The sequence below is a fragment of the Ursus arctos genome, unplaced genomic scaffold (assembly GCF_023065955.2).
Source record: "Ursus arctos isolate Adak ecotype North America unplaced genomic scaffold, UrsArc2.0 scaffold_5, whole genome shotgun sequence".
Taxonomy (NCBI): Eukaryota; Metazoa; Chordata; class Mammalia; order Carnivora; family Ursidae; genus Ursus; species Ursus arctos.
In genome coordinates this window covers 80,259,552-80,402,954 of record NW_026623067.1, presented here as the reverse complement: position 1 = coordinate 80,402,954, position 143,403 = coordinate 80,259,552, and the positions used below count along the sequence as shown (strand labels likewise).

The window sequence follows — 143,403 nt, the reverse complement described above, 5'->3', positions numbered from 1 at the left end:
ATGAACGGGATTAGTGTACTTATAGAAGAAGAGCCCCAGAATGCTCCCTGACCTTCTACACCATGTGAAGACATGGCAAGAAGATGGCTGTCTTTGACCCAGGAAGCAGGTCCTCAGCAGACACCAAATCTGCTGGTGCTTTATTCTTGGACATCACACCCTCCCGAACTGTGAGAAATAGCCGTTTGCTGTTCATCAGCCACCTAGTCTATTATATTTTGTTACAGTGGATTGAATGGACAAAGACATAGGGAAAGTGTAACAGGAAAGAAGAGAAAGCCTATTTAAAGGAAATGTTTTCAAATTGACAATTTCTGTGGAGACTGAGTGCTCAGTCCCACCTGGACTATCTGAGGAAATTTATCAGAAGGATCTCCAGATTCAAGGAACATAAAGAAGAAGCAATTACCCATCAGACCCTCCCCTCATTGAGAGTTTCGCCATGAGTGATAAACTTGTGGGTTGCACATGTGAACTCTCAGCTAGCTCCCAGAGATGTCCCAAAGCATGTGCCAGAAAAACACTCAAGTAATATGCAAGAAGCAAGTCATGTGTGATACTAGGCACAGTCTGTACAACATTGTTTGCTAAATCAATGACTAGAATGAGTCGTGAGGCAGAGAAGAAATGAGGTAGTGCACAAGGTATTTAATATGGTCCTTCTAGCATACTGCTTGCATAGGCTAGTACCCTTCATTAATTCCAATCCATAACCAAAGGGTGATACTTCATTTATTCAGTGTTTTTCCCCATAGAACAAAATATTAATAATATTTTCAAATATGAACAGTATCTTAAATTGAGGTATTTATTCTTTAAACTTTCTATATTAATGTTTATATTAATTATTCTTTTTTTCTAAAATACTAATCAGACTATACTCATTGGGAGGGTTTCCTCTTACCACTGTCCTGTAGGACCACACTTAGCTTGGGCTAAAGTACAGTCAGATGTACATTTTCAGAATCTACTGAAGCTGACTTATCTGAGACTTAGACATGAATTTTTCCTCTGTCACTTGGTCCTAGGGAACCTCCTTAGAGGCCGTAGATGTGAGCTGAGGGATAAACGATAGTTCAACAGAAGTAATTGATATAGAATTCTGCACTACCTACTTGTATAACTCATGTGTGTACCCTAGACTGACGCAGGCCCTCTCCTGGGTCATTCAGGGAGTTCAGATAGTATCCCGGTGCCTTATAACAGGTGGAAGGGAAATAGCAATTTTAAGGACAATAGGATGGAATGACTATTGTTAAGCACCATAACTGATGCTCTAGACAAATATAATAAATGGCTACAGCTAATTAATAGGCAATTGGAAAGACAGAGAAAGGGACTCCCAGGAGTTCATACGGATCTATTCTTCCTCTGAGGATGGAGAAAAGAAAAAGCTGAGGACTAGGTCCAAAACTTAATCATCTGAGCAATTCAGCCTCAAAGAAGCTAAAACCCTCAACTAAGGAAGCTTGTTTTATCAAAAGCAGGGGCTTGTTTGGGAAAAAAAATCAGGGACCTCCCCAAATATTGCATTTGTAGCTTTTAAAGTGTTCAATAGCAACATAGGCAAATGACTATTGACTTGGACAGCACGGTTCAAGGCCACCCTACTTTAATAGTTTGTGGGAGAATTTTCACAGTCAATAATCAGGTTATGTCTATGGAGGAAGGAGCTCCGGGCTACAGACCAAAAGGCCCGGTTTAACCCTGACTCTCTTATTTATTTGCTCTGAAATCTCTAATTTTCAAATTATCTGTTAACTGGAAAGAGTAATACTATCCTCATGGAGTTTGACACTTAGATATGCTAAGATTATGACTGATAAGAAATAATTCAAGTGGTGAGGATTTGTGATATACTATACACTGAAGGTACTTGATATTGGAAATACTATAAAAAACTATTTTCTTATAACAAATAAATTACACAAACCTTAACATATATATTAACATATGTTTATGACAAAATATAGAACCCTTGATTTTCCATGATAATTTTACCCTGTGTTCATATCATTAAATAATATATAGTTTATAATGCATGGTTTAAACTAAATAAAAGTAGAATCATACTTGATGTATCATCTTACCACTGGATTTTTCTTCTTAGTACATGTAGGGCCTGTACTGATGTCGATGCATATAGCACTCTGATTCATTTTCACCACTATTTGGTATTCTGTTGTGTGAATGTAAATTTTAAAATTCTGTCTGTTGAAAGAATCATTTTCAGACAGCGTCCTGCCTCCAGCTTTCCAGATGCAAAGCCGAGGCTTCTCTGCATGTGTCAAGATGTACTCCATGTGCGCACCTGTATGTTTCAACTCAAAAAGTTCTGTTAATTACAGGCTGATCCTCCAGGTAAGCATTTTCCTTACAACCAACATTTAATTCCATTTCACTCCAGAGGAAACAGGGTATTTCAAAGAGAAAATGCACTCAGGGTGACTAGGACCCTGACTGTATTAAATGATAGCTATTACAGATCTCAGTGCAGTTTTCCATTACTCTTGGCTTATCAACCCTTCAGGAACTTGCATCTTTTTGTTTCTTGAATCACGTTTCTTGACACTCAAATTTTATGAACCAAACCATATGTTCTAGCGACACTAAATTTTTTTTTAGCACCATCCTTTTCCTATTTCCTCTGGCCACCTCCTTTCAGCTAGAACACCCTTCTAGACACCCACTACATATTAGCTGGCTCGCATCAATTGATCATTTGGGTCCCAGCTCAAACATCAATTCATATTTCCCATATCAAAGCATTGTCCAAACTTTATTATTATTACTTATTTAATATTCTCTCTACTTTGCAAAACCCTCGACAGCTTGGGGACAGAGGTTGCATTGTATCAGTTCTGTTGGGTCTAGAGCGCATTCATAGTACCCAACACCTAGCAGGTCTGTGATGCCTTTAGTGGGATGAATTATTTAACGACTATATGCAGTTGATTCTAAGGCACACATATTTTAATATTCTAACAAGTCTAAAGTCGTTTTTTGTGTTTATAGATCAATTGGAAGATTTGTTTTGTTTTAATTTCACATAAAATAACAGAGTCTTACAATTGAGGTATTTGATTTTACAAAAAGATGGTACTTAATGATGAAAATTTTTGGAGTTTGAAATTATCTTCTCAATATAGTGTCTGACATTTAATAAATGATAAGTGTACCAGTGATGTGCAAATGAGTTACTTATTAGCCATCAGTTAGTGTTGACCAGATCCTCTCTGACTCATTCGTATTCTCAAGAGAAGCTGCTTAACTATTTCCTTCATGCTGCATTAGCTTGTCCCTATTCCACAAATTGCTACAACCCCAAATGCTCATCAGCAGGATCTCAAAATATCTTGGTGATAAGCATAACGGATTAATATCACCAGGTTGTCCACAAAGAACAGCTCTCCAGCTTGAGAAAGAAACATAAGTTAGCTCTAGCCAGGCAAGAAGTACATTCTTTAGAGAACTTAACCCTAAAAAGGTAAAATGTGCTTCCATATATAATCAAAAATAGAAACCCTACTGTGTAGTAAAATAATTGTAAGAAAGTAAAATAAGTCTCTAAGATGGATTTATACATTTTTAAAATCAATTATCAAATTCTTAAAAAAAGCAACTGTGTCCCATCAGGGTGGCTATCTTCCTGTTGAGTAATCTAGCATTGGCCAAAGCCCTCAGGCCACAAACACCTGCCCTTTGCGTCTGAAAGGACAGAAGATGCTCCGCCATTTATTTAAATCTAAACCCCTTTATTTGCAATTATGAGTAAACCAAACCAAACCAAAACAAAACAAAAACCCTTAGCAACCACCTGCAAGTGACACAGAATGCCTATCTTTTCATCGGAAGGGGCGGTGTTGTGGACTCCTTTGGAGGCACAAAACCGGTCAGGCCACACTGACCTTGTAGCTGTGCCAGGACACAGGCGCCCCTGGCAATGCCTTGTTCTATGCCCAGCCCTCCAGGGCTCAGTGGGCAGGAAGTGCCGATCTTCCTGTTCTGAGCTGTGGCTGCCAGGCAAGGGCTCCCTTCCGCTGGCCTCCAGACCTTCCTGAACACTCACACACCAGGTGTTGAGCCCTACCTCTGGCTCTAAGAAGAGAGTCTGGCCCCGGGGACATTGACTCCCACTCTCTTCTGTCCTCTGCCCCTGCAATGAGCACACCTCCCTGAGGAGGCTTCCTTGGGATTTTCAGGATGATCGTCAGGATGCGGGATATATCTCGGTCTCTGGGTCCAGTTTAGACCGGATCTATGCTGCTTGAATCCCAGTGCCCTGTATCAAATGTTCACACTCCTAGACGCTTGACAGTAGGGGCAGTAATGTGACAAAAACAATAAAATACTCATTTCTGACTCAGGGAGAAAGTGGAAGTCATGAGGATTAGCCTTGTTTTGAAATCCTGCTCCAAAGGATGGACATTCAAATGAATTTTGACGCTAAAATAAACTTTATGCATCCACGTAGTGGAAATTCCCACCCCTTCCCGTCTCACTCAGACATAGAGCCGGTCCCAACAGTGGCCCTGCGTGACCCGCAGCACTGAGCCACTCACATGCTACTACTGCCCCCCTTCACGCACTCCAGCCACAGTGGCTTCCTCGCTATTTTCCTGACATATCATTTATGTTTCTGCCTCAGAGCCTTTGTCCTACTGAACCCTCTTCCTAGTGTTCCCTCCACCCCTGGATACCTCCATGGCTCACTTCCTCTTCATCTTCTATTCTCTTCCCCAAAGCCACATTCTCAGTGAGCCTTTCCTTAACTACATTATATTAAATGTATACCTATCTCCCTTTCTATCTTTAGTTTTGACCCCCAACACTCATCACTATCTGATATCTATATGTTACTTACTTTTTACTGTCTACTTGCCTTTAGTAGAATATTAGCTTTGAAAAGGCAGGGAGTCTTGCTTCTGTTATTCACGTCTCTATTCTCAGCATTTAAAACTGCCACATAGCAGGTGCTCGAAAAATAGTTTTTGAGGGAAAGAAACATTTTTAAAATATTTGAAGATTTAGAGTTATCGTGATATTCAGGTCCATAATTTTGATTGCTGAACAAGAGACTGAAGTGGGAAAATATCCTATGTCTAATTCAACAAACCCATTATTTGTGACTAAAATTCATGACTTCATATATAGGAATTCAGTGTAACATTGGATATTAATTTTTAAAAAGCATCTAAAGCTGCAAATTTTAAAATGTTGAGCTCACCCTTCATATTTTCCTAAATTTCTCATAATGATAAATTAATCCAAGTTATCATTCATTCACTTGTTCACTCTTAGTATGGGGTTGTCAAGTGCCTCCTCTCGGCCAAACATTTTCAACAGCCTCATAGCACACTAGTAAATTTGGCTCATCATAGGACACTTCATCAAACGAAACAACAACAAACAGTAGATAGAGACCTTCTCAGATGTAGAACTTCGCTATGCAAATAAGACAAAATAAAGTTACTCACCTTAGCAGCAATTTCTTCATTCATAATATCAGATACGCACTTCTCAGGGTCTCTAACACATAGGAGTCTTCTAACTTTTTTAAATGGGCCTTCTAGGGGCTCCTGGGTGGCTCAGTCGGTTAAGCGTCTGCCTTCAGCTCAGGTCATGATCTCGGGGTCCTGGGATGGAGCCCCACGTCAGGCTCCCAGCTCAGCAGGGAATCTGCTTCTCCCTCTCCCTCTGCCCTCCCCGACTCGTGCACTCTATCTTACTTTCTCTCTCTCTCAAATAAATAAAATCTAACAAAATTAAAAAAGAATAAAAATAAATAAGTACATACATAAGTAGGCCTTCTGTGCTTCTCAGATTGGGGAACAGTGTGCATTTCACACCCCCTTGTAGATGTATAAAAACCTGGGCCCACACTGATGGTTTTGGTTATGTTTCTTTTCTAATTTCAATTTTGTTATTCTGAATTTTAAGTTTCACTAGGAAAAGATCTTCATATGTTTTCAGCAAATATCAGATCCAGTTATGAACATAATTTTCATGGTCCAATTGAGTTTAAGTTGGTGTGTATCTTAGGGAAAACTAAAATAAGAGGAAGACATGAAAACTTTTTTTTTTTTTTCCATTTCTTTTTCCCACCAAGAAACCTCCTTTCTTAACACAACGGTTAGTTTCAGGGAGGTTCCAGTAGGTTTTGAGGGAGGCTCTGCCAATTTCAGGTGAGTGGAGAAGAGTTTAAATTTAAACAGGGCGCCTGGGTGCCTCAGTCAGTTGAGCATCTGACTCTTGGTTTCAGCTCAGGTCATGATCTCAGGGTCCTGTGATCAAGCCCCATGTGTGGCTCTGAACTCAGCAGGGAGACTGCTGGAAAGTCCCTCTCCCTCTGTCCCTCCCCCTGTGTGCACCTCCACCCCCCTCTCAATTAAATAACTATTTTTAAAAAGTGAAAAATAAAAATAAATTTAATCAAGCTTGTTTAGCCATCCCTGGCTCGATGCCAGGTAGTTCTGTGACTCATTAAAAATCACAGTAGGGTAGGAGTGGATTTTACTACACTAGATAAGTCTTAGGCAAGCGTATCTATATAGAAGATATATTTGTTTCACCAATTTACAAAACTCCTTAAAATGTTAAGCAGCATACAATTTCATTGAGACTTTTACTCGGGAGTAATACATTTAAAGGTACTTAACCAAATCAGTTCTTCAAGCTTGCTTTGCCATTTGCACATAGAACTCATTCATAGTAAGGCGACTGTACAGTGATTACATAAAATGTAAAACCTTCCATTTAGATAGATAGATAGATGGAATTTTAATTACTTCCAGCTAGATCGAGATGCTGTTTCAGTTCAGGGAGTTGAGAAGTCGGTGGGAAGCTATTTATGTTCTCCAGAACATACCATACAGTCGTGTTTTTCTATTATCTATTGCTCTTAGAAGGCAATTAGTTCCAGGAGCTATGTAGTTTATTGAAAAAAATTAAAATGCACCCACCTAGTCCTAATTAAGATTAAGAGAATTCTTTGTCATGTTGAGTGTATTTAGGCATAAAATTACAATCATTTTGACATTAAATTCTCATTACTGTATTTCCCCAGAGTGATTTTTTTAACAGATATTTGTTGAAATGCTGACTGATCACACTCTTCCTCTAAATGCCATTCTTTTGCCTACTTTTTCTTATTACCTCTGCTTTCATTTCTCCCAACACCAACACGCAACCTCTTCTCTGTGATGAACTTTGAAATTCATGCAAGAAGGAAGTGAAAACAAAAAGAAGCACACACACCGTATCTCCCTACTGGTATATGGAAGATGAAAAGCTAAGACCAAAAACCTGTTGGTAAACTCATCCTCAGACTACCCGGGTTTGTGAGAGCCCCGCCCCGCCCCGGAGTCAGGGGGCCCTGCACCGCGGCCCGCTGCGGAGGCCGGAGGCCGGAGGCCGGAGGCCAGCGGTTAGTCCGCAGCTGCTCTGCGAGGCGCCCCCGCAGCGGGAACGCGTGAAAAGAACGCAGTGGGAGGGACCCGCCCAGCCTCCGACCTGCAGTTCAGGTGCCCGCGGAGCCTCTCACTGGCTCAGGAGGCCTCCGGCGCGGCTGGGGCCAGCTCCCTAACAGTGTCCTAAGAACTTGCTCCTGGCTGCTGGACACAATTGCTCCTGAACTCTTCCGCCCTTTGCTCTCCGGAAAAGCTGACCCGCACAACCCCGGACCGCGGAGCCAGAAAGGAGGCATGCTAGCTCCATTGTCTCTTTTAAAAGTCCCCTCTGAAGGAAGTCAGTCCGCAATATGATTGTAGCTCCCTCTAGGACTGTACCGCAAGGTCAGCCCCTGCAAACGAGTCCTGCTCTGGAGACCGGAGAAAAAGATAAGAATATTTGACTTCCAGCCTCCCGGCGATTTTCATTAAAAGATAAATCTACCTCAATCTATTTTGAGCCTGGGTTTTTATAACACAGTAATAAAAGGGGCAGTGTGAAAAAGACTTTATTTCATCTACCACATTTTTCCTACTGCTCGTTCTCAGCCTCTAAATGCATTTAGCAAGTCTAAAGGCAACTGGAAGTGTGTAGCATGGGGTAGCTTTGCAACCAGGTGAAATATTGCTCAGTCAAGTTAGAAAATTCAAGATCAGACTCTCCCAGAGAGCGTCTTTGCTCATTTTTGAGAAGACGGCAAAAGTCACCTTATTCTCCGTCTGAGTCTCTTCATGTGAAGTGACAACGAGATCAAGAGCAGCCTTGTGTGGAAACACAGTAAGCCGCAGAATGTCACCTACTGTTTCACAGCTATGCTTCAGTGTCCCGGAGAAGCGGAGAGATCGCGAGTCGGTGATTCAGTGAGGAGAAGCCGCCTTCCGGACGCAGAGTGTCCCTGAGCACACTGTTCAGTAATGCTCTAGGGATGGATGAGTTCTCGAAGGAGGTCCTTCCTCTACCTTGAGTCAGGTCGGAAAGGAGATAATCACAGGGGAAGGGTGTGATTCTGAAGGGATAATCAATGGGCCACATAGATAAGAGAATATTATGAAAAACTATATACCAACAAATTGGACACTCTGGAAGAAATGGATATACTCTTACAAACATATAAGCTACTGAACCTGAAACAAGGAAAAATAGAAAATTTGAACAGATTGATAACCAACAAAGAAATTGAATCAGTAATCAAAAATCTCCCAAGAAAGTCCAGGGCTGAGTGGTTTCATAGGCGAATTCTACCAAACATTTAAAGAAGAGTTAATAGCTATTCTTCTCAAATTATTCCAAAAAATAGAAAAGGAAGGAAAAAGTCATATTCATTCTATGAGGCCAGCATTACCCTGATACCAAAACTGGATGACTCCACTAAAAAAGAGAACTACAGGCCAAGATCCCTGATGAACATGGATGCAAAAATTCTCAATAAAATATTAGCAAACTGAATCCAACAATACATTAAAAGAATCATTCACCACAATCAAGTGGGATTTGTTCCTGGGTGCCAAGTGTTGTTCAATATTTGCAAATCAATCAGCATCATACACCATATTAATAAAAGAAAAGAACCTTTGATCATTTCAATGGATGCAGAAAAATCACTTCACAAAGTACAACATTCACTTATAAAACATGTCAGCAAAGTAGGTTTAGAGGGAATGTATCTCAATATAATAAAGGCTATATATGGAAAACCCAGAGCTAATACCATCTTCAATGGGGAAAAACAGAGCTTTTCCTCTGTGGTCAGGAAGAAGGCAGTGATGTCTGCTCTCACCACTGCTACTCAACACAGTACTGGAAGTCTTAGCCATAACAATCAGACAGCATGAAAAATCAGCAAGGAAGAACTCAAATTTTCACTATTTGCAGATGACATGAGGCTCTATATAGAAAACCCTAAAGATATACCAAAAAAAACCTGCTAGAACTGATGAATGAATTCAGTAAAGTCAGAGGACACTATATCAATGTACAGAAATCTGTTGCATTTCTATATGCCAATAATGAAGCAACGGCAAGAGAAAATAAGGAATCAATTCCATTTATACTTGCACCAGAAATAATAAGATACATGTAAATAAACCTAACCAAAGAGGTGAAAGAGCTGTACTCTGAACATAAAATACTGAAAAAAGAAATTGAAGATGACACAAAGAAATGGAAAGACATTCTATGCTCAGGGATTTGAAGAACAAATTTTGTTAAAAATATCTATACTGGGGTGCCTGGGTAGCACAATCATTAAGCGTCTGCCTTCGGCTCAGGGCATGATCCCGGTATTCCAGGATCGAGTCCCACATCGGGCTCCTCTGCTGGGAGCCTGCTTCTTCCTCTCCCACTCCCCTGCTGTGTTCCCTCTCTCGCTGGCTGTCTCTCTGTCACATAAATAAATAAAATCTCAAAAAAAAAAAAAATATCTATACTACCCAAAGCAACCTACACATTTAATGCAATCGTATCAAAATACCACCAGCATTTTTCACAGAGCTAGAACAAACACTCCTAACATTTGTATGGAGACCCCAAAAGACCTCGAATAGTCAAAGCAAACTTGAAAAAGAAAAGCAAAGCTGGAGGCATCACAGTTCCAGACTTTAAGTTATATCACAAAGCTGTAGTGATCAAGACAGTATCCTACTGGCACAAAAGTGGACACATAGATCAATAGAACAGAATAGAAAACCCAGACATGGACCCACAATTATATGGTCAACTAATCTTTGACAAAGCAGGAAAGAATATCCAATGGGAAAAAGACAGTATCTTCAACAAATGGTGTTTGGAAAACTGGACAGCAACATGGGAATATGAAACTAGACCACTTTCTTAAAACATACACAAAAAAAATTCAAAATGGATTAAAGACCTAAATGTGAGACCCGAAACCACAATATCCTATACATGAACACAGACAGTAACCTCTTTGACATTAGCGGTAGCAATTTCTTTCTAGATGTGTCTCCTGAGGCAAAAATAAACTACTGGGACTTCACCAAAATAAAAAAAACTTCTGTTCAGTGAAGGAAACAATCAATAAAACTAAAAGGAAACCTACAGAATGGGAGAGGATATTTGCAAATGACATACTGGATAAAGGGTTAGTATCCAACATATATAAAGAACTTATAAAACTCAACACCCCAAAAATGAATAATCTAATTAAAATTGAACAGAAGATATGAATAGACATTTTCCCAAAGAAGACATACAGGTGGCCAACAGACACATAAAGAGTGGCTCAACCCCACACATCATCAGGGATATATAAATCAAACTACAATGAGATATCACCTTGCACCTTTCAGAATGGCTTAAAACAACAATATGAGAAACAAAACTTGTTGGTGAGGCTATGGAGAAAGGGGAACCCTCTTGCATTGTGGGTGGGAATGCAAACTGCTGCAGTCGCTATGGAAAACAGTATGGAGGTTCCTCAAAAAGTTAAAAATAGAACTATCCTATAATCTAGCAATTGCACTACTAGGTATCTACCCAAAGAATTCAAAAACACTAATTCAAAGGGATACATGCATCCCAGTAGACATAGTAGTATTATCTACAATAGCCAAATTATGGAAACAGCCCAAATGTCCATTGACTGATGAATAGATACAGAAGTTGTGGTGTATATACACAATGGAATACTACTCAGCCATAAAAAAGAATGGAATCTTATCATTTGCAACAACATAGATGGATCTATATTGCAACAACATAGATGCAACAACAAAGATGGGTTATGCTAAGTGAAATAAGTCAGTCAGAGAAAGACAAATAACATATGGTTTCTTTCATATGTGGAATTTAAGAAAAAAAAACCAAACAAGCAAAGGGAAAACAAGAGAGGAAGGCAAAAGAAACAAACTCCTAACTATGGAGAACAAACTGATGGTTACTAGAGGGGAGGTGGGTGGGAGAAAGAGAAAGGTGATGGGATTAAGGACGGCACTTGTTATGAGCACCAGGTGTTGTATGGACGTGTTGAATCACTATATTGTACACCTGAAATTAATATTACACTGCATGTTAAATAACTGGAATTTAAATAAAAACTTAAAAAATTAATTTGCAGAAATCTACCTCTGCATGATGAAGATGCTTGAAATGAGAGGATATTACTCATTTTTTTTTTCCAAATCTTAATCGATTTTAGACTTGCTGAATATCACCCACATGGAGATGCACTGTGCAAGGCACTGAATGCAGGTGAGCTACAGGCCCAGCTCTCCTCCCTCCATTGCTCTCCCCTCTGCAGTCACCTCCTCTACCCCAACCGCTGCAGTGGCCTCTTTACACCAGCATCATTCAGCTGAGCTTTCAGCCCAGACTTAGCCCCTGCCTCCAGATTCAGATAGACAGCTGCTTATTGGTGAGTTTAACATACTTAAAGCTAAACATTTTCACCCATTTCTACCCATTTTCCTCTTCTGATGTTTTCTATCTTAACAAATGGTGTCATCATCCACCCAGTTACTAGAGGCCAAAATGTATTCATCTATTTTCCTCAGTCCCTACAAATAATCAAATGTCATTAGTCATAATGCTGAATATCTCTTGAATACAGAGATTTCTCTCCAATTCCTTTGCCACTGTAATAGTCTGAGGTACTACAATACCACTAAAAGTTCCTTTGCACTGGTCTCCCTGCCACTACTTGCTCCATCTGCACACAGAAGATGATTCAAAGGCAGAGCCAATTATACACCCCTTCTTCGTAATGACATCGTAATGCCATCAACCTTCTGACAAATTCAAGACTCCTTAACTTCCTTTGCAAAACCCTACATTACCAAACCCAGAGTAACTTTCCCATCTCCCTTAGAAATCCATGCACCAATCTCTAAGATTTATTCCTAAACAGAGCCAAACTGACTCTCAATTCCTCATGCTGTTTATTCTCTTTCTACACATCAACCCCCGTCCGTTCGATTTGACATACTCTTGTTCATCACTTAACACTCAGTTTAAATATGACTCTCATTTCCATCTCCTATAATACTTAAAACTCTGTTTAAATATCACTCTCACTTTCCATCTTCTATAATACATAATAAACCTGTAGGGGTTTTTTGGTGTTTTTTTTTTTTTTTTGAGCTAATGATAGGCAATTAACACAACCCCTCCCCTTTTTTCTGTGAAAACCATACCCAAATAAAACTTTTAAATCATCCCTAAGTTATTTTTGAAGATAATAGGAAGAATATAATTTCTTCCATTTACAGAAAGCTTACTCTGTGCTACGTATACTGCCAAGTGCTTACATAAACAACTTTATTTAGCAATTAGTTGTCTTTAGTGTTAATATCATCTCATTTTACTGATGAGGACTCTTAGGCTACATTAGTGACGAGTGAAGCTGGAACTCAAAGACAGGAAACCTCACTTCTGAGCTTACATGAGCTCACGAGCTAGCTGTGCTTACTCAGACAGGCCTTATTACAAAATAGCCCAAAGGAAGGACAGTAGCTGGGGCTGCAAAAGGCACACGTCACTCAGAGAGACAAAGGATTGTATGAGGTTGAGAGTCAGCAAAAAATCGGAGATGATGATGATAAAGAAGGAACACTGCTAACCAGGTTATGAGGAACTCAGCCTGGGTCCTGATCCCTGTGGTGGCCCTGGCTTTCCATTCCAACCTTTAGATGTCCTGGGACTGAGACTGGTTATAATGGTACAGATTCCTTTTGCCATGGGACTTGAGCAATTTCTTAGGGGGACTGTCCACATCTGAGGGACATTGCTTATGTGGCTAGAGCCAGACTCCCCACAGACACCAGTGGGTCCACTCACCCTAACCTCCATCTTGACACTCACTTTCAATCAGAAGATGGACTTCTTTGAACCACCTCTCCCCCCAAAAAACAAAATAAAGTATGAAAGAAACATAAAGGCATCAATAACAGCTGGCCAAGCCAGAATTACTGACAATTCCAGGCAAACATATCTCCCAAAGGCACTGACCAATTTAGATACATTAATGATGCATATATATGGCCCAGGCATGTAGCTCACTCTGGACAGATTGACCACTAATGACAGACTGACAACATAAGCATACCAACTGCTTTGGACATACTGACTTTTTTTTTCCCTCATAATATCTGCTCTTGAGGCATAAAATGTTTAGCCATCAAGGATATGCTGAACTTCATAGATAGATTCACAGTTTCAGATCTACCAACTACTTGGGACTAATATATACTGCCTGCTTGAGCCTGGTGCCTAGATTGACACCATCTGCTGTGCCCCAGCTGTCCATGGACAAAGTTCAGGAGGAGCTTAGGTCATTTAGAATATCTAGGAGGCAATGGCATACCTTCATTTTCCCCAAGTTAAACAGTTGTGGTTTTTATTGAACATTTGAGCCACTGACTCCACTACCTTTTATTAATCTCAGGAAACCTATGCCTATTACCTCTCAAATATAAGCACGTATGTACATAATCACTTCTGAACTCAGTCTGTGAATTTCTATACTGTTAAACACACCACCCATTTTGAACTTTATCTAATATTTAAAGGGTGTATAAAAGTTGGCTGCCCCTCTGGATATACAAGGATATTCCTTTGAAAGCAAATGCTTATATCTTCCAAAACCCAAATATCATGAATGGATATGTTATGTTTTAAATAACCAGACTCATAAAGTCTTATACCTCCTGAAGATTATTAATAGTGTTAAAATTAAAATAGCGTGTATTCATAGTTTGTTAATAATTATTAGGATTTGCTGAAACAGTATAATTTACGCTGGAAACAGGTATTTATTTGCTAAAGCTGGCAAGTCACACTGTATGCCTAGGTCTTCATGTTTTGTCAGGTAAAAAATAGACAAAAACATTTGTTAAGTGAATGAATCAAGCAACAGTTCTAATCTCAAGAAGTTTCTACACCAAGTAGGAATAGGAAAGAATGGAAATACAAGATAAGTGCCATAGTAGTGACACTAATATGTTAGAGAAACGACAATACTGACAGAAGTCTTATTGCAGATAAGAATGAATTTTAAGTCACATAACCTGATTTCAAAACCCTGCTCTGTTACCAACTAATTAGGTGACTTTGGGCCTTTCTCTCTTTGAGCCTTAGATTTCACGTATGTGAGATGGGTATAATCGAAGCCCATGACTTGCCATTCACATTGCTACATTAACAACTAAAATAAGATTGGAGGGCTAGGGGGGAATTATGAAAGAGTTTGAAGAAAAACTGGGCTTTAAGGTGAGATTTTAAGAACGGTTACAATTTCAGATAAATGAAGAAAAAGGAAATGACTCTTGATTCTAGCTGTAGTGAAGAAAACAGTAGAGACGAAAAGTGCTTACGTGGAGGAAACAAGGAGAGTAGCATAGGAAAAGACAATCGCACCTTTGAATAAATCAACAGTGAGGATTTGACTATATTGCATATGGGGGTGAGTCAAGGATAAGTGCCCTGTTTCTGGTTTGGAAACAAGATGAAGGATAATCCAATTCATCAAGGCAAAGAAAATGAGAAAAGGATCAGATTGGAAGAGTAGTAAATCAAGAGTTCTGTGCATGATAAGTTGAATTGCTATAGCTTTTTGACATTAACATGAAGCTATTAAGGAATCTGTTGAGTATATTGAATGCATTGATCTGGAGCTAAGAGGTGATTGGTATTCAAGAGGAGAATATGGAAGGAAATGCACCAAGAAAGGGATATTCCACAAGCCCTGCATAATCAGAAAGTTCTGGATGCCAGAAATACTACACAGGATGCATACAGGAGTTCATGGATGGGGAGCTGACCTTGGAACTAGAACCATAAGAGAGGTCTGCCGCTGAAGAAATGGGTTAAAACTTTTTCAACTTGGTTGTAATATTTGAAGCCCTAGGAGCATATGAAAACAATGGGGGAGAAATTATATAGAAAGACAATGGAAACTTGGCAGAGGGCCTCATTTATGTAGCAGAAGGGAGAAGAGGAGCTGAAACAGGAAATGAAGAAAGCATGAGTCAGTGGGAGAAAACACTAAGTACAACTTCACAGGAATTGAAGGAAGAAAGTTTGAAGAAAGGGCCTGTGAACAGTTCTAAGAGACACCAAGGAGAAGAGACATGCCCCCAGGAGACTGGCAATTTTACCACAATTGAAGGTAGTGATGGAGGCTACAGTCAATTTGCCAGGAATCCGTAAAATCCTTAGATATTTCTCAAAATATTCACTGGTTGTTTACTGAAGAATCCAAAATTTTTCTAAAAATCAATATTTCTTTGTTTCTAGATTCAACATGAGAATATCAGACAAAATATTTTCTTTTTATTTTTGCCACTACAATGTACATATGTAAATGTGTTATAAATCTATATGATGTCCGTAATTGACGTTAACAATTCTCTGAATTACATCAAGATTAGTATCTCCATTTCCAGCTGAATATTCTAAGGCTAAAGGGACATCAAGTGACTCGTCATATTTGTTCCAGTAAATCAGAGACAAAACGGGTCTATCATTTTACATGAATAGCACTTGGAATGTTTTCCAGTTTGCCTAAAAGAAGAGTTTCATTTTCAGAGCATTTTTCCACAATTTATTTTTAAATAATTTATAGCAAAGAAAAACTGTGATTTGTTAAGTGTAACCACATGTAAAAAGTTGCTTCCCAAGTTACAAAAAGCATTCTTCTCTCCCTTAAATCAATGCTGACATAAGATTCAGAGACAAAGTTCCCTTTTTGTATTCTGGTACTATGCAGCTCAAAAAAAAACTCTTTCTCATTCAGCTCTCCTATATGAGTATTATATTTACAACCATGTACATACATAAACATACATACATATATATATATATATATATATAAAGATGTATATATATACATGGTTTTTTATATATACATGCATATATGTATAAATATGTATACATGTTTATATAGGTGTGTTTATGTGTGTGTGTGTATATAATATAATATTTTATATATATATATATATATATATATAATTACATGCAAGCAGAGGTTTTTAAAAAAAAAAATTTAAGCCATAGGGTAGAGTTGTGGCAGGGAAAAGCCTGTACTCCATTACCCAGGCCACTACATCTAAAAAAATAATAATAATAATAATAACAAAGGTAAGAATGCAAAAAGAAAATATGTCATATGAGTTGACCTAATTTCCTCATTTCCATGCTTATCTCTGAATAAATTTTGCCTAATTAAAAACAAAAACAAAAAAGTGGATTTTGTTCCACCCTGGGAATTTTTGCAGTATTTTATTTTTTAAATTAATTTATTAATAATTTTTATTATGTTATGTTAGTCACCATACAGTACATCCTTAGTTTTTGATGGAGTGTTCCATGATTCATTATTTGTGTATAACACCCAGTGCACCATGCAATACGTGCCCTCCTTACTACCCATCACCAGGCTATCTCAATTCCACACCCCCCACCCCCCGAAGCCCTCAGTTTGTTTCCCAGAGTCCACAGTCTCTCTTGGTTCATTCCCCCTTCTGTTTACCCCCCGCTTCATTCTTCCCTTCCTTCTCCTACTGATCTCCCTGCTATTTCTTATGTTCCATAAATGAGTGAAACCATATGATAATTGTCTTTCTCTGCTTGACTTATTTCACTTAGCATAATCTCCTCCAGTCCTGTCCATGTGGCTGCAAATGCTGGGTAATCGTTCTTTCTGATGGCTGAGTAATATTCCATTGTACAAGATGCCCTTCAACAGATGAATGGATTACGTATTTTAGAAGAGCAAAGCTCAGCTTCAAAAGAATTATCTTTGCATTTAGGGAATGTTTCAAACATTAAGCATGCCCATCCTCACACACATTTGTAAGTAACTACCGCAGTCCCCCTTTATCTGTGGTTTCTCTTTCTGCAGTCTCTCTGACCCTGGGTCAACCACCGTGTGAAAGCAGATCATCAGATCAAATAGTAGCCCCAAGCTACGTCACAGTAACTACGTCATTCACCTTGCTTCACCTCATCACTTGTAGTCTCATATCACCACAAGAAGAAGGGTGAGCACGGTACAATATTTTGTGTGAGACAACACATTCACATAACCTTTATTATAGTATATTGTTGTAATTGTTTTATTACTAGTTATTGCTGTTAATCTCTTACTATGCCTAATTTATAAATTAAACTTTATCATAGGTATGTATATATAGGAAAAAAAACATTGTGTAAGAAGGTTCAGGCATTCACTGGGGGTCTTGGAATATAAATCCCGCAAATAAGGGGGACTACTCTATCAACTCCTCAGGCTTCATCACCCTTTGGCGTCTACCTTAGCCCACATTGTCACTCTGCGCGCCTCAGGGAACATACAGAAGAGATGCTACTGCAGGAGTGACTTGAAGTGAGAGCCTGTTCATTGCTGTGAGAAGCCAAGCATTTGACTCCTGGCTCTGCAATAATATTTCGTTTGTTAAAAAGAACTTTGCAAATTTTGAGATTAATCAAAAAATATAGTTGTTGTAAAAAAGCAGTACTTTTTCCTTTTTCAAATCTTTATTTAAATTCTAGTGAGTTAACATATAGGGTAATATGGATTTCAGGTGTAGAATTTAGTGATTCATCATTTACATGTAACACCCAGTGTTCAACACACATCACACATTTAGCCCATCTCCCTCCCACCTCCCCTCCAGCAACCCTCAGTTTGTTCTCTATGGTGAAGAGTCTCTTATGGTTTGCTTCCCTCTCTTTTCTTTCCCCCTTGCCCTATGTTCATCTGTTTTGTTTCTTAAATTCCACATATGAGTGAAATCTTGTAGTATTTGTCTTTCTCTGACTGACTTGTTTTGCTTAACGTAATACTCTCTAGCTCCATCCACGTCGTTGCAAATGTCAAGATTTCATTCTTTTGATGGCTGAGTAATATTCTATTTATAGAATATTCTATATATATATATATATATATATATATATATATATATATATATATATATCTCACAGCTTCTTTATCCATTCATCAGTTGATAGACATTTGGGCTCTTTCCATAATTTGGCTATTGATGATAATGCTGCTATAAACAGAATTTTAACCATTCTGACTGGTAATTTTTTTAAAAGATTTATTTATTTTAGAGAGAGAGAGAGAGACAGCACGCATGAGTGAGGGGAGGGGCAGTGGGAGAGAATCTTCAAGCTGACTCCCTGCTAAGCATGGAGCCTGAGGTGGGGCTTGATACCACGACGCATGAGCCCATGACCTGAGCTGAAAACCAAGAATCGGAGGTTTCACTGACTGAACCGCCCAGGCGCCCCTGTCAGGTAATTTTTATGTTGAACTTTCTTGGATCACTTTCATATTACAGCCCTGTTACATCTTCTATTCACCTAATTTCTCTGAAACTCTGTAATTTTTTGTTATATTATCCCTCTTGGATACTCCTTTTTTTTTTTTCATCTTCCTTTCCTTTGCAAACAATAATTCTCTGAAACTTCCTTCATCATGTCTTTTGTCTAAGACACAGGCCATAACACTAGAAAAAGAAAACTTTTCATATGTTCACCTTTTTGTGGTGAAATGTTCTACTATTGATTTCTAACATATTCTTGCAAACACAAAAGAAACTCTTTTATCATCATGGTACAAATTACTTCTTTTCTATGGTAGAATTCACAGCCACTAGACTGGAACTTGTGGAGTCTCTGTTCCCTGTCTGGCTCCATCCCCTTACCTCGGCCTGATCTCTGAACGCCACGCTGATATTATTGTCTGTCTCGTAAGCTATGACAACAGAAGTGCATATTTTGTCAAGGCCATTAAAAAAATTCGGTCTTGGTGTCACTGAAGTTCAAGGTTGGGGCTGATGTTTTTATACTAGCTTCCAATTTTCTCTCCATGTACTTTGTACTCTTTAAACTGCATGAGATATAAAGTGTAAGAGAAATAAGGAGAAATTATATTTCACACGAATGGCAATAAATGTAAAAGTATCATCACCCAAGAAGTGGTCTTAGCATAAATGGATCTAAAAAGTTCTGGATACTTGTAAATGATGGAGCCATACATGGCAATAGAGAGAAAGCATGAGTGTTATACCTTATTTTTACGTTTGCCTAAGGCAAGCAAGCATATTCTCCATGGTTTGACCCTCAGAATCCCTGTTGGCAGCCAGACACTGAGTGAGATGGCAGATGAAAATGGCCCTTCATTGGCTACCCACTTTCACTGCAATGCCTTGGTGAAAATAGACTTGCCAAATCGCTTCAGGAGAGTCATTTAATTTCATCCTGATCAAATTTTACAGGTCTGTGATTCAAATTATTCCACGTTGTCAGCTGCAAGACTTCATCAGGAATGAATTTGTTCTGCTTGGAATCCTTCGTTAGTATTCAGGAAAGACCTCTGTGATTAGCCAAATCAAAACCTTCCAGCAGCAGCCACAGCCACGTTCAGAACGAATCTCGGCAGCTGACTTTTCTAACAAAACATTATCTTCTCTTTAATCAAGGGCTAAAACTACATGATTTCATTTTTCACTTTCAGTGAACAATTGAACTGTGAGCCCTCTGTGAACATCTGGAGATGCTAAGAGCCACACCCTACTCTCCCCAGGTGAGACATGTTCCTCTCTTCCAAAGCTACTCCTTATACATCCTCTAGCTTCTTTCAACCTAGCTCTGCACTCAGAACAACATCAGGGAGGCCTTTAGAATCCTTTCTGCCAAGGGGAGCTGTTGAACCACGCAACTCAAGTTTGTGTGAAATATCCCAATAGGAGCACACCGGGGAAGTCTCTGCCTGACCAAACAAAGGCATTTCTACCCCACTTAGCAGCCAGAATCTGCTTTAGGTTAATTGCCCTGCTTATTGCAGGAAGCTCATTTCCCGGAGTCTCTAAGAGCCATAGCTCTCTCCACTATGTAAAGCACTGGGCATATTTCCCTAGGTCTTGAAGGAGATTCTAAATGCCATCTTGCAGTTGCTTCAGCAACCCCCCCCCCTTTTTTTAAACTCACTGACTGGCATCTCTCCTGGCTTAAGCATGCATACAAGTAGAAAATTCTGATTTCTTGTTTCATGCATGGGTAGCTGTTTATTGTTATCATTTGCTGGTCCGCTAAGCTCTTCGATGACTTTAGAAGGCAAGTTAAGTACCGCCAGTTCACAGCTGAGTACCTTGGCTGGCATGGAGCCGTGCTGGATGCGAGCTTATTTGGAAGTCTGGTGTTTGTTCACGGTTTTGTGATGCTCTTGCTTCTGCTTCAAAAACGGCAATTAATCAAGACATCGGACAAGTCCTCCAGGATTGCTTTATGACATCTAGTTGCCAAGAACCACCTGTGCCCCTGCAACCATTCACAATATTGCGGGAGATGGGTTACGATGACGATCCTTGCGGGGACTCTACGCGGAACCGTTGTGTCTTCCTTAACATTCGTATTCTGTGCCTGATTCTTTTTGTGACAAACAGCCATCCGTTAACTAGATATTAAAGGTGAAGTCTTTGGCATTAGAGTAGCAATGATAATAGCTAATAGGTGCTGTTTATTCATTTTTCTTCTTTAATCTTTATAATCTCTATGACATATAGGTACAACTACCCTTGTTTTATTAATGAGAAAGTAAAGCACAAGAAGTGCAGATACAACTGGGAGGAGTGCAATATTCTTGGCAGAATTTTTTCCTTGCTATTATTTCCACCTTCATGTCCCATACAAAGCAGTGAGTTCATCATCATAGGATGTGGTTTGAGAGAGAGAAATTGCCAGTCTCTGGCTTTTGTGTACCCCCAAACGGAAGTTTAGTATTGCTAGTGTTTGAGGAAAAAAATCATGTTAGAAACTGTCCCTTTGAAGGAGATATACCAAATTAGGGAAGAGGAGGATACCTTACCCTCCAGACGAGAGAAAAATCCTGCTGGGTTAGGTGTCTTCGTATGTGTGGTGGAACGAGAAATAAAGAAAAAAAAAATGATGAAAGTGGTCCTGGATGAAGCATCTTGCTTCCGGTGAGCAACCTCAGGAAATGTTAATTGTTAACAATCTGTGCCCTACGTGGAACCATGGATAGCCTACGTAAGATTCCCACATCACAGGTGCCAGGAAAAGAGGACTCTGGAAGTAAAGAATGGGTTTGCATGACCAAGATGAGTACTCGATGCTCATTATGTAGTTCTAGAACTAGTAATGATGATTTAGAGGGAGAGTAAATTTCAACCCGGCAACACTGAGTTTGTGGCAACAGCAGGGCATTCAGCATGAGACATCTAGAAAGCCAATCGGAAACACAGTACAGAGAATGGGGAGAGATCTGAACTAGGGGCCTGACTTCAGAGTTAAGCATGAAGATGGGGGGCGCCTGGGCGGCACAGCGGTTAAAGCGTCTGCCTTCGGCTCAGGGCGTGATCCCCGCGTTATGGGATCGGGCCCCACATCAGGCTCCTCCGCTATGAGCCTGCTTCTTCCTCTCCCACTCCCCCTGCTTGTGTTCCCTCTCTCGCTGGCTGTCTCTATCTCTGTCAAATAAATAAATAAAATCTTAAAAAAAAAAAAAAGCATGAAGATGGGACAGTGAAGCTGTGAAATACGATCGTTGCCAAGGCATTTAACATAAGCAGCTGTCATGTTCCAGTCATTTTTATACTCCCAATTTCTTAAGTAATACCTAGTACATTACTGGTTGGACTCATTGGACAAATGTATTAAAAAATTGCCAGATAAGAGGGGAGAAGAACCAGGAGCGTAACCTGCCAAAAAGTGAAAGGGCTGAAATCTCTTTGAATATCAGGATAAACTTTAAATTGAAGGGTACAGATTATTTCAGAGGTTTTAAACCTGGCTCTATATTCATATCACTTGGGGGGATTTTAAAAAGTAATAAAAGAATGGTCAGACCACTTAAATCCAAACCTCTCACGGTGGGGTGCAGATAGCAGGATTGTAAAGATGCTGCCCCCATCTGATTCTAAGGTTCAGCCACAATCAAGAAGCACTGGATTGATGAGCTAGCTGCATGATCTCTTAAATCACGAACATTACAACTTTCAGAAAAATGTTAAGTGCTTCCTATAGTTAAAAAATACCTATTTTTGCTTGATTTTCCCAAACCTTCTCAGTCTGCCTCTTGCTTCAATGCATCATTATCCTTCCAGACCCAAAGTCATTTCTGACCCTTGTTTCTCCCTCACCCCCTGCATGCCACCAGATCACATCCCACTGATTCTTTCCCACAATTTATTCCTTCCTTTACATTTTCTATGCCACGGCTGTGGTTCACCTCTATGCTTTCTCTTGCTACCTCATGATTTTGTTACATGATCTCTTTAACCTGGATTTCCTGCCTCTGCCATCTATTACTTTCTTTGTCACCAAACATAACTTCTCAATCAAACATCAGATTGCCGCACTACCTGGCCAAGGAGGCTTTATGGATTTCCACTGCTGAGAAGGTAGAGTCCAGACTCCTTCGGCTTGCATCCCATGTCCTACAGGAGCTAACTTCAACCTCCCCTTCCAGACTCCACCCCTGTGCTTCCTCGCTCTCTCCTGGCGTTCTAACCTCCAGAACGGTCTGTGCTCAGGCCTCCCTGCACCCACTAACTAACTGTTATGTCTTCATGTTTCCTTCACCCACCAAAATCAGAATTTTTTTTTTTTCAAAAAGCATTAGCACAAAACCCCCTTCAGGAATCTTTTTCCTTCCCTAGCCAGAATTAATTCTTCCTTTTGCTCTTCTCTCCTGTCACGTAGTATCTGTATTACAGCACTTAATACATTATGTCTTACTTTATGGTTAATTGCTTTCAACTTCTTTCTCCCACACTACATTGTGATCCCTCCGAGGCCAGCTGTCAAGCCTTAGCATCTTCATACCTCGCTTTTTATCTAGCGCGGTGCTTTGTAAAGAGTAAGTACTTAATATAGGCTTATTGCTCTGGCTTGAACTGAGTTGACTGGAACTATGCTGAAAGTATTTTCACATAAAAGTTTAAAAAATTAAATAAATATGTCCTGGGAACCTAGTAAACACTTTCCCACAAGAGACATGCAATGAACTTTAATATAACTAAGATGATTCAGTTTCTATTTTAAATATTTATTATTGTTTTAATGGTTTTGAGAAGGTCTAATAAACAAATCCATCAGTTTTTTTTGTTGTTGTTGTTATTTGACCCTATTTATCTGTCAAACCAGAGGCAATTAAAAAAATAATCCTGAGAGAAAGGTAGTTCATCTAACAAAATTGCCTTTGTTCTTTCGGGATTTAAGGTAAATTGTGTTTGTGAAGTAATCAGTTTGGATTTATCCCATCTCTTTGTTAGCTAATGGATTTCTCTTTGTATTTAATAATTAAGGTAGGGACTATTTCTGAATAACCATGGGCTTAATTTTTTTTTTAAATGACAGCTCTTAAAGTCTTTTTCCCCCCTTTTTATAAAATGAAAGTCAAAATTGTTCTCATTGTGTTGCCTAGGTTGTTCCATGCATTAAGAAAACATTCTACCAGAAAAAAATAGTAAATGACTTTCCTAGACATATGCCTTCTGCCTAACTAATGACCCATTTCAAGGAACCCTAATCAGTTCTTGCTTCCCTAGGCATATAGGTGACAAAATGCCTGGATAGAAGCTCTAGTTACAGAACTCATTTTTTCCCCAACGATTTACAGGAAACCACCTTTCTAAATGTCTGCAAAAATACCTTATTAATGAGGCTCTCTAAAGCCGAATTATAATCTACGTCAAGGAAAAAAATCAAACAATGTTATTTTTCTCTGCGTATTAGAGTTTCTTATTTGTTTTTCTGGTTTCTCCGTTATTTCGTCCAAGGACACTTATGCTGTTTGAATACAAAAGCTAAAAAGTAGCTTAGAGTTACTACCTGTGAATTAATATGTACCATTTTTGGTGAATCAAACATTCAAACATACCCTGCCATTTTAGAACATGGAGATATGTTTTTTAATGAGAATTATAACTGATCATAGCAAATCATGCAAGGTTTTTGTTAGTGGTGGTAGGAGAGGATTCTTGAAATGTAATAACATTTTGCCAGGGAGGGCATTATATTTTCTGTACTAAATGTGCAGAGACTATTGAAAGGCTGCATAAATAATTACACTAGCCCATAGACCTATTCTTATAAAAGTCTATGTTTTTATATTAAAGAAAATAATGTAACATCCATCGTTTGTGTCTGTATTTTTTTTTTTTTTTTGGTGGAAAGGGGCATTCTGTATGCTTATCCACTAATGTGCTAAGAAATTACAAAATGAAAGTTGTATCAAGGGCATTTCTCCCAATCTGTTCAAAGTTGGCTCATGCATCTGTTTTCCCTATGTATTCACCTATTTCTGAACAACTTCATTAATAGCCTCTCTACCCCATCAAAGAACACTTTTCATGGTCATCCTAATATGAAACAGTACTTTCTGTATTATATTGCCTGGCTTGATTTTTCTTCCTACCTTACCATTGGCTGAGACTGTATGCTTTTAAATTTATTTGTTTATTTATTCTCCACCAAGAGGTAAGTTACACAGGAGGAGGACTTTTATCAGTCATTTTCACCACCGATCCCCTGTACCTAGCACAGTGCTTGCTACAGCATAGGTGCTCTTTGAGTATATGTGGGGATTTGGATGAATGAACACTATGGATTATTTTTAACACTAGAAAAAAACAGCCACAAGTTCACCTAACTTGGTAAATTTATAAAGTTTCAACCTCCAAAAAGAAAATGGCAGTAGTCCAAGAAAACATTAATAAATAAGTGACATTTTAATATTAGAGATGGCAACACTTCTGCATAATTATTTAATTCAGAAGCTTTACTTGGTGTCTATGCTGATCATTTTCTGTGCTAGGTTCTGGAGATACAACTGTGAAGAAAATATCTCCTCATGAAAATCATATTCTAATGAAGAAATCAGATCAGTAAATAATTTCAGCCCTGTGACTAAAGAAAAATAAAACAAAAACAAGAGAACTATAACGTATGGTGGTAGAGCAGGAGGTCTGACTGCCTGTTTTGAGGACGTCACCAGGGAACCATAACAGAGCAGGTGAGGTGGAGGTAGAACTTAAAGTATAATTTCCTTTTCTACTTCTGGATCTCTTTCTGATGAGAAATATAAAATAAACTAAAAAAAAAAAGAATAAAAATTTTGCAAGTTAATGAATGAAACCAAGGAAGCTGGAAGTGAGTCTTGCCTCCACTAAGAGTTCATCCAGGGATTTAAAAACCTTCACTTAAAACTAATGAGTCTAATGAATCATGGAACTTTACATCAAAAACCAGGGATGTCCTGTATGGTGACTAACATAATATAATAAAAAATATTATTATAAAAAAATAAAATAAAACTAATGAGTCCATCCAGAGAGAAACATTGTAATTCTGATAAATACCACAATATTAAGTATATTTCTATATGACTACCACTTAGTCATTGAAAGTTTTAAAACTTGTGATCAAGCTGAAACGGAGGATGTTAATCAATAGAATTATTGCTAATATATAATGACCAAGAGTTCAAGCTGCCATCTACTCAATAAATAACTGGCTAGGTTTTCAACCAATTAAAGCCCATATATCTTTCTGCATTTGGTCCAGACTGTGACCATGGCTGTCATTATATGCAATTGGGTAGCCAGACACTCCAGAGATTCTGTTTTCTCCATTTGTCTCCTATGTATCCTTAGAAAAACAGTGACACCTATGAATGCTATTCACTTGTGCAAGGGAAAGAGGAAAGAGGTCCTCTCCTTTATGAAATGATTCTCCACAACAACTAGAACTCATATAACTCCCATTATCTTACAAGAGAGTATTATTATATTACCATCTTTGCTCTAGTACCGCATCTTGGCTAAACACGTATTTAATTTAAAAACATTTAAAAGAACAAAAGTATGTCTTGGATTTCTTTGTTCTTTATGATGAAAATAATTAGTCTCTGTGAAATTTTCTCTATTCAGACAATTGTTAGTGTCTAATAGACCATATACATTTTAATAATAAGGAACAGAAGATTAATTTCCAGGATCTTGTGGCCACTATTTTGCAATAACAATGGGAAGTCATTTAGGATTTTAATCAGGATAGTGAAGTTAAGAATAAATCAAAGAGAGCCAAACCCAGGGAGGATGAGTCAAGTTTAGAGCATTTAGAAATCTACCTCATGGTGACAGTGGTTTGAACTAGGGGATTGGTAGTAAGAGTTGAGAGGAGTAATGGATGTGAAAAATAAATTAGAGATAGATTCAACAGGAATTTGAAATCGATTAAGGCAGGTGGAGGAATTAATACCCTCCATATTGAGCCCTAATAAGTTTTTCATAGGAAAACTAGAAGAAAACTGATTTGGATGGAGCAAGAAACAATGATTTAAATTTTGAAGTTATTGAACAGTAGGGTGTCATTCAAGTGGGAGTATTTAGTAGGTAGCTATATATAAGGATCTAGAGCTCAGGAGAAAGACCTGTGTTAAAGATACAAATTAGGAAATCTGTACATATGATGCTGTATGAAGCCTTGGGAAATAATGAGGGATCCAAATAAATAGGAAGCATCTAATTGGAGGAGAGAAGATCACTTGCAACAAAACCTCAAGGAACATTCTCATACAAGTTTAAAAACAGAAAGAAGAATTGCCAAACGTTATTGAGGAGTGGAAGGCAGGCAAAAAATTCTAGAGGAAGGAATATTTTAAAAAGTTGGGAAAGAAACATCAGAAGCTCCTAACCATGGTGTGGCAGTGTCTGTGGGGACCTGAGCAGTGGAGATAAAGGTGAATTAGGGAAGGTTTGGTAACAGTGAGAGTCCCACCTCTTTTGTGGAATTTGACTGTAAGTGGAAAGAGAGAAGATTGCCAAGAGAGCAGAAGAGTTGGCACACCCATTTGTTCTTTTGGATAAGAAAACTAGGACATACCACCTGGCAACAGAAGTGGAAAAGCTAAAGAGCAAGGGTGGAATGGTAATATTATTGTGATAATGTTCCTTGATTCACATCCTAAGTCTGGGTAATGCTACATTACATGCCCTTTGGGACATTCATTATATATGATGGCCTTTTAATAGAGCCTGTAATGAATTTTGTGTCAGATCTGTTTGATTTTGTGATTTCTGGTATTTCCCCAAACCAATTTGATCAAGGAGCATGTTTTCTATACAATACCTGTTAATTGCCTAAAGAAATAGAATTCCTTAGGAACTTTGTGTTAAGATAGGGCTCCCGAGGGAAAGAAAGTGATAAGATTCTGTGCTCAAATGGAGGGATTCATCTTAGCAGTAGGATAAACTCTCCTAGTGTGACAGAATGAAAGAAAAACTATGGATACTGCCAGGTTTAGAAAGCTTGATGACAGTAAGTTGATAGCTTCTATTTCTGTCTAAAGTTCAAGGTAATTTCATAGCAACACACACAAGGATAAGCTTACAAGTGTACATACTGAACCACACACATAGAAATCCACACACAAACAGGTGCATAAACATATACAAAACATATTTGACATGATTCAGATATTGCAGGATTATGGTTTATAAAAAGGAGAGGAGTTTTGAAATAATTGCTGAAAGCAATGTCAGAGAAAGCAGAGTAGGGTTTCTTGCCATTGCTGGGTCCTAGGTAATATAGAGATGATAATTCCTACTGACACTCATCTACGACTGATCCAGTGCAATTCCTTTAGCACCTTTAAATAGCTTAGTTGGGGCTGATCCAGGATTAAGGGTTCCCAGGTACTATGATGGAGAAAATAGGGTAAAATAATTGAAAATGTTGGGAAACTACAAGTTGAATGTAACTATAGAAACATAATTCTACTAATAATTATGATGATAGAAGACTATCTGAAGATCTGGGACCCTAATTTAGGTGATCTGCCTCCAGATTTCTTGCAGTAGGAAGAGCTAGTCAGAGGAGAAAGATAAAAGATTAGGATGTTCTGATGGTATCAAATATCAGGTCTAACAATGAATACTGAGTGAGGAAGATAGAAGATTGTACGAAGTCATGCTATAGTTGAATTTACAATTTCAGATGAAGTTGACGTGAGATCTTTGGCCTTAGAAAATGTTCGACTGGAGTAAAAGGGAGATGAATATCACTGAGGGTGAGATTAAGGGTTTGTAAAGCTAGAATATTGATTGGATCTGCCATGTGGCTACTTAAGTCATCTGCTATAATGTTAGAAATAGAAGTAGGAAGGAAGATGGAAATCCAGATTCTAGAGTCTTCAAGAATTGTGGTTGCTGGTGGCAAGGCAAGGTAGTGACATTGTAGAAGATGGTATAATAAAATAGCTTAAGCTAGACATGAACTGGAAGCTCTTTTATTTAAAAATAGCTTTTTTTTTTTAAAGATTTTATTTATTCATTTGACAGAGAGAGACAGCCAGCGAGAGAGGGAACACAAGCAGGGGGAGTGGGAGAGGAAGAAGCAGGCTCCCAGCAGAAGACCCTGACGTGGGGCTCAATCCCAGAATGCCAGGATCACGCCCTGAGCCGAAGGCAGACGCTTAACGACTGAGCCACCCAGGCGCCCCTAAAAATCGCTTTTTTGAGAGTCATATTACCAAATTGACAGATGTAGGAGACCCTATCCTCCATCTTCCAACAAAGACCAACAACTAGACAGCTATCTATGAACAAAATCAGCTTTGGGGAAGCTCTGGAGTCCACTTAAGAAATCTCAGAAATCCAGTGAAACAAAAATCTGAGAATAAACGCATAAGAAGAGAAGAAAGACAGCCTCATCTTGCAGCAGCATCTTATTCCCCAAGCTGGCATTGCTCAGTGCCAAGAGGGCACTTCCAAGATAGAATGAGTTCTCCTTGCCAAGAAAGAAACAACGGGTGAGCTACCATCTTCTCCAGCCTTTTGAAGCACCATACAAAGATCCCAGTTTGGTTTCATTCCACCCAGATCAGCTAAGCTGAGACCTATAAAAACAGCTAGAAATAAGAAAGAAAAGCAGGGCTACCAACAGCAGCTATGCAGTGTGAGTGGGTGAGGTTCACAGTGACTTGTTCTATAGATAAACCCAGAAACTTTTGCCACTGAGGAAGAAACCAAAGGCCAGCATAGCTGCTGAAGGTACCCTAATGATTTCATCAGCTTCTGCTCCACAGATATTTACATTTGTTGACACCAGTCCCCTACTTCCTCTTATTTGTTCCCACTGAAGCCCAAGAACCACACCGGAAGCTAGCTCAGACCTCTGTGACTGCAAGGACGCAAGAAGCCAGTCTAGAACACCGTGGTTTTCCCCCACTTGCCGAAGTGCACTCCAGCTGTGCAGTTACATGCAGCCACAGGAGAAGAGGCAGTTCTCAGCTGCTTGTGGGCTCAGATCAGGCCCTATCTTCTGTCACTGGTCTACACCACCACACTACCCTGTAGCTACCCACCCCCAGCTGTGCACCTGCACACCCCCAGCCCTAATCTGTCACTGGCCTCCACTGAAGTGTCCACACCTGGAGGGTAGGGGGATTGTCCAGCCATAAGAAAGCCACAGCAAAGCAGCTCCAAGAGAAAACAACTAAGCTGAAGTCATCATACTTCCTGACTTCAAACTATACTACAGAACTATAGTAATCAAAACATTATAATACTGCCATAAAAACAGACCCACAGACGAGTGGAACAGAGAGCCCAAAAGTAAACCTGCTCATATATGGCCAACTAATACTTGACAAGGAGCCAAAAATACTCAATAGGGAAAGGACAGTCTCTTCAATAAATGGTGGTGGGAAAACTGGATAACAACATGAAAAAGAATGAAACTGGACCCCAATCTTACAACACTCACAAAAATTAACTCAGAAGAAATTAAAGACTTAAACATAAAATCTGAAACTGTAATACTCCCGGAAGAAAACATAGGGAAAAAGCTCCCTGACATTGGTCTTGGCAGCAATTTTTTGGGATACGTTACCAAAAGCATAAGCAACAAAAACAAAAATTAGTATGTGGGACTACATCAAACTAAAAAGTTTCTGCACAGCAAAAGAAACCATCAACAAAATTGTGATTTTTTTAAAAAGATTTTATTTTTTTATTTGAGACAGACAGAGAGACAAAGAGAGCACAAGGAAGGGCAGAGGGAGAAGCAGACTCCCCACTGTGCAGGAAGCTCAATGCTTGGCTCGAGCCAAAGGCAGATGCTTAACCGACTGAGCCACCCAGGTGCCCCTCCATCAACAAGATTAAAAGGCAACCTACGGAATGGGAAAAAAATGTTTGCAAATCATATCCGATAAGGGGTTAATATCTAACATGTATAAAGAACTCACATAACTCAACAGAAAAAGAGAGAGGCCAAACCATTCAATTAAATAACGAAGAGAGGAACAGAACAGACATCATTCCAAAAAAAAGATACAAATGGTCGACAGATACATGAAAAGGTGCTCCATATCACTAATCAGGGAAATGCAAATCAAAACCACAATGAGATTATCACCTCACACCTGGTAAAATGGCTGCCATAAAAAAAGACAAGATATAAGTGTTGGTGAGGATTTAGAGAAAAGGCAACACTTGCGCACTGGTGGTGGGAATGTAAATTGATGCAGCCACTGTGGAAAACAGAACAGAAGTTCCTCAGGAAACTAAAAATAAAACTACCATATGATCCAACAATCCCACTTCTGGGTGTATCTCTGCAAAAAAAAAATGACTACAGGATCTCAAAGAGATATCTGCATTCTAATGTTCACTAAAGCATTATTCACGATAGCCAAGATATGGAAACAACTGAAGTGTCCACCAAGAAACAAATGGATACAAAAGATATGATATGTATATATACAGTGGAATATTATTCAGCCATGAGAAAGAAGGAAATCCTGCCACTTGTGACAACATGTATGAAACTTGAGGACATTATGCTAAGTGAAGTAAGTCAGACAAAAATAGGTAAATATTGAATGTTTTCACTTCTATGTAGAATCTAAAGAAGCTGAACTCACACAAACACAGAGTAGAGTAGTGGTTACTAGCAGCTGGCGGTTAGGGAAATGAGATATTGGTCAAAGAGTACAAATTTCTGGTTATAAGATGAATAAGGTCTGAAGATCTAATGTACAATACGGTGATTATAGTTACTATATTATATACTTGAAAGTTGGTAAAAGAGTGCATCTTAACTGTTCTCACCACAAAAAAGAAATGGTAACTTTATGGCATGATGAAGGTGTCACTTAACACTATGGTATAAATCATTTTTCGATGTATGCGTATTGATTCAACATGTGCACCTTAAACTTACACAATGTCATATGTATATTTCCATCTCAATAAGCTGGTAAAAATAAGAGGAAAAAATAGCTTTGGGGGGTAAAATAATACATGCATATTAGTAAAAATTCAAACAATGAAGAAAATTACCAAAGAAAAGAAAAAAACAATCGTGCTGAGATTTGCACCATTACTATGCTTACATAATCTTTTCCAGGATGTCTATAACCACAGAAGCAAGGTTTTTCCATGAGAATGGAGGAATTCTTACCTGAAAGTAGAAAATGAGGAGAATGTCAAATCCTTGCTCCAACACTGAGGAAGGTGTGGTGTGAGATGTTGTTGTCCTCCATCTGGAAGGGAAAATGATGGTTTAAGGGTAGACCCATTGTCAGTTAAGGGAAACAAGTGAAGATAACTTTCTTTGATTAGACAGCGATTGTTGATTATATGAGTGTTAATCATAGAATGTAGACTTCAGAAATCATAGAGTATTTGGAAGCAGGAAGGCTGAAAAAAGATGGGCCATGCTAAAGGAGGTACAAAAATGTGTCAGCTGAGAAGATGAGAGGAGACAGATGATCAGGGCCATGTTGGATGCCAGTCAAGGAACTGAGGCCGGGAGATGTAACTCCTGCAAGGCCAGCAAGAAATTCATTTTAGTGATCTCTTCACACGCTGGGGGACACATAAGCCTCTCAGGGATCAGCTGATGGGAGGACACTCATTCTTTCTCTCATTCACTCAAAATTAGGCTTTGAGCACCCACTATGTGCCAGGAACCATGTGGGTCTCTAGGGTATAAACTGATGAACAAGAAAGTCAGAGTCTGGTCCCCTCAGAGAGAACAGAATGGCAACATAGCATATGTTTATAAATGCCATTAAAAGCCTGAAAGTGGACAAGCACGAAGCGGTCTGTTCCCTGCTAGACTATTATTAGGACAGCTGTCCAGTGAAGCAGGAACCCAGAGAAGGCGCAATGCACTCCAACCACAGTTTTCACATAGACGAATTAAAATTCCAAATCTCCAAACCAATTGAAAGTCACTGTTTACATAGACATTAGCATAAACACACAGGGGTACACATATCTTCAAAAATATTGAGAAAAGGAAGATACCAAGTTACACATATTGTACACTTGAATCTTCTAATATTACTAAATAGTATTTAATATATAAAATTCCTTTAATGTAACGTTTCCACATAATGTCGGCATATGTGAAAAAAGAAGAGTCACTGGCTTTTTGAAATGTGATTTATTTTATAAAAAAACAAAGCATGACTTTGCAAAATATAGCAATCCATCATACCCGACACCAACAGAAATATCCCTGTACGTATACACAGAGAAGTAGTTCATGTGCTTCAATACATGTGTTCTAGGACAGAAAGCCCTAAAAACCATCCACAGAGAATTTCTCTATATCTGATTCAGCCTGATTTCCAAAGGTTTCCCTTCTTTTAAAGATAAAATTATAATACTCTCTCAAAAAAGAATATTCGATAATTTTACACATTTATGGTCTCACTTAGTTTATTCTAAATATTTAAAAAATAGCCTTTTGGACCAAAGATAGAGATTCTTTTACCAACATGATTCATAACATGAGCTAGATCCATAGATAGGTTTTTCTTTTTCTTTCTTTTTCTTTCTTTTTTTTCATTTTTAGGAGCTGATGGACTGTGGTTGAAAAATAGTTATTCCTAGACTAAGAGAATGTGATATGCTTGTCAGTGAGGCGGATAAAAAGCTTCTCCGTTTATTCCAGGACAGCTCTATAATAAGCGGTTACCTCCAAGCTTTCGAAATATTTCTCTGAGAACAGGCACCATGGGGAGACAGAGGATGTGCAGATGGAGAACGGCAGTCACATTTTAGCATCACAGAGCGAGGGCAACTCTTCACCTTTGTGGGTACCTGCCCTTGTGGCGTGAACTAGCCTGCGGTCCCCATGAAAGTGTATCACCTCGCTCACCCAAGGCTGTATAAACTAGAAACACACAAACATCCTCTCCAGATAGACATGAGGGCAAAAGGTAAGACAGCTGTTTCTTTGGTTTCGTCCACTTTTTTGTTTTGTTTTGTTTTGTCCACTTTCAGGTTTTTAATGGCATTACTAAACGTTCTCTTTTTGTTTTAATTAATTTCTGATTACCACTGGCTTGGAAGCTTCTTTTTAGATAATTTGTTTAGGATCAAATAGGAAATTTCTCTGTGAGAGGAGCTGATCTGGAATAACCTACCTGACTGTTTTTGCCTGGGGGAGGCAATGCATAAGCCATTGTTGTAAGGGCCTTTGCTCGGCAAAGAGAGTTACTCGAATACACTTGCACATCCTTAAAGAAATACCTTCATTCAGAAGACAAAAGTGTGATTTGGATATGATAATTCCCATAGAACAGAAATTCTGGGAATAACTCTAGCCAAGGGGAAGAAGGGTCTTACTCGAAATACCCTTTCAGTCCTTCTCCATAAACATTTAATTCTCCAAATAATTATATCATATACTTTTAAAAATATTTTTTTATCATTCATGTAGTTAGAATATCAGTAGTTCTCCTGAATGTTTTCTGAAGAATTGTGCAGAAAATTATGGCACAGAATGTCTTAATTAAAGGATTATGTGAAGGAATGTTTTAGATGTTACTTAAAAGTACGAACATCATATATGAAAATTTCCCACCTGTGAGATTTCCTGGATGCAGAAACATTCCCTTTCCCAGAAGTTCTGTTGATGATTAACTTCCCTGCAGCCTTCAACAGGGAAGTAAGTAGATACCTATGATCCACTTAACATTTCAAATTAATTAAAATTTTAAAAGCCGGCTAATTTCTGGAGTGTACACTCATTGTTTATGGAGCAAAAGATTCAAACTCTACTTTGTTAAAATGGTTTTGTTTGTATTATTCATCTTCGTGGTTCATTAACCCCATTTTTCATGTCAGTATCACAATTCCTTTCTTGCTATTATGCGCCCACTGTCTGAACGGTCAGAGTGAAGAGAGTGCAGGGCAGTGGGCCAAGCTTTAGAAAATGACTTCATCTTCTACTTATCCAATTCTTCTGAAGCAGGGAAGCATCCAGATGGTCATCAATAATCAAGACAGCCATTACCTCCCTAACAGAGCCTAATGCTGTATTAGCTGAATCGGAAGCAAATTTCCCTCATAGCCCAACTGTACGTTTTTCTTGGAACCTACCAGGTTTGGCATTTTTCTTTAAGAATCCTTCTGGTTGGCTGGTCACAGAACACTGAAATCATAAAAATCTGAAGCTATCTAATATTAAAAGAATATTGACTGCTTAAGAAAATCCATGTTTAAAATGTTACCCCCAGAAGGCCATATTAGTTACACCCCGATTGCTTTCTACTCTCAGGAAATGACATTATTTTACCTCTTAGACTTTATTGCAAAAAAAAAAAAAAAAAAGCCTAATAAAATACTCAAAGGCATAAAAAAATGGGGGGGGGGCAATGTAGTGAAAATAAATTCTTCCTTTCTTTTACTACATAAATAATAATGATGCTAATATGTATGAAATATCCATTATGTATCAAGAACAGGGTGAAGTTCTTAGGTGGATTATATCATTAAATCCTTCTACCTGGCCAGTGAGCCAGGCACTGTTACAAGTAAGGAAAATGAGACTCAGAGAATTTAAGTAACTTGCTGTCACACAGCTAGTAAGTGGCGGAGGCAGGATTCAAGCGCACGGAAGTCTGATGTCAGACTCCACTCAACCAGTATACCATAACCTTTCTCAGAGTCTTAATGGAGAATGACCCGTCTCTTGGCACAAATATACTTAGAAACTATAACTATAATTAAACATAACTAGAAAACATATATATATATATAGAGAGAGAGAGAGAGAGAGAGAGAGAGAGGGTCAGGAATAGATGGCAATTCATCTTCTTTTTCTTTTTTTCAGTATAAGAAAGGAGTTTGTATTGAAAGAGGACTAATATTTTACTTGAAAGATCTAATTGCATATGCCATTTAAACTGTAGATAATATATTAAGGAGAAAATTTTACTATAGTTTTTGGAGAAAATGAACGTGCCAGATAAGTATATATTCAGGTAGGATTTCCAGCTATACAGTTCTATTTTGTTTTTGAAGTAATGAAAATCAAATACGATCAGCAATAGTCATTCCACTGAGGAAAAATTCCTTTAGAATGGAGGAATTTGTGTATTGCTTATGCTGATTTAAGAGTTACAAACATGAAAAGGAATCCCCATGGCGTCTGATCTAATCTTGACACAGACAGTATCCACAAGATCTATTGTCAGTTACAGCTCAAAGCCGCTGCCTCGGGAAGAAAAAATGCTTTGATAACTCATTGTGTCAAAGAAAAAGATTTCACTGTGTGAAATATTGATTAAAACTTTAAAATAAAATTGGTACTTTCTGAAAGAACCTTGTAAAGGTAACAAAGAGAATAACAAAGAAAGTCCAAAGGGTGCTTTTAGGATTGTTTTCAAAAGGTTGATCTTTAATAAAATCTCGTGGAAAAAAACGTATATTACCTTTTAATACCTACATCAATATAATTTTCCACTAACAATGACAATATGCCTTCTTCACATTGCTGTTATTGCTTTATATTTTAAGGTCAAAGTGCATTCATTCTGCTTTTCAGTTAATAATAATAAAGGCATTTCAGTCCTAGCCTCCAGACTATTATTCCTCAAGGTACAAGCAAGTCAAGGAAAAGTCAATAGTACAAATAGATACCTTGCTAGCAAAGAATACCTATGAGTCTATCTAGGCTTTTCAATTTTATAACATATTTATAAAATATATAAAGCTATCATAATTTTTTAGAGAGTTTCTATTCTATATGGGGAGTGGAACACTTATTGTAAGAATAGAAACAGCACAGCCAAATTAAGACCATTAGGGCTCTGTGTTGACTGTTTTATTAAGGGTATATTGAGACATGTTTAAAGCAAGGAAAAGTTACCCTGGACAAATTTTATCATTTGGGGAAAAATGAGGGTGTAGTGGGAAAAAGGCAAGAAAGTGGACTGAAACAGGGAGGATCACGTTGAATCTCAGGTAAATTACTGTCAGCTGCTCAGAGCAAAGGAAGAGAAAAGATGTGTATGTCAACGTGCCTGTCTCCTCCCGGTGACTTGTCTGTCTCCTCCCGGTGACTTCTCACTCAGTCCACCTACGTTTGCGATGCACCCACTCTGATGACTGCTCTGAAAAAGATAGGTCTAAAAATGTGGCTCTTACTGTTTGATGAAGAGAAGATTTCCAAAGAAGCATTAAAGTGCAGAAGGTTTGAGGAGTTGCAAAATATTTTGAGAGGAAATGCAATGAGATGAAGCAAATAAAATTGGCACGGTGCCCAGAAAACAATAAACAATCAAGAAATATCAGTTGATCTAGTACAGAGAGCCCTGGGATTCCTGAAACGTGACGTAGGTCCTGAGCCCTCGCTCCTTCCGTGACACTGACCTCAGCATGAGACTGTGCGTGTGGGCCCTATTTCTCCAATGGTAAAACAAAAAGTGAGGAGCAGATTTCATTCCCCACTTTAGACGTACCTTTAAGACTCTTGCAATATTAATTATAGACTTTTGAGAAGGGAAGTGTTTCTCGGGCATTCTAGATGCGGCAAAGGCAAAAGGTTAAGTTCCAGGCTTAGCGGTCAGAAACCCAGTGAGGAAGGCACCTGGGTCTGAGATTCAAATCCTGGGTTCAAATCCTATGCCCTCCGCTAGCTGTGCAGTCTTGGGCAAGCTATTTAGACTCCAGACTCAGGTTCTCCATAAAAAAGATATAATTGTACCTCCGTCACTGGGTCATTGAACAGATTAAGACAGCACATCTAAGGTGCTTAGAATAGTGCTTGGAGCATAGTACATGCTCAAAACATTTTAGAAGCTGGTAAAAATTGCTCAAGTTTGTGATATTCTGAAAAATCAAATGATTCTTTGATTTTAACCTGGTTTAAGTTTGTAACCATAACTATTTTCCCATAAAGCCACACAGTCCCAACTTGACTTTATCCTGAAGTAATGCTACACTACTTGCAAAATGAAAATGAAGAAATGGTACATCCAGTCCATTCCAGTCATTCCATTTTTCCTTGTTCTTTCCCACCCTGTTGAAACGAATTTCTCTAAAATACCCAGAAAATTAAGAGAAAACTATGAAGAGTTTTCTTTGTTTGGCTTAAGATCTTTTGCCTATGTATTTCCCATAACCATCTATAGAAGTATGGCTTTCTGTGGGGGAAAATAACAAATATTCTCAAAACACTCTTCCTCTTTCTGACTTGGCCTTTCAGACTATTAGTCCTCTTTGTCCTTGAAATCATTTTATACTGTAGAGCCAAACAAATTCAATTATTTTCCTAATGCCAAACTCTGTGACTAACATTCATTCCTTTGGGGTTTGGTCAGAAACTTAAGGCCTGCATAATATAAAATATGAAATAGGGCATATTACTGACTATGACCTTTATCAAGCATGGTATCAATAAACAATTTAAACACAAACACTCAAGGAGAAGGTCAGGTTAAAGATAAAGAAGTTGGTCTCAAAAGAAAGGCCTTGAAGTGATATTTAATTGAATCGACTAATTTACCTAAAAAATTATGGAGCCTTTACCCCTCTCCCACAGGCCAATACATGTCCAATTCCTTCTAGTATACAATTCTAGTTACAACACAATTTTGTTTACCTGTGCATCTGAAATCATTTTTTGATCACGTTGCTAGATGACAATGATAACTCCTGATGCATTAGAAAAAATACCTCTTTGGTTAAGATCATTAAGAGCAGGCAACATATGTAAAGCTTAATATCATTAATAGTTCAACCCATCAATTCCCTTTCTTAGAAATTCAACATTTCTTAGAATTTTGTATCAGTACAACTAAATTACCCATAAATTCAACTCTCCACTGCACCTTAGTGATTCAACATGTAGCTCTCCATGTATTAGAGCACTAAGTATTCTCCCTCAACTACTTTACTTGTACTTCACATCACTTTGACTTCTTTACCTAGATGACCTTTTTTTTGACCTAGTTGTTACAAATTTAAGTGCTTACAGGAGCTAGGCAAATAAAACTAATGCCTAAAGCTGGTTTTATATATATACTGTATATAATGCTATATATACAAATGCTATATATATACACACACATAATTGCTATATTTATATATATATAATATATATATTATATTATATATATATATAAATAATGCCTAAACAGGTATAAGATATATATAGATATAGATACAGATAGAGATATATAGATATATAGAGATATATAGATAGAGATATATTTAAAATATATTTACATATATTGGTATGTATTAAAATATGTTTCCAGGGAGCCATATAGTGCAACGTAGAGTGTTATTCTTTATTATTATTATTTAAATAATTTAAAATAAAAATTAAAAAAAAATCAGTCTCCAACCCCCTCTCCTTTTGACAATGACCTGTCTGTTCTCCGTATCTATGAGCTTGGTTTTTGTTTTGTTTTGCTTTACTTTAGATCCCACATATGAAAGAGATCATATGGTACTGCCTCTCTCTGTCTGACTTACTTCACTTAACATAATGCCCTTAAGTTCCAGCATGTTGTTGCAAATGGCAAGATTTCATACTTTTTTATGGCTGAATAATGTTCCATTATACACATATATTATTACATATTATATGTATTCTTATGTATTTATTTTATATACATGTAATTACATATTGCATGTATTACTATATACTATTATATGAATTATATGCATGTATATATGTATTTCTTTATCCATTCAGTTTTCACTTATCAGTGGACACTCAAGTTGTTTCCATATCTTGGCTATTGTAAATAATGCTACAATGAACATGGGGGTGCATATATCTTTTCTAGTTATTGTTTTGGTTTTCTTTCAATAAATACCCAGAAGTGGAATTGCTGGATTACATGGTATTTCTATTTTTAAATTTTTTAAGGAATCTCCACACTTTTTCGCTGCACCAATTTACATTCCCATCAACAGTGCATGAAGGTTCTTTCTCTTCACAGCCTCAAAAACACTTGTATCTCCTCTTTTTTGTAAAAGTCATTCTAACAGGATGAAGTCATAGCTCATTGTAGTTTTGATTTGCGTTTCCCAGATGCTTAAAGGTTTCAATTACCTGTTGGCCATCTGTATGTCCTCTTTGGAAAAATGTCTATTCACATCTTCTGTCCATTTTTTTAATCTTTTTTTTCCCCATTGAGTTATAGGAGTTCTTCATATCTTTTAGGTGTTAACTCCTTATCAGATACATGATTTTTCAAATATTTTCTACCATTCAGTATGTTACCTTTTAATTTGGTTGGTGATTTCCTTTGCTGTGTAGAAGGTTTTCAATATGATGTAGTCCCATTACATATTTTTGCTTTTGTTGCTTTTGCTTTCAGATTAAAAAAAAATCATTAAGACCTATGTCAAGGAACTTATTGCCCATTTTCTTCTCTAGAAATTTAATGGTTTCAGGTCATACATTCAAGTTTTTAATACATTCTGAGTTAATTTTTATGTGTGCTATAAGATAGTGGTCCATTTTCATTCCTTTGCATATGGCTGTCCTGTTTTCCCAACACCTTGTATTAAAGACACTGTCCTTTCCCCATTGTATATTTTTGGCTCCTCTGTCATAAATTAATTGACCATATATGCATGGGTTTATTTCTAGATTCTCTATTCTATTCCATTGATCTATGTGTCTGTTTTTGTGCCAATACCATGTTTCAATTATTAGAGCTTTGCTATGTAGATTTAAATCAGGTAGTGTGATGCCTCCAGTTTTGTTCTTCTTTCTCAAGATGGCTTTGACTATGCAGGGTGTTTTGTGGTTCCATACAAATTTTAGGATTGTTTGTTCTATTTATGTGAAAAATGCCATAGCATTTTTTAAAAAGATTTTATGTATTTATTTGTCAGAGAGAGAGAGCATGCACAAGTAGGGTGAGTGTCTGGCAGATGGAGAAACAGGCAGAGGGAGAAGCAGGCTCCCCACTGAGCAAGGAGCCCAATGCGGGACTTGATCCTGATCCTAGGACCCCGGGATCATGACCTGAGCTGAAGGCAGATGTTTAACCAACTGAGCCACCTAGGCATTCTGCCATAGCAATTTTGATAGGGATTGCATTGAATTTGTAGGTTGCTTGGGATAGTTTGGATACTTTGGCAATATCAATTCTTCCAGTTCGTGAGATGAAATATCTATTTATTTGTTATATATTTATTTGTGTCTTCTTCAATTTATTTCATTAATGTCTTTGCAGTATCTAAGGTCTTTCACTTTCTTAGCTGAATTCATTCCAGGTATTTATTTTTTCTTTTTGACTCAATTGTAAATGGAAATACTTTCTTTATTTCTCTTTCTGATAGTTCATTATTAGTATATAGAAATGCAACAGATTTTTGTGTATTGATTCTGTATCCTGTAACTTTGCATTCATTCATTAGTTCTAACAGGTTTTTGATGAAGTCTTCAGGGTTTTCTATATATCATACCACGTCATCAGCAAGTAGTAACAATTTTACTTCTTCCTTTCCAATTCAGATGACTTGCATTTCTTTTTCTTGCCTAATTTCTCTGGCTGGGATTTCTAATACTATGTTAAATAAAAGCAGTGAGAGTGGGCATCCTTATCTTTTTCCTCATTTTAGAGGAGACTTTCACCATTTCACCTTTCACCATTGAGTATGATGGCCGCTCTGTGTCTGGTGTATATGGCCTTTATTATACTGAGTTATGTTTCCTCTATACTCACTTTGTTGATGGTTTTTATCATAAATGGATGTTGAATTTTGTCAAATGCTTCTTTTTTGCATATATTGAGATGATCATACGATTTTCTCCTTCATTTTGTTAATGTGCGGCACCACAATTGCAGTATCAAACCATTCTTGAATCCCTGGAACAAATCCTTCTTGGTCATGGTGTGTAATCCTTTCAATGTACAGTAGTCTCCCCCACCATTATCCACAGGGGATACATTCCAAGACACCTACTGGGTACATGAAACTGTGGATAGGACTGAAGCCTATATATACTAGGCTTTTTCCCTATACATACATATCTATGATAAAGTTTAATTTAATTTAGGCACAGTAAGAGATTAACAGAAGTAACTAATAATAAACTAGAACAATGTTACTTAGCAGAAATGGGCTCTATGTACTTTTCAGGCTGAAAGAGTCTGTGGTTTGGATGGATCTGTATTAATGATTCAAACTCCATGTCCTTGAGATAGTCTTACAGAACACACTATGGCCTTTATATTTGGGCCACATGAATGAGCTTAAAGCACAGAACTCATGGAAAGTCCCTAAGATGCACACCACCACTTTGGGCTGGAGGCAGCCTTGCTGAAGCACCTTTGAGGTTTCTGATGCTGGTCATTGCACACTGCATCACCCTTGCCTTCGCAGATTTATTTTTTCTGCTTCAATCTTCTATTCAAGCCTTTCCCACACTACCCCCACCCCGGCCAGGAGAAAAAAATCAAAGCACTCTAAATCTTGTTAGCATACATTCTAGACACGTATAATAAATTATACTAGGGGCGCCTGGGTGGCACAGCGGTTAAGCATCTGCCTTCAGCTCAGGGCGTGATCCCGGTGTTATGGGATCGAGCCCCATGTCAGGCTCTTCCACTATGAGCCTGCTTCTTCCTCTCCCACTCCCCCTGCTTGTGTTCCCTCTCTCGCTGGCTGTCTCTATCTCTGTCGAATAAATAAATAAAATCTTTAAAAATAAATAAATAAATAAATTATACTAATAACATTAAAAATACATAAAAACAAGTAGTCATGGGTTGAAATATATTTCAGGGCAACATCAAAAGTGTTTTGCTCAACTCAAATTTCAATTAAACCATCTTTTTAAGGGAAAAAACCTTTGAGATGCCACAGTAGTGCTTCTCTTATTGTGGTACAGCCAAGTTTCACTCCTGCTCCATTACAGTGTGTTTATGAACAGTTGCTGGCCCAGAAGGATGGTCCCCAGCCCCCACCTTCTGAGTTCTGCAGCTGTACTCACTGCACCAGCATTTCATTTTAGTCCTCGACAGAGTCTTAGCCAGGTAAATCTTTTTTTTTTTCCCCAGAATCTAGGAATTTACCAGCAATTTGACTTTAAAATGTATTACAAAATTAATAGCCCATGGGAAAAATAATGATTTAGTAAATAATGAAGATTTAGAATGATGGACAGAGAAGTGGTACTTAGACGTTTGTCTTCTGTTCAATTGCTCATGTAAAGTGTCTTTGTCCTTGGTGTAAGGTAAATGGGATTCATCCTAAATCAGCATTTTAGCACCATTCTGGTCTCTTATCTCAAGTAATTTGGTGAAAAAAAAATGTACTAGAGAAGAGTGATCCACTTTCCAGGGGCCCTTATCTGGTTCGAACTTTATATCAAAAAAAAAAAAAAGAGAGAGAGAGAGAGAGAGAGAGAGAGAGACATTTTTCTGAGAATGGTAGTCATTAGAATATATTAAAAATAAAATTGTATATGAGAATGAAAAAAAAAAAGGAGTTATATGACCTCATATGCACAAATCTTAAACTCTTGAGGCATGTGTTGAACCCTACTGACATGATATGGTTGTGGAGAGTTGGAAAGCACCTTAAAGGGAAGAAATAGATTCAGAGTCCACGTGTATTTCAGATCAGGCTCTGGGTCTCTGCACAAATAACAGAATTGCACTGCTGCCTACTTTTATCCTCCAACCTCTTCCCCCTCCCCTACCATGTTCCAGCACTGGCAGATTTAGAAATTTCCAGAAATATAATCCAAAGTCATAGGAAGGACCCTGTTTGTTATGGTCTAAGAGCTATACTGGTGTTTAGAGAAGAAGATCTAACTCAAATCATCACTGTAATATGTTTTATTCATTGCTCTCAACTGGTCACCCATCACTGCTCAAAAACCAAAACAGCTTGGCTCATCTAACATGCCTAATATGGTCAAAAGAACACAGCTTTAGCTGGATATCCTACCAACTGACCCCTCCTAATTTACTTCTGTACATACATTTCCCTAACCTCCTCTCTGATCTCAGGGACTGCTCTCCTCTATCTAGGGTCATCTTCAAACTGTATCCAAAATCGTTCCTGATTGCTACAACAACTTGTCTTTATGAATAGTGCCTTCTTCTTCACAAACTTCCTCCCCACACACTAAGACTGGCAAGAGTCTAAAGTTCTCCTTAACTATTGGCTTTCTTTCTCCTGCCTCTAAATAGCATGAAAATTACACTTTTCCTATGTCTGGTTCATGATTGTATAGAATCTCTTTAATCTATGCCACACCTTTATAAATATATATTGGGGGGGTAGAGTGATTTAATAAAATAAGCCAAGAGTTCAGACTTAGGTAAACTTAGTTTCAGCCTTCTGCTTCTAATATGATCAACTTAATGAACTTCAGTTTTCTTATCTGTAATACAGGGAGAATCCATATACACCTTAGGAGTTTTATATTTAGGAAAGGAGATGACTGAAATTATTAGCACAGCATCTAGAATATGGCCATTATTTTTGAGGTCAATAATTATTAGAGTGACTTGTGAGTCAGTATGAAAGTAACTGTTTTTGAAAACTAATAATGAAAAAGACCAAACTCTTAGAAGAATGCATGGTTATGTTGGAGTGTATTTAAAGATGAAGTAGAGAGGACAAAACTGGTTGTTTTCGCATTAGAAACACATTTATTGCCATATTTCTCCCTCCTTTTCCCTTGAACACTAGAAATAATGTTTCTTTGAATGAATAAATGTCACACTAAGCTTTAAAGAAATTTCAGTTGCATCAAGAAGTCCTCCTGTTCCACAATTTTGTCCCCACTGAACTGCCATGACATCTGAAAATAGTGAGGCCACTATTTGGAGTACATGTGGTAGATGCCTGCTTTAAACCCAGATACTTTGTGTGGGTAATAAATTAATGGTGTTAGTCTCTCAGATGGATTAGCTATTACAGAACACATGGGAAAGCTTCTGTGGGAAAAAAAAGGGCAGGCTGTGATGAAGGAAAAAGCAAGTTTGCATGTTTAATTCTCACTGCCCAGGAAAGCAAAGCCTTCATGGAAAGCTTGCATGAATTCTGTGTGATTTGGGTCCTCCCGAGGAACAATAATCAGGGAGAGCAGGGACAGACAAGTAGGAAAAGGGCCCTACTATAGGTCTTGATTCTAATTAATAAGTCCCCCCCAGCATTTTCCTTACTTTCCCCTTTTTGCAGTTTAATGTTTTTTTTTTTTTCCCCAGCTGTTTTAATTTATTTATATGGTTAACTAGGAGGGATGTTTTACTGAAGGTAAGCTATTCAGCATTTATGGTTAGAATAGATATAGTCCCTAGCTCAAGAACACACACCTATATCCAATAATTTTGACCACTTGCTATATATCTGTTTCCTTGCCAGGCTGTAGTAATTCAGAAATAAAGAACTCATGTTTTCTAGTCCAAGGAGCACAACATTTTGGTGGAGAAAGCTAACACATACCAAACAAACGGAACTGCAAGTGAATTCCTTTTTCTTTAAGACCCAAGTCAAACGTCTCATTTAGCTAACCTTAACTGACTCAATTCCAAGGCAATTTTGTCACTTTTCTATAAAAACTCCATCTCTTGCACATATCTTTATCCTTATAGGTACCACACTGTGTTGAAATCATATGTTTATCTTTTATTTTTTATTTTATTATTATTATTATTTGGAAACAAAGTTTTTGTTAAATTTATTTGCTATGGTCATACATTTTCCTGCTATGCAAGCATGTTTACGTGTTTATCTCCACACCTGGGTTGTAATTTTCTTTAAAGCAAGGAGTTAACTTTTGTTCAACTATGTACCCTTAGAACCCAACACAGAGTTTGATTTCTAATAGACACTCAAATATTTTCTCAATAAATGAATAAATACTATAATCATGTTGTGAACTGTCTTTGAAGAAAGCATAAAAAGGCAAAGCATTAATTCTAGTAGAGGAAAACGTCACTGAAGAAATAACCTTCGACTTAGATTTTGAAGGATGAGATAAATTATGCTAGTATATAATCAGACAAAGCTCCACAGATTTGTAAGCTGATTCTAAATGCGTTCAGCCAAGTTGCTTAGAGTGTCCAACACAACCTAAAGACAGCCTGTCAAAATAGGCTAGAAATGCTTAGGGAAATATGTTGAAGCTCAAAGCAGCAAAAGTATTTATTTTTCAGAATGTAGGCAAGAATGTATGGGAAAAAGAACTAAGAGAATTCATTGCAATGAACTTCAATGAACACCACCTACCATGATGTCACCGGGCCTTTTCCCTGGATTTCAGGACACACAGCTGGAATTTGCATGAGGATGCTATGCAACTAATCCTTTAAAAGGACACTGAAAGTGAGCTGACAGGCCTGCAGTACTGTGTCATAGAGTTGACAGGATTTGTCACATTTTGGGTTCTCCTCACATGGAACTTGTCATTGGTTCTTAAGTTTTTCTCCCTTCTTGCCTAGAGGGGGGCAAATCATCCTTCTAATATTTTCCTAGATATTTCCATACTGAGAGACGAATGATGTGTGAGGAAATATTGCCTAAAAATAGGAAAGAGACATGTCAGAGCATTATTATGGCCAATTTAACTTGGAGTGGTCCAAGGAAACTAGATCTCCTGTGAAATAAGTTAAAATAGCAGATGTACTGTACTTAATGGCAGTTTTGTGAAGTGTAACCATAGAAATGACCAGTCTTGGTGCTTATCTTGACAAATAGCAAGTCAAAGGTCTCTGAGAATTTGCTCTTGGGAGGAAGATTTTGAAAATCATAAATTTAAGTGCACAAAAAATACTGATTTATTTTTTTCTCTGTTTAAAGAGATTGAGATTCATACCAGTGGTAGTAGTTAGTAGACTTGAGTGTTCTTTTTATTTGTTCCTTAAGATGTGCTAATTTTTTAAGAGTTATATTAGCCGTGGAAGGGGCACCCAGAAAGAGTACACATGAAGACAGACAATAATTTCATTATACTGTATGTTTCCCAGACCACATCTGAATTATTTTCTAGTTACATATACAGTGTTTTAAAAGGATCAAAGATCAAATGGATTGTGCACTGAGGAGGATAGCTAGAATTGAGATGTTTCTGAATATCAAAGCTCATGAGGACAAAGTAGTTGAGGACATTAAACCTAGAGGGAAAAAAATGTCTTTGAAGATGACAATGATAGCTACAGAATTGTCATGTACTAGATGAAGTAAATCTTTTGTTTTCCCCAGAGGAACTAGCTATGGTGGAAGCGTAGGAGTTACAGTAGAATAGGTTTCATTTCAAAGTATAAAGACCATGTGTAAAGGCACCTACTCAACAGTAGGAGGAAGTACTTGGAGAAGTATCAACAGAGTTGCTAAACAGAGGCTGAGGATGATCCATCAGGGATGCTGTAGAAGATCCGGGCATCTGATGGAAATGTGGACCAAATGACCTTATGATCCCCTACCATCCATAAAATTGACCAACCAGATAATTAGATGGATTACAAAGCCACAATAATAAATATGGTATGATCTCAGACTGAAACAGAAAATAGTGCAGTGGAACAGAAGAGAGAGCTTACTACATCAAAAGAGGATTCCAAAAAAATTAAACACTAAGTGTTAAATGGAACACTATAAAACCTTAGTAGGAAATGTTGGAAAGTGTCTTCATAAAAAAGAAGGATTTCTTAAAATTTCAAAGACATAAACCTTAAGGCAATAAACCACATTTGTTTACATTACATAAAATTAAGAATATGTGTTCAAAATGGATTCTGAATAAAATTAGTGCATGTAAAATAGAATAGGAAAAGATATTTGAAGTCTACTGTGACAGAGAAACAAACACTAGAATTCCCCCCAAACCAACAAGTCATCCCTCATAGAAAAATTGACAAAGGAATTGAAATTGACACATAAAAAAGAACAAGTAAGAATAAGTAAAAACAGAGGAGGAAATTAAAAAAAAAAACCTAAGAAACATAAGGAAGAGTTTATAATTATTAATAGTGAACAGAGAATTATATATGTAAAGCAATGAGCTACTATATTATACCTATTAAATGGCCAAGAAATTAAAAAGCTAGATAATACAAACCACTGGCATAGATAAGAGCTATATGAGTTTCCTTCTGTTGTTGCTGAGAATGAAGATCGTTACAGTCATTCTGGAGAGATTCTGCCATTTCCTAATAAAACAAATGAGTTTGGTAGAGTCCAGGAATTCTACTCCTTGGTGTATAATTCTAAGAAATTCTCACAGAAGTCATCAGAGAGATGTGTGCATTGACATTAGCAATATTTGTGGTAATAGAGAGCTTGTGGCATTCTACTAGAAGGGTAGAAAAGAAAACAAGTTGGTGCACAACACAGAATATTGCGCATGAAATACTGAGTGTTGAAATGATGGATTAGAAGCACACAAAGAAACATGAATGTTCTTAAAGCATAGTATTTAAAGATAAAAGTGAAGAAATGATAGAGATTATCATATAGAGCACAATACCACTTAAGTACATTAAAAATACATATACAAAAAGTGATACACATTTGCCAAAATATGTAACGTCAAATACACATTAAACATTTAGTGGTATTAGTACAACGAGTATTAGATAAATGGGAATAGAAGTGGAGCATGGGGGGAAAAGGGGAATGAATAAATGAGTAAAACAAGAGAGATACTGCATGAATCACTGTGGATAATGTGCCATAAATTGAGTTAGCATAATTTACTTAACACAGTCATCTGAGTATCAGAAAATAAAATAATAAAACAAAGCAATAAATTCATATTTTATATTCAAGGGATCTGGAGGCTGATACTACTGTGTGTGTCATAAAATACATTACAGCTGTTATTAACTCATAGCCTTTACCCAGATCTCCTAGGAAGGTATAGGACTTCATTTTCCCCTCCCCATGGCAGGTCTCAAGTTTTTGCCTTATAAAATACAGGTTTTGTTGAAGAGTTTCTTCTATTATTATGTACATACATATATAAAAGAAAAGCGAAGGAGAATTATCTGTGACTTTTTCACTTTGAAACAGTTTTCAACTATGCACTAAAATATTTCAATCATTTTTAAAGGTTTCATTTTTTTAATGGAAGAAAAGTTTAATTTGAAGATAATATGAAACAGTTATAATAGCTTATTAAACATAAAGGATAAAAGAACTAGTGAAGCTTTAAAATGGTAATTAAAAGAGCTGATGTGTGTCTAATGCATTTATTCAGCGTCTTCTAGCAGTAAGTCATGATAATGTTAAAAATTTTGCCTATATATTCGACTTATTACTATTGCTGAAATTTCTGTCTCCACCAACTGTCAAAGTCCTGTGCTCTGAGCCACCGCAAGTACTAAATGATGCCTTCGGAATACAGACACGTGCACACGCTGTCTGCTGCAACCAAATGCAGCTCCTTATGGAGAAGTACACAGAGCCTCTGTCATATCACAGAACTGCGGAGGGAGGAGGAAAGGCTAGATGTGGCTTCCCCATCACAGTGAAATTAGAAGTAACAAAAATGATTTAACAGTTCTTCATGAATAGAGGATTTATTCTGTTTTGGGGTGCTTTCAAATTTACAAGGAAACTTACATGTATTAGCTAATCACTGCCTCACAAGTGACTGCCTATGAGCTAAGTAGAGTAGTAATATTTTGACTTTACAGAGTAAGAAACTCGACCTATTTTCATAAATATGCCAATGGCCACATAGTTCTTACGCTAAGGTGTGATTTGAACAGGAACTTCCTAGTTCCAAGTCAGAATCATTTTCTCTAAGGTGATTTAAAACTTTCATCAGAGTATAAACCGCTTCCTCAAGTTAGCTCCCAGGTTGAGTCAGAAGTTACATTTCCCTAATGCCTGCCATCAGGGAAAGATATAACATACTGGAAAGGGGGTGTCTTATGGAGTCATAGAATGTTTTGGTACAATGTATGGTTTGACATAACGTTTTCAGGCTGGATTTATGTTGATTTGGTTTTGCTTTATGGGTATGCTCAGTAATCAGTAGAAGGATAAAAATGTATGCTTTCAATAAAACATAAAATAATAATACAATGTTGGTAGACTGATTAATCCATACACTGCCTTTTCTATAACTAAATATATAATTCTATTGGACAAGAGTATAGAAACAGGAAAAAAAATCACAAAAACCTAAGTAATAAATATAAAACATATGCAAATTTAGAAATATTGGGCTGGATTCCCCTACAAATCAGGATAGAGTATTGTATATCATAGCTGCATTGCCAAAAGAAGTGTCATTATAAGTCCATAGGATGCACATTTGTTTGTGGAGAGGGAGTGCTGGGTCACTGACAAGAGAAAGAAGTGACCCAACAAACAATTCCTTGAGCAGCAACAGAGTCTTAGAAATCCCTGCTTGGAAAAACCTTTCACACACTTTCCACAACTTAGGATTCATTTGGCTAATGGCTCCTCTTAGCAACTGAAAATAGCACAGTGTGTGTGTGTGTGTGTGTGTGTGTGTGTGTGTGTGTGTGTAGGGGACCGTAGGGGTAAGCTAGTTTATAGAATATTCACAACTTTGTGTCCATCATTTTAATTAAATCAGGGTTTTACAAATTGTAGATGTTGACCCACTAATGAGTCTCCGGAAGCAAGTTTTAAAAATAGAATGGAATGGAGTGGAAATGAACAGAATAGAAAAGATAACAGTAATTGCAAATGATATGGGTAAAATCTGATTCATGAAATGCCTGTTTCAGTTATTTCATGTGTGTCTTTACGTGTTTATATTTAGTATATAAAGTGCATTTTTTCTGGTTTCTAAAATTTTTAAAACCAATGTATGCAGTAAACTTCATGTTGACAGCCACAGAGCTCAGCACAAGAAATGTCCATGGAGACGAAGAAGAAAAAGAAAGCATACGAAGAAGCAGGTGTCTTGGAGCTGGTGACTTCTGAGGGCCAAAAGGCCCATGGAACTGATGACCCAAAGTTGAAAAGATTCAAGTAGGACATAGGAGACTATAGGCACGTGTATGTCTGGACTAGTTAGGAATGCCACTCTGCTTAGTTTCCTTCAATTTAACCAATTATCTACAGTCTAGACCAGGAATCTGGAGACTGCACTGTTTTTATATTTCCATATCTTGCAAGCTAAAAATGCTTTTTACATTTTTAAATGGCTGAAAAAAAATCAAAAGAAGAATAAGTTTTTGTGACATCTGCAAATCATCTAAAATTTGAAATTCAGTATCACTAAACACACTTACAGTTACATGTATTCATTTACATTTAGCCTATGACTACTTTTGTACTATATTGGTGGATTTAAGTAGTTGTAACAGACATCGCATGGCCAGCAAAGCTTAAAATATTTACTATTTGGTACTTTAGAGAAAAAAGTTGTTGATCCTTGGTTTAGGTTTCTCTAAGTGGATCACAATGCTGGCTCACAAGAGCACATTATGAGCCTTTCCTCCCCAGTCCATATTCAATGACATCAGAGTGGTAGACTGAAATTGGCCATGAGGGGAGTATTTACACCAAGAAATCAACAGGTACAGATTAGGGCCTCCCCGCCCCCTTTTTTTTTTACCTGAGAACCAGTTGTTAAGCATTTACCAAACACTACTGCAGTAAGCAATATCGGACCCACTGAAGAGCTCTGTGAATTTAGGCAGGTAACAACCTATGTAAACCATGGTTTTCTGTTGAGAGGCCCAGAGGATGAGGCAGTTACACACTATACTTTAAAAATGGGCAGGAGAAATCTCAGTACCCTCCCGTCCATTCTGCTATGAAACTTAAATTTCTCTAAAATAAATAAAGTTTTAATTAAAAAGTAAAATAAAAATAAAAACAAACCACCACCACCAAAAAAAAAAAAAAAATTGAACATGTAAGCCACTACTAATATTACCTCCATATTCTACCTCAAGTATGAAAAAAAGAAAAAAGTAAGAAGGAAAACCTAGGACACAGTATTAGGAGATTCATAGCCTTCTCCAAAAAAACATGGCCTGGAAATTTTGAGGACCTCAAGTCTGATGTCTAGATTTCACAGAACAGCTGATGTTAAATTTTACCATCATTATCCCCTTTGAAATTTTTCTCAACATTACAATTTTCATTAGTTTAATAGTTTGTTCACTTTAAGTCTTTTTTTTTTAAGATTTTATTTATTTATTTATCGAGAGAGAGAAAGAGAGAGAGCATGTGCACACACAAGCAAGGGGAGGGGTAGAGGGAGAGAGAGAATCTCAAGCAGAGTCCACACTGGGTGTGGAGCCCACAGGGGGCTTGAGATCAGGACCTGAACCAGAATCAAGAGTCGGATGCTTAACTGACTGAGCCACCCAGGTGCCCCACATTTTTTTCTAAATATAAAAAACTGTTAGGAATCATTTTACTCAGAAGATTTGTGTCAGAACACTTGACGATGGTCCTTTGACACAACAACAAAAAAAGCCACAGGCAGAGGGATGTACACAATTGCATGTTAACCTTTTGTATTCCTTACTAAGTTTTAAATAATGTTTCATATGTCACTGTTCCCATTAGAATTTGAAGAGAAACCACTAGAGAAACCGCTAGAGAAACCACTAGCTTCATTGGATAATTTATACCCCTCAAATTTCCAAAAAGTGTTTTCTTCCACTGTCAAAACTGAAACATTATTATCTACTCTTGAATACTTTTAATTAAAAAAAAAAAAACACCAGGTGTGCTTTTATCATGTAATATGACATGGTAGGAAACAGAGTTTGGAGTTATACAGAAATGAGAATCCTGGCCTCACCTTTAGTGTTGCTCAATTTCTTCATCTCTACAATGGGGCAGTAGAGTCAGTAGATGAGGAAGCTAGTTCCTAGGTCTCCAAGGCTGCTGAGTTGGGCAGAAATCTGCATGGTCTTGGCTGGAACCTCCTCTCTGTCATCTAATAGTTGAGTTACTGGGAAAATCCTTTGACTTTTTGAACCTCCGTTACTACATGGGTAAAATAAGGATAAAAATATCCTGAAGCATTCCTATTAAAATAAGTTTTAAGATAATATACATGGCACACATTTAATAAATATGAACGACTGCATTTTCAACTGTGATCTGGGCCATTTCTGTACATTCTCATTGTATATAACTTTCTTGGTTCTGATACTCATTAGATCTTAAGTACTAGTTTTGAGAATTTGACTTTTGCCTTCTTTAAGATTTTTTTCGCATTATAAATTTATTTTTTAAAGTTTTTATTTAAGTTCCAGTGTAGGGCACCTGGGTGGCTCAGTCAGTTAAGTGTCTGACTTCGGCTCAGGTCATGATCTCAGGGTCCTGGAATCAAGTCCCACATCTGGCTCCCTGTTCAGCAGGGAGTCTGCTTCTTCCTTTCCCTCTACCCTGCCCCCTGCTCATGCTCTCTCTCACTTGCTCTCTCTCTCTCAAATATATAAAATCTTAAAAAAAAAAACAACCAAAAACAATGTAATATTAGTTTCAGATATAGCCTTCTTTTAGATTTTAAAATATAATGTTAAATCATAAACTATCCAATATTTCATGATTATCAGAATCTCCTCTTTCTTAAAAAAATTATTCCTGTTCCTGCTCTTTGATCTTACCAGGTGATTGGCATCTTCTTCTGGAGAGAAAAAAAAAGACATAGGGGAACTTTTAATCAGTACATTTTGATAAAGCATGATTTTGGAGCTCTAGATTTCATCCATGAATGTCTACCTAGAAATCTCTCTGCATTAAAATTGATTGGATAATTACATAGAAGAGCTTGAATCTAATATGAATGAGAAAAAATAACTATAAAATGGCCAACAGCTACTGAAGAATTCCCTTTCATTTCTAGTCAAGTGATTTCTGTTAGAATTTGGAATTTGGTTCAAGAGGTAAGACATAAAAAAATAATCACTTTCCAGTCCACATATATTTAAAAGGGTTTTGTATGCACAAGACACCATAAGAAATAGAAATGTAAGTTAAAACTCCATCTTGTTTAGGAGAATAATATCACAGAACCTCCAACAGAGAACTTTGTGTAGGTAGGTCTGAAAAGTCAAGTTAACTCCCTAATATTGTCTAATCAGTCTAAATGGCGTAGCTCTATTTCTGTAATCTAGTAACTTTATCATCCTTCCTGGAGAAAAACTGACTAGACAGCAAGACACTGTTTCTTTTAAAGCATAACTCCATTAAAATTTTTGAGTGATTTGACATAAATTGTTATATTAAAGAAGAATTTAAAACTTGGTTTATTATAAACTTATGTCCCTTCCAAAAAAATTCTACACAATTTAACCCACATAGCTAAATGTTAACATTCAGTATCTACTCAACTTAATGCCCTCAACATCATCAACTGATATTCCAAATGATGGATTTGTTGGCAATTTTTCTATTCTTTATTGGATATTAAATATAAAATATATATTAGTATCACATAAAATCTCAATATACAGTCACTAATTAAATGTGTAAGGTTTTTAAATAAAAAACTGGAATGAATTTGAAGAATTGAAATCCACAGAAAACAAATATAATGCTTATAAATTAAAACCTAGGAACATTTTTCAAGGTGCTATTTGTTTCATAAATTGAGTTTCATTTGAAAACCAAAGTAAAACTAACCTCACCGTCACCGAAAATTTGATTATTCCTACCCCACCATAAAATATTTTCATGGAAAACAGTTCATAATTTTGATGCCCTAATTATGGGTCTAACATGGTTTGGGCTTATGTCTTATATCCTAGTATAAATTGTTAATAGTATCTTGTTTACTTTCAAACTTGTCTGGGTTGGAAGATACATTGTATTGTCATAGTTCAGTATAAGACAATGGCCATATTTCACTGATGGATCTACTATGTGTCAGAAAAATGGGGGGAAGTTTATAATTGCTCAAAACTATCAAAAGCTAAATTACAGTGAAATTTAACCTTCAACAATTTGTGAGATGATTGGTTCATTAGCCACAAAGATACACCTAACATTTTATATTTATCAGATAAAAGGCTTACTCAACTTTGGGTCAAGTCTACAACTACAAAGTGAAGTAGTGAATTCAGGACCAAATCTTGTTCACCAAAATAAAATTGATAACTATCTCTTTTTCCAAACTATAAAGCTAACCAATTGTTCAACAAAAGTATAACCAGTGCAACTGCCTACCATGTCCTTTTATAGGGACATCAGTTCCACTGTCCTGCTGAATCACCTTTAACTCAAGGTTATCTTTGTAATTTGATCTCTCCATTATGGCAAAATTACTCTTACCAAGAACATCAGCCCCTTCCCCTGATACTAAAAGGATACTTTTGATATATATCAATGACTGGAACCTTGCTACTAAGAATTATAAATTGCTATGGCTGACAAATTAAAGTCTTAAAATCTAATTACTTCAATTTGTTGTAAGTGCACTAAATTATTATGAAAGGAGATACACTGAAATCTCCAAATAGCAAGTCTTCTCTTTTTATCTAAAGAATAAGTTGCTGCTTTTCCTATCATGCCTTAGGGATATATCTTATTAGGTAGAAACTGGAGTTTGGAAAGAGATTGGAAAATGAAACTTCACTTTCCATTTTTCAGTCTTTAACCTTTAACCAGTGCTTGGCCACGGTTGTACCAGCTCTGATGGCAGTAGATCAAACTTCCTCAATCCTCAAGTTTAAGGTTATAATCCATGTAGACAAAGTAGATTTTTAATATTATTAAATGAAATGGATACACCATCATTTAAATAACAAATTAGTAAAATAACACACTGTATTTTTTCTTTTAATTGAGCAAAATTGTAAACTGAAATTGCCTTAGTTTGCTACTCCTCCATCCAAATAAAACCCAAAAGCTCTATTTCCCTTGCACCTCCCATGTAGGGGTAATTGGACCACATGGCATCAGGTCAATTTGAGTTTCTAATCTTTCTTCCTCCTGTCCCTTCCTTCTCCCATCAGTGCACAGATTCTAAGCCATCGGATTATTTAATTATCCCTCGTTCTATGATGGCTGCGCTCGGACTCCAAATTACTATACTGGAAATATCAATTCACTTAGAGCATAGAAACCCATTTGTGACTGCCTTTGGAGGGAAGCTCTAGAAATATATTTGATAGCAAATAATATGGGGTATTATCCCAATATAGCCTCCCAATTCCTATTTTCTTTACCTCCTTTTCTGATTTGTTTTCTCTACGCTATACATTCTTTTCCACATGTGGAAATGATACCTAACAGGTATCATTGTGCAATTTTGGGGTAAAAAAAATTATAGATTGTAACATGCCTCTATGTACCTTTCCATCCTTTTTGCATTTTTAATCAAGTTACCAGGTTCTGTGAATTTTACCAAAGGATACAAATGAGATAGGAGTATTAGGAACACCGATTAATTTGACTATTTCCACCTTGTATTTAGTACACTATTTCTAGGTAAGGTATTAACTCATGATCTCTAAATTGAGCTATTACAGTTCAGTATCCCATGTACATTATAATAGCACAAAAATTAGAACTGGTAAACTTCATAAATCCAAGATAAATCCCTTCCTGAAAATTCCTACTATGATCAAACAATTTGTTAAAAGAAAAATATAATTTAGGACATATTCTGATTTTCTAAAATATGATGTCCCATATTTTTTGTGTAGGGGGGTGTTGTGTTTGTGTGTGTGTGTGTGGTATATTTGGTATTTTGAAAAATAAATTTGCTTCTCTTGAAAAATCAGGCTTGATTTTTGGAGCAAACTAAATTGAGTTTCCTCTTCTTCAAATTTTGATATAAACTGTAGATTTTTGCCTTTGAGATGCTCAAAAATTATTTGGTTTTCAGAAACAATGTCTGATAGTATTTATGAAATTACGACCCACTTCCACCTTTAGCATTCTTTACTATTTCTTTTCCTGCATTTAAATTCTCAGATAATTGAGAATATGTAATAACAAGAAAATGAGATACTCAGGACCAATTTGAACTAATATAAACAAATTTCCAATACTCATCCTAAGCACTGAAAAACTTATGAGATTTTATTGGGCTCAGCTCCTAATGAGATCTTAAAGCTCATTTTCTTAACTATATTCCAACTTTGAATGACACTTTTAGATGCCCCATTGACTTGGTGTTTTATATCAAATTAGCCGTGCTATTTTCTAATTTACTTCCTTTATTTATGAATTTATGAGTCTAGTGACTTCATGTGTATTATATCCTCACATTACCAAATGAATTTTGAATAAGTTTTTAAATTATTTTCATTCTTCTTTAATTAAATGGTCTCTACTGAAAGCAGCATAAATTTGTGTATGTTCCATATGCATGCAGAACTTAATATTCAGGTTTTTAAAAACAATACCCAAAGTAATTATATAATACTCCAAACATTTTGGCAGTTTCTTTGTATCTTTTTGCTGACTTTTATTGGATTGATTTCCCTAGAAGCCAAAGTAAAGGGCAAATATTAACTCTAAAAGTTTATAAATTCATATCGTTTCATAAGATTATAACCAAAAATAAGTCATTAAACTTTGAATAAGTATTGGCCCTTTGATAAATTACATTGGCAGAAGGTTAAAATCAAATGTATACTGATTTGAGTTGACTAATAGGGCCAAAACATTAAAAATGAATAAAAAGAGGAGAAACATTACAAAGTATAAAAAAAGAAAAAAAATTCAGTATATATGCTTTTTTATGTTTATTGCTGCATTATTACAATAGCCAAATTATGGAAGCAGCCCAAGTGTCCATTGATAGATGAATGGATAATAATAATTCTCTTCTGTTTCCTTTCTTGGTTCCCTTTTTCTCTTTCCTTCCCTTCCTCTTCCTTTTTTTATGTATTCAACCAGTATGTATTCGACATATACAATGTACCAAACACTGTGTTAGACATAAGGGATATAATTGTGAGCAAGATAGCTTTGTATCTGTTCCCCCAAAGCTTAGAATCAAGTAGTTAAAATACTCCAAACAAGTATTACAATAAATTATAGTAAGTGATATGACAAAGAAAGAACACAGGTTTAGGGAACAATAAATAAAGAACACAGGTTTAGGGAAATGACCAGCAGCAGCCTCTAACACAATAGTGGGCAAGGAATATTGCTCAGGGAAAGGAGAAAGGAGGGAAGAAGGGAGGAAGGAGAACTAATTTTATGCTGGAAACCTCTCAAGGTCAATTTTTTATTAAGTTTTTATTTTAATTCCAATATAATTAAATACAGTGTTGTATTAGTTTCAGGTGTACAATATAGTGATTCAACAATTCTATACATTACTCACTGCTCATCATGATAAGCATACTCTTAATCCCCATCACCATTTCACCCATTCCCTCATGCATCAGTCTGGTAACCACAGTTACTTTTATATAGTTAAGAGTGTTTTTTTTTTCTTTTTTTGAATTTTCTTTCTCTGTTTTTCCTTTGTTCATTTATTTTGTTTCTTAAATTCCACATATGAGTGAAATCATATGGTATTTGTCTGTCACTGACTTATTTCTCTTTGCATTATACTCTCTAGCTCCATCCATGTCACTGCAAATGGCAAGATTTCATTCTTTTTTATGGCTAATATTCCATTGTATGTATATGTGTATATAAATATGTAAATATGTGTATATGTTATATACACATACCACATCTCTTTATCCATTCATCTATCAATGGATACTTGGGCTGCTTCCATAATTTGGCTATTGTAAATAATGCAGCAATAAACACAGGGGTGCATATATCCTTTTGAATTGGTGTTTTCATATTCTTTGGGTAAATATCCAGTAGTGCAATTACTAAGTCATAGTAGTTCTACTTTTTAATGTTTTGAGGCACTTCCATACTGTTTTCCAGAGTGGCTGCACCAGTTTGTATTCCCACCAACAATGCATGAGTGTTCCTTTTCTCCACATCCTTGCCAACACTTGTTTTTGTGTTTGCGATTTTAGCCATTCTGACAGGTGTGAGGTGATATCTCATTGCGGTTTTGATTTGCATTTCCCTGATGATCAGTGATTTGAGCATCTTTTCATGTACACATTGGCCACCTGTATGTCTTCTTTGGAGAAATGTCTGTTCATGTCTTCTGCCCATTTTTAAAATGGGTTATTTGTTTTTTTGAGTATTGAGTTTTATAAATTTTTTATATATTTTGCATACTAACCCTTTATTGTATATGTCATTTGCTAATACCATTCAGTAGGTTGTTTTTTGTTGATTGTTTTCCTTTGCAGTGTAGAAACTTGTTATTTTGATGTAGTCCCAATAGTTTATTGTTACTTTTATTTCCCTTGCCTCGGGAGACATGTCTAGAAAAATGTTGCTACAGCTGATGTCAGGGAAATTACTGCCTGTGCTTTCTTCTAGAATTTTTATGGTCTCAGGTCTCACATTTAGGTCCCTAATCCATTTTGGGTTTATTTTTGTGTATGGTCTAAGAAAGTGGTACAGTTTCATTCTTTTGCATGTTGGTGTCCATTTTTCCCAATACCATTTGCTAAAGAGACCCTTTCCATTGCATATTCTTGCCTCTTTTGTGAAAGATTAATTGATCAAAGTCAATTTTGAATGGAATTCTCAAATTCTCTTCCTATAAGTATAATGATAACGACAGCTGAGAGATCAGAAAAAGCTAAAATTCAGAAAAAAAATAACTCTCACCTCAAATTTAATATGTGATGAGGGTGCTGGAGATATATAGAAACATGATATTTAATTCTACTTTCAATCTATCATTAAATACTAGCCACAGCTATAGTCCTTTGAAAAGTTTGAAAAGGAGTCACTAAATCATAGCTAAAAATGCCTATATTTATTCACTAGTCAAATATTTACCTGAGGAGGCGAAGAAGCAGGATTTCAAAATGTTTTCTATCTACAGAGACTATGGGATATTATTTAAAAACATCCAGGAGGAGTTAAGATGGCGGAGGAGTAGGGGACCCCTTTTTCAGCCGGTCCCCTGAGGCAAGCTGGATAGGTACCAGACCAGCCTGAACATCCACGGAATCAGCCTGAGACGCAAAAAGATACATCTGGATCTCTACAAATGAACTTCTCCAGGGCTGAGGATTGAGGTTCGAAGTGGGGAGCCGTGAAACCGCGCACAGATATCGGAAGATAAACGGAAGGGGGAGGGAGACGCCGCGATCGGGCACCGGGAAGCGGTAGCCACCTGCACAGGGGAGCATGCGGACTCGCGGACCGGCACCCGCGAGACAGCAGACTGATAACGTGAGCTGGGAGTGCACGCCACCAGACTGAGGGCCTGAGCTTCAGAGTGAGCGGGGGCAGCTGGTGGCTGGCGGTACTAGAAACACAAAGGACAGAGACGTGCCGGCCCTGGAAGCGAGGGCTGGGACGCCGGGTGTGGGGCAGACATCCCGGGACACTGCAGGGTTGGGTTGAGCAGCACCAACAGTAACAGAGTTAAAGTGGCCAGAACATCAGTGGAGAATGGTCCACGATCCCTCTGTTCTGAGACAGAGGCTGAGATTCGGCCACTGCTGCTCTGACTCTCAGAAGAGGCACAGCAAACCGCCAGGGAAAGCCACCAGAGAAGAAAAGCCTGGAAATACCAGCTCACAGTGTGCCCATCCCCATCCTTTCTCGCAGGGGACACAGAGACTCTACCCAAACAGGGTAGTCTGAGTATCGGCGCGGCAGCCCTCCCCCCAAGAAGGCAGGCTGAAAAATCAAGAAGCCCACATCCCTAAGGTCCCTATAAAACAAGGGCGCATGGCCTGGGTCCTGGTCAATAATCTGGGCTCTGGACAACCCCGCAACCTCTCCTCATCAGAATGACGAGAAGGAGAAATCCCCCCCAGCAAAGAAAAGACAATGCCACTTCTGTGGCAGAGAACTAATGGATATGGATATAACCAAATTATCAGAAATGGAATTCAGAGTAACAATGGTCAAGATGATGTGTAGACTTGAAAAAAGTATTAACGAAAATGTTAATGAGAATATAGAATCTCTAAGGGTGGAAATGAGAGCGAATCTGGCAGAAATTAAAAATTCTATGAGCCAAATGCAGTCAAAACTAGAGGCTCTGACGGCCAGGGTGAATGAGGCAGAAGAACGTATCAGCGAATTGGAGGATGGGATAGTAGAAGAGAAAGCTAAAATAGAAACTTGGTTCAAAAGAATCCACGCTCAAGAATGTAGGTTACAGGAGATTACTGACTCAATGAAACGTTCCAATGTCAGAATCATCAGCATCCCCGAGTGGGTCTAGAAGAGATATTTGAACAAATTGCAGCTGAAAACTTCCCTAATCTAGCAAGGGAAACAAACATTCGTGTCCAAGAGGCAGAGAGGACCCCTCCCAAGCTCAACCACGACAAACCTACGCCACGTCACATCATAGTGCAATTCGCAAATATTAGATCCAAGGATACAGTATTGAAAGCGGCCAGGGCAAAGAAATTTCTCACGTACCAAGGCAAAGGTATCAGAATTACGTCAGACCTGTCTACACAGACCTGGAATGAGAGAAAGGGTTGGGGGGGCATTTTTAAAGCTCTTTCAGAGAAAAACATGCAGCCAAGGATCCTTTATCCAGCAAGGCTGTCATTCAGAATTGATGGAGAGATAAAGACCTTCCAGAATTGCCAGTCATTGACCAATTTCGTAACCACAAAACCAGTCCTACAGGAGATATTAAGGGGGGTTCTATAAAAGTAAAAAGGCCCCAAGAGTGATACAGAACAGAAAGTCACAACCGATAGAAACAAAGACTTTACCGGCAACATGGCATCATTAAAATCATATCTCTCAATAATCACTCTCAATGTGAATGGCCTAAATGCTCCCATAAACGCTAGAGGGTTGCAGATTGGATAAAAAGACATGACCCATCCATTTGCTGTCTACAAGAGAATCATTTTGAACCTAAAGATACATTCAGACTGAAAGTAAAGGGATGGAATACCATCTTTCACGCCAATGGACCTCAAAAGAAAGCTGGGGTAGCAATTCTCATATCAGACAGATTGGATTTTAAACTAAAGACTATAGTTAGAGACACAGAAGGACACTATATTATTCTGAAAGGATGTATCCAACAAGTGGATATGACAATTATAAATATATATGCCCCCACCAGGGGAGCTGAAAGATACACAAGCCAACTCTTAACCAGAATAAAGAGACATATAGATAAAAATACATTAATAGTAGGGGACCTCAACACTCCACTATCAGCAATAGACAGAGCACCGGAGCAGAAAACCAACTTAGAAACAAGAGCTTTGAATGCCATACTCGAGTTGGACCTCATAGAAATATATAGAACACTACACCCTAGAACCAAAGAATACTCATTCTATTCTAATGCCCATGGAACATTCTCAAGAATAGATTATGTTCTGGGACACAAAACAGGTCTCAACCTATACCAAAAGATTGAAATTATCCCCTGCATATTCTCAGACCACAACGCTCTGAAATTGGAACTCAACCACAAGGAAAAATTTGGAAGAAACTCAAACACTTGGAGACTAAGAACCATCCTGCTCAGGAATGACTCGATAAACCAGGAAATCAAACATCAATTTAAACAATTTATGGAGACCAGTGAGAATGAAAACACAAAGGTCCAAAACCTATGGGATACTGCAAAGGAAGTCCTAAGGGGGAAATACATAGCCATCCAAGCCTCACTCAAAAGAACAGAAAAATCTAAAATGCAGTTTTTATATTCTTACCTCAGGAAGCTGGAACAGCAACAGAGGGACAGGCCTAATCCACTCACAAGGAAGCAATTGACCACGATTAGAGCAGAAATCAATGAATTAGAAACCAGGAGTACAGTAGAGCAGATCAACAGACTAGAAGCTGGTTCTTGGAGAGAATCAATAAAATTGACAAACCGCTGGCAAGACTTATCCAAAAGAATAGAGAAAGGACCCAAATTAATAAAATTATGAATGAAAAAGGAGAGGTCATGACCAACACCAATGAAACTGGAAGGATTATTAGAAACTTTTATCAACAGCTATATGCCAAAAAATTAAGCAGTCTGGAAGAGATGGAGGCCTTCCTGGAAACCTATAAACTACCAAGACTGAAACAGGAAGAAATTGATTTTTTTAAACAGACCAATTAATTATGAAGAAATTGAGTCAGCGATAAACAACCTTCCAAATAACAAAACTCCAGGCCCGGATGGTTTTCCTGGGGAATTCTACCAAACATTCAAAGAAGAAATAATACCTATTCTCCTAAAGCTATTTCAAAAAATAGAAACAGAAGGAAAGCTACCAAACTCGTTCTATGAGGCCAATATTACCTTGATCCCCAAACCAGGCAAAGACCTCATCAAAAAGGAGAATTACAGATGAATTTCCCTAATGAATATAGACACCAAAATCCTCAACAAGATCCTGGCTAATAGAATCCAACAGTACATTAAAAGGATTATCCGTCATGACCAAGTGGGATTCATACCTCGGATGCAAGCATGGTTCAACATTCACAAATTGATTAGCGTGATACATCATATCAACAAGAAAAGACTCAGGAACCATATGATCCTCTCAATTGATGCAGAAAAGGCATTTGGCAAAATACAGCATCCTTTCCTGATTAAAACCCTTCAGAGTGTAGGAATAGAAGGCACATTTCTCAATCTCTTAAAAGCCATCTATGAAAAGCCTACAGCAAATATCATTCTCAATGGGGAAAAGCTGGAAGCCTTTCCCTTAAGATCAGGAACACGACAAGGATGCCCACTCTCGCCACTATTATTCAACATAGTACTAGAAGTCCTTGCAACAGCAATCAGACAACAAAAAGGGATAAAAGGTATCCAAATCGGCAAAGAAGAAGTCAAAATGTCTCTCTTCGCAGATGACATGATCCTCTATATGGAAAACCCAAAAGAATCCACTCCCAAACTATTAGAAGTTATAGAGCAATTCAGTAATGGGGCGGGATACAAAATCAATGCTCAGAAATCAGTTGCATTTCTATACACGAATAATGAGACTGAAGAAAGAGAAATTAGGGAATCCATCCCATTTACAATAGCACCAAAAACCATACGTTACCTTGGAATTAACTTAACCAGAGACATAAAGGATCTATATTCTAGAAACTATAAATCATTCTTGAAAGACATTGAGGAAAACACAACAAGATGGAAAAATATTCCTTGCTCATGGATCGGAAGAATTAACATAGTTAAAATGTCCATGCTACCCCGAGTAATCTACACTTTGAATGCTATCCCAATCAAAATACCGATGACATTTTTCAAAGAACTGGAACAAATAGTCCTTAAATTTGTATGGAAACAGAAAAGGCCCTGAATCTCCAAGAAACTGTTGAAAAGGAAAAACAAAGCTAGGGGCATCACAATGCCAGATTTCGAGCTGTATTACAAAGCTGTGGTCACAAAGACAGCGTGGTACTGGCACAAAAACAGACACATAGACTAATGGAACAGAATAGAGAACCCAGAAATGGACCCTCAGCTCTTTGGGCAACTAATCTTTGATAAAGCAGGAAAAAACATCCAGTGGAAAAAAGACAGTCTCTTCAATAAATGGTGCTGGAAAAATTGGACAGCTACATGCAAAAGAATGAAACTTGACCACTCTCTCACACCATACACAAAGATAAACTCCAAATGGATGAAAGACCTCGATGTGAGACAGGAATCCATCAAAATCCTAGATGAGAACATAGGCAGCAACCTATACGACATCGGCCAAAGCAACCTTTTTCATGACACATTTCCAAAGGCAAGAGAAACAAAAGATAAAATGAACTTGTGGGACTTCATCAAGATAAAAAGCTTCTGCACAGCCAAGGAAACAGTCAAAAAAACTAAGAGGCAGCCCACGGAATGGGAGAATATATTTGCAAATGACACTACAGATAAAAGACTGGTATCCAAGATCTACAAAGAACTTCTCAAACTCAATACACGAGAAACAAATAAACAAATCAAAAAATGGGCAGAAGATATGAACAGACACTTTTCCAATGAAGACATACAAATGGCTAACAGACATATGAAAAAATGTTCAAAATCATTAGCCATCAGGGAAATTCAAATCAAAACCACACTAAGATACCACCTTACGCCAGTTAGAATGGCAAAAATAGACAAGGCAAGAAACAACAATTGTTGGAGAGGATGTGGAGAAAGGGGATCCCTCCTACATTGTTGGTGGGAATGCAAGTTGGTACAGCCACTATGGAAAACCGTGTGGAGGTCCCTTAGAAAGTTAAAAATTGAGTTACCCTATGATCCAGCCATTGCACTACTGGGTGTTTACCCCAAAGATACAGACGTAGTGAAGAGAAGGGCCATATGCACCCCAATGTTCATAGCAGCATTGTCCACAATAGCCAAAGCATGGAAGAAACCGAGATGCCCTTCAACAGATGACTGGATTAAGAAGTTGTGGTCCATATATACAATGGAATATTACTCAGCTATCAGAAAGAACGAGTTCTCAACATTTGCTGCAACATGGACGGCACTGGAGGAGATAATGCTAAGTGAAATAAGTCAAGCAGAGAAAGACAATTATCATATGATTTCTCTCATCTATGGAACATAAGAACTAGGAAGATCGGTAGGGGAAGAAAGGGATAAAGAAAGAGGGGGTAATCAGAAGGGGGAATGAAACATGAGAGACTATGGACTATGAGAAACAAACTGAGGGCCTCAGAGGGGAGGGGGGTGGGGGAATGGGATAGACTGGTGATGGGTAGTAAGGAGGGCACGTATTGCATGGTGCACTGGGTGTTATATGCAACTAATGAATCATCGAACTTTACATTGGAAACCGGGGATGTACTGTATGGTGATTAACATAATATAATAAAAAAACATTAAAATAAAAAAAATAAATTAAAAAATCAAATAAAAACATCCAAGAGTCATTTTTATATAATATACCCAATGTTAGAATTAAAAAAAATATATTTCCAAATCTGTAGAAAAATATTTATGAATTTCATAGTGCAAAGGTCATTTAAAATTAAAAGAACAAGTTTTATCTTTTCATTTTGTACTTTTTCTCTTTGGGGCTGTATATTCAGTTTTCTACAGGGAACATGTATTATATTTATACTTAGAAAAAATGAAGATGAATTTTTAAAATGGAATAACATAGAACTGAACTGAACATAATATCATGTAGCAAAATGTCATCATGAGTGTTTACATTTAAATATACATATGCGTATATATTACCAATTAATTATCTTTGTCAAGAATGACATAGTATGCATTGAACTGTGCCCTATTTAAAATAGATTATCATCATTAATTTTTTTAATAAATTGGCTTGAATTGTCCCTTTTTTTTTTTTTTTTTTTTTTTTTTTTTTTGCTTTTAAGATTTTGTAACTTTGCTGCACTGTCTCCTGGGGATTATAATTACAGGTGAAAAATTGGAATAACTAGATCAAAGGTATATGTATTTTCCAGGTTTTTTAATTATACTGATACACACTTTCAGATAGCTTGCCCATTTCATTATTTCCATGACAAAACTTATTATTATAATCCTTGAAAATATTTGCTAAGTTGATAATAAATGATTGATTGCTTTTAGTTATTCACACTTGGGTTAATAACATTTCCAAATATTATTTTATGTATTGATTAGGAAAATTTTTCTACTATTAGTCTATTTGCATTGCTTTTATTTGCATCATGTATGTATTTGTGTTTCATTACTTTGTGAATTTCTTGTTTAAAATATATTTGTAGGGGCGCCTGGGTGGCACAGTGGTTAAGCGCCTGCCTTCGGCTCAGGGCGTGATCCCGGCGTTACGGGATCGAGCCCCACATCAGGCTCCTCCGCTATGAGCCTGCTTCTTCCTCTCCCACTCCCCCTGCTTGTGCTCCCTCTCTCGCTGGCTGTCTCTATCTCTGTCAAATAAATAAAATCTTAAAAAAAAAAAAAACATAAAAAAAATAAAAAAATATATTTGTAAATCAAAACTAATTTATCATCTTTATTCAGTGATACTTTAGCCCATTTTATAAAAATATATCAAAATATTAATTTCATCCAGAGAAACAAAGATTTTTGATCCCACCTTGACAAATTAATCTATCTGAGCCATAAAAAACTATCTGGATCACATTAACATGCTGAACTTTAAATCATTACTCTATGCTCAAACTATGTCATTCTGCATTCAGCCACCAGAGTTTGGAAAATTAAAATATGAAATTATCAAGTTATAACCTTTGCCAATAAATCTGTTATTTTTATTGCAAGATAGGGTAACCATTTATGGTGTTAAAAAGATTTGCTTTCAAGATCTAAGATGCTTCTTTTGAAATAACATCATTGCAATTGTGGCAGTAAATGGTTCAAAGTGCACCTATTATATTCAGAGTTTACCAAATTCTTTGCATTTCCAATCTGACCCACATCATATTTATTGGGCTATAATGACTGTGGATCACAACAAATTCAGGATGCTTCTGGAAAGGCAAAACCTCTCCTATTAATAATGCAGCAGTTGAACATTAAAGTACCATCACCATGATATTTTATGATGTGATAAAAATGTTAAAAGTACATTACTATACAACTGCAGGAGTACATTTGGCCATAAGTGTGTTTTAAGTACTAAAGAGAAACAGGAATAAAATAAGGACTGACATGGCTTTCATGCAGGTAAAAAAGGCATAACACATGTTGTCAGGCTGCAATGACAGCATGTTTGTGTGTGTGTAGATGTAGTGCAATGGGTTGAGTTCACGTATGTCTCTCTGTGTGTGCACAGATAGGTATGTGTATTCATGTATGTGCCTGTATATGTTTGTGTGTATATATATGCATATGTGTGTATAAAGGTGGCATTCAGATTTCATGGCTCATAGTTGATGGTGTTAATAATATGTTCAGTGGGTGAAAGGATGTATAGTGAGGGTGTGAAATCAGGGGATGAACATTTTCTGAGAACAAAACAGAGAGTGGCAAAACCCGTGTCCAGCACTATCAGTAAACCCTGCAAGGTCTAGACTAGTTTGTAGCATAGTGCTGATTTATTTTCATATAAATTATGTATTTAAACCAAAAAAAATATTTTTGAGAGGTGTATCAGTTTTTTACTGCTGTGTTATAAATTACCACACATTTACTGCCTTGAAATCACACACGTTTACTCTCTCACAGTTGCTATATGTCAGAAGTCGAGGCACAGCTAAACTGAGTCCTCCCCACTCAAGTTCTCATAAAGTACATCCATATCAGTAAGCTTGATTAGGAAGCGATTTACTTCTAGGCTTATTCGCATTCTTGGCAAAATTTACCCCTTTATCATTGTAGGATTGGGGTACATGTTTTATAGCTGACTGTTGGCTGGGGAGACTTCAGCTCATAGAAGCCACCTGCAATCCCATGCCATGTGGCCTTCTCCAAAGGCAATTCACACCATGGCTGTTTGCTTCTTCAAGAGCAGCAACAAAATCTCTTTCTAACCTCAGCAAGGACCTGGTTGCTCATTTAAGGTCTTTTATCTAATTAATTGGGTGTACCAAGGATAATCTCTCTTTTGATAAACTACAAATCAACTGATTTGGGACCTTCTGCAAAATCCGTTTATCTTTGCCACATAAAGTACAGTAATCACAGGAATGACATCCTGTCATATTCACAGTTCCCACCCATATTCCAGGGTGGGCTTATAACAGGCATGTACACCAAGGGACAGGAATCTCGAAGGCCATCTTAGAATTCTGCCTGGGGCAGTGTTGAAACATTTAACATCCTATACAATTTACTTGCACCCATTTCCTGCCTCCAATGAACAACATTACAGTTAGTCTAGGAAATGTTTGCAAATTTCACATTTGGTCTCTTTCTAACTCTCTCACTTTTATCTACGCCTCACATTACCTATTCCATTGTTTCATTCCTTGATTTTTCCACCTTGCCATCACCAGTAAGGCTGACAAACTCATTACCCAGAACTGTTGTCCTTAGCTCAATATCTCCCCCAAATCCCTTCACCACTCCAGCACAATGTATCTTGCAAAACCGGCATGGAAAAAAGATAGTAAACGCTTTTCCCATAGATAGGCCTGAGTTAATCTTGATGCTCCTCCTTTTTATAAGAACTTGGGCAAGCCATTTCACTTTTCTGAGTCTTAGATTTCTTGTCTGCCAAAAGAAATTGTAATATCTACTTTTGTTATAGCTAGCTGGAGAAACTATATGATGTATTCTTGACAAAGGTAAAGTGCTCAATAGGAGGAAACCTCCAAGTGCACACATTCTTTGGCAGTGGTTCTAGGCTTTATATACTTCTCAGGCTTTGCATAACAACTTCCATTTACCAAAAAACATTTTATGTTCTACGTCATATGCTAAATACATTCTTTGCAAGTATTTCATTTAATGTTCTATTAGTTCCCTGTGGTTATTATAGCAAATTACCATAAACTCATTGACTAAAAACAGAAATTTATTTTCTTACACTTCTAGAGGCCAGAGGTCCAACATCAAGATGACAGCAGGGTCTTACTCCCTCCAAAGGGTCTAGGGGACAATCTACTCCTTGCCTCTTCCAGCTTATGGTGTCCCTTGGCTTGTAAACTTATCACTCCGGTCTTTCTTTTCATTGTCACACAATCTGCCCCTATATTGTGTGCCTCTCCTCTTCATGTCTCTTATAAGGGTACTTGTCATTAGCTTTAGAGTTGACCCAGATAGACCTGGGAGATCTCATCTCAAGATCCTTAGGTAAATTACATCTGAAAAGACCCTTTTCCTAAATAAGGTATCATTCACCGATTCTGGGGATTAGCCCAAGGACATATCTTTTAGGAGGCCGCCATTCAGCCCACTACCAACATCATAAATCCCTAACTTTATAAAAGGAACCACCTTTCAGAGATGTTCAAGTATTTCTCTCAAGATCCTATAGACAGTTCACAGAGTGGCTAGGCTTTGGTGGAGATGGGCTACACGCATACTTCGGACTCCATGCCTAATTCTGAACTCCTGGCTGCATGTTATTCTCTGGCACATCCTGGCAAGTCCTAGAACTTTCAGGAACTCTTATCTTGGAGGATACATCTATTAGTAAAAGAAGAAAATTTTACTCTTTTTTTCCTTATATGAGCTTAATCTGACTTTCTGAAACTGTCAAAATCATTTCTTCTAGTGAAAATTAACCTGAGTGTGGGAGTGAGTTGAATTGCTTTAAATTTAAAGATGTCAAAGTAAAGGTCGAGTAGATGCCTATCTTGGTGCTTTAATTAGAAGATTTCAGAGTTCTATACTAAGATTTTAAAAGCAGGGTGAATCACTTCACCTTTGTACTGTGATCTTTGATGCTTTTTTGCTGACCCTTGTCATCACAAATTACAGTGATCAGAGACAATTTGGAAAAGAAAGTTAAGTTCAGGAGTTCTGAAGGAGCACATTGACTCCCCCATTTCCTCACCATTCCATTTTTGTCTTGCCTTTCCAACTACCCTGGACTTCTCCCACATACATACTGTGACTAGTGATTATGATATGTAGTTAATGTGTCTCAATTTATACATATATACTTTTTATAATCTGAACAAATTTCCTTCCCCATAGGACTCTTTTCAAATTACCTAACAGTCTTTCCCCAAGCCCAGGAAGTCAATTTTACATATTTGCACTTAATATATATTTTTATAATGACTATATAAATAAATGTTCAAGAAGCCACTCACTCTAATGAAAAAGTATTAGGCTAGGGCATTTAAAAATCTGTATTCTAGTTTAAGTTCTGCACTAATTAATTGTGTGACCTCAAATGAGGGCCAAGATAACGTCTGTGCATTTTCCTTATTTGCAAAACTGAGATAATTGCTATTTCCTGACTCAAATCATTGCTGTAAGTATAAAAGAACTTACAAAATAAATGTTGAAATGCTCAGAAAACAAACAGTGTGCTAACTTTAAACAAAAAAAAAAAGATAAAAGAATAAGGAGCAATTGAAACTTGCAAATTTAATATCTATAATATATTTGGAGGATTTTCTCAGTTGTTTTTCTACAGTTATCATGGTCTATTTTAAGACATCTATCCTAATGCCATTCTCTGCTAATGACATTGGGATAGATGAACAAGATTTCCTGAGGATTTTAATGTTATTAATGAAATATAAATTTGATTCCACTGAAAACACTTCATTTTATAATGGCAATTCTGCAAATTTCAAGAAGTACCTTTGGAAACTCGTTCTAGCCTCCTTTTCCCCTTAGCCTTTATTTCCAGATGTGTTACAACATTTACTCTATGTGAACGCTCATCAGCCAGCTCTAGGGAGCTTTAATTCTCAGGCATTTACTTCAAGAGATAAGTGGTTAAATAGTAAGCAAGTGCATAGGCCTTTCCAAAAGAGGGTAAAGATGTTTGTAGGGAGAATGCAAGACGGCTGAAAAGTATTTAAATACAAATGATTAGTGGAGTTGTCCAGGGACCAAAGAGCCTTCTGTTGAGTGGATAGGAAAAAAGATTGGCCTGCTGTTTTCCACAGATAGTTTGCATTTAAAGCATAAAGTAATTAAGTGTTTTAATTTTGATCCCCGTGGTGCCTCTCCTTCTCAGAGCAGAGCAGGGAGGGTGAACGTAACTGGCACACTTGGAAGGTGGGGTGCCTGAGGTTGCAGCAACTCTTTGTACTTGAACACTGACATTTGGGTTGACTATGTTGCTATGTGTATGTATACTCTGTTCCTATTCATGTAGTAAGCAGAAAGATTGTGCCTACCCCACCTTCAAAAAGCAGCCTCTTCAAAAAGCAGCACATCTTCAAAAGTTAGGGTGAATATTCTTTCATGGGAGAGATTAACTGTGTGCTCACCTGGGCAGCTGCCAGAGTTGAAAATGCTGTTTTGTGTGTTTGTGTGTATGTTTGGTTGTTTCTGATATGATTTTGTACTCAGACAAGATCATACACTCTTTTTTTTATAGTTTTACTTTACTCAAGAACGTATTAATGTGCACATCCAAGGCCCTATAGGGTCCCTTTGATTTCCTAGTGAACTAGGCCTTCGAGTTAGGTTTATATACCAGGTATACCAGGAATAATCAAATATGAGAAGAGATCCTTTTCCAGTTGATATAATAAAGGTAGAAAAATAAAAAAGAAGATCATCTTTCAAAACAGAGTCAGACTTATTTACCACTGAGACTTTATCCCCAAACAGTGCCTGGCATATTGCAATATATTCCCTATATTTGAAGATTCAATGAATCAATGAGTCTTCTGCATTTTTATTTTCTACCCTGTAATGGACTATGACAGCTCTGACCCTCTCCTAGGCTGTATACCTTAAAGATATGGTAATATACATGAAATGCATTAGATTTAATGCTTAGGTGAGGATATTTCTACTTGATCTACCAACTTCAAACTATTTTTCATTTGTGTTGCAGTTACAGGTATGCTGGACTAAGCAACTAAAGATCTGTATTCTAGACTTCATTGAAATACTTGTCTCATTTATCTTGTATGCAAAATGGAGGTCTTAGTGTCTTTCCCATTTATCTTGCTGAAGAGTCATATGAGCTAAAAGAGAGAATGTATATGGTTTTTTTGAAACTCTTTGTTACTTTTTGAAGGATCCAAGGATGCTATGCTATCCAAATGTGAGAGGTAATTTTTCAAGATAAATGAGAAGCACATCACCTTCATGAGTACTTCCGGTTACCGGGGGGGGGAAAATATATATATATATATATATATATATGGATTGATAAGCAGAAAAGTATTATGATTTTTATCTTCCATGTGGGATTGAATAAGAGAAACAAGCCTATAAGCAATATATTGATATGTTCATGCAGCATATTTGTTAATGCAAAACTGAGTATACCATAAATTTACCTAATATATTGTTTTCAAAACGGTAACATCAGGACTGTATTATTTAAAGCAGTGTTAAATGCTGAGTAAATATGGGATTTTACTACATTCATTCATATTTCAGGCAGGGATTATTCTTCAATCAGTTTACTGTCCTGAATAATTATTGTTGTATCATTTATTTATTTGTGATACATTTTATATTATTGTAACCCATGTATGATTGGATATTAAATAGTTATGCATAAAAAAAATTATGTTGGTTTTCTTGTTCCAAGGAGATACAATCTTTAGAGATATTTTAAAATCAAAAAGTCAAAAAAAATCACATATCTGTAACCTTCTAAAGTGAGATAAATTATAAATCAAGTGAAAATATATAATTTTAGAAAAAAAGGAAACTAGAATTGCACAAAAATTTGAAGAATGTTGTAAGTAGCCACGTTCCAAATCAAAGTGTGTTAACGGGGAAAAATGTGTGGAGAGAGCATTTTTGCATGACAAAACTAAAATGTCCAGTTATATTTCTAGGTTAAAGCATAGCATAGCTGGATCCAGGCACTCAAACACTATTGTCAGAAAAATTTCGCCTCCTATATCTTGGCCCTGCTTTGATCTGTGTTGTCTTTATTCTCAGGAAGGAAATTTCCTCAACACCAAAATGGCCACTGGCAGACATAGGCTTACTTTCAAAATCTAGAAAACTCAACCAGAGTTTGGCTTTTCTGCCAGTAGTTCAAGCAAAACCTCAAGATTGATGCCCACTATCTTTGACTGATGAAGCTTGGTTCACTCTTGTACTTCTGAACCAGTAACTGTGGGGAAGGCAATATGGGAGTCTAACTGGCGAGTTGTGGATGATATATGCCCCTTCCTGAAGGGGGAGAGGAAGGTAAGATTTATTCAAATTACATGACCAGAAAGTCAAGGTAATGAACAGTTATACAAAGAAGGTGTAACCAAGGTGGGGAAGGCAAAATCCATAAATGTCCCTGTAGAAAGTGGTACACCAGTAAGAGAAATTTCTAAGAAGGAAGGAAGTTTTTCAGAGAAGGGGTTCATAAAAATAAGGAATAATGAGAAAGTGTTATTACTTAGAGGAGGACATCAAATGTTCCTTAGAATTAATAATATTGGATATTGGATCATTGCAGAGTAGATATGAGTTACTTGTAAGATGCTCAAGAAGAGGCCTGAAGAGTAGAATTGATTTTTAAAGAAAACAGTTGAAAATTGAACTTTGTCATTCCTTGGGAAGAATATTTTAAGACTTCTGTATAATGAGGTTTCAGGTCAAAATTCATCTCACAGTCACTACCATCTGTTAAGTATATCTACAGTCAGGTTACCTAGAATCACATACCACGAGAGAAACTAGAAGTAAATATGACCAGCAATGTAGTGACATGTTCGAAAGCATGGGTTCTGGAGCTCCCTGTCTCAATCTGAATCCTAGCTCTCCTCTTTGCTCCATGTATGACCTTGGAAAAGCTACTTCAGCTCACTGTGCCTTAGTTTACTCATTTAAAAATGTATGTAGTAATAGAACCTACTTTATTTTACAGGATGTGTCAAAAACTTGAAAGTTCTGAAAATAAATGTACTTGCAACAAATTATCCTGTCTGTTTTATGGATGTTGGTGTAAGAGAAGAAACTCCTGGGTCAGAGACAAAGAACTTAATTATCCATGGCACATGCCATTTTTATTTTCCACTAAAGTCTCATCAGGTGACATGGAGAAGCCTGGTGGATGCTGCACATATCGTGGATTTGTGTTACAGGTATAAGAAACTCCAATATTTTTTAACCCAATCCAAGCAAACCCAAACTTTGTCCTATAGGAAGACATGATCTGGACAAAACACAAGCCAGCCCTTTGCTCAAGAGGGAGACATAATATCTATTTTCCAAGTTTGTGTATGGAACACCATACACAGACTTTTTTTAGAAGGTAATTAAGAACAAAAAGACAATTATAACCTCTTCTCTCAAGAAGCAAAGAAATGCAAGAAACACAAAAGGATTATCTCCTCATAGCTTGTTGTGAATTAATGAATGTACTATTATTATTGTTGTTAAATACTTTTTTAAAGTATTGCTATAGTTATATATTTTATTCCTTCTATTTAGCTCTCATGTATGAGTCATAATCATATCTGTCCAGTCCAATTAGTGTGAATGAGACAAGCAACAATTGTAATGGAAGGCCCCAAAACATCCAAAAGTGGAATTGGGTCACACAACAAGACTCTGAAAAGTCATCATTTTATTTACATATCCTTTTCTTACAAGGCCCCAACTCAGGTTTAGGAACTTCCCAGTTTTCATTTATTTTCTCTATGCTGGCTTATTGTACTTCCACATAAGATCTTTTATTAATGAAATAATTTCATGTCTTTAATAGATATGGAAAAAATTAATGTGTATGATAATAACAATAATAATCCAGAAAACAATCTTCCATTAAGAGCCCACATTATCTCTGTTTAACACTTTTTCTTACTATTTTTTTTCTGAAAATTTCATGGAGAATTGCACTATACAGTCAAATTACAAATATTATAGAAGGAAAACTTAAGAAATATAACCAACAGGGAAAAGCTAAATAGTATGAGAAGAAATGGAGGTGTAAAATCGCAGAAGAAAAATTGCAAATCAAAAAAGTCAATGTTAAGATAAAAGAGTATATACAACTGGAATAAAATAACTTCGATGAGCTACCAATAAAATATAATTCCTTAGGGTTTTTTTTTTTTTCAGTAGTAAAACTAATTTTAAAAAATCCAATATGTGTAGTCAACATAGAAAATACCTGGAAAGAAGAATATATACCACAGGGTAATGGTGGTTAAGAGTGCATGTAAACTCAAACATCCCATTAACAGACTCACCAAGGGATAATTCTGTAGCTGCCAACAAAATGGTTTGAATTTTCTGCCAGAAGACCAGATGCTGCTCTGTTAAAATTAAAAGAAAATAAAGTCTTGTGAATTAGTCTGTGACCTATAGTACTATTTTCACAGGTGGAATAAAGCATTATCTGTAGTAAGAATTAAGAGACCTGTTTGTATTCAGTAACGTGGCGGGATACAAAATCAATGCTCAGAAATCAGTTGCATTTCTGTACACGAATAACGAGATCGAAGAAAGAGAAATTAGGGAATCCATCCCATTTACAATAGCACCAATAACCATACGTTACCTTGGAATTAACTTAACCAGAGACGTAAAGGACCTATATTCTAGAAACTATAAATCACTCTTGAAAGACATTGAGGAAGACATAAAAAGATGGAAAGATATTCCATGCTCATGGATCGGAAGAATTAACATAGTTAAAATGTCCATGCTACCCAGAGCAATCTACGCTTTCAATGCTATCCCGATCAAAATACCGAGGACATTTTTCAAAGAACTGGAACAAACAGTCCTTAAATTTGTATGGAACCAGAAAAGGCCCTGAATCTCCAAGGAAACGTTGAAAAGGAAAAACAAAGCTGGGGGCATCACAATGCCGGATTTCGAGCTGTACTACAAAGCTGTGGTCACAAAGACAGCGTGGTACTGGCACAAAAACAGACACAGAGACCAATGGAACAGAATAGAGAGCCCAGAAATGGACCCTCAGCTCTTTGGGCAACTAATATTTGATAAAGCAGGAAAAAACATCCGGTGGGAAAAAGACAGTCTCTTCAATAAATGGTGCTGGGAAAATTGGACAGCTACATGCAAAAGAATGAAACTTGACCACTCTCTCACACCATACACAAAAATAAACTCCAAATGGATGAAAGACCTCGATGTGAGACAGGAATCCATCAAAATTCTAGAGGAGAACATAGGCAGCAACCTCTACGACATCGGCCAAAGCAACCTTTTTCATGACACATTTCCAAAGGCAAGAGAAACAAAAGATAAAATGAACTTGTGGGACTTCATCAAGATTAAAAGTTTCTGCACAGCCAAGGAAACAGTCAGAAAAACTAAGAGGCAGCCCACGGAATGGGAGAACATATTTGCAAATGACACTACAGATAAAGGACTGGTATCCAAGATCTACAAAGAACTTCTCAAACTCAATACACGAGAAACAAATAAACAAATCAAAAAATGGGCAGAAGATATGAACAGACACTTTTCCAATGAAGACATACAAATGGCTAACAGACACATGAAAAAATGTTCAAAATCATTAGCCATCAAGGAAATTCAAATCAAAACCACACTGAGATACCACCTTATGCCAGTTAGAATGTCAAAAATAGACAAGGCAAGAAACAACAATTGTTGGAGAGGATGTGGAGAAAGGGGATCCCTCCTACATTGTTGGTGGGAATGCAAGTTGGTACAGCCACTCTGGAAAACCGTGTGGAGGTCCCTTAGAAAGTTAAAAATTGAGTTACCCTATGATCCAGCCATTGCACTACTGGGTGTTTACCCCAAAGATACAGACGTAGTAAAGAGAAGGGCCATATGCACACCAATGTTCATAGCAGCATTGTCCACAATAGCTAAATCATGGAGGGAGCCGAGATGCCCTTCAACAGATGACTGGATTGAGAAGTTGTGGTCCATATATACAATGGAATATTACTCAGCTATCAGAAAGAACGAGTTCTCAACATTTGCTACAACATGGATGGCACTGGAGGAGATAATGCTAAGTGAAATAAGTCAAGCAGAGAAAGACAACTATCATATGATTTCTCTCATCTATGGAACATAAGAACTAGGATGATCAGTAGGGGAAGAAAGGGATAAAGAAAGGGGGGGTAATCAGAAGGGGGAATGAAACATGAGAGGCTATGGACTATGAGAAACAAACTGAGGGCCTCAGAGGGGAGGGGGGTGGGGGAATGGGATAGGCCGGTGATGGGTAGTAAGGAGGGCACGTATTGCATGGTGCACTGGGTGTTATACACAACTAATGAATCATTCAGCCTCACATCGGAAACCGGGGATGTACTGTATGGTGACTAACATAATAAAATAAAAAATTATAAAAAAAAAAAAAAGAGAGACCTGTTTGTAAAGAAAGACATTTTGGGGGGCGCCTGGGTGGCACAGCGGTTAAGCGTCTGCCTTCAGCTCAGGGCGTGATCCCGGCGTTATGGGATCGAGCCCCACATCAGGCTCCTCCGCTATGAGCCTGCTTCTTCCTCTCCCACTCCTCCTGCTTGTGTTCCCTCTCTCGCTGGCTGTCTCTATCTCTGTCAAATAAATAAATAAAATCTTTAAAAAAAAAAAAAGACATTTTGGAAAAAAAAATAAAGATAATAGGTTGTGTGTGTATAAACCTATTGCCAAATAACAATACCTCATAATTGCATAGTTCTTTATCATTTTCAATAGGATTTTCACTTTTTTACCCTAAACAAGTTAACTTTATTATGATTATTTTTCTGCTTTCATTTTACAGATTTTTAATAAGTTGAAGTTCCAATAAGATAAGTAAGCAGTAACCCCTAACTGTAAATATCTTAGAACCAATGAGGTGACAAACTGAAAATTACTAGATTCTAATTTATTTTGGAGCTTACAAGTTATGCTCTCCACTGGAAGCTTTCTTCAACTCCATTCAGAATGTGGTAAGAAGTCAAAATTTAGTCAGAAGATAGCTCTTTCTTTGCTCATTTCTTATATCCAAGTCTGCACAATATTGAAGCAGTTTAAAGACATCATTGTTACAAAACTAAAAGGCAAGCTTCGGAATGGGAGAAGATATTTGCAAATGACATATCGATAAAGGGTTAGTATCCCAAATCTATAAAAAGTTTACCAAACTCAACACCCAAAATCAGATAATCCAGTTAAGAAATGGGCAGAAGGGGCACATGGGTGGCACAGCGGTTGAGCGTCTGCCTTCGGCTCAGGGCGTGATCCCGGCGTAATGGGATCGAGCCCCACATCAGGCTCCTCCGCTATGAGCCTGCTTCTTCCTCTCCCACTCCCCCTGCTTGTGTTTGTGTTCCCTCTCTCTCTGGCTGTCTCTATCTCAGTCGAATAAATAAATAAAATCTTAAAAAAAAAAAAAAAGGAAATGGGCAGAAGACATAAGTAGACATTTTTCCAAAGAAGACATCCGGATGGCTAACAGACACATGAAAAGATGTTCAGTTTCAATCATCATCAGGGAAATGCAAATCAAAACTACAACGAACTATCACCTCATACCTGTTAGAACGGCTAAAATAAACAACACGGGGAACAACAGATATGTGTGAGGCTGTGGAGAAAGAGGAATCTTCTTGCACTGTTGGTGGGAATGAAAACTGGTACAGCCACTTTGGAAAACAGTGTGGAGATTCCTCAAAAAGTTAAAAATAGAACTACCTTACAACCCAGCAATTGCACTACTAGGTATTTACCCAAAGGATACAAAAATACAGCTTTGAAGGGGCATATGCACCCTGATGTTTACAGCAGCATTATCAACAATAGCCAAATTGTGGAAAGAGCCCAAATGTCCATCAACTGATGAATGAATATAGAAGTTGTTGTATATATATAGAATGGAATATTACTCAGCCATAAAAAAGAATGAAATCTTGCCATCTGCAATGACGTGGATGGAGCTAGAGTGTATTATGCTAAGTAAAATAAGTCCGTCAGAGGAAGATAAATGCCATATGATTTCACTCATATGTGGAATTTAGGAAACAAAACAGATGAACATAAGGGAAGGGGGGAAAAAGAAAGGAAAGTAAACCATAAGAGACCCTTAACTATAGAGAACAAACATAGCTGTGGGAGGGGAGGTGGGCAGGGGCTAAATGGGTGATAGGTATTGAGGAAGGCACTTGTGGTGAGCACTGAGTGTTATATGTAAGTGATAAATCACTAGATTCTACTCCTAAAACTAATATTACACTATATGTTAGCTAACTAGAATTTAAATAAAAACTTGAACCGAAAACAAACAAAACAAAACAGAAGACATCATTGCTGACCACTTTCATTTCATGGACATGGGAGAACATGATTTTGATTCTAGATTTCGAGAATTTGGTTTAGATTTTGAGAATTGTTCCATGATATCATTTTAATATAGCTACATAGATTAGAATAATGATAAAACAATAGTTGACCATAAGTAACTGTGTGAATTTCCCCCATATATTTCTATAGGAAAAGGCATTGCAATTTATTTCTTTTCTTCTAAATAGCTGAAAAAACCACAACTAATAAACTTAAACCATGTATGTATGTTCTTAGGGACTCTGACAGAGAAAAAATGAAAGTTGGATTGGAAAGCATTTTAAACGCCATAGAAGTGAAGGTCTCTTAGACACATGTAATGAGAATGAATGAAACAAAAAAGATTCTTTTATTCACTTCCGTATTTGTTAAACATTTTTTTATACCTATTTGTGTCAGGGACTAGAGTGGCTGCAGGGGACACAATAGCCAGCTAATAAATGAACAAAAGACCATAGTGTCTGCCTTCACAGTACATAAATTTTGAATAGGAGAGGTTAATTAAATAATTAATAAACACAAAATTTCAACTCCATCCAGTGCTGTGTAGTTCTTATAAGTGCCTATAACAGAAGGACTTGAGTTCAGGTGTTGAACTTAAAAGACAAATATGAGTGAATTAGAAAAATAGAGGAAGAATACTCCATTTTACTTTTTAGAAATACCACGATCACAGCAGATTCACAAATGTTTCCACCAATGCCCTTTTATGCAAAGGAGCATTAATTTATACCCCAGAGTCCTGGGGACACAGCCAAAAGCTTTTCTCCAAAAGCAACATCTCAGTGCCACAAAGTACTTTAGACTAGGATGACCTCACATTTCAGTTTGCCCTGGGTCATCCTAGCTTATGCCTCTTGTCCTGGCTTAAATTTTTAATGGCTCACAGGTTTACTCTTAGAATGATGTTTGTTAGGACAATATATTATACTGTCACCACTTCTCTACACTCATATTTTATCCTAAATTTTCACTGAAACATTTCACTCAGTGCTAAAATAAGCCTGTGTCATTTTATATACAAGTAAGCAACGAGTTAAGATAATGCTCAAGGGGAAATTATTAGTCTTAGAAGAACCGCAATTTGAGAAAAATCTATTTCAATGGACTATTTAAACACATAAGTTAAAATTGGCTTAAATAGTCACAAATAATATAGCCTCATCCCTGACGGTTCCAAAAGAAAAGAGATGGATGCAATTGACCATACGTATAAGAATTCTAGAAACAGAAAACAGAGAGGACAAGGTAGCTACACAGTAATTAATGACAAGGCAATGTGAATTTCTGTTATTAATTTTTAAGATAGCATCTTTGTGTATTTTTATTAACTTCCTACCTCATTTCACAATCACTAATTTATTGTCTTATGCATTCATTCAAGAAATATATTCAGAGTGCCACTGTGTATATCAGGCACTGTTCTGCTCAAGGTATTGGGGACATGGTGGAGAGTAACAGAAAAAAAAAAATCTGTCTTCATAGACCTTGTTAGTAGTATTTGAAGACTTTTATATTTAAGAATAAATTATAGAAATAGCTAAAGTTAAGTGGTAGCATACTACATATGTGAAGACAGAATCAATACAGACAAAAAGAGATCACATAGGCAGTATAGAAAGAAGCTTACTATGACTAAGCCTTAGGCTTGTCTTTGGGCTTCCCAAAGCCAAAAGGAAAAAAAAAAGAAATTCAATTAATTATTACTTTTTCCCCTCTGGTATGGGAAAAAATCCTCAGAAGATACAGGATTTTCGAGCAACAATTTCCACACACGCACACACACCACAAACACAAGAAATTGTAAATAAAAAACACTAAGAGAAACTGCTTAATGATTCCAAAGTTCAGGTCCTCAGAACTAGTATACATATAATAAATCATAAAACTTGGAAAAATACAAATTCTTGGGCACTTTGCCTAATATAATGCTTCTCAGGTAGTCCTGAAATGTAGTCTGATCGGGAATCCCAGAGATACTGAGCACTATTTTTAATTTTTTTTAATAAAAATGAAGCAGGTCTTATGTGGTACGATCTATTTAAACACACAAATTGTTTTTCTACAAATAAGAAAAAATGAAGATAAAATAATACATATATATAATTATATATAATGTATATAAGAAAGATTTTTTAAAAAAACCAATTTATTACATAAAATTATCCTAAATTATGATACCAAACCAAAAAAAAAAAAAAAAAACCAAAAAAACCCTAAAAGGGACAAATACAAATTTGTTACTAGTAAGAATACAGATGTTAAGATTCTTAAAGGAAGCATTATAATCTAAAAAATGCTACATTAGAATTCATGAAAACCATGCAAAGTGTATTTCTGAGATGAAATAACAAAACATTTAAAAAATCGTTAATATATTAATTACATTGATAGAACAGAAATAGCTTTTTTTCAATATTAAAGAGATAAAATGCAAATTAATTATAAACTAACAAACAAAACACTGACCTGCTCACATATGTTCCACTCACTTACAACCTACAAAACCAAAACACCTACATGAACACAGAGTTTAAAGATGTTTTATAAATTATTATCGGCATAAATGACATCAGTAATTTAGTGCTTAAATGTGTGAGGCACAAGAGCTTTGTATACATAATTTAATTTAAAATTAGGTATAAAGAAACTACAGATCACTGTTTTGCTATTTCTAATTTTCAAAAAAATCAAAATGGTAGAAACTGAATTTAAACTTACTTCTAATAGTCTTCAAAACAAGTACTGATTATCAATATGCTCTGTTGAACTAAGTCTATAAAAACTGGAGATAATAAAGGCAAATATGTGACTAAAATTGAGAATATTCTTTTAAAATATAACAGTGAAAAGATGACTGATAAATAAAATGATATGAAAAGAATATAAACATAATTCTTTAAAATGCAGATAAAAAAAGCTGAAAAAAGTATTTGTGTTTAGTTACTAAAGTCATTATCTTTTACATATTAAAGTTCTCACACACTGATATACAAGAGATACATATTCCATTAGAAATATTTTTTTAATTGAGGACATAATATAGGCAATGCTATTGCAGACATATTTAGCCTGACTAGAAGTTATAAAATATGCAAATTAAAGCAAATTTCATTTCTGCCTATATAAGATTTTTGGTGAAATGAGTGGAATATCTCTCATATGTAACAGTTAGGAGTATAAATTGTCATCTTTTTCTGAAAGTAGGTTAGGTAATATAGAATCAAATGTTTGAAATATTTTCATCATAGTTTACCCAGTGATTCCACTTCAACTAATTTGTCCTAATGAAGTAATCTGAAATGTACTTGCATTGAATACAAATAAAATGACTGTAGCCCTGTTCATGATGATGTAAATGAGATGAAGTGATTTTCATACAATGAAAATAATCTAAGTGCACAAAAAGGGCAGAAAGTTAAAATATCTGTTGCATATCCATAGGCAGTAATTCCCTGTAATCTCTCTAAAGCTATCAGCAAGATTATGTAACATTTTAGAAACATAATCATTTGTTAATATGTGAAAATAAAAATATTTAAAATGTTGCACAAAATTACTATTTGGAGAAAAAAATCCATATAGTAGTTACAGTGTATCCATATTTTGAGGAGAAAATAAATATACACTCAGACTTATCAACTCAGTACTGGAAGTAACTTTAACAATTCTAATAGCTGTCTCTGAGAGAAGGCATATGAGTAACATTACTTTTTTCTTTACACTTTTCCGTATTTCTCATATGTCATTATAGTAAATATGAAGTAATCTTATAATCAGAGAAATTCTGAAATAGTCTTAATAAAATGTCTTATCTGTAAAATGGTTAATCTTGTAAGAACACCATGTCTGTGTTCTTTAGCCACATAAATATGTATTTCAATAATATAAGCAGACGTAAGTGACACAGAAGTACTCAGAGAACTGGTTTTTAAGTCTCTTGAGGAATTTTAATCATCTTTATATGTGATTGTTACCACTGGTTTATCGTTAGATAAAAAGAGGCACTGATGATTTGGCTGTCATAAATCTTCTCTATATTTCTTTTCTAGAAAGCATGGTAAGAAGAACATTGCTCATCAGTATTAGAAATGTCAATGAAATGGTACATAGTAAAATAATCCTCTTCCTCTTATCTCTACAACTTGGCCTACTTTAAAGAAAAACAAAAATCACCATAAGCATGGAGATAAACACTAGGTATGAATGTCTTATAAAAACATAATATACATCCTTTCAGAATTCAGCTCTCAGTAAATTTCCAGTGTTGCTCTCTCAATTGTGGGCAGGATGTGTTTTATTAAACAGCCATATGAGGTGTAAGAACATTTGAGAGCAAGCCTTCACAATGTTTTCCACAGCTAGCTGATGTACAAACCTGCTGAAGGAGGAAGGAAATTGGGTAACAGTTTATGTTCTTAAAAGCCATTAGGTCTGAAAAGATATTATCCTCAAGAAAAGGAAATAGCAGCTGAGCAGCTTACACTAAACCCGATTTTGTTTTTCATGGTACAGTTGGCTTTCCTTAATGGAGAAGACAAAAAATCTTCTCAATCTCCTTCTTGGGTTGTCTATAACCCAAACTTATGTTTATTTCTATAAGAGAAAAACTGGCACAAATCTACTTTTCCAAATGATAAACCTGCATTTTCAATGTAGTTACATTTAATCAACAGTTTATGTGAAAGCACATCCCAATAGCATATCGGAAATCTTTCCATACATGACAATATTCGTAAGTATGCCGAGAAAGACCTACTGTTTGCTGAACAGTAAGATGAACCCTATGAAGGGTAGGGAAGAAATATAAGACCCGACTTCTACCTTCTGTGGGATTACAATTTATCTGAGATGATACTAATTTATTGAATGCTTGCTTTCTTCCTGGAGATGAGCTAGGCAATTTGAAATCACTTAATCCTTAATAATGCCTTGAAATACATCTCATTATCCCTATTTTACAAATGAGGCCACCACGTTCCAAGAGGTTAAATATCTTGCCTAAGGTGGTATATTTAGTAAGTAGCAAAGCTGGGATTTTTGGGGACTCTGTCAGATTCTAAAACCATAAGTTTTTAACATTGCGAAACTATCTTATCCAGACAATTCAGACAGGTTTCCACTGTGTTACTGCATAATGCAGGTCTTTACTAGTATTTCTGCTCTGCTAAAAATACAAGACATTTGAGACTATTCTCTTACCTCTGGTTAGAGACATGGGCTTACTGAATCTTAAATAATAAAAATTTTAATTTATGTCAAATTAACAAACACCATATATTTGCATATTAAGTTTTATTATACTCTCTGACTTGGCATCTAACTCTTTCTTTAATTTGTGAAGACTATTGTTTGCTATAAATCAAAGCTTGAACCAAAATTCTTTCAACATCCATCTCTATCCTCATATATTATTGTCACCACTAAGATTATTTAATATACCACTTGTTGAGATTCCCAAATTTCATCCACAAGAAAATAATCTGTATTTTAAATGAGTTATTACATATGGAATTATTGATATGCCACAAAATTGACAAATTTCTGCAAATGGATATGATTCCTTTTTTAATGACTTTTTTTCTGATGAATTACGTATCTAGGATTTACTAATAATGGCATTTCATTGTTATTCAATATGGTATCATTTGCAATCCTTTGCTAAAGTAATTCTATGAAAGGCGTTTTTAAAATTGTATGAATAGGAGATTTACAAAGGTTTGGGTAAATCACAATAGAAAATTTCCATCTATTCCAATACCCTACCAGTACTCAGGATGTTGACTATGTTTGGCATTTACTCACCAAGTTTAATGTTTAGTACTTGAAACTGTACGCTGTGTAGGACAAACATATTGCTTTGTGATAAAATACCAAACATTTACTAAACCCTTCCAAAATGAATGGGTAAATCCAAATTAAAGGATACTGCTTCAAGATCCTTTGAAGTTTACATTCTGCATTCCTCTCCAAAATGGGTAATTTAAGTAGTTCTCAGTTATGTTCAAAAGGAGAGACACAAGTTCTGATTCCAGTTTATGTAGAATTAAAAATCATTTACATAATGATAGGATGTCATCTCTATAGAAATATAGATTTGTCAATTGATGACTTACATAATTTGCTAACTTATGGAAACAAACAGTAACATACTAATTACCTCACACATTATATCAAAATAAGTTATGAATTAATTAAAATTTTCTATGTAAATATTTTAAAAAATCAAACTTATAGGTACTGAGAGAGAAATGTGATTTTCCTTCCATAAAGAATTGACCGATTTGACTGAGTCAAAAGATTGATTACAAGCTTCGATATAGTCTGGGAGTCATTTAGAAGTTTCTCAATATGGTTGTTTGGAAGGAGTTAGGGAGTCTAATGCTATCAGTCATTTTACACAAATATCCTGATCAACCAAAATGTATTTACCTTAACAATGCATTCAACAATGATGGAAGGTCTGTCACGAAGATATAATCACACCTCATTTTAAGAAAAAAATATGGAAACAAAATACCATCCATTTTGGTAATGGAGAGGACTCTCTTCATTTGCTTAAATAGGAACTGGAAAAATTTTATTTAAAATTCATATCTGTGGCAAGTATAGTAATTTCCAGCCAGCATACTCAGCTGTTCAATACAGACACTACATAAATCTGCTCAACAACATAAACACACTGCCTCAAAGCAATCTCACGAATTAAATAGCCTGTTTCCTGGAGAGAGAAAAGTATAGAACAAAATTAATAGTACAGCTACTGTATCTCAATGGGGAACGACTCTCAAGCCTGAATCATTGCCGGAGAGGAGACGTTAACAGAGCTGATTGTAGTCACTCTGAGTGAAGAAGCCTGTGAACTCAAGAGAGAGGAGTAAGAGAGTTGATTTGGAAGCATGTTGCTAATTAGCTAACTTAACAGAAATGAAAGTCATGTAAAAAGCTAATTAAGTGAAATTGATGTGCATGATCTCAGTCTTTATTTTGAATATAGCCGAAGCAATCTCTGAGCTAGGGAATCCAAACTCCAGAGAACAGGGTTTCCATGGGATGGGTGCTAATAAGAGGGGTCAATTTCAACTGCTCTTAAAGTACATTTCTTCATGCTCTTGTGGTTCCCAAGCCCAGCCATCCATGTCAATTCTGTCTTGAGAGACACTTGCTCCTTGTAAGATTGTCAAGCATGTTAAAAGTGTAAAAAATTTGATACTGACCTCATTTTTTTTATCTAATTATAACTCCCATGGTCTTAATTGCATTGCTGATTTGGAAAGTGCTATGAACTACCATTCTACCCAGAGCTGAAAGATCCAAAGTAAGGGAATATTTTTGTTACCCCTTTAAAATTTATGTTTTCTTAATTTTTCTTCTCACTGAATTAATGAGTTTGCCCACTTCATCTTGAACATTTGAAATGCATGCTTGAGCACCTATAGTCTAAAGAATCCTTTTAAAAAAACTTGAAAATATTGTATTGTATTGTTTTGAGGTGCTCATAGCAACTTTCAGCAAATTTAATTTAATGTATATCACAGAAGTGAACAGAAGAAGGAGAATGGGTGGTGCTTAAAGTCTTTAAGGATTTATACATCTTGTCTTTTACAGGTAACAGGGTAAAACCCAATGAAAAGTCCAAAGAAGTCAGGAAGATCTAAATAAACTTTAAAAATAAAAACAGCGACCATTAATTGAGAAATTGCTTTAAGCCACTGACCAGGCCAACCAAGCACATGAAGACATTATCCTACTAAATCTTGATTAAAAAAAACAAAACAAAAAAACCCTCTGTGAAATTATAACCCCCATTTTATAGAAAATTCAACCAAGAGAAAATTTAAGTAATTATCTATGACAGAGTTAGTAGAAAAAATAGAAAGGTTTCAAACTCAAGTCTTCCCCCAAAGCTCATGTTTTTAACTCTAAAACCTAGACTGCAAAATATAAGGAAAATTATTTCCAAAAGCATTTTTCCAAAAAGATTCTCATTTGGGAAATTTTCTGATCCCACTTCTTTAGCTAAGTCCAAGGTTTTGACATGAAACCCTGGTGTAAAATATTTGACATTCCAGACACTGTTGTTTCTACTTTTATGAAGTTTAATTAGTGGGTCATTATCATCTTCCCCTCCTGCTTCTCCACTTCTTTCTCATTATTATTGTTAGGTATTTACATTCTGAAGGTAGATGACTAGATAAAGTAATAGGTCAAAAACCTTTTTGTGCCTTTTTTCATTTTTAAGAGTTTGCAAATTTACCCTGCATTTATTAACTTTCACTGTTACATACCTTGACTGTCAAATTGAATAACTGACAAAGGGATCTTCTGTTAAGATCAGAATTTACAGTTTCTCAATTGAGTCTAAACTATGCCTAACCATGGTATAACTGGGTATATCTGGTAGATTGATTGAGAAGGACAGGCCAGAAGTATTTTTTGCATGGGGTAGAAAGAACCTTACAGGGGAAGAATTTACCTTAAGGAGACAACACATAATTCTGCACAATGAGAAAGCCTCTCCTAAGCTGAGAGAGAGATGGTCAATTCAAAGTACAGTGTGATACTGTCATTCAAATTTATCCTCTGGCCGATCTGCTACAGGGCTAGGATTGAAGCCCAGAAATAGTAGGGCTGAGGTATAAGCCTAGAAAAATATTTTCCCTAAAAGCTCAATAAGATATTAAGGATGTAAGATATATACACAATGAAGAGTATACTGACTTCTCCAAATTATGACCAAGTGTATAGAATCACTTTGATATACTAAGAGGACATACATGTGAAGGCAGCAACAGGACCCAGTGCCCAGGTGTAGGGACAGATCCCTCACCTGATGAAGGGGACCTCAAGTGTAGTGGTGTCTGGTGCTTGTTACTTGGTAACAGCAGGAATCAATGACAGTGGTGACAACTGGTACCAACTACTTTGGAAAATCATAGGACCCTTTGACACAGAAAGCATACCCCTTACAGATGACACTCTCAACTGTGGTAGGAGAGGAAAAAGTTAGGCAATAATGTGGGTGATAAAAAGCTGTTCCTCATTCATGTGGTAACCTACCCCCAACCAGAGACTTCCTCCACAATTAAGAGATGTTTTCAACAGGGCTAATGTGCTGATAAAAGTTGGTGAGGATGTAGAGAAAGGGGAACCCTCTTACACTGTTGATGGGAATGCAAGCTGGTACAGCCACTCTGGAAAACAGTATGGATGTTCCTCAAAACATTAAAAATAGAGCTACCCTATGATCCAGCAATTGCACTATTAGGTATTTACCCCGAAGATACAGATGTAGTGAAAAGAAGGGGCACATGCACCCCAATGTTCATAGCAGCAATGTCCATAATAGCCAAACTGTGGAAGGAGCCAAGATGTCCTTCAACAGATGAATGGATAAAGAAGATGTGGTTCATTTTTACAATTAAATATTACTCAGGCATCAGAAAGGATGAATAACCACCAGTTGCATCGAGATGGATGCAACTGGAGGGGATTATACCAAGTTAAGTAAGTCAAACAGAGCAAGACAATTATCATATGGTTTCACTCATATGTGGAACATAAAGAACAGAGCAGAGGACCATAGGGGAAGGGAGGGAAAACTGCATGGGAAGAAATCAGAGAGGGAGACAAACCATGAGAGACTCTGGACTCCAGGAAACAAAATGAGGGTTACAGAAGGGAAAGGGTGGGAAAATGGGGTATCTGAGTGATAGGTATTAAGGAGGGCACGTGTGGTGATGAGCACTGGGTGTTATAAGCAACTAATGAATCACTGAACACTACACCAAAAACTAATGATGTACTAGATGTTGGCTAACTGAACATAATAATAATAATAATAAAAAGGTTGGTAGTTGTAAGGTTAGGAAATACTGTTGGTTTTTGTTATTTAGATCATGAAAATTTTAAGACACTTTTTATGAAAATTATGAGAATTGTTATAATACTAAAAGCTTTTACCAATTTTCAATTTTGCAAGTGAAACATGATGGGTCTGGGGTTCATAATGGTACCTCTCAGAACCCAAACTGATATATATTTGATCTCTGTAGAATGAACACTACGTCGTTGGTTAACAAAATAGCTTTTTCTCTTTTTCAATTCATGTGCCTTATTCAAATCATCTTAATAATTATATGTCTTTAGTTCTATTGCCTAGAATATTCAGTGTGAGCCCTAAGGTGTAAACTTCAAGGGGTCACTCCCTCAGAGGGTTATGCAAATGTCAACCTTGTCTTTATGGTCTTCACCCTAGCCCCAGCCCTGGAACATATCCTTGTCATGCTCCTCATTTAATTGGAATACTTTTGAAATTTTACCTCTAAGTATGATGTTTGTTCTAGGTTTTTGAAAGGAACTCATTATTCAATTAAGAAAAGCATCTTGTACTTTTAGTTTGCTATTAGATTTTTAAATGGATAACAAATTTAAACAATTGTTTATCTGCATTATTTGAAAGGCTCATTTTTTAAATAAAATCCATTACTATCAATGTAGTAATTTACATTAAAAGATGTCTATGATTTTGATTCATTGTTATATTCCTGAGCTAACCTCCTTTTCTATAAAACCCAATTAAAGTACCACTTTTGATCTGTCAGCCAAAAGTAATGTCTTCCTCCGTCCTCTAAATTGCTACAGCACTATATTTACCTTTTCTATATACTTTGGCACATTCTACCTTATATTATATCTAGATATGTGTATGTTGTCTCTTATACTTCATTATTCCTCATTATGCAAAGAATAATAGATTTGAAAACAGAAAAGTTGAGATGGATTCCAGGTCTACCACTTAAAAATATTCTAAGGCTCAATTTCCTTTTATACAAAATAAAGATCATAATGTATGCTTTGTCTGCCTTATAGAGTTTTTTATTTATCTAAATGAAATATATTGATCATAGTATCTGTAAATATAGAAGGCTTCACACGTATCACTTTTATTTTGATCATTAAGCTTGAAACTTTGCAAAAATTTTATTCAGTATTGGCTATACTTGGAGATAACTGTTACCTTGAAAAGTTCCTCAGATTTTTATTTTAATACAATCCTGGAATAAATATGCAACAGCAATAGTCATATTGAAAGATTATCAATTATCCTTTCATGTGCTACAAATCAGATTGCCTTGTGGCTCACCACGCAATCTATGAATGCCATAAATTCCCTGAAAGAGATGGCGGATTCAACTAACACAAAGCGATCATTGTTCTACTTTAATTTCAAAGAGTATTTTATGAGACCTTGGAGAAAAAAAAATGTTGAAAGGAAGAATGGACCTTCAAATACTAAAAATTTCCCACTACATATACAAAACAAAGTTCTGGCATCATGAAGTCATGGATATAGGCAACTCAGGATATTCTGTAGGGAAATAAAATAAAATAAAAAAAAGATTTTAGTTTCATGAGAAGAGGGGGATTGATTTAGGGAATGACCTATCAGTTAGTTATTGCTGTATAACAAACCACACCTAAACTTAAGTGTCTTACCAATTATTATTTATTATGACTCTACAGGTTCCATATGAAGTTATGCTGATCTGAGTTGCCCATGCATATGTGTCTGCAGTTAGCAGGGAGGTCTTCAGTGGCTGAAATGGGGTGATCTTGGATGGGATGAATCACTTCTGCTCCATATTACTTTTCAGCATTCAGCATTTTATCTCAGGCTTGCTATCATCGTGAAGGCAGAAGACCAGACAGATAGAACTAGACTACAAAACACCTCTTAAAGCCTAGGCTTGGGAATTTGCACAGCATCATTTCCATCACCACATTCTATTAGTCAAAGCAAATCACTGGGCCAGCTCAAATTCAGAGTGGAGAAATAGACTCCACCTCTTCGTGGGCAGAACTGCACATTTACATTGCAATGGACAAGAATACACAAAGATAAAGAGAATTGGGGGCATTTTTGTGGTCTACATGCCCATCTATGGCAAAATCCTATAATAGATGTGTTGAAAAAAGTCAAAAGCCAAGAGGGCTTGCCCTTACTCTCATTTGGTGTTGTGGAGAGTGAGAGCCACAGGGATCCAATGTCCAACAGGAAGTTGTAAGAGGAGACTTGATTATAATATTCAGCCCTCCCTTTGCTCCCACATGTACTGAGGTGAATGTAACTGGAAGTTTTTGCATGCCCTGTGGGAGACAAGGAAGTGATAACTAAGTTGAGAGTCAAGACCTGCTACACAATCATAGAGCAAGGTACAAGCTAGAGAAGCTGGGTTAGAAAATCTGTGTAAGGATCATATAGACAATGTTGCTTACACACTTCAAGGTCTGCAGCATTGATAAGAAATTAAATAAGAACTATGACCCAGCAATTGCACTACTAGTTATTTACCCAAAAGATAAAAAAATACTGATTTGAAGCGGCACATGCACCCCAACGTTAATAGCAGCATTATCAACAAAAGCCAAATTATTGAAAGAGCCCAAATGTCCATCAACTGACAACTGGATAAAGGAGATGTGGTACACACACACACACACACACACACACACACACACACACCATATAATGGAATATTATATATATAGGAATATTACTCAGCCATCAAAAAAATGAAATCTTGTCATTTGCAGCAACGTAGATGGAGCCAGAGTGTATTATGCTAAGTGAAATAAGCCAATCAGAGAAACACAAATACCATAGGATTTCAATAACATGTGGAATTTAAGAAGCAAAGCAGATTAACATAGGGGAAAGAAAAAAAAGAGTGGGAGGCAAACCATAACAGACTCTTAACTGAAGAGAACAAACTGAGGGTTGATGGAGGGAGGAGGCTGGGCGATGGGCTAGATGGGTGATAGGTTAAGGAGGGCACTTTGTTATGATGAGCACTGGGTGTTATACATAAATGATGAATCACTAAATTCTACTCCTGAAATCAATATTACACTACATGTTAACTAACTAGAATTAAATAAAAACTTGAAACATTAAAAAAAAAAAGAACTATCAGGCTCTGACTGGGTTAAAAACAAAACAAAACAAAATACAAGAATACAAAAGACACCCAAGAATAATTTATATGTTGTCTAGCTCTAGACCAGCTAAAACAATGAAATGGAAACTAACAAAGACTGAAAAGCTAGCACACAGAGTTTACTGTTCTCTTTCACCTACAACACACCACAAAGTCAGGTACACTACCCCAAATACGTTGGAGAAAAGAAAAATTTCCATCTTGGAGTGGAAAAGTGTTGGAGTTGAAAATTGAACGTATACTCAAAAGAGATAAGAGCAACAGAGTTATATGAAAGGAGATGCAAATATCAGAAGGTACTGAGATACAGCAGTTTAGCAATTTAAACAAAGCAAAACAAAACAACAACAACAACAAAACCAAAAACCTGCTAACCAATGACTGGGCAAGATTAGATCAGATACATAAAATATGAAGAGTCGGTTTTCTTAGCATATCAGAGAAGCAGTGAGGAACAGTTCTAGATTTTGTGGAGGCTGTTCAAGAGAAATGAAACAAAGTATAGTACTTTTACAAATATTACACAAACATATGATCATGTGAAAACATTGCAAAGGCTCCTTCCAGGGTGTCAGAACAGGCTCATCTAAGGTAGGGACTTGAAACTTGGGCCAGTAGCTTCTCAGTGAATCTGCCTTTGATGCAGCATATTACAGATGAGCGTTTGTTAATAAGGGTGCCATCATTGTTCCTTACTCTCTTGCTACAGAAATCTTTCTATAATGGGTTAAGGGGCACTTCCATCTATTAGGTGGCATAAGAAAGGCATTAAGGTATTTAGAACAGAACATGTTTCTGCAGGGAAAAAGTCTATTTCATTCTCCTCTGAGTTCAAATAGAAATAACCATTTTACAGGTCTTGATTGGTAATTGTTTTAAGGATGCCTTTAAAAGCCTTGAAGATGTAAGTATTAAACACTGGCAGCAACGCATTATGAATGGGGTGGCTGAAGGCTCCAAGTGAGAGAAGCTGGAGAGTTTCCTGGAGTTCGTAGAAGTCGTGGAGAAGAAGTACCATAGCTCAGTCTCCACCCAGATACTTTTCTCCAAGCTTCTCAGAGCTAAACATTATGTCACCTCAACAAGATGGTCTGTGGTGTATGTTCCAGATTTCTTCTCACCTCTTCATAGCATTTCCCTTTGATGATCAAGACCTAGTAAAATATTAAGGTTTCTTATTCTACTTCGGTGGGCCCATATTTGATTCCTTCTTCCTCAAACTATGGTCCTACTGTCCAAACTGTGTTCACGACAACCTTTGTTGATGAGCTGAGGTTAATGTGCTGAATGTTTATGTCTAGTCTTTACAATGAAATAGGGTCATTTGGTATTAGACTGCCTTTGTCATTCCTGCAGAAAGATTACATTGTTTTAGACCAACCTATACTGAATCAACTTTTATGATTCTGATCTATTGTGATATAATAATTAATAAACCACAATCCACTCTTTATCCGAGTCACTTGATTTTCCTATTTATATATAATTCGAAAGAGTTTACCTAGTCAAACTTGATTCTAAGTGTTTCTCAATATTTCATACTATGTCAAGACTTTATAATAGAGTTTGGCATTGTCATTCTACGTTTGAACAATTAGATGAAATGCTACTGAAAATCAGGCGTAGCATTGTCCTTAGTTTTCATTTAATTAGCTTTTTTTGAATTATAATTTATAATTCTGCATGCTAAAAATGACAAGTTCTTATATTCTCCTACTGACTGACTAAACAAACAACGCTTCCTATACACTCCATCTTTTTTGCCTCACACTTCACTGAACTATGAAAATCTACTCAACTATTTGAAATGGATTTTGCAATATTTACTAAGATATAATCTGAGATTCCAATCATCTAGCACACCATGAGCTATTCTAAGTGTTTCAGAGAGATAAGAAGATAGATAGCTATATAGCATTCATGGAGTGTTTTATACTACTCCTTCTTAAAACGCAGTTTAAGGCAATCTGCTCATATAATTTCAATATTCTTTTTCTATAGTCAAGAGTATATTTAGAAAAATATAAAAGTTGAATCCGTCTTATGTAAAGAACCAATTTTCATGTCCTAACAGGTCCTTCTAAACAATGGCTAAGATACTATAAATACAGGTACGTCCATTTTAGTGAGAAATCCTATAAAATAGATGTCTTCACAAACTCCTGTTTATACAGTATTCAGTCTATTTAGTGAAGATGTTATCCTTTTATAAAGCATTAATGACTGCTGTGTTAAAGGTCTCTGTGACACAAAGGAGTCACTTGTTTTTCAAGGAATCAAGCGTATATTGACTTGGGTCCACTGCTTAGAAATTTGAAGCATGTCTGCATAGTTAACAGTTTACAATTGTATTTAAAAATTCACCAGGCAAGATGAATGAGAGGGAATATTTCTTAAAAGAAATTAAGACTAATGCATGTTAAGTGTTACGGAAGAGGGAAATTATCATGGGGTGGAGAGAAAGTAAAGCTTGGGGGTATGAGTCTAAATTTTAACAATGCCACTAATTTACACCATGATGAGGGCCAGTTGAGATGAGTTATCTGTCTAGGCCTCAGTTTCCTTGCCTGTAACATGCTGTGATCAAACTCAAATAACATTTCTAAAATATATTCCATGAGCTCTACAGCCAAGTAATGATTATGAAGAAAGAAAGAAAGAAAGAAAGAAAGAAAGAAAGAAAGAAAGAAAGAAAGAAAGAGAGAAAGAAAGAAAGAAAGAAAAGGAGAGAGGTCTAAGCACAGAGTGCACACTGAATCAGTAGATTCACAGTACATATTAATGAGACCTGAGTAACCTGGAAGTAAATAAATATCTTAAATTGTTTTGAAAATTCTTTTCTGAGTGTATTTAACTAGAAAATCCCCTTCAGGGGCGCCTGGGTGGGGCAGTCCTTAAGCGTCTGCCTTCAGCTCAGGGCGTGATCCCGGCGTTCTGGGATTGAAGCCCCACATCAGGCTCCTCCGCTGGGAGCCTGCTTCTTCCTCTCCCACTACCCCTGCTTGTGTTCCCTCTCTCGCTGGCTGTCTCTGTCAAATAAATAAATAAAATATTTAAAAAAAAAAAAAAAGAAAATCCCCTTCAAACTCTCCTTTTATGACACATCTATTAATATATCAAAAAAATACTATTACAAGAGACATGTTGGGAGATACTGATCTCTAAGTTTCCTCTAGCTTTAATATATAGTACATTTTCCTGAAAGCTCTACCTTCTCCCAGAGTGTATTTCCTGATCTTAGAGCACCTGGATGAAGAGTTTCCTCCTATGTGGTACTCCCATCTCCAGTTTTGTCTGCACAGAAGCAATCGCTGCCCTGAACCACCCAGAGTCATCTTCTTGGCCTCTGTTCTGGTCATCTCTATGAAGTATGTCCCCTGCCCACTGTTCAGTGCTCGCCACATCTCAGTCCAGGAGTCTAGGACATTCTTCCACAGTCCACATCACATCAGTCTACAATTCTACTCAGGTTCTGGTTAGGAGCACAGAGACTGCGAACCTCCTTGAACTACCACCACCCTCTATAGCCAGTGCTGATTTTGTTGCTCTGCCAGTGAAAGGGCATTCCACTCTAAGAGGATTTAAAAAACAGCTCTTTGGAACCTTCCACAGGTTCATGATGGTTAAGCTGCAAACAAGCAGAACAGACTCAAAAGGAACTAAAATTGAAAATGTAACCCATAATCCATCCCTTTAATTGGTACAATAGCTACTAAAGGATTTATTATATCGCCAGGCGAAAAAAATTTTTCTCTCCTCTATGGAAGTTATACTGTGCACAGAACTCATGGTAACTGACTTAATTAATTAATAATTAATTAATTTTCTCAACTCTTCCTACTGTTTTGCCCAACCTTCCTAGAATCTCTTTTCACCCACCTTTACTTTTTCAGGAAATACAGTTTATTGGATATTAACCTACATTAAGCATAGTATTTTATCTAGAGTTAATACTTAACTAAAAGTCTAAGTCTCTTATTCAATAAAATTTTATCTAAGAAAAACACACTAGACTCAATTAGTTGGAAATCTTCCATTTCTAAGTAACAGTGAAATAATAAAGGAAATATATCAGCTCAGGGAACTAGAAACATTTAAAGAAATGTGCTGTGAGGCTTAATTCAGAAGCTCAAACTTAGGTGGTATGTGTTCCATCATAAGATTGACTCACCTCACAGTAACTGATTGCCTATTCTGTGATCAAGCTTCAGACACCACATGCTTCATCATTCATACCAAGCAGGAAGAGTGAGAACCTCACCCTTCCTGAAAATCATACAATAGTCTCAAGCTTTATTTTGATTGATTCAATTAGGATATTTCCTTACCTTAGAAAATTGAAATACTCAATGTCTTATGTCTCAGATTATCAATTACTATTAATAAGCAGTTGGCCTGAATGGTTTGGACTAGGTCTACCACTGGAAATGAGGATGAAGTCAAAGCCATTCAAGTCACAAGACTGGCTTCCTTAGGATGAGTGAAAGGGAGTAGAAGCTTTAGAAGTAACCACAATGTCAACTCTCTTTCTTTCTTCATACACACACGCATACATACTTAAAAATACATATTTTATGAAAAATGAAAACAAATAAAGTTAAGAGAATTATAAAATTTTCACCAGGCAAGCCAAGCCTCTGAATGTCTTAGAATATCGCCCAGAGTTCCCTTTTAAGGTCATCTTTCTCACACTCAGAACATGCTGAAAGTATAGCCCTTAAATAGATCTGTTTTATGCCACATATATATAACATGCCCTATGCAGTTGAATTGTCTTAGGGTGGGCTTCTTGCTCTAAAGCAGCAAATACACAAACTGTAAAAGATGAAGAGAGTCAGTCAGATTTTACCTTGACCTGAGATATGCAGTTTGTTGTTGGAGCTGAGAATGAAGGACACAAATGAAGTGTTGGAGCCCTGAGGTCTCATAGGAAGCCAAAGTCATGAGTAATAAGAAGCTATGAGACAGAGTTCATGGAGATTAGAAAGGACCTCCATGAGAGGTCAGAAGGTACAAGGGTAAAGACAAAAACACAGGAGAAAGGGACAGTATCCCCATTTTTGACGGTTTTTGGTTCCAGACTCTATGAGCACATCTACACTTCTTTTTTTGAAATCCCTGCTATTGTTGCTCTTGTGGGTTTTTTTTTTTAGAACTACTTACTCCTTACATATGGTATTTTGAATGAGTTTCTGTTCCACATGGATGATATGAACAATAGAAACAAACTAAAGAACATATTACTAAAGGATTCTTTGTTTAAGCAAATAATTCACTATAGGGATTCTTTGAAAAAAATATACATTCTTGTTATATTTAAATATACTTTAAAGTTTTACTTGACAGGTCCAGGAACAATTTCTTAACATGAGATGTACTCTTAATAAACATTTCTTTTCAAAACATGTATTCTTTAAATTGCCTACCAAAATTTTGAAGAAGAAAAAAATTGCAGCTCCTCCCTCCCCTACCAAAATGTACTGCTAATACAAGCTGGACAGCAACAGCCCTATGGTGAAGATAACTGTGGGCTAAGAATACATGACTCTTACTTAAACACATACTGATTTTTCTCTCTGGTTAAATTAGAGAAGGCTGAAATGACTAGTTCCAACATATTAAATAGGATGGTTAATCTGCTTTCCCAGTTACTGTTGAATAAGTATACTTTATTTCTAATTTACAAAATATTTCTAAAATACCCTTAGTTGAAAATAATTGTGAAGAGATTTCCAAGCAATCATTATTGAATTTAAGAATTTAATCCAGTTTTTAAATTTTAGTACTATTGTGATCCTTGAAGCCACAATTATAGTCTGAAAATGAGTTATAAAATTATTCAGTACTCTTTTTTTCTGGAAAGAAAATGTAAATTTGGTAAGATCATATACCTTACCAGCAGAGAAGAGCCATTGACATGCTGCACTGAGTCAGCATGGAAATTTGCCTAGAAGCAGGGGTTCTGTACTCCTAATTGACCTGCCAGTTTGAAATCTTTTCTTGGCAACCATGACTTCCTACGGAGTTGAAAATACTGTCCATCTTAAGCTCAGATAGCATATTTAGTCTGAAGCAATATGATGTTCAAAGTAAAACTACACAAGAGGAAAAAAGACACATTTTTTGAATTTCTAATGAAGGAAAAAATAATCAATAGCTGTTGGATTCAATATACTGGATTTAAAATATCCTCTCATCTATCCTGATTATTATTGCCAAGGGGATTTTATTAGTTGCCTATATTTTTAGAGTACATTTTCATTTCTATAAGAATCATCAATGCTTGATCAGTGAGTGTGATAAGTTAACCTGTAGGATTTTTGATGTAGAAAAGAAGTAGGCCTACAATTTTGTTTCTTAATGCATTTCTCCAGGCTGATTCTCTCAGACACCATGGGAAGTTTCAAAACTATTCTCATGATATGTCTAACTGCCAAGTTCCTAGCTGCTATAGTGGTCGTAATTGGTAGGTAATTGGTTGTTGGGGACTCTTCTCTTAGCCTATAGCTGCCTCTGCGTGCTCCTTCAGCAGAACATTTTAGAGTCATCAGGAGTTAATTCCACACCCTTCATGTTCCTTCCACATTAAAAAATTTTATTCCTATAATATCTCAGTTCCCTGATATATGGTCATTAGGCCCTACTGTTAGACATTCCTGTAAAAAGAGTATCTGTAAAACCATATAATCTTTTCTTTTATTTACCAGTATTGACCATAAGTTATATGAAAAATATATTCTTTATCTTGGTCCTAGTAACCTTCCTTTTATATTTATTTATTCATTCATTCATTCATTCATTCATTACCTTTCTTATGGGTATCTTGTTTCTTAGTTCTAGTGACTTATTCCAAGGTTATGCTACTTCCACAAATGGGGCAAAGCCAGAGAGAATCTTCTGTCTAAAACTTAAACTGTGGAATGGCTCTGGATCCCCTGGATCCTAGGGATCTTCTCAAGGGACAGTAAATAGAACAAGAGATTCTAGTGGCCTGTCCTCACATGGGATGTTTCCAGTTCTATGCAGATTCCTTGGTTTTTCTGTACGGAACTGGAAAACAAGAAAAGTTTGGAATTTCTGACTTCTCAAAATACAAATGGCTTCCTGAACTCTCTCTGAACGTTCATATTGTCCATTGTCCCAGGCTTATTCTTCAGCAGAGACCCAATTTTCTCTTTAGACTTTTATGTTATATAAAGCAGTATGTATCCTCTATGCTTAAAACAGTTTGGGAACATATTTTTGAAATTGCAACTTTAAAATCCCAATTTACACTGGCTACAAACAGAAGATATGACTTTTTGATGAAAGCTAAAAATATATTAGGTTTCCTTATTACCATGGCTTCTGACCTTTAGCATCAGGAACATTAGTATCTGATATCATACCCAAAAATAAAAATCAGTTTGTAATTTGCCACACAGAACTGATCCAAATACCATGAAAGCACTTTATTGGACTGATACTGTCTCTAGATGAGCTGCTGAGATCCTATTTGGCCCTGGAGGCAGAACCGCAACAACTACGAGGTATCTATGAAAATGACTGCCAAGTACCCCCAGTAGCTGCAAGACGACAGATAAATTCTTACCACCGCATTCATTAACTACCGCAGCGTGTGCCAAGCCAGAAGGGAAAAAGATGACTGAATAATTCTCCATCATTTTTAGTTTGCCAATTACTACATGCACAAAAACAAAATAAATATCTGGTTTTTAGAAAATGTGTCAGTGCTTCAAGAGCCCCACCTTCAGTTGTGTGAAATATATGTACTTTGGCAGAAATAGTCTTTGCCTTACTCTACTGTGAAAGCAGCTGTGTGTGAATGAAATCTGAAAATCACATTCAGAGGAGTACCTGTTTGAACATATTTTTCACTCAGAAGAACCATAGCATTAATGAAAACCTATAAATCTTGTGTACATTTCAAATAAAAACTACCACAAATGCTTAACCACTTGTCTTGACAGGATATGCTTTGCGGAGTCCATGATGGGAACTTAAATTTGGGGAAAAGAGTAAAAAGAAAATGTTAGTCATCATGCTCACAATTACAGATTGGTGACTTAATGTTATTGTACTGAGAGGGAGAGAAGGCATAGTCAAATGGTACTTATTTGGTCAAATGCTAGAAAGAAAAAAAAAAAACATGTTTCTCTTTAACATGTTCCAACCCACAGTGGAGACTAAACTAAGCTACAGTTACCAAAGGAACCTCAGGGGAAAATCTGTGGCAGTGTTGTTGCCAATGTATGAGCAACACCACAGTCTAGTGGATTGAAAATCACTTGTATATATCTGTAAAAACAAGAGGCCCTTGTGTCCGTTCCTTAGCCATGACTTCATTCTCTGGTAATTGTATTTCTACCAATCTTACGTGTTGCCCCACCACCTCTAAGAGCATAAATAGCTCTTAGAGTCACTTCTAATAAAAAAAAAAAAATGTCCAGAGCTTCTCCAATATTAATTGCCGTGAAATTACAAAAAAATATAGCCATCTAAAAAGTAATGTAATTGGATGTCTAATCCAGGAGCAAAGCAAAATGGGAGGGGGGCTACCAAAGGTTTGTGAACAACTAAAAAATACACACCAATAGATCAAGAAGGGTCCTAGCTGACTGGAATGCTTGGCAGATAGGATGCTTTCTTGCTTTCTTGGGATTGATCAAATGTATTTGAACACATTACATTTTATCACACTCTTTGAAGAGAAGATATTTTTTTTGAAATTTCCTTGAGGTTTCACACTTTATACTATTAGTGGGAAGTTAACATGATGTGATGGCTGATACGTTTACATAGGACTAAGGGTCTACATTTGAAATAGGGTTATGTCATAAGCACATTGTTTGACTTATTAAACTCTTTTTTCCAATATACCAAGCTACCCAATGAAGAGATTAATTAAATTCTAAGTTAATTAATTGGAAAATTATTTATATCCCCATTACATGCAAGATGCTAGATTATGCTACATGCTTTTAGGGCATACAAAGACAATTACAGACTAGCATGCCTCTAAACTTGTATTCTAGTTAGCAAGCAAGACTTGGACATTGCAAATATTAACAATGATTGCCTCAGTGATTGGAGGTACTGCTAGCATTTGAGAGGAGGGGCAGAGATACCAATGTCTTTTCAATGCTGAGCAGATTCTGCATGTCTACAGATTTTTAAATGTCCACCTGGAAATGTAGTTTAAAAATCTGTTTATAATTATATCGGCCTAAACCTCTGTTTACATTGATATACCAAGTATAGATTTTGCTCAGATTTGGTTTATATTGAATTTTCTATTTTAACATGCAAGTCAAGGAAAGACTGTATTTTTATTTCCTGAACTTTACCAGGAATGGTTTATCATTTCAAAAGTAACAACCCCAGAGGCAAAAGAGTATATTTGAGCAGCCGAAACAATACACTTGCATCAGTTTTGTATTTGTGCCTGTTGCATTCAAAGGAAACAGAGATATAGAGAGAAAATATAGAAATAGATAGAAATACATACATTAATATCCTGTTTGAAGTATTCAGTAGCATGAAAAACAATTGTTACAGGAATACTTGACATTGTCTTTTATACTGCCGTACATAAATTAAATTTATGGTTCTTCTGTCAAGATTTTTGTTCTCTATAGGAAATAAAAAAGAAAAACAAACCAAACAAAAAAATGCCAAAATCAAATGACAATTTTGCAATGAAGTTTGGCAAGGTTATATCATACTTTCTCTTTTCTTCCAGTTCCGTTTGTAATTTGTCTTGTTATGTTTACCCTTTATTTCATATTTTTTGTTTCTTATCATACACTAATATCTTGTCTCTGAATATTTATCTTAATACTTATTTTTGAATTAGCATCTAATAGTATCTCTTCTCTGGTTTTCCTATAGTTCATGTGCAGAATGCTTTCTGATCCTTATTTCTCTAAAATGTAAAAGAGGGGCACCCGAGTGGCTCAGTCAGTTAAGCATCTGCCTTCAGCTCAGGTCATGATTCCAGAGTCCTGGGATCGAATCAGGTTCCCTGCTCAGCAGGAAGTCTGCTTCTCTCTCTCCCTCTGCTCCTCCCCCTGCTCATGCTTTCCTTCTCATTTGCTCACACTCTCAAATAAATAAAATAAAATCTTTAAAAAATAATAAAATAAAATGGTGAAGGAATCTATTTCTTTAAGCCATCTACTATGGTCATGCCTAAACATTTGCATATTAAAATTTACATCAATGTATTTCTTTATTTAGGTATATTGTTTAACAAAATAAAATTATACCCTGTTTTAAAAAAATTAGGTGCATAAACATGTTGCTTTTTCAATTTTGGGATGGTAAAGAGGTCATAAAACATTTGTTATAAAATAGGGCATTGGGCTTGAAAGGACTGAAATCCAGTAACTCACGGTGTTAGTGAAAGATAAATGAGATGGTATGTAATGTATCTAACAAAATAATTCATACGTAATATGTGTTCAGTAAATATGAACTCTCTCAATATAAGGACAGACAATCACTTCTGTCTCTAGCAGGAAAGATCTCAAAACCACACAAATGAAAATGCATTTCAAACAGAATGTGAATCATGATCAGTTTTGGCAGGAACAGAGGCAGAATCATACTTAATGAGGAAAATGCTTGAGCAAAGGTTTAAAAGTATAAAATTGCAAATTTAACATGTTCACTTTTCCTCCCATGACAAGCAGAGGCTGAGAGTGATCTAGTGTTTAGAGTTTTCACTGATGAGTGTGTAGATGTGAAAAAAACCACAAAAAGTGAGGCCAACCATCACAAGGAAATATCAAAATAAGAGAATAGATAGGATTGGAGTATCAGAAAACAGATGAAAATAAGAAAAAGCCATCAAGGGGCGCCTGGGTGGCACAGTGGTTAAGTGTCTGCCTTCGACTCAGGGCGTGATCCAGGCCTTTATGGGATCAAGCTCCACATCGGGCTCCTCCACTATGAGCCTGCTTCTTCCTCTCCCACTCCCCCTGCTTGTGTTCCCTCTCCCGCTGGCTGTCTCTATCTCTGTCGAATAAATAAATAAAATCTTTAAAAAAAAAAGCCGTCAAGAGGAAGATTTAAAGTGTAGAGAAGTGGTGGGGGGAGCTACAGAATTTCCATTCTTGAAACATAGAACTAGGAAAACTGTCCAGAAAGAATTGGTTATTTAGTCATGAGCATAGTAGATTGCAGGAAGACTTAAAAAGATTGAAAGACAATGAGTAGCATGGAGTAAAGAGACTAAGCATTCTGTGAAGACCTCAAGAGTTGTCATTAGAATATAGGTCACTGATTCTAAGCAGTGTACAAGGACACTTGGATAAAGGGTGATATTCTCAATAGGGTAAAATCCTGAATTGCCCAGTTTCCTTTGCCAATTTTTTTTAAAGATTTTATTCATTTATTTGACAGAGATAGAGACAGCCAGCAAGAGAGGGAACACAAGCAGGGGGAGTGGGAGAGGAAGAAGCAGGCTCATAGCGGTGGAGCCTGATGTGGGGCTCGATCCCATAACGCTGGGATCACGCCCTGAGCCGAAGGCAGACGCCTAACCGCTGTGCCACCCAGGCGCCCCTCCTTTGCCAATTTTTGACCTGAAATGCCAGGTGAAAGAAGAAAGCCAAAAAAGTGAGTTCAATGGCTAGACTAGAAAGATTTAATGGGAATAAATTTGGAGTTGGTTTGTCCAAGTTAGTCCAGGTCAGTTCACAGATGAATTATAGGTTAAAAGAAGCAAGAAACACTACTGGAGCCTTCTCCAATACCATCTTCTTCAAGAAAGATATGGGTCAAGAGTTCCCTTAGGAAGGAGAAAAGCAGATTTTCTTCCCATTTCCAAGAGTACACCTGACCCTTATTGTCACTTCAGTGAGAGGAACAATAAGACCAATACCATCATAGCACTAGCACGAAGCATTATGTTGTAAGAATTAATTCCAAAGTCTGAAACGTGCTTTGAGCTCCTCAGGGATGTTTTTTACACATATATAGAATGTGTATATTTTACACACATTCACGCACACACACACACACACACACACATATATATGACTGACAGTACAATTTGCATTAATAAGTATGACACCTAAATGTGATCTGCCAGTTAATTGAATCGACAAGAAAACTGTGTATTGCAATAACTAACACCCTAATAACCACTGTAAACGTCTTACAAGACCTTGACACTTATTTCCACAATACCGATGATATTACAAAAGTTGGAAACACTTTATTTAGATGTTGACTCCTTTTGCTTTTTGCAAACATGGTTGGGAAAAAAAGTAAAAATAACATTTGTTTCAATCCCTGTATTGAATAACAAAGTGCTTGTGTGAATCCTATTTTTTTGTTAAAAATTTTTTTGAACTAATTCTGATGCCTATAAAAACATGTTCATTACAACATTGCCTATCATAGTGAAAACTCTGAAATAACATACCGCCTGTCAAAAAGTGATAGGAGTATAATAGCATGCAATGCAGATACTTAAACTCATGCTACACACTTGTATTTATGGACTTTGGAACAAACTATACAATATATCATTAAATTTTCTAAAGTCAGTTACAAATCAGTTTATGTGCATGTGTGTATGTGTGCAGTGTGTGTGTGTGTAGAAAGTGTGTATTTGTAAAAAATAAAACGCACATAAAAAGATTAACATTGTCTTTGGTAGGAGGAATATATAACATATACATATACGTTAGTACTTTATTTTTTAAATAATTTTAAAAATTCTACAATAAAGAACTTTGTATCCACAACCTGGCTTTAACCTATCTGAATAGTCTACTATATTGGTTTTGGGTCTATTTGGTTTTAAATAGGTAAACTATTTCAATGCATTTGAAGCTCCTGGAGCGCTCTTCTTTATTTCATTTCCTTTTCTCTTTCTCACCCAGAAGTAATCCCTACCCTGAACCTGGTTTTATCTTTTGCATTAATTTTTTTAATAATTTAAATACTTAACTACATATAAATATTCATTTACAATATATAGTATTTTTTGCTTGCTTTTAATGATTCAGTGCTTCGTATCATATTGAATTTATTGTTTTCATCATGTATTTTCCTTTCAACATTACGTTTTTGACATACATCAACTTTAATGATGGGACTTTAGTTCATTCATCATCATTGAAGAAGCCAAAAAGCAAAGTGGTTAATATTAAAGACTTTTAAACCAAACTGGATTAGAATTCTACCTTTGATACTTATTAGCTGTGTGCTATCTTGGATAAGGTACTTAACCTCACTGTGCCTCATTTTCCTCTCCTATAAAATGGGAATATTTAACAGCTTTTATTTCATAGGCTTACGATAAGGATTAAATGTGCTAATATTTGTAAATCACCTAGAGCAGAACAACACATGGTAATTTAAGTTTGTTAAACATATGTTGTGTATTATATTACATTTTGTGAAATGTACCCATTATAATTTGTTGAATAGTTAGATATTTCTAAGTTTTGTACCACTGCACATTGTGTTGCTACCACATAGAGCACATCCTTGAAGAGGTATTTTGTTCAATAATTTCTCCCTGGTGTGTGTTGTGATGTGGAAGTCCTGGGTCCTAGGAGATGCAGATGTCAGCTTCACTACATATTGCCACAGCTTTCTCCAAAGTGGTTTTCTGATTTACAATGAAAGAATGTCTTCTATTATTGGACAAAAGTTTAAATTTTAATGAAATAAAATGTGTTGTTCTTTTTTCTTAAATTTTAATTTCCTTTATAGTTATATAGTTTCATTAATAAATTATTCCATATCCTGGATATACAAGGATATGAGGCGGGAATCTATTTTTTTTTTCAGATATGGATCTACACAGTCTATTGGGCACATTATGAAAATATTAGTTTTGTTTTCTTTGTAAAGCTAACCTCTATTTGCTGATTATTATTATTGTAAGTATATATTTTAAATTAGAAAAAAAATATTTCCTTTGAAACAACCACAAGAAAACAGTTGGTCTTTGGACTTCTCAGTGATTCCACTGAATTTCCAGGGAGGAAAAGAAGAGAAAAGAGCAAATATATGTTGAGCCAGGTTCTAGGCTCTGAGTAGGCTTTTTCTGATACAGAAGAAACTCTCTTGACTGACCTTACAAGAAGTACACTTCACTCTCCATTTTCTGTGCTAATCATATTGATCGATTCCCAGGGCATTGGGAATACTATGCATTTCTGATTTAGCCAATTTTTAATGTTCAAATAAACTACCTGTCACAATAAAGTCAGATAAGTGACATGCTACAATATATCGCATCATTTAATTCTTATAAAATTTCTGTGAAGTAGTTACAATTTCACCATTTTTTACAGGAAACTAAGGCTAGGAGAGGTTAGATAATCAGCTCACGCATGCGCGAGTTAAACAGTGACAATACGGAGATTTGAATGATGTTAGAAACAACACCTTATTGTCATCAGTTATGTTTCTTTTAGATATGAGACTTAATAATGGTATCAGAATATATTTGGATTCATTTACAATAGCTTTTCTAGAAACATCAATAACCAAAACACTAACTGTGACTGAATGGATATTTTCTACTCTCCTTTTAGGTAAATTCTAAGTTAACCTCTAAATTCTATGACTCACATAAGAATGTAAATACCTAGTGGCAAAAAAAGAGATGGGGCTCTGATGAAATTATTTCCATGCTAGAGTTAATTATGAATTCTTATCGTACAAGAAGTCCATATTTTTTTAAAAGTAAGATATATTGAAAGGAAAATAGTAGGAACATATTAAAATAAAAGTGAAGTCACCCTTTATTTTAATTTCCTTCAAATTTTTTACTTTGGTTCATATCTAGACACATCTCGATAAACTTTTAGAATATGCTTTTACAACCTAGTTACTTTCACCATTGATAAAACAAATAATACAACCCTCAAGGCCATTCTGAAAACTAAGTTACAGATTTCACAGCAGTCAGCCACATGCTGAGTCATGCTTACATGAGTGAAACAATACAAATGTGTCCTTTCTAATGTGGAAATTCTTTCAGTCACCAGGCTAGCTATTGTTTGTAGCTCCTCATTTGCTTGCACAATCCTCTCTCCATTTCTGTTTTGCTGCACGTCTAATTGTGGGGCTCTCCAGGCTGCTATTATGGGTTTCCTAGCTATGGACACAGCTGTCACACTAATTGCAATTATGCTTCATAGATTATATGGATATATAGGCTGCCATCTACAACTGGGCAACCATTTGCCATGCAAGTGCTCGATCTTCCTTCTTGTATCCAATTTCATAACAAAGCCAAACAAATCCTGCTATGGTATAATGAGCACAGGTCTCAAGGCATGACAAAGAACTTTACTATGAGTCCTCATTGCTGAGAATTTGGTATTGTTATTTCCTGAATGTAAGAACACCTGGGCATTACAGATAAAGTCTAAGATATAAAAGCAATTTTTTCTTTGCAACAGCAGCAGTACCCAGAAGTGCTTCCATAACAAAAATCTCCCTTAAATAAACTGAACTCCTTTATTCCTCACAGGACCATTGCAAAGTTTTTCCTATTTATTTAATTCTATTTTCAAAAGAAAAGCTGTCTTTGTACTTTTGCATTATTTATTTATTCTGTCATTCATAGAATTATTCTGTCTCTCATAGGTTATTTAGTTGATATTTTTTCAAGTGTACTCTAATTCCCATCTCCTATTTTCTCCATTCTCCCACCCACCTCCCCTCTGGTGACCATCTGTGCTCTATAGTTAAGAGTCTATATCTTGGTTTGTCTCTCTCTCTCTACCTCTTTTATTTTTCCTTTGCTCATTTGTTTCTTAAATTCCACATATATGTGAAAATGTAGGGTATTTATCTTTCTCTGGCTAACTTATTTTGCATATCATTATACTCTTTTCATATATACACCCCGCATCTTTATCCATTCATCTATTGATGGACACTTGGGCTGCTTCCATAGTTTGCTTTGTAAATAATGTTGCAATAATAGGGATGCATGTGTCCTTTCAAATTAGTGTCCTTGCATTCTTTCAGTAAATACATAGTAGTGTGATTACCGGATCATAGGGTAGCTCTCTTTTTAATTTTTTGAGGAATCTTCATACTATTTTCCATAGTGGCTGCACCAGTTTGCATTTCCACCAACAGTGCAAGAGGGTTTCCCTTTCTCCACATCCTCACCAATACTTGTTTCTTACGTGTGTGTGTGTGTGTGTGTGTGTGTGTGTGTGTGTGTGTGTGTGTGTTAGGCCATTATGACAGACGTGAAGTGATATCTCATTGTAGTTTTGATGATGTGTGATGTTGAACGTCTTTTCATGTGTCTCTTGGCCATCTGGATATCATCTTTGGAGAAATGTCTGTTCATGTCTTCTGCCCAGTCTTAAATGAGATCATTTCTTTTTGGCTTATTGAGTTTTATACATTTTTTACATATTTTAGATACTAACCATTTATCAGATGTATTATTTGCAAATATCTTTTCCCATTCCATAGGTTGCCTTTTAGGTTTTTGTTGTTGTTGTTTTTAAGATTTTATTGATTTATTTGACAAAGAGAGAGAGAGCACAAGCATGACCAGGGGAGCAGCAAGCGGAGGGAGAAGCAGGCTTCCTGCTGATCAGGGAGCCTGATGCGGGGCTCAATCCCAGAACCCTGGTATCATGACCTGAGCCTGAGGCAGACACTTAATGACTGAGCCACCCAGGCGCCCTGATAGCCTTTTAGTTTTGTTGACTGCTTCCTTTGCTGTGCAGAAACCTTTTATTTGATGTAGTCCAATAGTTTATTTCTGCTTTTATTTCCCTTGCCTCAGGAAACATATCTAGAAAAATGTTGCTACAGCTGATATCAGAGAGATTATTGCCTGTGCTCTCTTCAAGGGTTTTTTATGGTTTCAGGTCTCACATTTGGGTCCTTAATCCATTTTGAGTTTACTTTTGTGTATGGTGTAAGAAAGTAGTCCACTTTCATTCTTTTGCATGTAGGTGTCCAGTTTTCCCAACACCATTTGTTGGAAGAGACTCTTTTACCCATTGGATATTCATTCCTCCTTTATCAAAGAATTGATCACATAATTATGGGTTTATTTCTGGGTTTTCTGTTCTATTCCACTGATCTCTGTGTCAGTATTTATGCTAGTACCATACTCTTTTAATTACTAATACTTTGTAATACAACTTGAAATTTGGAATTGTGATACCTCCAGTTTTGTTTTTCTTTTTCAAGATTACTTTGGCTATTTGAAGTCTTTTGTGGTTCCATACAAATTTTAGTATTGTTTGTTTTGGTTTTGTGAAAAAAGCTCTGGGCATTTTGACAGGAATTACGTGCAATCTGTAGGTTGCTTTGGGTAGTATAGACATTTTGATATTTGTTCTTCCAAACCATAGACATGGAATGTCTTTTCATTACATTGCATTGTTTTGAATTTCTTTCATCAGTGTTTTGTGGTTTTCAGAGTATAGGTCTTTCACTCTTTAGTTAGGTTTATTCCTATGTATTTTATTGTTTTTGGTGCAATTGTAAATAGGATTGTTTTCTTAATTTCACTTTCTGTGTTTCTTTATTATAGGAATGCAACAGATTTCTCTACATTGATTTCATATCCTGTGACTTTACTAAATTCATTTAGCAATTCTAGTAGTTTTTTGGTGGAGTCTTTAGGGTTTTGTTTTCTTCTCTTTCTTTTGTTGGATTTTTCTTTCTATTGTTGGATTTGGTTTGCTAATATTTTGTTGAGGATTTTTGCATCTATATTCATGAGATATATTGGCCTGTAGTTCTCTTTTTTTCTTTGGTGGTGTCTTTATCTGATTTTTGTATCAGCATGACACTGGCCTCGTAGAATGAATTTGGAAGATTCTCTTCTTGTATTTTTTAGAAAACTTTGAGAAGAATAGATATTAACTCTTCTTTAAAGGTTTGGTAGAATTTGCCTGTGAAGCCATCTGGTCTTGGACTTTTGTTTTTGGGATGTTTTCTGATTATTGATTCAATTTCATTGCGAGTGATTTGTTCAAATTTTCTATTTCTTCCTTCTTTAGTTTTAGTAGGTTATATGTCTCTAGTACTTTATCCATTTCTTTTAAGTTGTCTAATTTGCTGGCACATGGGTTTTTATAATATTCCATTACAATTGTTTGAATTTCTATGGTATTGTTTGTTACTTCTCTTTCATTAGTCATTTTGTTCCTATAAGTCCCTTTTTAAAAAAAAAAATGAGTCTTGCTAGAGGTTTATCCATTTTGTTGATCTTTTCAAAGAACTGGCTCCTGGCTTCACTGATATGTTTTCAAAGAATCGGCTCCTGGCTTCATTGATTTGTTCTGTTTTTTGTTGTTGTTGTTGTTGTTGTTGTTGTTGTTGTTGTTGTTTCTATATCATTTATTTCTGTTCTAATCTTTTTTATTCCCTTCCTTTTGCTGATTTGGGTTTTGTTTGTTTTTCTTCTTTTTCTAGCTCCTTTAAGTGTGAAGTTGTTTATTTGAGATTTTTCTTGTTTCTTGAGATAGTCCTGCATTGCTATAAGCTTCCCTCTTAGGACCACTTTTGCTGCATCTCAAATGTTGATATATTTTTAAACTACAGAAATTAATATAGTTTGGTGGATATGTGGAATCTCAAGTCAAATTGTTAGGTTAAAATCTTGACTGTTTTTTCCTACTGAGTAACTGTGGATAAACCTCAACTTCTCAATAACCCATTTTTCTTATTTGTTAAATGAATGAAATTAAGACATATTTCATAACTTTGGTAAAAATTATATGTGCTAATACATGAAAAAATACTTAGGATAACAGCTAATCCATATACAATTGACAATTATTATCCAATCATTTTATCCATGTTCGTTCTTAATCTAGTGTGTATATATGTGTAGTCTTGATAAGTTTTGGTTCATTGTTTCCTCCTGTAAAGGCACCCTTTAGTCTCCAATTTATTCCTACTGTCTCTCTATTTTGTTTTTGTTGATGTTCAAAATAAAATATAATTCTTCCCTCTTCATCTCCATCTCAAATATATCACAAAGAGAGGTGGGGCCTATAATGAGCATGATTGTCTTCTGTTTTCCCCTTAAAACAATCAATATAATTTTTTTTTAATTGCTAGATAGAGCATATTTGAACAAACTTAACTTTAAGCCGCTGACATTTCAAGCCCATGTTAATGTTAGGTCTAGAAATGACCACACAAGTTTAAGATTTAGCAACTTTAAGGAAAGCACAGAGCTAATATATACTGAGTAATTTTTTGTGTGCTAGGTCCTGAACTAGATACTTCACAATAACTCGAAGTGATGGAGAAAGAAAAAAAAAATAGAACTAATATTTTCTGAGGTACCACTGTGTGACTGTAACCAAAAGAATCATAGTCCACAAAGACAACCAAGACATATGTCATTTCCTTCAAAGTAAACTGAAGATGAATCCTCATTTTGTTGGGTTACTAGGAAACTTAAGTTCATTCATGGATCTGTGGTAAGATCTTTACCCCTCCTCTGGACATGTACACATATAAGAGGTGTAGCTGTGCAAAAACAAAAACAGAACTAGAAAATGTTCTTTAGTATAGTTGTACGGTCCCTTGCTGGCCAGTAGCTCTGCTGCTCTTCCAAGTGGAGGCTGGGATAGCCAGTGACAGGTGTCTGTCTCTCTAGGTGTGCAACGTAGGCACCTCCAATCCTTGAGGCTACTCCATCTTCCGAGTCTAAGAACCTCACAGGCTTCTTTGCCTGTTTGGGAAGACTTCTTCCCATTTGTTGCTTGCACTTACTTCTCTTTGTTCTTAAAACAACCCTTTTGTGAACTCAACCTTAAAAAACTAAGCATTTGGGAAATATCTTCAGGTAATCTCTTAGCCTGAACTGAGATGAAAAAGCACAGAGTCCTCGCTAACATCACAGAAATTGAGAGGGAAAAAACATCCAGAGCGCAAAGTGTTATTAGCAGTTTATTTTAATTATTCAACTGTAATAAAAACAAAATAGCAATTAATATATCAGTAAATTATCCTGACATATGCTAGGTGTTATACACATGTTAACTCATCCGATATGCATAGCAATCCAGTTTTACAAAGAGAAAACTTGGCCTCAGATTGACTAGAGCCTAATAATACAATTTAGAGAACTGAGCAGAATGAGGTTGGAACCTGAGTGTATCTGACTGCAAAGGCCAGGATCTTTCCATTAGACCAATCTGGTGGGAGACAGGAAGGTTCTTTTTGAAAGACAGTGGTATCGTGAACTAGAGAAACAGTCTGGTTTGGTTTGGTGGGGGGATGCAGTAAAGGGCAATGACAAAAATCATACCACAGAACTGATCTGCTGAGGATATCACCAGTAATGGGAAACACCAGACCCTGAAGTTTGCTCTGGTTACCTCCTTTCATCTATCAATTATTACTACTGCAAAAATTAGAGTTTTCTGTGGGCCCTGAACCTCTGGGCTGGGTGCATTTCACTGGTACATCCAGTCTCCTGCCCTAGCGAGTAAGAAGGCTAAGAAAGCATTTGACTAGCCTTTTCTGCTTTAATAATAGAAGGCAGCCAACTAACAAGATCTATAAAGTAGAGAGATCCCCAAATATTGGAAGAGGTTCAGATGCAGTTTGGCCAAAAATAAAAGACAAAAGGCCTCTATACTGAATAAAATGTAGCTTAGATACTGGCATCTTAAAAAAGCAAGAGTTTCATTTGGTGAGAAGGTATGACAATGAAATGGATTTGTTCCCTTCAGGTGGCAGCTAACAGAGTGGCTTTTGGGAAAATCATTCCTAAGTGCATTGGCCTGCTTCTTGCTTGCAGAACAGAAATTACTGACTATTGGTTAAAATGCTATGTGAATTAATTTTCAGCCTCATTTATTCACTGGCTGAGCATAAAGGCAATTTGGAAAGGAGAAAAATGGCCCCAATATGTGTTGCCACAAATCTTTAAAGAGATGAGAAATATTACCAATACTATAATTTAATTCTAGATTCAAACCATTATCACTGTTGTAGTTAACAGTTCTGGGTGTGTACATTACAGAATCATAAAAAGACTATTGTTTCATCTTAGATTTCAATTATTTCTTTTGGTATCTAATTGTTTATAATCGCTCCAGCACAAGATGATATATTTCAGCTGTGAATCCACCCTCTGTCAACCTTCTCACCAGGGGGCTTAGCTGGATGATTTCATTAATTCCCTTCTCTAATTAATCATCTCCCCTCTACCATAAGGAGAACAGCTCATTGTTAACTCTTGGTTACTGCTATTGTTGATTTTTCTGTGACTAATATGGATTAAGTGATAGCTTCTCTAATTACTTAAACTAATTTCACCATATAAGATGAAGATTAAACATCTAAGAATTGTGATGAAGCAGGTATACTTATTTCAGCTCCTGAAAGTGGATGGGTGAACAAGTGACATGGCAGTGACAACCTTGGCACATTTCATGTATGCCTCAAATAGTGTAGTAGATTAGCATATGTTCATTTCTGGGTGATTGCATGGCAGTAAATTAAAGATAAAAAGTGAATCTAAAATAAGGTGATATTTACCATTTGCACTCAGAGCAGAATCCCATGGGTAGGATAATGCTGCTTATTATCTAAGTTTTTTATATCATTTAAGTTAGATTCAGATGACTAATTATTTTAATCTCAACTTAACCTCAAAGAATAAAAGCCCACCTTTTATTGGGCTGGTAGAACACTTTACATGAACTTTTGTTCTTCACAAAGTATTCTTCACTGCAGTGATGGAAAAGATTGGAAAAAAAAAAAAAGATTGAAACTTTTTTTTAACTGTCAAATTAGAATTTTTGAAAAAAAGAAACAAGATTCTTCGTTTGTATCTGTATGTCTAAGTTTGTTTTTGTACAGCACTTTTTTTAATGAGGACTACAAATTGCTTCCACAGTCACATTTTATTATTAGAGTTCTTGGACAATCTGAGAGGCAATTATAATATTCCCCTAAATTGATGTATGGCCTTGAGAAAGTAATTTAACTATTCTAATTATTGGGCATTGTAAAGGAGATTCTGGTGTGTGCTGATTGAGGAATGAGTGATCACAGCCTGACGTTCCTTTTAGGCAAGTTTTCTTATTTATTTTCTGAAGGGATACATTGCACAGCACACCCTGGGTCCTGTGGTCAGGAGCCCTGATTAAAGAATAAAATGCCAAAGTGATGAGTAATATATAAAACACTAAAATCCTCTTGTGCATGGTAGTGAAGGACTGAAGGGGAATATCTGCTTCATAGATACAAATGGACAGGTTGCTTGTACCTCAGAGAGACTAGACACAACTTTACTCACACTGATCACACAAAACGAGTTAGTCCACAGAAAAATGCTTCAGGTAAATGAAGTATAAACTATCATGATAAAAAGTAAAGTAAGCCTTTATTTTAGCCATTCTCACTTAAAAATCTTTAAAAAACAGAATATCTCACATTCTCAAGTTTATAAAGAAAGGGTATTGACTAAAATTGAAACTTTTCTTGCTGTCTTAGATTGTTATTGTTAATACTATGTCCAACATAGATATAAGCACTCAGCATTGTGTCAGATTTAGTTTATCTTCTCTGCTATTTAAGTATGAATTATTCTTTCTCATAAATATATTCTCTTTTGTTAGCAGGAGTCCTCCTACCTTTTTAAAAAATGACTAGGACAAGACTTTAAAATAAAATAATAAGTTATTGAGTCAAAAAATAAGGATGTGATGCTTTAAGCTCTCAGTTGTGCTCTACAGTTCTTATAGATTCTCTGGAGAGGTTTCTCTAAGAAAGGTGAAGTAAATGAATACTGATTGATTCATCTGTCTTTAACAGTCAAAAAAACTGGACAGAATTTATGAAATAATGGTGTTCATGATAATGGACATTAGGTGATGAAACTGAATGCTCCCTCAGACACAGGGGGAAAAAATGAGATAGATCTTGTAATTATCCCAGCTTAGTACTTGGATTGCTTATAAGCCAAGACCACAGGAACGGGATACCAGCTGAATCCCAGTGCACTCCCTGTAGACGAAGCAGAACTGAGAGTCTAGAAGAAACCAAAGTGGCTAGAATTCACATGATGGAGTACTGGACAGGAAAATACTATATAAACAGAGAGCTCCAGTTATCTTCTGAAGGTTGTCTTTGAATATTCAGCAGAGTATTATCAACAAATACATATTAAGAAACTACCTGAGAACGAGGAGAGAGTCACAAAAAGGATTGGAAGAAATACTGCCTGAGCTCACATACAGCTGAGAATAGTGCCTATTCCCACCAGCCAGAATGGAAACACATAATTTATAGGACATTGAGTAGGGTATCCAGAAACATTGTGTCTCACAATCGGAATGATTAAATCATAGTAAACATTTTTTTGGTTTCACCTAACAAATCTTAAAAGGAAGACCTGAAGAACCAAATTATCACCAGTTGCTTAATCAAGTCTCAGAACAAAGCTCAGAAATATTTACGGAAATACAAAAATAAAGAAGACCACAAATCAAAGAATGTGGTAGCCTCTAGATGCTGGAAACAGTCCTCAATTTATAACCAGCAGGAAAATGGGGACCTTAGTCTACACCACAAGTGACTGAATTATGCCAACAACATGCATGACCAGGAAATGGATTCTTTCCTAGAGAGGGATGCTATCTGCCAACTCTTCGAATTAGTGCAATGGATCTGTACTGAATTACTGACTTATAAAACTGTGAGAAAATAAAATTATGCTCTCTTAATCATTAAGTTGGTGGTAATTTGTTACAACAGCAATAGAAAAGTAAAATAATAATGAAATTTCTCAGAGATAAGCAGAAAATCTTTACAGACCCAGGAAAAAAGATATACCACTAGAGAAGAAAAATATAAGAACATTAACCAACTTCTTAAAAGCAATAAGAATCAGTAGAACATCTTCAAAGCACTAAAGGAAAAACAAAACTGTTAACCTAGATCTCTAACCCACTGCAATTACTTTCAAAACAAAAATGAAATTGAGCATTTTCGAGGCATGAAAAAGCAGAAAGAATTCATTTTTAAAGACTTGCATCACAATAAATATTTTAAAATGTCCTTAGGCAGAAGGAAAATGATACCAGGTCAAAAATATGGATTTACATGAGGAATCAAGAGGGGTAGAAAGTGTAATTACATGTGTAAATATGTGAGAAATGTTTATTACTATTATTTAAATCTCTTTAATGGATAACTGACTCTGTAAACAATAATAATAATAATTGTGTATTAGGGACTTATAACAAAATGTAAAATTATGACAAAATCACAAAGGTGAAAAGGGGAGAAATGAAGGTATATTATTGTCAACTTCTTTAAGTGTAATTAAACTGGTATAATTTCATTAAATGAAGTATAGATAAAATGTAGATAAATGTAGGCTATGATAAGTGTGTATACTAAAAACCCTAAAGCAACCACTAAAAAATTAAAAGTTAACAAATAATAGTAATAAAAATAAATAGCCAACAAAAAGGATAAAATGGAATCATAAAAAATTAATGCAAATGAAAGCAGAAAACATGAACAACATAAAAATGAAAAAATGGGACCAAGAGAAAACTAATGAAAAGATGATAGACTTGAGCCTATTATCAATAATTATAATAAACATAAATGGCCTAAATAGCACAATTAAATGTTAGAGATTGTCAATTAATTCTATGCTGCCTATAAGAAAGGTTCATTAACTCTAAAGATACAAATAGGTTAAAAGGAATGGAAAAAGATATAACATGCTAATACTAAATAAAAAGAAGAGTAAAATGGCTACATTAACATTACAAAAAGTAGATTTTAGAGCAAAGAATATTCCAAGGAATAAAAAAGGTCACAATGATAAAGGAGTCATCCTTCAAGAGAATGTAATAATTCTAAAAAATTATGCAACTAACAAAAGAACTTCTAAATACATGATCACAAAATGATAGAACTACAAGGAAAACTAGATAAACCCCAAACAATAGTCAGAGTTTAATAACTCTCCAATGAGAGTTACTCCTTAAGAAAGCTGTAAAAATAAGTAGATAATATATGCAAAAGGAAGTATACAACAAAAGCAAATTTCTTCTCCTCCATTTAAATTTAATAATTTCAGTACTTTTTTTAGCTTTCAGAGAAATGTCCTGACTTGCTAGATGCTCTGCTAAAGTATTAAAATTGTTTCATTTACAAGTTAGGTATCTTTAAAGTATTTTGAAAAATTCATTCAAAGAGATTCTGAGCAAGTTTTTTTGTGAGAAATTTTAGAGAAATAGTGAACACAAGAGAATAGTTCCTAACTACTTGGTACTTCGGTCTTGTGGGGGAAACAGACATTCATAAATTAATTTAAAAAGTATGTGATGAATGAAGCAATTATCATCCTAGAAAGTTCTCTCATTAGCATTCATGTCACCATACAGAGTTGACCAGGTAGATTTTAGGTCTTGGTCTAGGCACTTCTGAAAGCTCATAAACTTATTATTATTTTTTTTTTTTAACGTTTCCATAAATAAGAGACTTAGCGAAAGGTGAAAATGGAAATGAGATGCAATCACTTGCATCAAAAATATATGCACAAAAAAAGTTTGTAACTGAACTAGCAAATCTAAGGGCAGAAAGGCATAGATTGCCTTTTTTCTCTATCTATAATTGTGAACATAGAACATAAAGGACCATACTTTTAAAATGACTGTTATCTTCAAAAGAAACACACATCCCTGGTTTTTTGAAGTAAAGGACAGAGTGGATTGGACCCATGGCTGCTTTGTAGGATGGTGTAAGCTGTGCACTGCTAATGCTAGGGAAGCCATTCATGGCAAGCTTCTACATGCATGACATACATGAACAGATATGGAGGTTGTTAGTAGACTTCTATATAAACAAATGCCATAAACTTCTGAAACAACATCACTCTGTCTCTCAGGTTTCACACACTGCACTGATAGAAAACAGACTAAGATCTACTGATTCACTGATGCAGGGCTAGTCAAAGACATAAGCCTTCCTATACAGTCAGAAAAGAGGTTTCTTCCATCTGAGCTTCCAATACTGTAGCCTAGTGAATCTTGTCAAACAGCTAAAGACATTAAGGTTAAATTGACAAAGTCATCAGGTAACTAGAGAGCTGGAATTAGCAAACTTCTCAGTGGCCAAGTGCTATTTCTGTCACCATCCTAAATAAACACCTGAAAAGCAGCTAAGTATGTGTATGCAGATTGACATAATGGATATAAACCTTCTCAAAGATTTCATTTTAGCACCATTACTCTCTCATGCTCTTTCTTGGGTTTGGCATTTTGAGGAATACTTTTGCTTTTATCTTCACATCTTGAATTGAACTGAGAAAATGAACACACTCAATAAGTTTGAGAGAGCTCTATTGCCACTGGTACAGTTGCAATAAAAACCCTTCCATAATATTTAAATTTACATCAGACATGAATTGTTCTGACATATGATGTGTGCTAAATAGGTACCTGTATAAGTCTTCAGTGGGTAATAATTTTGGAGGAACCTAAAAAAAATCCATTTAATATCAAATAATGTACCATGATTACTAACCTGGTGTGAATAAAAGCAGAGCAGGGTTTCTTTCCACAGGTCTAGCTGACCTAATGCTTTTAATAGATAATAATTATTCTAATCAATGACAATCTTTGCACTTTATATAGTACAATTCAACGGTGCTAAAAGACATCTTCCCAGGGAAAATTATTAAGGTTATCTGGTAATAATACTGAGAAAGACACAGTAGCTGACAGACATTCTAACATCCACAGTATTGGCAGCAATGCTTTTTACCACTAACAACCTCTGACTCATAGATCTTATTCAAATTTTGAGCAAAAGAGCTGGGAAATTTTGTTTTCTTCCAATGTCTTTACTTAATGTACCTCTATTCATTTCCTTATTCACTTCACAAATACTAATTGCGGATCATCTATATGTCTGGCACTGTGCTGGGTAAAAGGGGTAAAATGATGAGCAAAACCAGACCTAGAATCTGAAAACTAAGATTAACATTCTTTATCTTAAAATGTCCTATCTGTAAAATTAAATAGGTGAGCAATTAGTAATGATTTCAGTTTGTTCACAGGTCAGAATACTATGTGTCTGTGCCTAGGGAGAACAGAAGTGAGAAGAGAAAGAAATGTACAACTATGAAGTACTTAATAGAAAAAGATAATCCAAGATCTGTCTCCTAGTGGTATCCTTAGGGCGTGGGATTAAGAAATGACACTTTCTTCTTATTTTACTCAGTCTAATACTAAAATATATATAAAGTATATTTTTTAAGAAATCAGTATTTTGTCATGGAACGTAACATCCAGATGTGCATTTCATGATGTGAATTCACTGTATTTCTTATAGGCAGCAAAATTTCACCTAATTTTATAGCACTGTAATACAAATTAGCCTAGTTGTTGTTGACCGTTACAATCATAAGTTTTAAGCATGATTGAAGAAATATATATAGGCAGATAGAAGGGAAGTAAATACTGATAAAACTCATCAAATACAATACTCCTACAAGAGCATGTTTACCACTATGGTCTTATAGTGAGCTTCTATTCTTAACAGTTCATTCAGGTTTAAGATATGTAGAAAGGTACATAAACATCTTTGTGGTTATGCACATGAATAGTGGAAAAGACTAAGAAGTACTTCTTTCCTACTCCTCCAGAGGAAATAGTGCCCTTGGAAATTTTATGGATGAAAGTTGCTAAAAAGAAATATAGGAAGAGCTGAGCAGACAAAGGGTAAGAATTCCTAAGTAATTCATCTGCTTCAAACCAGCCAGCCTCCCTGACTTACTCTTAGGAATTTGGCCACTATTAACTTTTATTGCCACAGTCAGGCCACTGGTGTATTCCATTCTCAAGGCCCAGTCCCTGTTCCCAAAATCCACTAAGAAGTGCTTGGCTGGGTAAGAATGCAGGCCAAAATTTATGGACTATGATGTTCCTGGAGAAACAATCCCAGAATAAACAAATAATTTTTAATTGCTTATATAAGGGACTAAAATATTTTCCATAATGATGACCCTTGTCTGGTTTCTTTCTGGGATTCTTTTACTCTTGGAACTTTACACAGGTGTTACAGAATCATAAACTTAGAATTATAGAGAGTATATAAGTGAGTCACTCAGTGACAATCTTCTTGAGTCCATGTTTCCAAGCCTTTCTTCAGGGTCCTGCAACGTTCCAAAAAGACAAGTTTTTGTATAAATACAAAGGCTGACATGGACTAGGTAGGCAAAAAGAATCCTTCTGTATCAGATATGTTCTACACAGAGGTTAGACATCATATACTGATTTGGGGGAAGCACAAATTCCCAGACAGTCTGGCTTTTCTTCTGTCACTACTTCTTTTAGGGATATAGAGGGAAAGTTTTGTATAAAGATACAGTTTAGGGGCACCTGGGTGGCTCAGTTGGTTAAATGTCTGCCTTCAGCTCAGGTCACGATCCCAGGGTCCTGGGATCGAGCCCCGCTCCCTCTGCCTCTGCTTTTCACTCTCCCTGCTTGTTTTCTGTGTGTCAAAAAAAAAAAAAAAAAAAGATATGGTTTAAGGACTCTAACCTAGCTTAACACTCATCACAATACTGTCCTCTGTCTTTTCTCTGGAAGTTGTGTAATATGAGCACCTGCTTCTTACCAGACAGAATACAGGTTGAGTCTTGGTGACAGAGCGATGAACAGCATACTTAAAAAAAATGTCTCTACTGCCATGAAATTTAGTTAGTGTGGCAGCATCACAATTCTTCTGGCTTAACTGATTAGAAAACAGTATACATAAAGAGAAATAGAAAAGATTTATGCTCATAATCCTTCTGTTTGTACTTCTCAACTCTACCCTACTAGATAACTAACATGGTCTCTGATATGGGGAGCAAGTACACTACAGTTATCTTAATTAGAATTTGTTCACAACAGTGAATTACAATCATGAAATAAAACCTTTCAATAAAGATGCTCAGTTGAATAAAAATGTAGCCACCTTGACCGCTGGGTTCCATCATGTTGCATAATTGTACTGAAAGAATTGCTGAGTAGCTTGGAACACATTTTCTCTGCCACAGGGAACTGTGGCTTTGATAATATGGAATGATGTTTGAATCATGGTCTATCATGTATAAATATCACCTAAATTTACCTAAGACCCTTCATATGATTGACATCATTAGTTTAATGAAACTTGACCTACCAGAGCAACTGTCTTTATGTACTAGAAAGAACTTGTTTAACTCTCTGGTCGTTCCAGTGGGTTTTACATTAATTACTCAACATCCATACAATTACATATTCTATAATTGATTCTGACAAAATATTCACATAGGCACAGGCAGAATATTGTCTTTGGAATTTCAAAAATCATTAGATACATCTTCAAAAAATAAGACTTCTTGCAGTCAAATCACCTGTTTCCTTGAAAGTAAAGGTGATATCATATTAACCAACCCAGACTCCTCAAAAAAACTATACTAATGAAAATCAAAATAATTAAAATTTAAGCTTTAAATTTAAAATCTGCTAGAGAAAGAAACTTGATCAAATAATTTTATATGCTTCTGAATATATGTGAACCAAATACTATGCATATAGTCTTACACATATAATAAATAAATACATGTAATGATAACCAGGCCAGAAAGAAGAGTATGTTACCTTGATTTATTCATTTATTTTTTTTTAGCCCTGAGGAGCTCCTAGTTTGGTGGTGGAACGTGAGGCTTCAGCTATATAAGTGGCAGGCTTGAGCAGAGTGCTAACTAAATGACAATATTTTGAAAAATCAAAGTGAGATTCTACTCAAAGTGGACTCATTGATTGTCCTGTGAAGTAAAGCAGGCTAGAGTAGTAAAGGGCTGGGATGAAAGCCAAAGGGAGAATTCTAGTAGAAATTATGCCATTAATGAACTATATAAATTTAAGTAAGTCACTTTAGGGGTCCTGGGTGGCTCAGTCAGTTGAGCACCAGACTCTTGGTTTTGGCTCAGGTCAAGATCTCAGGGTCCTGAGATCAAGCCCTACATGGGACTCCACACTCAGGATGGAGTCTACTTGAGATTCTCTCTCCTTCTTCCCCTCCCACTCATGCTCTCTCTTTCAAATAAATAAATAAATAAAAATCTTTAAGTAAGTCACTTTATTACTCTGTTCCCTGTTCTTACATATTTCAGTTTAAAGGACTGGATTAGATGTTTTCTATGGTATGCCAAAAATTATTAATCACAAAGCTAAGGATTTTATCATCTTGTATGATAGCATAAGAAATGGAACTGAAAGGTATGCAACTCAAACAGGAAAAAATCAAAATATGTACTGTCAGACATTATGTTTACTTAAATAGTGAATCAAGAAAAAAGATACATAAAATCTACATATTATAGGTCTGCAAAGTAAATAAGCAAATAAGAGTTTTCCATATATTACAAATAACAAATGTAAAATGTAATAAAAATAAATCTTTTCTATAATAGAATATATAAAATAAGAGTAAATTTAATAAAAACTATGCAAAACTATATGAAAAAGTTATAAACCATTCCAGAAATATATAAAAAAGACCAAAACAAATATGAAGTCATGTATTATTTCTGAGTGGGAAAATCTAAGATCTCAAAGGTATTAATTCTTCTCAGAAAAATCTGTGAACTTAATATAATCTAAGGTAAATCTAATAAAAAATCCGAGAACATTTAGAAGAGAATAATAATGTGAGATATGTCAAGCTAGTTACCAAAATATACTCTAGCACTACAATAACTAAATTGTAGGTTATTAGCTCAGGATAGAAAGTTCAAAGAAATAGAATATAGTTCAAAAATACGCCTTCGGTTAATAACCAGAATTCTGAAAAAATTGGTTCCAACAATTTTTGCCAGTTTCTGTATTATTTTTATGGAAGAGACAATTTTCAGAATGTCTTACTCCACTATTTGCACAGACATAACTCCTTCAGTACAATTTAAAATCAGTCTTGTAAATATAGATGTTATCTAAGGAAATCAATAGAGTAGTGATATAAACATTTAAATGTCTTCTTATTTTTGTGTATGGTGTGAGAAAGTGGTCCAGTTTTAAGTAGCTTTTACATAAAGCTGTCCAGTTTTCCTAACACCATTTATTGAAGAGACTAAATTTTCCACATTGTGTATTTTTGCCTCCTTTATCATAGATCAATTGACCATATAAGCAAGGGTTTATTTCTGGGTTTTCTATTTTTTCCATTGATCTATGTGTCAGATTTTTGTGCTAGTATCATATTGTTTGGGCTACTGCAGCTTTGTAAGTATACCTTGAAATCTGTAATTGAGATATCTCCAGCTGTGTTTTTCTTTCTCAGGACTGCTTTGGCTATTAGGGGATTTTTGTAGTTCCATAGAAATTTCAGGATTGTTTGTTCTAGTTTTGTGAAAAATGCTGTTGATATTTTGATAAGGATTGCACTGAAGCTGTAGATCACTTTGGGTAGTATGGACATTTTAACAATATTAATTCTTCCAATCTATGAGCATGGAATATCTTTCCATTTCTTTGTGTCATCTTCAGTTTCTTTCATCAATGTTTATAGTTTTCAAAGAACAAGTCTTTCACCTCCTTAGTTAAGTTTATTCTGAGGTAGATCTTTTTTTTTTTCTTTCTGGTGTAATTATAAATGAAATTGTCTTAATTTCTCTTTCTGCTACTTCATTAGTACTGTATAGAAACACTACCAATTTCTAGATTAAAGACCTAAATGTAAGATATGAAACTATGAAAATCCTAGAAGAGAACATAGGCAGTGATTATTCTGACATTGGCCATAGCAACATTTTTCTTACTATGTCTCCTTAGGCAAAGGAAACAAAAGCAAAAATAAACTATTGAGACTACATCAAAATAAAAAAGGAACAGTGAAGAAAAGTCTCAAAAGAAGAAGGCAACCTACTGAATGTGAGAAGATCTTTGCACATGATAAACCTGATAAGGGGTTAATATCCAAAATACATAAAGAAATTATACAACTCAACACCAAAAAAAAACCAGACAATCCTTTTAAAAAATGGGCAGAGGAATTCAACAGACATTTTTTCCAAAGAACACACAGAGATGGCCAGCAGACACATAAAAAGAAGCTCAATATTGCTAATCATCAAGGAAACACAAACCAAACCACAGTGAAATATCACCTTACACCTGTCAGAATGGCTAAACTAAAAAAAAAGACAAGAAATAACAAGTGATGACAATGATGTGGAGGAAAAGGAATCATTGTGCACTGTTGGTAGGAATATAAAATAGTATAGCCACAGTGGAAAAAAACACGGAGGCTCCTCAAAAAATTAAAATAGAAATACCATATGACCTATAATTCTACTACTGGTTATTTATCTGAAGAAAATGAAAACACGAATTCAGAATACACACACACACACACACACACACACACACACACACACAGAGAAAATTATGCAGCCATAAAAAAGGACGAGATTCTGCCAATTGCGACAACGTGGATGGCCCTGAAGGGTATTATGCTAAGTGAAATAAGTCACACTGAGAAAGACAAATACCATATGATTTCACGTTATATGTGTGTGGAATCTAAATCCAAAACCAATGAATAAACATACAAACAAAAAGCAGAATCAGACCTGTAAATACAGAGAACTAATGGTTGCCAATGGGAGGCAGTAGGGGAATGGGCAAAATGAGTAAAGAGGAGTGGGAGATACAGGTTTTCAGTTATTGAATGATAAGTCACGGGTGTAAAAGGCACAGTACAGGTAATAAAGATTTTGTAATAGCGTTGTATGGTGACAAGTGGTAGTTACACTTGTAGAAAGCTGGATCACTATGTTGCACATCTGAAATTAATTTAACACTGTGTGTCAACTATACTCAAATTAAAAAATTAAAAAGAAACATTTAAATACCATATAAACTCTAAAATGTATTCACACATTTAGGGGAAATTTGGTATCTTTTTTGCCTAAATATTTTCTGTATTTCTTGCAGTTTTCTGTATTTCAATTTCAACTTCCCTTGCTCAGTGTCCTTATAAAATATTCACAAAAATATTTATTGTATCTTCCTTAAATTGCTTCTTTGATGGCGTAATACAGGATAGGAAACTCACTTGAAAATGTACATGTACTATGAAATGTAAGGTGATGTTATTAATAGACCTCAAAGTCTTTTCTGTTGGATATGAGTATGAAATATCATATAGCACTTTTCTTAAGAGGAGAACCATGATGCCCAAATGTCAGGCAAAAATAGTCTGCACTTCAGCTATATTTTGATGGTAGCAATTCAGAATAGGAGATGCTATGGACAAATGTGTCATGAAATAAATGTCTATGGAAGCCTGTCTATGCATCTCAGGAGAGAAATGAAAACTAGAAAGAGGAAAATGAATTTATAATATACCCTCAAATTTTTATAATCACTCAAATATTTATTTAATAACATAAAAAGAATTATATGAAAGATTTCAACATCTTTCAAAATCTTATATCTGGTTCAGGATTGAGAGAACGACAAGGATAGAAAGGAAGAAAGAGAGAAAGGAAAGCAAATTTTTGGAAAACACCTAAATATAATTTAGGGGATCAAATATTGCAATTATGATGTCATGACCTAGGTAGTAATTTTTATTTTGCAAAATTTTAACATTACTTTTTAAAAAATCTGTTAGAATTTCTTACAACTTTTTTCTGCCATAAAAATAATCTAAGAATTTGTGAAATAGCAATCTTAAAATTAAAGTCACCAAGGATATGATAAAATTGATTATAATAGCACAACATTAGAAGACAACATTAGAAGCTACCGAGTAATTTTTAAAGTTTGTAATCACCCATTCATATAATATATCCATATGTAATGCCATGAAGGCCAACAATATACTTGTAAAAATAAAGGTAAACCAAATATAGCTAATCTGTTGATTTTTGCTATATTAATAATCGGTAGAAATTGCTAAATATGACAGTAATAGTGATTAACAATCTGGAAAGGAATTGACCATACACACATGACCATAACATTTATTTTCATTTTAATAAGAAAAAATATTTGATTTTAATTTTCTTCCTAATTAAAACAAATTACATCTACCATTTTCCTTGATGGGCCTTAAAATCATCTAGCAACATTATATGCCACACCAAAATCCGTGTAAAGTTTTTCATAGGCAGTGGCATAGAAGAGGTGACAGAAACAGGCTCGAAATTCAATAGCAACTTAAGACCCTAGAAAAATTAGAGAAATTTAGTTTATAGAGTACTCAAATATACAGATTATTAAAATTTTATCTCAATATTTAAAAGAGGAAGTGAAAAGTAGGACAGGCAACCTAAGATAGAAGTCTGAAGATCTGGGTTCTAGTCCTAATCTTTAAAAATGATTGTGTGATTTGGGAGAAGTCACTTAACATCTCTGTGAAACTGGGCTGAGCAATATATTACAATGGTCAAGAATAAGACAAAATAGTAGAAATATCATAGTTGTTGAGTTTTTGAAATTTCACTCATTATTTCTTTATCGTCTTTTCCAGGTCTAAGGTCTATGACATAAAGCTTTAAGCCAGGTGACTATAATTAACTGAGGCATTTAATGTGAAACATTTGAAGAAGTTGGGAAGGAAAGAAAGACTTTCTTTTAGAATGTATCTTTTTGCATGGCTGTGGAACTTTCCCCAAATCATATCAAATATATCTTCCCTTTTGACTGAACCACAATCAGAATTTGAAAAGACTGCTGAATAGACAACCTTCATGAACTGATTTGACTGAAACTTATGGTTCAACTACTTATTAGTAGGTATATTTCTTTCAGTTGCATGGATGTCAATTTTGATTAATACGTCTGTGTTAAGAGATTCAATTAGTTTCACAGGATTGCACAGTGGAAAGAATCCTTTGGTCTAAGCTGTAGGAAGATCTAAGGGCTTCTATTCGTCTTTCCCCTCAAGGACTAAACCTCCTTTAACTTATATTGCCAGGGGACAGCTGACTGTGCCCATCTCCTCCCAATTCCGGTCTGTAGCATCACATTATAGCTCTAAATCAGCCATAGTGGGAGTATGTACACTATGGAAATCTATAAACACTACTAATTAGGACTTTTTGCTGGAAAGAGAAAGGGATTCTGTTGGGGGGAGCCCAGTTGTTACAAACTTACCAGCCTAGTGTTAGCCAAATCCTGTAAACTCTGGTTACAAGGAAAATTGACCCAAAATTAAACATGTTGACACCATTTTTTCTGCCCTTGAAACTAAAATCTCTACCCAATAGCCTCTCTGTAAGGTGACTCTTTAACTACAACGCTCTCAAAAGGAAGCATTCCTTGCTTTCCCTCTGAAACGAAGAGACAGGAGACTCAGTAGACTGAATTCTGAGAAAGAGACAAAGTAAACTCTGGAGTCCATTAACTGTCCTTGCCTTTGATGAATCTTATCAGTGAGAGGCACAGGTCTGGCAGTTCCCTCCTCTCCCTCTCCTCCTCCCCCGGGGTGAACACAGGCTAATAACAATTTTCCTGCCTCTTTGGGTTTGTCCTAAGGATTTTCAATTGCAGCTCAACTGTCACCATATGGAGATTTGGGGTAAGGTGAGAATAGAAGAAACAGCAATTAATTTACTTTAATTAATTATTAATTGATTATTAACTTAATAACTTAATAATTAAGTTGTTTGACTTTTGAAGGACTTTCCAGCTTGCTATAGGGCTTATCATTGCAGCAACTACAATTCTAATACTCTTTTTTGTGAATATAGTATTATAGTATTAAATTTGCTAAAACAACCCCTACCCTCCAAATATATGAATGAGAATATTTTTTTAAAGTACAGGGCTGATTGTACATCTGAAACTAATAGAAGACTGTATGTTAACTGGAACTAAGTAACAACTTAACAAAAATAATAAAATAAAGTACATACCACCAATCAAAAAAAAAAGTGCAGGGCTGAAGGAACATCTACTATCAATGATGCTGATATGTGACAGAAGGATTCAAAAGAACAATAAAACAAGATTATACATTTATTTTTTGATTTTCAAATTTTCATCTTTCCCACAGACTCAGGATAACAGTATTAAAGTTATAAATTAAATTAATCCAGAAAGTTATAGTTCCGGTTAAAATAGCATAAAATACATGCTTACAAACTGCTTTCTCTGTTATAGTCTTGTATTGAGTGGACAAATGAAAAGTATAGTCATTGCATGTACCCTTAAGAAAGGGGACAAAACGAGACACCTTAGATTGTTTTCATTGAAAACAACCTATATCCAATTTTCTGATGCTTACATTTGAGGGACGTGAGAAGGTTGTGAAATGGAATTGGGTAATAAATTAGCAGTTAATCCCATCCCTTAATAATCTGACACTGACCATTATTTCTTGACTCAAAAGGAAAGATATGTTAAAAAGTTGTCATGTAAGATCTTACCGTAGTGAGCAAAAGAAATGCTCATTATTTCAGTTAATCCCATCCCTTAATAATCTGACACTGACCATTATTTCTTGACTCAAAAGGAAAGATATGTTAAAAAGTTGTCATGTAAGATCTTACCGTAGTGAGCAAAAGAAATGCACTGAACACCTGCATCCTGGTAAACATTACTGTTGAAAGTGTCATTATACTGAGTGTCTGATATAGAATTCCAATTTGATAAATTTTGAATAAAGTGATCCATTTTTTATTCTCTACTGTCAGAGAAGTAATTTATTAAATTCCTTGAAGCCATATGATTTTAAAAGTAATTCTAAAAGGGATTAAGTAAAAAAAAAATGAGAAGGATGTAGGTCACTGTCAGATCTCTTTGCTCGTAGCAACTCTTAGATTCTCCTTTGGAATCTTGGTGATTGCTTCTTATAAGATTTATTTATATTTAATGGGCATTAGAGGTCTAAGTTCTAAAACTGTTTGGCACTTATAGGAAAAGTGACTAAAGAGAAAGATTGTGTATGCAGCTAATACTCAAGGGGGCTGACCAGGAGATTTCGTAGATCCTGAAAGGCAGAACAGCTGGTTTGGAGAATTCTGCCACAAGTGTAGCAAGATGCTATGGAGTGAGAGTTCGGGTGACTTTGAGAAAACAATTTCATTGTGAAATCCAGAGGAACTAACAGAGAAATGGGATAGGCAGAAAATACTGTGCTTCCTTACATAATAGCTGAATCCAACGAAAGAGCTCCAGTCCTGGAGGGAAAGTGTCATTGTGACCTAACCGAAAAGGACACATAAAAGGAACTTGGGTTTATAGGAGGGGTTGGACAAATGGCCAAGGAAGTAGCTAATGGAAACTATGTAATGCTTTAGCTGGGGTCACAGGGATCTGAGAAACTTCACATCCTTCTATTTCACTTCTCATTACTAAGTGTGAAATGCAAGACTCTACTGCACTTTAGTAGTTTATTTACTGTGGAGATTGACTGTGTCTGAAGGGCAGCAGCAAACACCATGGGGAAGAGGGATAATGAAGAGACAGAAATCTCAGAAAGTTCTGAACCTGGGGTTGGAACCAGATTTACCTTGAAATGACTGAGGCTTCAGCTTTAGAGCCCTCACTTGCACCAGCCCCTATGTGTGGGCAGCCTCTGAGTAACTGCAGGCATCATGGAGATGCAATTAAGATAAATTTAATTTGTGTTTAGTGAAATGTCTATATCTGTGCTTTGCAGTCATTTCCATCTATAGTTAAGCTATTGCTCACCCTGGTGTCAAAATAGCTTCCAGAATATTCCTACCACCACTGTGCCTATTCCTTCATATCCTGAATTGTAGGTTTGGAGTCCAACGTAAAATTCACAACCCTTACTACAAGTGATAGCTGAATACTAATTGATGAATGAGCATCATCATTACAAACAGCATTTAATCTTAGTCACTGCCCAACATGTCTTGAAATACCTTACATCTTGGAGTTCATATATGAAAGAAACTTCATAGAATTGTCCAAATTTTAAACTAATTTTCCAAATTAAAAAAAATATATTTAAGTAGCAAAGCTGTAATGTTGAACAGCCCTCCTAAAGGTAAGACTAAATTATCTTTCTGTTGTCTCTAGGGAAAAAAAATATTAGAAATGTTGGCAAACAAAGAAATAATCAAAAAGCGTGCAACCCAAAAATAAAGGAAAATATTGTATCATAAAACTTGGACAATTAATTAATAAAAATATATCCCCCCCCACATTTTGCGCTGTTTTGGATTGTGGAGTATATGGAGGTACCGTCCCCAGATTGCTCTTTCAGAACAGAAGCCCTCGTATTTCCCACGGCTGGGGTAGTGGCTGCTGTTTGTTCGCAGATGCAGCTTCTCCTAGGAATTGCTCTGCATGAGGGGAGCCACCCTGCCCAAGAGCATGCCCCTTTCGAGGGCCCCCCAACATCCCAAACCAGTAGGGAACAGAGGCCTGACTCCTTTGCCTTCTCCTGACACGGGGACAATGCAGAAGGACCATGCCAGTTCTAGAGCTCCTGGTGGCGCCTGCAGTGGCCTCTGACGGAGCTGACCCACAGCTCAGACCCTCGGTGTCCCTCTCATCACCCTCCCCCCCTCCCTCAGGAGTTGTTCCTAGTACAATTCTGAAAAATTTCATTCATTACCATTTCAAGGTAATGTTTAAGAAAAACGGGTATTTTTTTGTTTTAGTTTGTAATTTTAAAAATTTTCTCATTTTAAGTAAATATTAAACGTTTTATCTAATTTTGAATTCATAATTTTGTATCCAAAATTTTGTATCCTTGTTCTTAAAAGAGCTCTCAAAAAAGCCTGAATCTGGTCCTTCTCTCTTTGCAGGAGAAACTTCCACGCCGTTGGTCCGTCCACCTGGTGGCAGGAGAAATTATTCTAATAATAGCAGAGGCTGATCAGAGCCCTCTCTGCCTGAGAGAAGCCGGTGGCCATTATGAGCGTCACCACCAACTCCCGGGGTGGTCTTTCTTCTGAATTCATTGCCGCTGGGTCCTTCTCATATTACTTGGTTTCACACTCCATAAATTTAACATTGTTCAGAAACATTTCCTAATTTCCACAATCAAATATACCCAATCATTTCCCAAATATCTTTACAGCTTTTTTTGACCTTCCACTCAGGTAAACAAGTTTGTGTGTTTTTCCTGATTGTCAGGCCTCTTTATTTTCCCTTAATCTGCAAGGATTCTTTCACTTTTATTTTCTTTCAGGGCATTGATATTTTTGAAAAGTTTAAGCCACTTGCACTGTTGGATATCCTACATTCTAGATTTGTCTGATTGTTTAGAACAACTGTCTTGTAAGATATTTCACAATCTGTATTTGTCTGATTATTTTCTCATGTTTAAATTCAATTATTCTCTTGGCAAGAATACTACATAGAAGGTGCTAGGAATTTTTCCATTGCATCAAATCTTTGCAAATATAAAGTCAGTGAGCCTATTGGTCTTATTGTTTGTGAGACAATGTGAAATTGGAACACTATTATTTACCTGAACGTTACCCGCGTTTCCCCCTTTGTGATTGACAAATGATCTGTATGGTGATACCTTGAAACCATGTGAATATTCTTGCACTCATTTTAGTGCTCAGAAGTCTTCAGCAAATGCTTATCTGCTTATTAAAAAAGTGAGGCAGGAAAGAAGTCTAAGAAATCCAAATGACAAAGTGGGGCCATACGTGATGCCCTGTAATAAAGTGGACAGAGCCAGGCTGCTCCTGTCTCGGCAGCACCGGGATTTACTGACTGAGTGAGAGGGGTCCTGGGCCAGGATCTGCCACAGCTGATGAGCTGCACCATGTGACCAATCGAACACTGGCCATTATGTCCAATGTTTTAACCTAAATGGTCATTATTTCCAGGTTTGCGATTTGCTCTTGGGCTGAATCTGCTCCTTTCCACTTAATTGTGTGCAACCACATTTTCCAGGAAATACTTCTGCACTTACTGAATTCCTGGTGATAGTGTCACAGCATGTTTCCAAAGTGCACCAGCTGCCCAAGGACTGTCATGACAGCTGGGGTCACATTTGCCAAAATGATGTATCACATCCGACTTGTCTGGCTTGAGAGTCCCCTTAGTGAAGAACAGATTGATTGACTGACTGATTTATTTATATTAATTAGAAGACGTTTGCCCTTTTCAACCTGGATTCCCAGGGAACTTTTCTTACCATTCTCTCTGCCAGGTGCGGTAGCTATCTTAGATGTTACTGCTTCACACTGGGGGGACTCCAGCTTGTGCTGAGAACCTATGATTCTCACTGTCCTTTCATTCTGCTGCATGTACTGCTGCTGCTAGTGCTGTTTTTAGCCCCTGGTGTGTAACAGTTCCGAAATTATAATAAATATATGTGTCTACATTTTCTACGGGTTGATTCTTATCTCTAATTCATCAGTGGTTTAGGATCCAAAAGATCAGTATGCCAGACTAATTACTTCTGTATTTAAAGCCAGGAGCTCATTTTCTACTGTTCTGTGTCATGTTGTGACAGCAAAACATTACAGATATTCAGCATTTCACTCTTGACATAAAACATACAACCACTAGTTGATCTGATTTGCTGATTAGGTCATATTCTACAGCCACCCATTTAACATGAGGAAATATGGCTTTTTCTTCTTCAAAAAATTTAGAGGTCCCATTGATAGCGATTTGAGAACACCTTTGCTGTCAATTCAGGGGATTAGCGTACTACAAAATATTTCCTTTCACCTTGCACCCTATTAGCACCTTGCCTAGGAACGATGAAGAAGAGTCCGATGTTACTTCTTCAACAATTGAAAAGGTACTCCACAATTTTTTGTAGTAGATGTAGCAAAATATCTTTTTTTCTGACTACTCTTTCCTTATCCCTTGATCTCCATATCTTGATTTATTCATTTCTTTTAGAAAAAGGCAGACAACAGTCCATACATTTAGAATACCTTCCAGGATTTCTAAAAGTGAAGTGATAAACATATTCCCACTCACATCCTCTGACTCACTTTCATTCACATGCACAGTTGTGTTCCCCGGTGAGGCCACATAACAGATATTAAACTCTAAAGACAAGCTGAACAATCAGACCAAACTGGCCACCCAGCCTGAAGGCACACAATGAGGGATAATGGCACAATCAATCTGCATTGTCCTTTTGTCATAACACAATAGCAAAGTTGAAAAGTGACCACACAATGGCTCAACATTGCCCGTGTGCAGGACTAATCTGCTGTCTTTCTTAGATATTCTTTCCTGGGTTATGAAGAAATAAAGGAAGCTTAAAATTCTTCATGAGGAATCAAGGGAAAAACCACAATCGTACCAATTCTCTGTTCTTTTTGTGCTTAATACCCTAAAGGATTAATTATATTTTAAAATATATGAATGTCTTCTTTTTTAATCTGTGTATATTATCCTCAAACATTATATTAGGATTCTCTAGAGAAACAGAACCAACAGGATCTACATATACATATACACACAATACACATATATGATATGCATAATATATTCTAAAATATGGACTACATTAGAATATACAGAAAGAGTTTTATTATAAGGAATTGACTCACATGATTATGATTGTCAAGTCTCTACATCTGCAGGATGAGTCAAGTAAGCCAGAGACTCAGGAAAGCCAGAGATAGAGGTCCAGTCTTGAGTACAAAAGCCCGAGAACCAGGACAGTCCCTGGAGGAATTTCAGACTGAAGAGCAGGCTCAAGACCTTGAAAGAGGCAACGTTTCAGTTTGAGTTTGAGGGCAGGAAAAAACTGAGGTCCCACTTTGAAGGCAGTCAGGCAGGAATTCTCTCTTAGTTGGGAAGGGGTCAACCTTTTTATTCTATTCAAAGAATAAATTGGGTGTGGCCCACCCACATTAGAGGGAGGGCAAACTACCTTACTCAAACAATTTAAATGTGAACTTCATCCAACAACACCCCCACAGAAACACCAGAATAATGTCTGTCCAAATATCCATGGCACCGTCACAGTGACATGTAAAACCATTCAAATATTTTCTGAATGTTTATACTCTCTTTATTTTCACCTAGCACACTACATTCCACTCCCATCACTGAACTGAATGACAGGCGACTTGACTTTGCGTGCTGGCAACTCAATGCAACCATTTCATGTAAAACCAGTACTGCTGGCAGGAGCTCATTCCTACATTTATGTCATACTCATCTTACATACTTTTCCACACAGGATTCTGTTTTTGAGAGATATGGAAAATCATTTTTCAAGTTATTTAACCAATACCTTTTAATCATACATTCATATTCCCGAGCAAGGATCTGTCAGGACTTCAATGCTGGACACTGCAAGGTAATATTTTTCATTTCTGAGAAAGGCTTTAGAAGTAGCGGATTCCTTCGTTTATTATAGGCAGTCTGAAGCGTGAAGAAGCAAAATGCCTTGGTCATGGGCAAGGCAGCGGGGGAACAGGGGTCAGAATTGACTCTGGATTCTCAGGCCTGTTGTACCTTTCCGTCTGCCATACTTTCTCCTGTGCTATAGCAGCAGGTAATACAGCTATCAGACAGAAATGCAACACAATTTCACACTCCTCTCAGTAAGCCCAAACCACCTTTCCTGTCATATTTAATGCTTACCATTATCGTCATCTAAATCACTAAGAGAAAATATCAGTAAACTAAGTCAAACCTACAGTAAATAGTATTGCTGAGTAAATGTGATTGCAAATATAATAGAGTGACCAGTGCAAGAAGAATCCTTCATTTCACCATGGATAGCGTATAGGAGCTCCTACTAAAGAATATTTCAAAATTACATTGCTATTATCTCCAGGAGAGAAATGCAAAATAACCCATAAAAGGGATATATTATAACCCCAAATAATAACAATGCCTGCTTGAGCAGTATCTCCTTCCCTGCAGGCACGGTTACACAGGAGCTAGCCCTAATGGAGAAGAAAATGTAATAATAATAAAAAATTCAAACTTCAGGGTGTTGTCAGAGGTCCACTCCATTTCACGGGAAATTTGTTTTAAACTTAATAGACGAGGAAAAAGAAAACAGAGAATACAATGAGGAAAAATATTTTAACCTTCAGGATCTAGTTCACCCTGTTTTTCCTAAACCTGTTTATTTAAAAAAAGCAACAGTTGTGAAGATGAAGGATAAACAGTCGTGTAAGTTAGCAGCAAAGCTGCAAGAAGGATTTCGCCTCTCTTGAAGTTTCCTTGCTTTCCTCTAAGGACCCAAAGTGCACTCAATGTAAGTGGCAGCTTCTCTGCTTGTCGTAACTGAGGACTCACTTTTTCCTGCCTGGTAAATGCTGGCTGCAGGGCGAAAGCTCAAGTGTCAGAAGAGGGCAGGGACTGATGATGGTCCACGTGTGGGGACAATGGCCTACAGTGTCTGTCTGGGTCGGCAGCTGCGCTCTCTAGAGGATCAGCATGGAGTGGTCAAGGCCATTTCCAGACCAAGAAAGAGGAGGGGGATCAAGGTGAAATATTTGAAACTCCAAGAGGTTAAATTTGGAATAGTCTTTCTGTTATTGTAGGATTTTCTTAGATTGTTTGCATATAGTTCATTCTGTAAGAACTTCAGGTTTTGATACAAAGACACAAGTGATGAGAGCATTATGATCATGAGACTGGAAAACTACCTTTCTTTATTTTAACTCCCTATTGGTATTTAAAAAAAAAAAATGTCCTGTAAAAAAAAAAAAATTCTAAGGGCAATGGTACTGACTCTGATGTTTTAAGGAGGACTTTATTCTAGCTCACTTTTTTTTTTTTTTTTGAGAAGTAAGCTTCAGTTTAATTCCATCTTAGGGGGGGTTGGAATTGACCCAATTGTTTTATTCCTCATTTAGTGGTCTTGAAGAGAGATAGAAGAAAGGGATTAGTTTAGAATAGAACCCAACGGACTACTCCAAATCCTAAGAGGTTGGATCTTGGCCTCTCTCAGACTACAGTGTTAAAGATAGCATACCACGCATTAGTCCACGTCTGTAGAGCTATTTGAATCACTCCACACCTCAGTATCCTGGGTTCTCAAATCTCTATATCTGAGTCAAATGAACCAAATATTTCAGGGTGAAATTTACCAAGATGTGAAGAAAACCATTTAATTTGGTATTATCTATATTTCATTAAGTATGAGGGTTTAAAATATAGAAATGCCTCTGACTCTTAAGCAGTCAGGCAGTAAAATAAAGGCACACTGATGGACCTGGAGAGAGGATGCAGAGTTGAATCAGGGGCCAATGAGAGGATACATAATGATTTCTTCTTTAAAAATGCATTCACTAACATCATTTTTAAAACAAAAGAAGATTCTAAAGGCAGGGAAGTATGCCTACACTGTTAGCTCAATAGTACATGAGGAAAGAATTACTTGTATTCAGAATATTTCTATACATGCTGAACATCCAATCCAATCCAATCCAATCCAATCCAATCCAATCCAATCCAATCCAAAGACTAGACATATCAAAAGACGACCTTTAAAAACTTACTGAGTTACTCTCTAACACATTAAGGGAGACTCCTCTGCCTGGGGCATTTAAGGCTGAAAAATTTGTGCTGGTCTTCCCATAGACCCACCTTAGGATCCAATTAAATATATCTACTACTATTGTTTCTCACATTAATGTTATGATATCAAGTTTTTGCTTGTGTTTTTCCTTCCAATCTAAGTACTTTCAGGATGCTAATCATCCTTCAAGCTCCATTTCAAAATATCACTTCTACCTCAGATTATACCCTTATTTTTTGATTCCTTTCATTCCAAAGAGAAAATGTATATTCCCACCCCCCTTCCTTTCCAGCAGGACTTCGATTCCATTAAGATAAAGATAGGGGTGGCAGGGTAGGAGCACCTGGGTGGCTTAGTCAGTTAAGAGTCCGACTCTTGGATTCGGATCAGGTCATGATCTTGGGGTGGTGAGGTTAAGCCCCAAGCCGGGCTCCATGCTCAGAGGGGAGTCTGCTTGAGATTCTCTCCCCCCTCCCGCCCCTCCCACTGCTCACTCTCTCTCTCTAAAATAAATAAATAAAATCTTAAAAAAAATAAAATAAAAGGGGGGGTGGCAGGGTAGATGGAGAAGGTTCCTAGGACAAGATCTGAAGTTAAGGTAATTTTTCTGAAAGATTTATTAACATTCAAGTCTTCAGGTGTGTGTGTGTGCGTGTTTTTCCTCAAGTCACTTAACCATTCAACAATTTGCTGACTATTGTGAGCCAAACCTGTGTTAGAAGTACCTGAAAATGTAAAGATAGACTAAGACATAGCACCTACTCTCAAAAATTTCACATCTAATGGGCAGGAGGGATTTGAACATCGCCAGACAAGAAAAACATAGAAAATGGCCAAAGAGAAGCAGGGCAGTAGCACATCATATGAAATTTTTATAAGTAGCCACATGTCTAATTTATTCAAGATTCAGATTATAAGTGAGTTATTTTGTCATATCATCCGTCACTGAAGATACACACTCTAGACAGAAATAAAAAACAAACACAACAAACAAAAAACATAAAAATCTTATTTGTTGCCCTGAGCATGTTTGAATTTGGTCCTCAGCTTCATTTGTTTTAGATTTTCACATTTCATGGTTCACTAAGCTCCTATGAGTCAGATGAAACATATTTAAAACCTATTCTTATCTACTTATTTGCATATATGTTTATTTTATAAGCTTGGAATTTTCACATTAACTCTCTGACCACAATGTTGAAGCCCCATGACAGAGTATGGATATTTTTTAACAATTTCATCTCTATTGCGCTCTAAAAATATTTTTTATGCATAGCTTATAAAATGTTCAAGTGTATAAGAAAGTAGGCAGATGTATACTTAGGAAAGAACAAACTTTAATAGAGGTTCAAAAATTATTTAGAAAGCTAGATGTAAGACAATATTTGGTAGTTTTCTAAAAACAAAGGATAAAATGCAAAATCTTAAAGTGAAATTATCATAGGACTACAGAAGGCTCAACATTGGGGAATTGGAATAATGGCTTTATTTTCTGAATGAAGAATGACTGTGAACTTGAATCAAACGATTACCCTCCCTGTGCCATCTACGACTACTCATCTGTAATACTGAGCTGAATATTTCTTACCTTTAATTTCTTCCTCTCCTATGTGTAGACAACAAAGAAACATCCAGAATATTCCCAATATTGGAGTGATTTGATTGTATATGATTTAGTTGGAGGTTGGAGCTACTTCTTACATCCACCAGCGTGACTGGCAACAAGAAAAAGGAAAGATGTAAGAATAATTAAATTTTAATTTTCTCTCCTGCCAAGAATCAGCATTTTTTTTTTCTAAATTTCACAGTTATGCTTTAATGGGGTTTGTCATGTGGTCTTGGTCAAAGAGGACTTTTCAAGATGACATTCTGCTATTTCTTATCTTCTCTCCATCTGTGTCTTACACAGCAAATGTGCTCACTGTACAAGTCAAAACAAGATTTGCTTTGTTCTGACAGCATTGAAGTTCAATCTTCACACTAAAAATCAAGCTCTTCTTTCTGTTACCCATCTAGTGTAACTGATCATGGAAAATTTTGAAAACTCAGATATGCCCTGGTAGCCTGGTTTATGTATGGAGCTAAAAAGATTTTGATTTTGCTCCACTTTCATAGATACTCTAATTTCACTGTGACAACAAGAGCAATCAGATAATTTGAGGTTTATAAATAGTCAGAAAAATGTTCTAGGAAATGTTTAAGGAACAGATAAAAAATAAATAAATATAGAAATTACAAAGAAATATCATGAATTCATGCCACCTAGAAGGAGGTTATCTGAAGTTTTTATGAGGAAATAAAATATATAGTATTTTAAAATAAGTACAAATTTGCTCATATAGAGCATATGTTATAATTCAAACCAAGCTAACAAAATACCATAGGAATCTTTAAGCCATGTACTTTAATAAACGTATATGATAGGAAAGATCATATAATGGCCTTTAATAAATTAGCTACTGTTATCTTCATGTAATTAGATGTTTGTACAAAATTTCTAATAGTTCCTTTATAATGTCCTTCAAGAATTAATTCTCTAGTCTTATTCACTAACTTTACTGCCTACCAAAATGAGGTCAACAACCCAGATAAACTTCAGACCAGTCCACTGAAAATTCCATTAGTGATGTCCCAAGCAATATGGTTTCACTATGCCATTGCAAAATAATAATAATACTTTCATAAATACCCTTTCTTGTGGCTTCGAAGATTTTTACAAATGTTACCTAGGATTTTGAAATGTGAAAAAACTATTTAAAAAGCCAACATTATTGGACATGAAAGGAGAGATGAATAAGATCTCAATAAAGATTATGAGTGTGATCAGACTTTTTAGAAACCTGACGATCAGTTTTATAAAGTCAGGAGCTGATATCCTTCTGCTTCAGTTTTTATCTCTAAAATGCCCCTGGCAGTCAGCGCAGTCTCCAGTAAACAAACAAACAAATAAAAAAGGCGCATGGCCTGTGAAACAGCAGGACGCCTGGCTGTCACCCCTGAGCTACACCCCGCTGCGTCTCTATGTGCTAACTAGGAGCAAGGCCCGTCCACTCAGGAGTACAGCATTACAGAAATGATGCTTCTGGTGAGGCGACAAATGTCACGAAAGCTGAGACACTATTGAAAAACTATTCAATGTAGTGCTGGCGGCCCTTTTTTGTTGTTTGGGGTCTCCTTTATACCTGCTGCCTGCACACTCAATCCTATCCAGGGACTGCAGTCCCCTGGATCTGTTTTACGTAGCTTTGATCGATACCGAACAAGCTGGTTTTATCGTAACAGACAGAAGCTATAAAAATACAGATGCAAACTCTCTTACATTTTCATCCTTTAATTTCTGCTCCATCATCTTACTACTTCTGCCATCAGGCTCTTTGTGTGGAGGCTATTATCACCTCTTCCAGCATCCTTCACTGCCTCTAGTTTAGACAGAAGAAAATATTTCTTTTCTTCCTTTTACTCTTCCCCTGAACTGCATGCCCTCACTAAAAGCTATACAATACCTCAACTACAACTCTTTTTATATTGTATTATAAGTATTATAGTATAAGTCTCTATTCTGGTCTCTAAACTTTGTGAGAAAAAGCGTTATACTTGCTTCATCATTTTTAAACCCAGGGCAAAAGCTGAGTAAGTGTTCTTGAAAAGTTGTTTGAAGCAGATGGAATGGAATATTATGCATTAATGTCTTTTTCTTTATGGTTTTACCAAAACAATATTAGGAGGCTGCGATACTGACAACATTTCAAAATTACACCTCTTCTTCCTGGAAAGGAAGAGTAATTATTTGATTCTGAGATCAAGACCAAAAATTTCAGTGACAAATCCAGGACTTAGGTTGCCATCATTAAAACGGAGTCATTGAAAATTGTCCATTCATTCTAGGATTTTATGAGAAATGACTATTCAATCAAGGTTTTTATTGTAACAATGGAAACAAGACAAACTCTAGCAACAAAATATTTCATTACAAGGGTATTTACTAGAAGGAATTTGAGGAGCTGTGGGGGCTAAAAAAGAATATTGGCAAACTCACAGAGACTCAGGCAGAAACTAATAGAGAACAAATAGGTTTTGCCCAGGTGCTGTCATCAGCACTGGGATAACTGTGACCACACCCGTATGCTCTCATCTCTACCACAGCCTCTGCAGAGTCGTCAGAAACTTGCTTGTTCCTTTCAATCATTCCCCTGAAATTCAAGGTTCAAAAGTAACTGTCTAGACCTGGGTACCATGACAATTTTCCTGCCAGGTAGTAGAGAGAGAAAATAGGTGTCTTCTTTAACTTAAAGGAGACTAAAGTGAGAAAGGAGTTAGGATGTTGCATTAGCCATGGTCCTCCAGGGAAACAGAGCTAATATGATACATTTATATGAAGACATTTACTATAAAGGATCGGCTTATGTGATTATGGAAGCTGAGAAGTACCACAATCTGCCTTCTGCAAGCTGGAAATACAGGAAAGAGTAATATAATCCCAAACTAAGTCTGAACTCCTGAGAACCAAGGGAGCTGACGGTATAAATCCCAGTTCAAATGCAGCAGAAGTCTGATGTCCCCCCTGGAGCAGGCTGGCAGGAAGCAAAAAGACTGAATTTCTCCTTCCTCCATCTTTTTGTTCTATTCAGGCCCTCAATAGATTGGATGATACCATCCACCTGGGAGAGGACAGTCTAGTTTACTGAGTCCACTGATTCTAATGTTAACTTCATCTGGAAACATCCTTACAGAAACACCTAGAAATTATGTTTAATTTGGGCAACACTTAGCCCAGTCAAGCTGACACATAAAAAATTATCACAAATGTGAAACCATGAAAATGCCAGAGTTTTACTGTAATGAGACTCACTGAGGTGCGGACCCATTTAAGATCTGAATTCTGTTACGAAAATATTTCTCTACTCTTGGGACTTTATTACTTTAGGCTTTTCACATCCAAATTATAAAACACATAAAGTAGAAACAGGAATGTGGATAATTGATGGGTTTAGTTCCAGAGCTTTTTTTTTTCTTTCTTTCACTACTTCTCCACATAAAGTAGAGGACATTTTGTCATATTTAGGAGTTTCACTTAGATTTTTTTAATCATAGGGCTTGCCCAAACTTTTTGAAACCAACATCTCTACAAGCAGTTTCCAACCCACATACATATGCTAATCAAAAAGAAAAGGAAAATGTTTATAAGTTACAAGGCTGATTCACCAAAACCTGTTTAGCTCATTATAGAAAATACCATTGTTTTAAGATTAGGAATCAAGCTATGCAACAACAGACATTTTAATATTTCAGGGATATTTGTTAGAAAAAGCTTGTTTAACTAGACAAAGTTGAGGACATATCAATGATTTTTGTAGGCTAGAGAAAGGATTTTCCACGTTCAGCAAAAAGAAGCCAAATACAGGGAGAAAGTATCAGTAGGCAAAAGGAGACTAAGATGTACACATGTGTGAGATTCTTTGAAATATAATTCGCTCAACCCAAGAAATAAAATATCATAAGGGAAAGTGGAGGAAGATGTGACACATAAGTATATAGTAAGCAGGAAAAACTGCTACTTCAGTCACTAAGAGTCACAACAGACCCTGCTATATAAGCAACGGTGAAAAATAAGTCCTTCATATGCAAGTACAGGATGTCATACTGTGGAAGGCTTTTCCCAGCCAGAGTTTATCAATTAGGCATTTGTGTTGTCTCATAATTATGATATTGGCGTTGTTTCCTGAACACAAGTATTGCTCATTTAGAGTTTCTTAAGGGGCACTGGCTGGCTCAGTCGGTGGAACATGAGACTATTGATCTTGGGGTCCTAATGAGTTTGAGCTGCACAGCGGAGGTAAAGATTACATTAAAAGAAAAAAAAAAGAGTTTCTTAAAAAGTAAAGTAGGTGAGAAAAATATTAGCTGACTGACCCATTAAGACCTACATATCCTAACATACTCCAAAAATGTTATCCAGTGTCCTCATAGAACAAATTAAAACAAGCTGTTTATATGGTTTTATATCTGCCAATTCATATATGGCAAATAAAGCATACTTCATTATAAGTGTTAGCATTCTGGAAAAAATAATTCTGCAAAATAAACACCTGAAGTTTTATATTTAAATTTTTTTTTCCATCTAAACACAAATCTAAGATTCTCTTGATTCTGATTCATGTCAGGAGAAGATTTTGCCTTAATTTGAAAAGTCGAGATAACTAATTTTTTAAAAAAATATCATCATAAAGAATAGCACTATTACCCTTCAAAGCAACTTAATGAATACTTTAAAAATGCACTCCTCTTGGGAAAGCTCAGCTCACACACAGCACAGATGCTAGATTTCAGCCCTTTCTCACTCTCTTCAGATGGGTATCTTTGCACAGTGCACAACCTGTACTACCGTATTTGACTGCTATCTAAAACTCCATAGAATACTCCCAGGGAAATACTATTTCCCCTATTTCCCCACCTCAAT

At 36.2% G+C, this 143,403-nt stretch overlaps 1 long non-coding RNA gene across 1 annotated transcript; it reads right to left on the bottom strand.

Moving 5' to 3' along the window:
- Positions 1-31,733: 31,733 nt before the first annotated feature.
- LOC123001025 (uncharacterized) lies at positions 31,734-134,370 on the bottom strand. The gene is made up of 4 exons (XR_008957477.1): positions 134,008-134,370; positions 75,408-75,473; positions 52,474-52,661; positions 31,734-31,984 (listed from the first exon to the last, which is right to left on the bottom strand). It is a non-coding gene; the product is annotated as an uncharacterized LOC123001025 (long non-coding RNA).
- Positions 134,371-143,403: the final 9,033 nt, after the last annotated feature.